Source organism: Vicugna pacos, chromosome 15, assembly GCF_048564905.1.
Source record: "Vicugna pacos chromosome 15, VicPac4, whole genome shotgun sequence".
NCBI classification, from domain to species: Eukaryota; Metazoa; Chordata; class Mammalia; order Artiodactyla; family Camelidae; genus Vicugna; species Vicugna pacos.
Window position 1 is genome coordinate 45,783,734 of NC_133001.1, and position 144,179 is coordinate 45,927,912.

At 44.0% G+C, this 144,179-nt stretch overlaps 2 long non-coding RNA genes across 2 annotated transcripts; one reads left to right on the forward strand and one right to left on the reverse strand.

Moving 5' to 3' along the window:
• Positions 1 to 1,696: 1,696 nt before the first annotated feature.
• On the reverse strand, positions 1,697 to 3,624 carry LOC140685904 (uncharacterized). Its single transcript, XR_012059363.1, has 3 exons — positions 3,536 to 3,624; positions 2,457 to 2,658; positions 1,697 to 1,875 (listed from the first exon to the last, which is right to left on the reverse strand). It is a non-coding gene; the product is annotated as an uncharacterized lncRNA (long non-coding RNA).
• Positions 3,625 to 3,741: 117 nt separating this feature from the next.
• Positions 3,742 to 43,521, forward strand: LOC140685905 (uncharacterized). The gene is made up of 3 exons (XR_012059364.1): positions 3,742 to 3,892; positions 42,378 to 42,500; positions 43,332 to 43,521. It is a non-coding gene; the product is annotated as an uncharacterized lncRNA (long non-coding RNA).
• Positions 43,522 to 144,179: the final 100,658 nt, after the last annotated feature.

Below are 144,179 nucleotides of genomic sequence, written 5' to 3' on the forward strand. Positions count from 1 at the left end.
GTGTGTGCCCCGCATTGTTCTGCTTCACATTCATGAATTCACTCAAGTCACGCAGGAGTTGCAATAGGTAGACTCTGCTCTTATCTCCCTTTGTAAAAGAGAAGGAAGCCAAGGCGTAGAGAGGCTGAGTGGTGTGCTTGAAATCACACAACTAGGAAGTAGCGGGACCGAGATTTGGACTTAGTCTGGTCCTTTAAGCACAGTGTCCTTCTACCTCTTGATAAGTTGCTGGTGAAAAGTGAACCAAGTGAATAAGAAGTCGTGTTCTTCCTCTGATGGGACAGGGGGCAGAGGTGGGGCTACCCATGGGGATGATGGAAACCTGGCTTTGTCACTGTGGGGAGAGGAAGTGGGAGCTGACCGTGGGCAGGGAGTGGCTTTGCCCTGTGATCTAAGTGAGGATGGAGGTAAGCATGGGTACCACTCCACAAGCTGTGGGCTTTCCTCTGGACGGATGGAACGGCTGAGGTCTGGGTTGATGCAGGTTGTGGGTTTGCCAGTGGGTTCTCTGGGGTCAGAGCAGCAGTAGATGGAGCCTGGATCAGATCACCCTTGGGTTCTGGTTTTGGTGCTTACTGACCTTATGATATGGATACATTGCCTAAATTAGTGGGGCCTCAGTTTTCTTATGTTCAAAGTGAATGTGATAAGACCTATGCTGGTGTTTTGGTGACAGTAAGAGCAAATGCATCTGAAGGAGCAGGCCTGCAATAGGAGCTCAACATATTGGCCCAGCTCTCCCTTCTGAGAACTTTTTGTCCATGAGGCTCCATGAGGGTGATATCCGGTCCAGGATACTCAGGCCTTGCCTTGGGAAGCTGCACCTCCTCCTGCCTGGCTGTGTGCCTGCGTGCCTCTCTTCATGGCCCCAGCAAGTGTTCTCATTTCCAACCAGGTAGCACCTGGTACAGACTACTTCCTGCCTACCACATGCTTTGACCCATTTTGATGTTGTATTGAGGTGCCTGTGTGGCTGTTTGCCAGGAGAAGTGCACAGCATGTGCCTTTGCTTTGTGGGAGGAGTGGGCGCATTCCCCTGTGTGACTTGCATAAATATGCATTTGAATGTATGTACATAGCGCTCAAATTACAACCTTCAGTTCCTTGCAGTGGAGACAAGTTTCTTTCATGATGTGATTAATAACTAAAAATAAAAAGGCGACTGTAGAGCAATGTTGACAAGTCTTTGGAGAGCAGGGATCACTGTGTATAACAAACTCAGGGACCAAACATCTTGCAAAGAATGGAAAGGACAGGTCATATCTAATTAGATGCATTTTAGCAGGGGCAAAAGCAAAACAAAGCAAATCTTCTTTTTTTTTTTTTTAAAGGTTCATATAATGAATTGGGCAAGTCCATGGTAGAGGGAGGGGCTGAATAACAGATAATTATTTGGGTGAAGACACCCTAGAGGTTTTATTTACTGGAGCTCATTATGGGTGAAAGACTGAATGGTTGGGCTGGGCCTTTGCCCCCTTCCTTCCTCCCTATTGGGTTGTCTTCCTATTTTATTATCATCAACAAATAGTAATTGAGTGTGTAATGTGTGATATTTGCAGGGGGAATTAATGAAATGTGAAATTTAAACTTTGACTTTTATGTACTTTAATCCTTTCATTCATTCTTCAAATTATTATTGAAAACCCACATTGTACTAAAATACAAAGGTGAATAAAACATAGTTCTTGTTTTAAAGAATCTACAATTTATTTGGGAAGGCAGGATCAACCCATAGGAAAAAATGTCTTAAGTACAAGGATATGAGATGAGCATGTGATAGGCTGCAATTCATGAGGTCTGCATATGCATTCAAAGTCATTGCATTTTCCCCAGAATGCCAAAGAGAATCACGTGGTCTCCACTTCAGTCTCCCCCCTGCAAGAAAGGAAGAAAGGAGCCTCCTGGGCTGGGGGAGGAAGAGGCACTTTTTGGAGAGGGGTTGCAGAGCACGCTGTGGGGGTAGCTTGGGGATAAGGACAATGATGACAGAGAGCCTTAATAAGTATGACTTCAAACTATGCTTTTGGAGACCTTTTCATGTCTTTTGAGAAAAGTGAGTAGAGAACGAAATTCCTTTTTAAGTACTCTTGGGTGGTTGAAATTTTACTTCTTGAGATCAACCCTACCTTCTGGTTGTGAGGGAGGTAGATAATGCTGAACGTGTAATGTCATGGTAGCCTTCATGGTTGTGGTGAGCTGGAGCCTGACTTCCAAGGATGGGTGGGAGAAGCCAGGCAGACAGAAGGGTAAATAAAGGGAGGGCATTGCATGGTAGAGGGCTGGGGGATGGTGCGTGGAAAGCAGTGGTGGAAGTGCTGAGGAGGGAAAGCTCACGGAATCTCCAAAGGTCAGTGGGGAGGCCCATACAGAGGAGAGTTTGGGGATGCTGGCCCCACCCGTCCACTTATCTAAAGAGCTGTCCTTCATCCATCAAGGCTTCCTCCTATATTTCTTACACATATTGTCTCCCGAAAATCAGTCATCCAGGGCATGCAGTGATGATGGGCCCCTTCCTATCTCCTTGGCAGTGTTACCCCTTCTGACAAAAGTTCTACTGCTTGCTCTCTGAGTCTTTCCAACTGCGGACCTGGGTATAAGAATTCTTGTGCCTTGTTTTCACTCACAGGAAGCTTCAAGTCTCACATTTAGGGCTACTTCCTAAATGACAGAGACAGAATTCAGAGTCACATAAATGAATAAAATATTTATGATGAACCTGAGAAGTTAGTTTAATCACACACATCTCTTTCCTCTTGTGTATTAATTAATCCTGATAAATCCCCCTACCTCTTTTTTTTTCCTCCTGCTACATCTAAATTGCTCAGAAAAGGCATGTTTGTGGAAGACAAGCTGCAGGGGGTGTTCATCTTAAAAGAACAAGCCCTAAATATTTCAGATGGAGTCATTAGTGTAGCAGAGCTGTCATCTGAAAATACAATTATGTTGACGTCATGAGAAAAATCCATTTTTATGTCCTTGAAAACTGCCTTGAACTTACTCTGGTCTCTGAGACCTTCTCTGTTATTACAGAAGTCCAGCAGGATGGGCCAGGTTTGAATCCATCAAAATGAAACCCAAAGCTCTATCATCAGAACCGCCTGAGTCATAACCAAATTGTCTGGATATTTTACGCTAGAGGATGAGGGAAGAATGGGGAGAATGATGATCCCCTTTCATAGCTCTTCTTCTATAGTTAGAAATAAGTAAATCTTTTTCTATAGTTAGACAATGGGTTTTACCCTGAAGGTGAAGGAAACCAACACGAGCTATCCAGCATTGAGATGAGCTGCTGCAGATGCCTCTTAAAGAATTCACTCTGTGTTTTCTTCTCATTTAGATTCATCAAATTTCCCATAATTCCCAGAGTAGCTTTTGATTTAGTTACCTTACTCTGGTGATTTAACTCTTGTTCAAAATGAAATATTATTTCTGACATTCATTTCCAGGAAAAAAAATCTGAGTCAGGAGGCAATGTCTTAGTCTGTTTGGGCTGCTATAACAAAATACCACAGACTAGATGAAATTTGTTTCTTACCGTTGTGGAGGCTGGAAAGTCCAAGATGAAGACACCAGGGTGGTCACATTTGGTGAGAGCCCTCTTCCCGGGTGACAGTCCCCACTATGTCCCTGTGTCCTTATGTGAAGGAAGGGCACGGAATCTCTCTGGAGCCTCCTTTATGAGGTGCTAATCCCATTCTTGAGTGCACCACCCTCAGGATTTAAGAACTTCTCAAAGGCACTATCTCTTAATACCATTGTCTTTGGGGATTAGGATAAAAAAATGTATAAATTTTGAGGGGACATAAGCGTTCAGACCATAGAAGGCGAACTGTAGTGAAAGGGAGCCCGTGGAAGAAAGAATAACATCACCCCTAACTTCAGGCTTCTCCAGGTATGGTGGAAAGAGATCTGGGGGTCTGGGTAAGCATGGTGTGCATGGAACAAGGACACCTATTCCAGTATAGCTAGAGAGGGACATGCATGGTGCGGATGATGGGAGAAGCAGGGGCCAGAGTACAGAGGACATTCTATGGCAGTAGTTCTCAAGACAGGCTGCTCATGAGAATCTTCTGGGGAGATTAAAAAATAAAATACCTTTGCCAAGTCCTATATCAGAATGATGTATTTTCAATAATTTATGCCTTAGAGTGAATTAATTCAATTAGATCACTTTCCTTCTATACTAGTTGGGAACACTGAAGAAACAGAAGTTTTGTTTGGGGGACTTAATTAACCTTGGAGCAAGGATTAATTAATTAATTGAGCAACCATTTGTGTGTTATTTTTCTAGGCAGTGTGTTAGAATGCAGAGATAAGGAAGTCCTTGTCCCATACTTTGAAGAGCTCACCCACCAGTGGAGGATACATGCACTTAAACAGATATTTTACAATACTCTCAAAAAAAAAAAAGTTCTCTAAGCAGAGAAAACCCTGTTTCTTTGGAGCACATAGTCTTTTACAACCACACTTTTGGCTCTTTCAGTGACCTTAGACACCAGCCATCACTCTTGGGTCTTGAAGGGCTGTGTTCTGGCAAGGCATGGGTCGGGTGAGGCAATAGAGGGTCTTTTCGCATGTGGAGCACAGAGGCAGATACAGGGAGTCATGTTCTGAAGGGATGACAAGTCCAAGCCAAGGAGCTTGATAGAGTCTGACGGCCAAGAGTGGCATCAAAGAGAATGGAAGAGGGTTGAGAACTAGGGTACCAGTTTTTGGGGACAACTGGAACTGGTAGACTAAAAGGGTCCTGGAGATTTTCTGGAAGGATTGTTTTTATGGATTCTCCTAACAGCTGACGTGGGCTTGGCAGGTGCATTAAAGGGCTGAAATAGAATGGGTACTAATCGTCATATGTATTACATTGTCTCTTTGGGAAAATGCATTCTGTATTAGGAAAGGAAGTAAGGTGGAAACCAAAGGCATTCAGATGCATATAAAAACAGTGGCATTATTGATGCTTTTCCTTTGCTTCATCAAGTAAATGGAATGACAAGGTAGCAACGTGATATGATTACTTGACTTCTCTGCTTATAGGGAAGGAAAGGAGAACTCATTATTTCAATTACCGTTGGAAATATTTCAAGAAAATATTAATCTGCTTTCCTGCCTTGGTAATAGAGTGTAGTGGATATAATGGAATATTTGTTTCCCTGAACCTCAGTGGCCTCACATTTTGATGTTTTAATCACATACCTTCTTGTGATACTTAATAATTACATCACATATGAATCTTAACTCCCTGCTGTGGCCTGAATGTTTATACTTCCCCCCACCCCCAATTTATATACTGAAATCTCAACCTCCAAGGTAGTGGCATTAGGAGGTGGGGACTTTGGGAGGTGATGAGGTCACAAGGGCAGAGCCCTCATGATTGGAATTATGCCATCATGTGAGGGTGTAGCAAAATAGCACCATCTCTGCACCAGAAGTAGGTCCCACAGAACACCAAATCTTCCAGTGCTTTGATCTTGGACTTCCCAGCCTCCAGAACTGTGACTAATACATGTTTATTGTTATCAGCTATTCAGTTCATGGTATTTTTCTTCTAGCAGGCTGAATGGACCAAGACATTCTCCATAGAGTCTATGAATTCTTGGGAAGTGGAACATATTTCCTACATCTTGGCCTTCCCTCCAAAAACCTAGCCCCTTGGCTTAGGCACCAGCAGTGACCCATGAAGAGCTGTGAATAGTTGGAATGACCAAGGAACACCCGTCCTTTGGCCATTGCTATGGTCTGAATGTCTGTATTCCCCCAGAATTCATGTTGAAATCCTAGCCCCCAAAGGTGATGGTATTTGTAGGTGGGGCCTTTGGGAGGTGATTAGGTCATGAGGGTGGAGTCCTCATGAATGGGATTAGTGCTCTTATAAAAGAGACCTCCCAGGGCTCCCTGGTCCCTTCCACCGTGTGAGGCCACAAGAAGTCTGTAGCCCAGAAGAGGACCCTTACCTGCTTGTGCTGGCACCATGATCTTGGACTTCCAGCCTCCAGAACTGTGAGAAACATATTTCTGTCTATAAGCCACCCAGTCTATGGCATTTTGTTAACGCCGCCCAGACGGCCTAAGACGGCTGTTTTAGTTTCCTGAAGAGTGAAGTGCTACAGATGCTTGCTTAATAAGTGATGCTGACCGATGAGAGAGGGTGGAGCTCAGGCATTAAGAATAGAAGTTGCAACATATAGAAATGAGTTCCTTGCCAAAGCATTAGGAGACTCTCTTAAAAGTAAGTTTATTTGCTGAATAAATATGTGTTTTCTCCCATTTGAATCTGAGTAGCTGAGATTAGAAGAGAAAGGAGTGCCTGAGGGTTCCTTTATTTGATGGGTACATGTTGGTGACCCTTGGAGACCAGTCATCACAGAGTCTTGACCCACGTGGGCAGCCCACCTCCTCCCTGAGCAGAGGTTCACCGTCTTCTGCTCCCTCGCTGCTTGGTGAGCACTCAGGCTGGCAAAGGTTGGATTTAGCAACTGTTGAGTCTAAACTTGGGAATCTGCAGGGAGGAAGATTTCTTGTAGAGGAAATATTTTTGCATGTAAACTCAGTATTTTGCGGAAGAATTCTTTTTTCTGCTAAGGAAGACAGGATGAGTGCACCAACATCCACGGTGTAATGATTTTATATCTAATCCATATCACAGGCAGTACTGTGCAGGGCATGCAAAGTGCAGACTATGTGTGGCCTCGAACACACACACAGAGTGGATGCACATTTTCTGTCTAGAGTATGATTGAATTATCGTTGTGGAATGGGCAGGAATCACTGCGGTCTGGCCTTCACTAATCTGTATGTCTTTCCTTGAAGGAAGGCTTTAGCTGTTCAGTTTAGTTTTGTTTACTTAAAATGTTGCGTTGGAACTTTGCCTGCATGCCTAGAGGCTAGAAGGACATGGAAAAATGTGTGCATTCTAACTAAATCCCAAAGTACATCTCATCAATTCAGACACAGACAGCTGGGGACCATCCTTTACTCCTAGAAGCAAGTTAGAGTGGACAAGAAAGCTCTTTCTACCCTTGAAAAGATGGAAAAGGAAAAGAAACATAGCACGTTTAAAAGTGAAAATTCACACAACAAAATCCTGTATCCAAAAATATAACAAAATTTCCGGGAGGATATTATGAGCAAATTTCCTTTTGCATTGGTTCCATGTCAAATTATTGTGTCCCTAGTTTCCTGCTAGTTTTAGTTTTTGTTACCTCAAGAATATGCTCTATCCCCATCTGATTTAAGTAATATTAATTGAAGCTTTCAATTATATTGAATGAAAATGTATTACGGTAAAAGGAGACAGGGCATCTGGAGAGTCTGTTTGTTAGGGTCATTCTAAAGGGTAAGCCTTTCTCTCTCAACAGCAATGCTTAAAGAACAACTTTCCAGATTAATGATAATAATAAGAGACTAGCTCTCTCCTAAAATATTTTAGAGAGCTTACAGTTTATGAGAGTACAGGTTACTCTGTAAAGAGATTGTCTAATGATTGGAGTTTGCAGAAAGAAAAGCTAAAATATAAAGAAAAATAGGTTTGGGGTTTCCGTAATGTAGAAAATATGGTGAAGATTAAATCCAGTTTTTGAGAGGTCAAGCGAATCAACATAATTAGCATACAAAAGCAACCAGTGATAAAATAATCTTATGTTTTATGGGTTTGGGACAATGCCCAGCAAACCAAATATGCTTAATAAATTTGAAATGATATCAAGAGTATTCCCTTGCTGCTGATAGAAAGTTAATGTTATCACTTTGGGAGGCATTATTAACCCTTCAAATATGGCTTTTTCATTGAGTGAAGAGGAAAGGGTTCATCAGGCAACAACAGTGTGGTGGAAATGGTGCTTCTTCCCACAATGAACAGATGTCTCGCCTCTCATTGAGATAATCGATTCTAATATTATTAAGCACAAGCCCAATAAATCTGCCCTTGTATTTTTCTGATACAAATACAATATACCTACCACTGCTCAATATCTTTCATATGTGAAGTAATAAAACTGATTCAATATTAAATCGTGTACTTTACATGTAAATTGGATTGCCATGGGCCGTTAGACTCTTTACATAAACAATATATTTTGTTTAAAAGGAAACTGTGCTCAGTCTAACATTCTGAAAGTTCATAGTGTGCAAAACCACATTAGTAGAGTAAATGGTGTTGGGAAGGAATCTGGCATGACCAACAGAGGCATAAAAGGAGAAAGGAGTCTTAACTTCTAGTAAAACAACATTTCTCCTGTGGGCGGCTTTAACAAGATGGCTGCCAACAGGTGAAAACTCACTAATGTCAGGTGTAATGAAAAAGTTTAATTCCAGAATCATTTTTGGAAGCATTCACAGTGTACCATGCCCGGGGGCTCAGGCAGCGAATTATTTGCCTTTCCCGAAAGACAGCCATTTCTGCACAGAAAGGTGATGACATATTGAGGCCGAGTCTGGCCATATTATATGATGTCACAGGATCCGTTTTTGATACTAGATAACAGCCTTCATTCTGGTAGGTCAGTATCTCATTCCTTGGCTTATTTATCTTCACTATGTACACAACCTGCAAACCAGAATTCGTAGACAAACCTCACCCAAGTGCACTGCAGTATTTGCATCTTGGCCTCCTTTGCAGCGCTGATCCTTGTGCTCTGCCACAGCTGTCAGAGTAATGGCTTCTTTCCCTTTTTATCTGGGTTGGCTTTATTCCCAGATTCCAAATGAAAGAGACAGCATTTTACTTGACCACCCCATTCCAACCGTTAAATACTGTGCCTTCAGGCTCTGATGCTCTAATGGTCGATTAAAGTTGATAACAGTCTGTCCAATTTCCATTTTTTAACATTCAGCCTGCTGAAATGGTAATATTGTGAAAATCTGAAGTCTACAGGACCTGCCTGAGAATCTGTCTGGATGTCAACACATAACAATAAACAAGGGGGAAAAAGAAGTAATGCTAACAGGCCTCAGCATTTGCAGAGGTTGGGTTAGCTACGTAGCCTAGCCAAGTTTGTGTAGAGTAGAAGTCGATGATAGATCAACTGACCTATCAAACAGGTTGTAGACTGAAGGCACTCACAGGGCATTTTACAGCTGCAGAAGGCAAAGCTCCTCGAAGACTCTCCAAACCAATGAATGACACATGCATTCCCTTCCCTGCCTCCCTTACCAAGAGCTCAGTCTTTATTTGGTCCTATTCAAAGCCTTTTTAAAACTTGTTTGGCAGACATATAACTCATAGCGCCTGGACTTTGTTGTCGTGGGATGAAGGGTCACAAGGGTACTAATCTAATTGAAATATTTTCGAAAATCTGATTTCTCAGGGGATCAGAATAAAATAGTTTGAAATAATCTCTTTTTCAAACCAACAGTGGTGTTTCTTGAGCCTTAGAAAAACAAAACTAAAACCAGGGATTCTGAGATGGATTTGTCGACCAGTAGAACTTGGAGATAAGCAGTTTGATCCCAGTCTTCTAAGTGATGGAAAAAAATGAACAGTTTCACCATGAGCCATGCTCCCTGTGTTTATAATATGCAGACTCTACCCAGTTCCTTCCATTGTACTAGTCAGCCTGCCTTTCTAGCTGGGCCTGCATTCTTTCTCTGAACGTGGATGATTGCCCCGTGTTCTCATCTTTGAGGCTACTCTCGTCTTTTTCCAATCAATCGCTGGGCTCTTCGATGCTTTTTTTCATGTTGGGGAAGCAATTGCCCATTTTTCTGAGTCTTTGCTGCTGAAGTAAGTGCAGATAAGTCCTTCAGATTCTGAGAAATTTATCACTGTCGATAAATATGTCATTCGGGAAACATGGCTCCAAACTCCTTTTTCCTTGGCAGGCTGAAATGAAGACCAAAGAACTTGAAGGGCCGAATGTTTCGTTCTCCTTGTTATTACCACATCACAGAGCCTGTGCTTACTTTTTTAGACAAATCATCTTTTCATCTAAAAACATGGATGTTATTGCTTAAAAAAAGAGATTCACTGTCACCTGACTGAACAGTTTGAACCCTATCTCTTGTCCACTTCATCACTGTCACAGGTAGGTCTTTTCTTCCAGGGCAGGGATTATTCATGTTTTCTCGTATGTGAGGAGATAAAAGAAGAATATGCAGAAATTTAACATCAAAAATTGCTGTGATTCCAGAAGTTTCCTTCCTCCTGTTTTTGGACTGCAGTGGCATAAAGTCTGCCCCCTTGCACATAAGCATTGATGATATTTGTCTTTATTGTTCTTTTTCTTCATATTGCTGAAAATGTTGGTGTTTACTGTTTATTGCTGAGGTGCTTTTGAACTTTGGGAAGCCCAGACTTCCGACAATGAGTGTGAATTAAAGGGGAGACATACTCTGTCTTCTGGAAATGTCTTCATTTCCCAGAATAAGCTATTGATACTTGCTAGGTGGAAGCTTTAGGTCACAAACTTTCTGCCCCAAACATCCATTTCTGTTTACATGTTTTCTCTAGTCTAATCAATTTTCTTCTGCCTTTCTGGAAACCCATGAAAAATCCTGGCACAGGAGATGATGATGATGATAGTAATGGTGGCAACTCACACTTACATAGCATGTGCCCGAGAGTTTTCCAAGCACCTTACAAGGGTTAATTTATTTAATCCCTGTGACAACTTTGTGAGGTAGGTACCATTATCCTTCTCAAACAGAGGAGAAAGTTGAGGCAGAGACTGGTTACATAACTTGCCACTTGCCCAAGGTCACACAGTTAGTAAGTGATCAGACCAGGAATTCTGACCTGAGAGTCTTCTGCTTAATTTATCCCATGGAGGAGTGTATCAGTTTGCTTGGGTTGCCATAGCAAAATACGTAGGTTGGAAGGCATAAACAAGAGAAATTTATTTTTTCTCAGGCTAGAATTCCAACATCAAGATGTTGGCAGCTTTAGTTTCTTCTAGGGCCTCTCCCCTTGGCTTGCAGACTGCAGCCTTCTTGCTGAGTCCTCACTTGTCTTTCCTTTGTGCGTGCGCAACCCTGGTGTCTCTGTGCGTCCAAATTTCCTCTTCTTATAATAACACCAGTCAGATTGGATTAGGGTCCACGCTAGTGGCTCTTCATTTTAGCTTAATCACCTCTTTAAAGGCTCTAGCTCCAATTTGGGCCGTAACAGTGAACTTCTCGAGACCTGTTTTCCTGGCCTTTGAGTCTTCTGCCTTGCTTCATTGCTGGATATCTCTTTTTCTTCCCTCTCTGCTCTGCCTGTTTGCCCAGACCTTGCAGACGTAGTTCCACCTGAGAACCAGATTAAGTCTTATTTAAGAGCCCATTTCCATGAGCTGTGATGAGGGGCTGCCCAGAGCCTGCTGCTGGGATCCCTGAGGGATGCTTGGGTCCTCTGTGGGCCTTGGAATTGCAGCATTTACCCAGTTTTTGTTGAGTGTGCTTGATTCTGAGGTTTTCTGATTATCCCTCCACCTTCCTTGTAGGTTGTGAGCTCTGGCTTCAGGATCAACTTTGTGTTCAGCTCCTTCAAAAAATTCAAAACCCCTTAATCTAGATCCATCTCTGAAGTGCCTTCCATGGTTCTTCAAAGTGATGATTGATAATGCAAAGTGAGTGGGAAAGATGGAGGTTGGAAGAAAATAGAAAAGAATTAGAATAACAATTAGAAGAAAGCAAGAAATTGAAAGTCTGCTATATAATGTGTCTTCTGGATTGGATAATTTACAGGAAAATGTTTGAAAAGCTTTCAATGCTCTCTGGTGGGAGGTGGCATTATTATTATGGTTGTGGCATTTGTTTTCTTATTCTTACTTCAGGATTCAGATTTCTGTCCCAGTTGAACATAGAAATAAATTAGTAGGTAGATTGGAAATCCAGAAGGCTGGGGTGTTGTTGAACAACTGTAGAGAGGAAGCTGTCTTCCTGGAGCTCTTGCCTGTCCAGTGAGCACCCTAAGATCAAGGGAGCGTTCAGTCCAGCTTCCTGAAGAAGGAACTAGAAGAAAAAGGGAAAGACGCATCTGTGCTACAGAGAGGAGAGGGGCAGAGCCAATTCTCAAGGCAAGGCCATGCGACATTAGATCATACTGCAGGGAAAAGGTACAGGCCACCAAAACACAGAAGACGTCCAGTCTAGCAAAGGGGTCAGTGAAATTCAGAAACACTCTTGCAGATATAGCAGAGAAGGAGGTGAGGCTAGAGAAAAAAATAGGACAAGTAATAAGTGCAAAAGGGGATTGAAGCTAGTAATGACTCAAAAAATGGCTGAGCTGCTGAACCTATTTTAAAAGCCTCTTAAAAACAGAAGCAGAGAAGAAAAGGAACATGGACAGGAGTGGTACAGGGATGACCTTGAAGAATAATTAAGCCAAAACCAAGTGAGGGGCTATTTGGAAGCTCTGAACATAGAGAAATAAGTGTGGGATGGCAGGATTCCGAAGGCATTAAGGGAGCTTGTGCTCTCTAAGCTAATTAGTTCACACACTTACAGTTATTTTGGGGAAAAGTAATAGGGATCTAAGGACGCTAAGAAGAGAAGGGAATATAAAAGGTGGTTTCAATCTTAAACCAAGACAGAAGCCTTGTGGAAAGGCAGTTTGGTACAGCTGATGGCAACATGCAATGGGGAGTGTGAAGGAGGGACTCTGGCATCTAGAGGGTAATGGGATCATTGGCAAGAACCGTGATTGATTTTTTCCCAAGAACAAAGCAGGCCCAACAATTGATTTTTTCTTGTGCACAGGAATTGGCCGAATTTTAAAAGATAGCATAAATCTTTGAACTTTACTTATACATTTGGCACCATGGTTCACATCATTTATTTCAAAGCTGGGGTAGCTTGGCTGATGGGCCCTTGTCACATGGATTGAGAGTGACCAGAAGACAAAAGCAAAGGAGGAGACAGACGGCAGTTTATCTAGCTCATGGTTGGGGGGGCAGTAAAATCCTTCAGGTTAATGAAGCCTTCAGGTGATTCTCTCTGGGGGATTCTGATGATTCCCTCTGAATGTGAAGTCCTGCACAATGAGATTAAGAAATTGTAGGATGAGGTTTGGCTGAGGGCAAAATTACTGTCTTAGTAATGTAACTGGGCTTTAAAAGATTCTTGCCTTGGATGCATGACCGGACTACATGAATTCTCATATTCCTTACATATTGAGTATTTTATCATTGTAGAAATAGTGGCTATTGTAATTTTTGAACAATTGGAGGAAACAGGCGGGCAGACCCACCAAGGGTTAAGTTGGAATCCCAGGGAAAGAGGAGTTACCCCAGGTAATGAGGGTGACAGATCCTTCAATGCCCCCCCCTTTTTTTTTTAACCCATCCTCTGCCTCGTTCTAAGATTGAATCTGCTGTTTCTATTGCCCCCATCATCTCTGAGTCTTGCACTTTTAATCCCATAACCTGTAGCTCATCTGATTCCTGCGTACGACCATTGTTCCTAAGTTGAGCCTGATTTTATTTTCGGTAGAGTCTGAACTATGAAGATGCGAAGTAGGCAAAATAGGGATGGGGATATAGAGGCCAATGAGAATACATAATCTAGTACTTTATGAATTAAGTCTGAAATCCTCATGGGCAAAGATACGTTACATCTGTGAGATTCTGAATGGGAATCTGCTTTGACAAAGTGAAAGATGGGCTAATAGATTACATAGAAGGTCCTGGCTCATGATCCTTCTGAAAGGCCCCCTCTCTGTATGAAGCCTCCTGGGCAGGGTCTTTTCCATTTTATAGATGAGAATATAGAAACACAAGTCAAAAGGGACTTCCAGTTTTAGCTCCTCCATGTGAAGAACTTGGAAGTCATCACTGCCATTCTTACAACAAGAAAAAAGCTTAACAAACTGAAAACCAATGACTTTTCTTGGGTCATTAGAGAATGATGTAGAGCAAACCATCACTTTGAAACCTGGAAAGACAGGTGAATACAGAAAAGTCACACTGAAATATGCTTACTTGGAACAAAAGTAAGATAAAATTCTTCACCTTTCTTACTCTTAATTGATCTAAAGGATAACAGTTGAAGTCACAATAGTAATCGTTTATTTGCCTGATTATGTGATTGTATGATTTGGCTTACAGATAAGTAAAGTGAGTAACAGCAATCATAGGTACAAGGAGGAGAAATTGGGAATACTCTGTTATAAGGTACTTTTACTAAATGTGAAACAGTGTACTTTTATTTGAAGGTGGGCATAGATTAAACATGTATATTTCAAACTCTAGGGCAACCACTAAAATTTTTTTAAAAAGAATAATTGATATGCTAAGAGAGGAGAGAAATGGATTCATGTATTTAAAATCATAGAAGGCACAAAAAGTTGGGGAAAAGAAACGAATAACAAGTGCAATGAATAGAAACATTTACAAATATAATAGATGTTAATCCAACCATATCAATAGTCAATTTAATGTAAATTGTCTAAATACACCAATTAAAAGAGACAGAAATTGTCAGAGTGAATAAAAAACTAAGATCCAACTGTATTTTGTCTACAAGAAAATCACTTCAGATGTAATGACTCAGATATATTACAAGTAGAGGGATGAAGAAAATATACCATACTAGCATTAATCAAAAGAAAGCTGTAGTGACTATATTAATTTCAGACAAAGCAGAATTCAGAAAAAGGAAAGTTCTTACAAATCAAGAGATTATTATATAATGATATTGAAGTCGTAATTATATCACGATAGAGAAGTCAATTCTCCAAGAAGATGTAATAATCTTTAATGTATGTATAACTAACAGAAGAGTGCCAAAAGACACGAGGCAACATTGACAGAACTGCAAAGAGAAATGGACAAACCCATTACTATAGCTGGAGACTTGATACCCCTCTTTCAGTAACTGATAGATAAAGTTGGCTGGAAATCAGTAAGGATATGACTGATCGGAATAGCATTACCCATCAACTTGATCTAACTTACATTGTATAATGTTCCATTTCGTAACAACTGAATATGCATTTTTCTCAAGCTCATATGAAACAGTCACCAAAATAGACTACATTGTAGGCCATATAACACATCTTAAAAATTTTAAAATAACAGAAGTCATACTGCGTATGTTCTCAGACCATAATAAAATTAAACTGAAAATCAGTAACAAAAAGGTAACTGGAAAATACTAAAATATCTGGAAATTAAGCACAACACTTCTAAATACCATATGGATGAAATAAAGAGTCTTGAGAAATTAAACATTATTTTGAACCAAGTGAAAATGAAAATAAAACATCAAAATTTGTGGGATACAGTGAAAGCAGTGATTAGAGGGAAACTGATAGCATTAAATGTATGTATTAGAAGAGAAGAAAGATCTTAAATCAATAATCCAGCTTCCACATTAGGAAACTAGAGAAAGAAGTGCAATTTAAGCTTAAGTCAAGCCAAAAAAAGAAAAAATTAGAGCAAATGACAACGAAATTGAAAACAGGAAAACAATAGGGAAAATTAATAAAGCCAAAATCTGGTTCTTTGAAAATATCAATAAGATTGATAAACATCTAGTCAAGCTGACCAATAAAGATAGAAGACAAACATTTTTCAAAATCATAAATAAAGGAGAGCTCATCACTACTGAGTCCACGGACATTGAAAGGGTAATAAAGGAATACCAGGTGTAACACTGTGCTCACAAAATTTATAGCTTAGATTAAATGGATAAGTTCCTTGAGAGATAAACGGGTGAACAGATTATATGGATAGCCCTCTATCTATTAAAGAAATAATATCAATAAATGATAACCTTTCAAAAAAAAGAGAACATCCATCCTTGATAGTTTACTTGTGGATTAAGTCAACGCATTTAAGGGAGAAAAGATGGTTCTTTTCCACAGTCTCTTCCAGAAAAATAGAAGCAGAGAGAAAACTTCTCGATTGATTGTATGAGGCCAGTGTTCACCTGACATTACAGGAAAGGAAAGCTGTATCAACATAGAAGCAAAAGTCCTCAACAAACTATGAGTTAATGGAGTCTATTATTGCATAAAAAGAATTATAAACCACAATCAAATAGAATTTATTCCACGTAATGCAAGGCTAGTTCAACATCAGAAAATCACAGTATAATCCACCACATTAACAGGTGAAAAAGAAGAATCATCGGATAATGTAAGTTGGTACAGAAGAAACATTTGATAAAATCCAGCACCAATTCATGATAAAAACTCTGCAAACTAGGATTAGAGGGGAATTTGCTCAATTTGATGAAGAACACCTACCAAAAAACCTACAGTCGACGTTACACTTCATGGTGAGAAACTTTCCCCCAAGAGCGAGAACAAGCGAAGGATGCCCTCTTGTCACTCCTCTTCACCGTCTTCCTGGAGTCCTAGCTAAAGCAAAAAAGACCATAAAAGCAAATAAAGTTATACAGACTGGACAGGAAGAAATAAAACTGTCCAGATGCAGATGTCACAATTGCCTAAAGTCCCAAAGAATCGAGAGGCAAACAAACAAGCAACTCTCCTGGAACTAAGAAGTGAATGCAGCAAGATCATAGGACACAAGGTTAATAGACAAAAGTCAAATGTTCTCCTATATACCAGTAATGAACAATTGAAGTTTGAAATTTAAAAAGTTATAATAATACCAGAAAATGAACTGCTTAGGTGTAAATCTAACAAGGTATGTACAAGATGTACATGTGGAAAACTACAAAATTGTTGAAAGAAATTGAAGAACATCAGTAAATGGAATGATTCTGTGTTCACGGACAAGTCGAGAGACACACTGCGGAGAGGGCTGGGACTAAAGCCTCTGTTTTGAGATCCTCGAACCCGAACAGTACTTTAATTTGAGGGACTAGGTTTTGATGCCTTCTTAACTAGAACAACAGTTTAAAATTAGCCAATTGATTAATTGTCTGATTTGTTTATCTTTACTTTTAGAAGGCAGTGCATTCTCAGAGTGAAAAATTCAAACAGTATAAAAGGTTGTGAAAAGTTAAGTTTTTCTCCGTTCTAGGAAGCAATTACAGCTATCAGTTTCTAGCATGATTTTCCAGAAATGTTCTAATTGTGTATTATCTTTCAGAAGGTAAATCAGAGCTTGTAGCTCAAGGTGTTAAGGAGAATGTTGACTTTTCCATTTGCAAAATCTTCATAAATCATATCCATGTGGAAACTCCTACTTTTTAATTTGCATTGTTTTAATTTTTTTTTTACAAAGAATACTTACTAATTTCACTGTTAACTAATTCAGTTAACTCACAGATGCTGATTTTATAGTTAACATGTAAAATTTCTGGTTTCTGCTGCCTTCTATTGCTTTGAGGCAAAATGACTCAAGAATGAGGTCAGAGTTGGTGAGATTTTTTTTTCCCGTCCTTTTCAACTGTGCGCTGAGTGCGAGTGTGTGTGTGGAGTTTGGAAAGGGGAAAACAGCTAGAAAAGACGGAAAGCAGGAGAGAAGAAAAGACTTCTCCCTGTCTGTGTGTCTCCAGGTCCCCCAGGACCGCATAGGAGTGGCCCAGGACCTCTCCTGTGGACAGCTCTGTTCTGGAATCACATCAGAGGCAGCAATCAGGGCCTTCAGGTACAGCAGGCCTTTAAAACCTGTGGCTCAGAGGCATGAGCCTGCGCAATTTTCCAGGGTCTGCTTGTGGAAGGGAGGCTCTGCATCTTTAAAAAGATCTCTCTGGCTCCCCATTCAGAGTCTCTCAGTCTTCTTCATTCAGCGCAGTGTGAAGTGAGGAGGGGAATGCACAAAGAGCACCAATCCATGGATGCACGCGTTCCGCTCGTCTTCAATACCCGGCCCTGACTAAAGCCAATACTGCCTTCCTACGTTTCACATTTCGAATTTCTTGCAAGCCGTCACAGGTAGATCCCACGCTGTAAAGCAAATTGCATGCCATTCCAATGGACTGAAAAAATTAGTCCAATAAGGAGGCGTTTGATGTGCAACTATGAATCCTGTGATGATGCTGGCATGTGGCAGTTGTCTTGACCAATATCGTATGTGAAGATTTTATCCTGGGATTTCCATGAGTTTTGAGGTTGAAGCAAGCAAGATTCTGTTCTTTCAGTCATAGTACAGGCGTTAGTGTGGGGCCTGTGCTGAGGTTAGGGCTGAAGTTAGACCAGGGCAGGGGGTTGAATAAAGAGAGGAGGACATGAGAAATTGGGGAATGCCTTTCTTCTGCCCTTGAAGAACTTAAAATTAAAAAGTGGAGGTAGAACCTTTGAATAATCTTTAAAGCATTATTTCAGCAGAAATCAAATAACGCATCAATATCAGGGAGTACCTTGAATGATGCAGGAGCCTGTGTGGGAAGAAAGAGAACAAAGAGGATGTGGTTGGAAGATACCACACGGACACAGGGGTGTCCAGGAGCATCTTTGGATTGTGATTGGCAGGCTGTCCTCAATTCGCTATCTGGAGTCTCTGCATAGCAAGGTCATGTTATCAAAAGTTCTGCCTTTGGAGTCCAGCCAGACGAGACCACTATCTTTGCTAAGGATTTACTGGATGCCCTGTTTGATGTCCCTTGGCCTAGTGACATTTCCCTGTAATGTGGCACTCCATGTCTATACAGCCATATGCAGCCACTGAAAATGAACTCCAGGGGGAATCTGGTGGTTCTGGTGTTTATCCCTTCATAGGCTTAAAAAGAGCACATCTCTCTTCCTGGATAATGCTGGTTCAAATCTTTCCAGTGCTCTTGTCTTGGTGAAGATAATAAAATTGTTGTTTTTGGTTCTCATCATTTCCCAGTGGAGTAATTGTTATGTTTTTGGTGCCCCATGAAGAACACCTTGGATTGCTCTGAAAAAGCACAATCCAAGGCCAGTTGTGCAGGTCTGCGGATGTGTGCAAGGGCAGCTTGGGTGAGTCAGATCCCTCCTGTCACCAAATGAATCACCTGGAAACCTTATTAGGAACTTTCCAATGACAGGCTCAGATATATTTACTTGACATTACTAAGTTCTTTTGACTTTAGCTTGCTCATCTCAGGAAGTAGGAGGGTGATCCTGGGTGCTGTCTTTGTCCACTCTGGGGAGCTCATAGCCGTGGAAGTGCTAACCCGTTACTGATGCATTTGAATGGTGTAAAGTTCAGCGTGGAAGGGAGCTTGATGGTATCTATATCATTCTGCAGCCTCAAGTCAAAAGTAGCTCCTTTTCTTCCCTAAAATTTTGTATGTGGACCTACTATTTATCCTGTGCTTTCTCTATGCCAGGCAGCATGCTGTAGGCCAAGCATTAGACCTCTCCTCTAATTCTTTTATTTAACTCTCACATTAAATGAGGCCCCGTCTTACAGGTGAGGTAACTGAGGTATTGTTTAAAGAACGCTTGTTTAGTTAACTCAACCAATGTCCCATCACTAGACTGTGTCAGAGCAGTAGAAACACCATGTTGACCTGACTTTGTTACTTTTTGGAAGTCCTCATGCCACGTGGGTTCATCTCAGAAATTCACTCAGGTTGATTAACCCCAGAGAAGATGGGCAAGGCGTGGAATGCAGACTGTTTAAACTTGGCACTGAAGATGTTTGAGGACTGGGGGGAAAGTTCTGATTCACCATTCATCTCTCTCCTTCCTTGGAAAGAGCACACAGATTTCACTAAATTCACAATCCCTCCACAGCCTTTGTCATATCCGGTTTCCGTTTTTATCTGATGGTCTAACACATCTGTTAGCCCAGTACAACCATTCTTCCTGTCTTTCCCAAATCATTCACTTGTTATCTGCCTCCAAACTGTTTATCTTGTATTATTTAGCTCTTTCTGAATGTTATAAGATTGTACTGGGAATTAATTATTTTCATGCTCCATGACATCAGTAAACTATATCTAGTACCAAATACAAAGAAGAGGTGGTTTTGCTGTTTCTTTGCTAAGATCTTCACTCTTGGACTCACCTCCTTTGGGGGAGGCAAGCTCTGCCTTGTGCCAGCCTTCATCATGTATCTGTCTGAAGCTTGGTTTTGATCTCTGTAAATCAGTGGTAGTTATGAATCAGATGCATCTAACCACCTCAAGGCTGTTGTGAGGACAAGGGAGGTTAATAATGTGCTCCAAAGAACTTCCATATACAAAAGAGAGGTCGTGTGACAAGTGGTCATGGCATTGACCTTTCTCTTGTGGCCTCCCGCCTTCTACCCTTGCCAAAACATGCCTCTCCTACTCATGCTTCTGTCTGAGATATGTTGTCATGTCTCTCAGAAGCGTTCCATCACCACACCCGACGTGTGCTAGAGCTGCCGTAACAAAGTACCCCAGACTGTGTGTCTTAAGTAACAGACATTTCTGTCCTCCCAACTCTGGAGGCTGGAAGTCACAGATCAAGGTGTTGTCAGGGTTGGTTTCCTTGGAAGCCCTCACTTTTGGGCTTGTAGATGGCCATCTTCTCCTGGGTCTTCCCTTTACGTGTGTTTGTGTCTTAATTTTTCCCTCCTGATGAGGACATCAGTTACATTGCGTTAGGGCCTACTCTGATGAACTCATTTCACCTTAATTCCTTCTTTAAATACCTTATCTCCTAATACATTCACATTAGGAAGTACTGGGAGTTAGAACTTGAACATCTGACTTTTGAGGGGGCAGAATTTAGCCCATACCACCTCATTCCTTTTTCCCATTTCCATCCTTCCAAGAAACCCTAAAGTGTGTTTTCACAGCATCCTTTATTTTTTGCCCTATCGTGGCACTTACCATTGTTTTAATTTCTTATTTACTTGTTTATATTCCACCCTAGATTCTGTTAAATCTGAGTAGATCTCTGCTTTGTTCTTCCTGTATCCCCACTTCCTAGAGAAATATATTTCTAATTAACCTCTGAATATTTGTTGAATGATGAAGTTTCTTGGAATGCTTCTTGTTACCACCTCTAACTATATAAAATTAGGCCAAATATTTATTCCATATTTATGATGTCTCAGATAACTTGTGTATCTTCTTTCATGTAAAAACCACAAGAGCCCCATGAGGTAGACACTGCTATTAACATTTCTGTTTTATAGTTGAGTAATTTGAGGTACAAAAAGGTCAAGAAGTTTACCTAAAGTCAGAGAGCTGGTTGTACTGGTGAGTGTGGAATTTGAGTCCAGGAACTGTGACTTCAGAGTCTTCATGGTTAAATACAGTATTGAGATGTTTCTTGGTAGAACATCAACCAGTGTGGCTTACAGTTGCTGGTTTATCCAGGTTTAGCCCAATTTCCCACCAAACCACGTCTTAAACCAAGAGTGTTTTAAATGATTGTCTTGCAAGTGGTAAAATGGAGGTAGAGGGAAGGGAGGGAAGAGATCAGCAGGTTTAGGTCCCATCTTGGGGATTGCGTTTGGATCCAGGTTAGCGGGAAGAGAAACAATGAAGGAGCTGATAGAGAATGCAGTCTAGATGAGAGAGGATTCACTACAATTGTCATTATCCATCTTACCTTAGAGACAAACAGCTTCCAAGTCTTTACCATTTTCTCAGCACTCTCCCTTTTATCAAACTATGTGATTTTCAAAATAGTCAACTGACATAAACCAAGAAGATATTATTATCTGTATTTTATTGCTCAGGAAACAGATTGAGAGTGGCTAAGTACATTGCCCAACATTGCCAAGCTAGTCATTGGAGTTCCTAAGGTTAAATCCTAAGACTTCTCTTTCTCTATGCTGGGGGTTGAGTTTAATAAGGGAAGGAGGTAAAGAGAGAGCTAAATTTCAGGGGAATACCTTTAATCAGGAAGGGAGAGGAGGAAGAGTGTCCTGGAAAGAAGACTGAAATGTATTGCTAGGAACCCTTGAAGGAGGACTAAGAAGGTGCTGGTGGCAAAAGTCAAGGGGTCAGGGAGTCTCGGAGTTGAAGTCATCAAGTGAGATGACTTATAAGAATACTTGATACATGTGAATGCTCAGAAGTTGGCAACTGGGAGGCCACTCAGCATGTTCCAGAGCATGTTCTCAGTGGTACAGTGTGGTCAATTCTTAGTCCCTGTCCAGGTAAACTCTTCTCTCTGAATAAAGTTTGTATTTCTTTTCTCTAGAATTCCCATTAGTTGCATAACAGCAAATTGCTAGATACATTTTTATTTGCTTTTGCTTGTTTGAATTTTATCTGCCTGAAGACATACATCTTTGATCTTTCCAGGATGGGTCCTCTGTAGCAGGTTTGTTTGCAGCACCAAAGTACATGTTTGCTCCCGCCTCCCCCTCCACATACCCAAGGTCCCTTTGTTGTAATGCAAACCAGACTATTATTTTAAACCCACTCTCTCTGAGATTTGGCATCTTAATTTTCATCTTGATTTTCTTCTCTTCAGTCCTTCCATGGGTTAGAATTAAAAATTAGATATGTTTTAGAATATGCCTAGAATTAGAAATAAGATGTTTTCTCCCTTATACCTTGAGGGTTCCTCAGCTCTCATTTCTTCCTCTGATCTGTTTTCTGACTCTGTAAATTGTTGTGCTGTGGTGACTACTCTATAAGGCAGCCTAACTTGTAGTGAGGATGTGATGTGCTTAGTTGGAGTTGTAAGTTGGCAACAAAGTCATTGAATCCAAGACAGGTGAAAAAAAATGTTATTGGTCTAACTTCTAAGAATTCTTATGGGCTCTCTTTATTCTTCCTGCCAGAATTAACACTCATCATTGGATTTTCTTATTTATCAGGATGAGTGCACATTAGCTTGAGGAAGAAGCACTATCCTGGTTAACTTAACAAGTAACTTTTTGGGAGAGTCATGGAGTGAAAGAACACTTGGTCTGGACATTTCTCTGTACCTTAACAGTGTATCCCACTGTGGCTAGAAGTCTAAAAATTAAATTTTCATACTGGAAGTCATTCAATGTTTGACAAAGTGGTTCAGCCCAGTATTGATGTACAGAGCCTTGAGCATCCATTGCTACCCTAACTCTCTTCTTTGATGGGGAGAGCTTGGGTTACTCTTGTATCTAGATTCTAGGTTATGAGTTTGGTTTTGGATGAGCAATGTCACCTTCCCAAAATGTAACTGACCCATTCCTGCCTCTGAGGGTTTGCTAATTGCTTTGTCCTCAAATGCTCACCCCATTTTTCCCTCTCTGTGCAAATTCTACCTGCTATTTAGATTTGATTCAGGTGTTGTCTCCTCTCAGAAGTCTTCCATGATATAAAAGTTAGCAGTCCTCCTCTGTATTCTAGTAGCTCTTTTTTTTCTAGCCATTATCTAACATATATTACTAATTTATTTTCTATATGCTTAACCTTTGCCACTAGATTCGAAGCTCTCCAAGGCCAATGACTCTACCCTTTACAATCTTTGTATGACCAGCATCTTTCTAGCACACAGATTTGTTTATAGTAGGTGTGAAATAAATGTGTGATATTGGTTGATTTATGAGCATGCTCTCTAACACAAGACATATGGAGTTCATTGGCTTGGTGCTTAAGTGTCACCACCCCCACCACCACCCCTTTCTCCAAGTTATCCTCTTGGCCTGGCCCAGCTGAAGCTGTAGAAAGTAGATAAATCACTCAGCTCCTAGGTCAGACAGCTCAGAGACAAATGAACACAGCAGGTCGTTGCCACTATAATGATGCAGTGGCTGTGCTGTTTGCCAGTTTCTGGACAACAATAGATTGCTTTCCTTCTCTTAACTTTAATTCCATTTCTCATAAGCCTGAAATTGCACTTGCTATTTTCCAGCTCCCCCCCACCCTGCCCTAGTTCATGTCAGTGTTCCTTAACTAACATTTTTATGGCTTGAAAATCAATTCTGAACCAGATATAAAGACATTCTCTGTCTCCAGCCTTTGTTCTCAGTACCAGCCTCAATACCCTGCATCAGCTCAGTGCTGTGGCTTTGGACCTCCTTGATAATTTCTAGTCTCTGATTCATTTTATTTGAACTCTGTTTAGATCTGGGTTGATGTTTATGAAATAGACCTTCTCATGCTCACTTTTCATCAATTTATTCCCAGATAATGGAATCTTTGGAATCATGGAACTAAAAAGATATTGGTTTTAACAATTCTTGTTAGTTGAAAGCCTCATTTATTCTACCCTGTTCAACTCAAAGATTTTGGAGGAGAGGAGAGATTTGTGGGTTAAGGCAGAGGGTTTGGAAAAGACTTTACTGATTTTCAATGACCAGGCTCAGAGTAGTAGTCAAGATCTTTTACAATCCGGATTCAGATTACTTTGTTTTGCTTTGTGCCAGCTATGCTGGTCTTTCAATTCAGCACCATGGACAGAGGAGATAAGATCAGGCAAAGGAGCAAAACTCAGTCTGAGAAAGTTTAGTAGGACACGACAGGACATGCATTTTAAGTTGAGAAACTCATAACAGACACATTTGCTGCCCTAAACAATTACCTGAACTCAGAGAATCAGTAAAAAGCATGCATTTTAGAATCAAACAACAAGACTTGAATTCTAACATTTTTTTTAATGTTTGCTAAGGTATGACTTTGGGCCTGATGCCCTCTCTGAGAGCCAGTTTCTTTATGTGTAGGTTTGGGAAACTACTACCCTTAGAAACTCCTGCTTTGTTACTGTGACTAGCACAGCCCTTGGTATCTTCACTGGCTTCTCTGCTACCAAATGCTGCTAGATCGTAGTATAACCCAGTGTCCCTACCTGGCACTCACCTGAAATAGTCCAGCCTCGATGAACTGGATATAATGCAGACACTTCTGTCTCTACCAGAGACCATGTGGCAGCCTAAGGCTCAGAGGCCTTTCTGGGCAAGCTATATAGAGCTGGGCCTGCTGGCTCTTTTGTTTGCATACACCAAATTTGAGATGGGCTATCATTAACCAAATGGAGAGCAGCTGTGCTTACTGAGAAAGTGTGCTTCTTCAGACTTGTGGACATGATGGAAATTCCACAGCCAGAATGTCTGGCTCAAGAGGCCTTAGGAACATGTGAAACTGCCTTAGTTAATCTTCCAGAAGAACCCCTTTCTCTGTGGCCTAATATTTCCTGGGCTGATTCAGTGATGAATCCTTATGTTTCTCAATTAGAAGATTATGCCTTTGGGTTGAGTAGGATTTTCTCTGTTAAAAGGCAAATTCCAATAGCAAGATCTTTCATTAAACAGTACCTGGCCAGTGATACCTTCTTTAGTGTGAATTAAGGGCTGGCAACTTCCTCTAGAAATTAAACACAGAGCTGAAAAGGGACCAAATGAGGGAGAAAAGTCCAGAGTACAAATCCTCTCACCTGGAGGCTACCAGGGATGAGCTCTACAGATGGAACACAGAACTGCCAAAGATAATGTCTTCACCCCTAAAGTTGTGTCCAATGTTGCTGCTAGCTGAAACCCGGTTGATTTTTATTCTTGCAATATGATCAAACTTATGATTAAATAGACATCTCATCCACCTTTTTCCTCTTTGTCTCTCTCTCTCTACTCAATTCTTCAACACTCTCTCCTCAGTTCCCCAACACTTTCCATTTTTTTAACCTCTTCTCTTTTTATCTCTATTCTCAATGGTCCAGGATCCAAGTTGCCACCAATACCTCACAGTGCATGTTACCTATACACTTCTAGGAACCCCAGAATGACTTGTGGAGACATGACTTCTGAATTGGTGGTGTGAGGAGCTCCACAGACCATCTCCACTTATAATCTCTGGAAATTGTCTTTAGGGCATACAGCAAATAAAGAAATGTTTATTCAAGATAGTTTACTGAATCTTGGTAAGAACAGTAATGATGTGTGGCATTTGTGCCACAATTCACTCCTCCTGTCCCCGTCTCCTAGCTCACAGTGATGGACATCTACTCCAGGCAAATTCAGCCAGGAGCACAGGGCGCCATCTTCAATCTGCTCCCATTTGAGGGCCACCAGTACTTCTCATCCCACCCCTCCACTCCTATCTTTGTGTTTCAGAGGCTCTATTCTTGGCCAGAGTGACTGAGAAGTATGAGGCTTTCGTCCTCTACCCAGCCCCCAATTATAGGGTGGGAAATCTACTTCAGGCATGGAAGGCCAGAGACGTAGGGCCCTAGTCACATCACCCTATCTTGGTTGTAAGGCAAAGTCTCCTTTCCAGGAAATGCAAGCTGCAAAGACTGGAGGCTGCTGCCCCAGCCTAGGTGACACTAATGAAGCTTATGGAGCAGGGGTATGACTCTGAGAGAAATAGGCCACTGCCTGTGCCCCTAGCTGTAAGGCAGTGGTGCAGATTTGTTGCTCAAGAGGAGAGGCAATCCGTAAGAATGAAGAGCTCGGAGAGGGAGGGTAGAGTGCGTGCTCAGTGGTAGAGTGCATGCTTAGCATGCACAAGATCCTGGGTTCAATCCCCAGTACCTACACTAAAAAATAAAATCAAATTAAAATTAATTTAAAAATATGTAAAGAAATCTAATCCCCCCCCCAAATAAAACAAGAATTAAGAGCTCAGAAGTTCTCCCCAAGAAAACTAACTTTATTGGTACCATAGTATAAGGAAGTTCAAGCCTAGGAGTGTTCTTAAAAACAATGGAGATTTTGGTGACAAGCAATTAAGAGGAGACTGGTAGATCCATGAGATGAACAAGCTAAACCTTAGAGCATATAGAAATTTACCAGAGAGAACTAAGGAAAGAGACAGTTAAGAAGAATCCTCCTGGGGTTGACACATACCTCTAAGACTGGCCTCAAAGATTACCCCTGTGAAGGGACCCACATTTAATTGCAACCAACTGTGGAGCAATTTGTACCCTAGGGCATTGTCAAAATAATAGAATAATCAGCCAGCAATTAGGGGAGGCTAATAGCTGGGCATGATATCAATGGAGGCAGACAATGGAGAGATCAGGGAAAGAGACAAAAAGATTGCTAATACAATCGCTGCCATCCCAGATTGACAGTATGATGCCCAAGGCTGAACCCTCTGAGCAGTGATATCAGAGGCTGCTTTCTTAGGGGAAAATAGACCACTGACATAATCGAGCCAACTCACCAGACAAATAGCAAACAACAAGCCCCAGAGGAGGAGATCAGTATATAGAATTGCGATAGTATGTTATCTAAAATGTCCTGTTTTCAATGAGGGAAAATTATGAGACATTCAAACAAATAGAAGAAGGTGGCCCAGATGGGAAAAAAAGCAGGCCATAGAAACTGCCTGTCAAGGATCCAAATGTCATTTAGCAAAGACTTTAAAGCAGCTATAGGCATGCTTCAGAGATATTGTGGGTTTGGTTTCAGACCTGCAATAAAGCAAATATCACAACAAAGTGAGTCACACAAATTTTTTGATTTCCTAATGCATATAAAAGTTATGTTTACACTATGTTAGGTGTGCAATAGTATTATGTCTAAAAAATGTGTGCATCTCTTAATTAAAAAACACTATTGCTAAGAATGCCAAAACAATTACAATAGCAACATCAAAGATCACTGCTCACAGACTGACCACTATAAAATATAACTTAAAAGTTATTAATATTAATAATGAAAATAATAATGAAAAAGAAATACTGTGAGAATTACCAAAATGTGAGACTGAGACACAAAGTGAGCAAATGCTGTTGGAAAAATGGTGCTGATTGACTTGCTCGATGCAGAGTTGACAAAAACCTTCCATTTGTTAAAAAATGCAGTATCTGTGAAGTGCAATAAAATGATATATGCCTGTATTATAAATATATTCAAAGGGCTATAGGAAACTACACTCAAAGAAGTAAAGGGAGGAAGGAAGGTCTAATGACTATGTCTTATAAAATAGAGAATAATAATAAGGACATAGAAATGATAAAAAAAAGAACCAAATGGAAATTATGAAGGTGAAAAGTACAATAACTGAAATTAAAATTTTACTGGAGAGTCTCAACTGTAGATTTGAGTTGGCAGAAGAATCAGTGAACTTAAAGATATATCAGTTAGAAACTATGCAGTCTGACTAACAGAGGGAAAAAAATGAAGAAAAATGAACAGCATCAGAGAAATATGGGACACATACATGTAATAAGAGTACCAGAAGGAGAGGAGAAAAAGGAGCAAAAAATATATTTGAAGATATCATGGCTGAAAGCTTTCTAGATTTGATGAAAACCATTAATCTACACAACCAAGAAGCTCAACAAATTCCAAATATGATGATGATGAAGTAAAAGAAAAGGGATTTACTCCCAGATCACATCACAGTAAAAAAGCTGAAAGATAACAAAATCTTGAAAGCAACAAGAGAAAGTGACTCATAATATACAAGGAGACCTCAGTAATAATGTGAACTAATTTTTCATTAGAAACAATAGAGGCCAGGGGGAGGGTGTAGCTCAGTGGTACAGTGTGTGCTTAGCATGCACGAGGTCCTGGGTTCAGTCCCCAGTAACTCCCTTAAAATAAATAAATAAACCTAATTATCACCCCCTCCATAAAAAAAGAAAACAGAAAAAAAAATTAAATACAATTTAAAAGAAAATACAGGCCAAAAGGCAGTGGGATGACATATTCAAAGTGCTGGATAACAAAAACAAAAACCAAACTTGTCAAACCAAGAATCCTATTTCCAGCACAACAGACTTTTGCAAATGAAAGTAAGAGAAAAACATTTCTCATATAAACAAAATCTAAGAATTTATTGCTTGTGGAGCTGCAAGACATACGAAAGGAAGTTTTAAGGATAAAAACAAATGAACCCAGGCAGTAATTTGAAACCACATAAAAAAAGAGCAGAGATAATTATGTTATTATAAAAGACAGTATAAAAGCATATTTCTTCCCCTTTCCTCTCCTAACTGATTTAAAAAGCAGTTTATTGAACGGTGTGTAGATAATTCTATTGTTGGAACTTTAACAGAGAGAAATACTATTTTTTGACAACACAAATACAAGGAGATAGGTGAGAGAAAAGCTATATTGGAATAAGGAAATAACACTAGTTGGTAACTTGAATTCATAGGAACAAAGAATCAGAAATGGCAAATAAGAAGGTTAATATAACAAATTCCTAATTCATCCCTCCCCCCATTTCCCCTTTTGGTAACATAAGTTAGTTTTCTCTGTCTGTAAGTCTATTTCTGTTTGGTAAATAAGTTTTTATTTATTATCATTTTAAAATAACAAGGTCCTAATTTATTATACAGGGAACTACATTCAATATCTTGTAATAACGTATAATTATAAAAAAGAATATATATATACATATATACATGTATGCATAACTGAATCACTCTGCTATATACCAGAAACTAACACAATATTGTAAATCAACTATACTTCAGTAAAAAATGGAAAATATCAAAAAATATATAACAAACTGTATAAATAAATATTTGTTCTCCTTTATTCTCTCAACTTCTTTAAAAGACATAAAATTTTATAAAGTCATATCTATGACAATGTATTTTGGTGTTTGTAGCTTATCTACATATAATATGTGTACCGTTAACAACACAACAGGGAGAAAGAAGGTATAGGTTTACACAGGAGTAACATTGCTATGTCTCACTGTAATTAAATTGATGCAAATATGAAATAGATTTATTTTCTGATCAATTAATATGTATCTGGTAAGCCCTAGAGCATCCACTAAGAAAATAACTTCCAAAAAGTGATAAAAGAATCATTAAAGGGGTTAAAATGTTACTTTGGAAAATATTTGCTTCATTCAAAAGGAAGCAGTAAAGAGAAATAAAGGACAAAAAAGATGTGAGACATATGGGGAAAAAACTAAAATAGCAACCATAAATTCAACTATGAAAATAATAGCATTAAATGTGAATGGATTAAACAATCTGATCAAAAGACAAAGATTGTCAGACTGGATTAAAAAATATGTTGTCTATAGGAGATACATTTTAAATTCAAAGATACAAATAGAATAAAAGTAAAAGAATGGGAAAAGGTATATCACACACACATCAACTATAAGAAACCAAGAGTAGCTGTAACTAGTATCAGACAAAATAAACAAAAGGCAAAAAAATGTTACTAGAAATAAAGAGGGACATTGTATAATCATAAAGTATCAATCTATCATGATGATATAACAATTAATATATATACACCTAACAACAGAACCGACAAATGCATAAAGCACAGACTGTTAGAACTATAGGAAGAAATAGATAATGCAAAACTAACAGTTGGAAACTTTAATGGTCTTCTTTCAATAATGGATAGAATATCTAGGCAGAAGATTAACAAGGAAATGGAAGACCTGAACAACAGTGTAAACCAAATTGACCTAACAGACATCAGTAGAAACAGCAAGAGCCAAATATACCCTCTTCTCAAGTGCACATGGAACACTCTTTGGGATAGACCATATAGTAGGCCATGGAAAAAGCTTTGATAAGTACAAAGAATTAGAATCAAACTAAGTATACTCTCTGATCATATTATGAATGAAATTACAGATCAATAACAAAAAAAATGAAAATTCACCAACATGAAAATAAAACAGCTCACTCCTGAATGATCAACGGATCAAAAAAGAAATGGAAGACAACTTAGAAAATACATTGAGATGAATGAAATTGAAGACACACATACCAAAATTCACCGCAGTGCTTAGAGAGAAATCTATAGTTTTGAATGCCTATATTAATTAAAAAAAAAAGATCTCAAAGCAATACCCTCATCTAGCATCTTAACATGCTGAAAGAAAGAGCACGATAAACCTAAAGCCAACAGAAGGAAGAAAACAAAGATTTGAGCAGAAATTAATGAAAAATAGAAAATGATAGAGAATATAAATAAAAGCAAAAGTTGTTTCTTGGAAAACAACATCAAAATTGACAGATCTTTGGCTAAACTGACCAAGACAAAATAAACAGAAAAGACTTAAATTACTAAAATCACTACAGTTCTCAGAGTTATGGAGGTCCTGGTCAATGAAGTAACACATACACAAAAAGACACACACACACACATTGATTGAGGGAAGATATAAAACTGTTACTATCTTCTTATAAAAATCATCAGAATCAACAAACTACTAGGACCAGTAAGAGAGTGCAGTTATGAAACAAGATGACATAAAAATATAGTGTCCTATATCAGAAGTAACAAACTTGAAGATATGTAGAATATAAAGTGACATTTTCAGTATCAACAAAACCCTGCAGGATATATAAGGATTAATAAGGATTAATCTAATGCAGGATGTGTAAAACACAAATGGAAAAAGTTATTAAAGACATTTAAGGAGACTTCTTAAAAAGGAAAAAAATACACTGTTTATGAGTGGGGCATTCATGAAGATAATTCTCCCAAATTAATCTATGAGTGTATTCGGTGGCACTCTCCCCAGACAGCTCAGGTGGAAGGCTGCAGGGAAGGGCTGATACTTGCAGACCCGGCCTCATTCCTGTGAGATCCACGCCACATTGGGGAGAGGAACGGTGAAAAGAGAAAAGAGGGGAAAGAGGCCAAGGTAGGTATCTTACTGATCTCTCAGTTTACAGAGGGCCCAGAGGAGTGTACCGGGCACCAGGAACCAGTGGCAGTGAGTGACAGCAGTCACCAGCAGGGAGGGGTGGAAGCAGTCCCAGGCTTTGGGCGCACCTCTGTCAGTGACTCATGTCAGATGGCAGGTGACTTACTGAATGATGCTGAATGATGCAGGATCACCATGTGCACAGTGAAGGTACTAATCCCCACCCCACCATCCTCCCAGGGTGGTCTGAAGATCTAATAACATAATGGAACTATTCCTTGAAAAATGTAAGACACTGTGTGACATTTGAGGTGACATACCAGCTGTCTTGCTAAAACACACAAAGTAACACTCAAGTTCTGATCATCAGAGACATCCAGGTTTCCTGTCTCTTGTGTCACTCCTCAGTACTGCAGTGGAAGACCTTAGTGAGGCTGGGGTTAAATTGGAATCAGCGCCCAATTTAATCATTTTAGTAACTTAGAGACTAGACAGAGAGCTAAGGAATGAGGTCTGCTTCCGCTGTAGCTGCTCCTGAGTCGTGCCCGGCTCCCCGCACTCAGGGTGCCATCGGGGAATGGGCTGAGGGATTGTTGGTGCTGGTCCTGAGTATAATTGGGTAGACACTGTAGTCAGGGTCTGCCAAGTCAGTGCGGAGTGCATGCATACACGTGTACTCATTTCCCTGATGGAAATCCCAATTAATTTGTATAGAAACCGGTTTTTAAAATGTCACTTTTGTTGGAATGGGATGATCTAGATAGAAGGCGACCTTTTCACAGCTGAAAAGCATTAGAGCAAGAACAGGAAGGTACACGGCAGTGTAAGTGGGGTAGCGAGCCGCTGGCATCCAGCAGGTAGCTGGGTTTACAGAGGAAAACGCTGAGCAAGGGGCAAGGCTTTTTCTGTGATTTAACAGAACTGTCTTTGCTGCACCAGCCCATCTGAAGAGGCTCCTTCCTCTACGGCGCAGGCCTCTGATGTGGGTACATTGTGGGCTGGTAGACGGAGGTACTGAGACAGCCCCAAGGTCTGAGCAGCAGTTTATACATGGCTGTGGGTCAGGGACAAGAAGATTCTGTGTGTTTCTAGTCAATTAGAACATTTTCCAGAGGGGATCGGAGTCACCAGCATGACTGGTCTCCTCCTCTCTGCTTTCCTGCCTTCGCCTGAGCACGGAGGCACAGGACAGCCAGGGGGAAGGCGCTGCAGAAATGGTGGGGTCACTCCGTTATCTGACACGCCCTACGAGGAGAACAGCCTGCTTCTGGCTATGGCCCAAGAAGGCTGCGGACAAGCTGCCAGAAAGACTTTCAGTGCCACCCCTGCACGCAGTTTGGGAGCTGTTGTCCTGGAGGGACTGTTTTTGAAATTAAGATTTCAGATAAATTAAAAGCAAGTCCTCTGATGAACCCTGGAAGTAAAAACCAGGTTAGGAAATGAATAAAAACCAATCTGAGTTAGAGAGGTACCAAGAGCATCTTGAAATGTTTTTTATTTTAAAGTGTGGCTTTTTAGGACCCTTTCCTTCAGCCTTTCAGGTTTCAACTGTGCTATTCAAAAAGTGACATTTTATGATGGGGAATATTAAGCATACGCCAAGGCAGGCAGACTCTTTTAGGGAACCCCCATGTACTCCTCACCTGGTCTCCGTGGTGGTTCACTTAAACCAAGACTGCCCTGTCTGCTCACTAGGCACATTACCGCCCTCCCATGTTATTTTGAAGGAAATCTTGTAAATCACATCATTTCCTCTATATCTTAATGTTTCTCTAAAGGAGAAATCATTTCTCCTTTTATAAATGAAATAAACCTTTTGCTCATCCATCCAGGCCTGGGGGGAGATGAACCATGTGATGAATGTGGTCACACTTAGGTGAGGTCAGCCTCTTGAGTTCTTGACCTTGAAACAAGCTTGAATAGAAAATGATGCATGTGTATGAGACCCTGTGCTGCGAGGGCCCCTCCCTAGTAAGTGCAGGAAGGTGCTTTGACAGTCAGCTGTGCCCAGCCAGGCTGTATTAACTGGGTCATTTAGCTCCAAGCAGACTTAAGTTACTAACCGCAGAGGAGGGAAAGAGAAATTAGGAGGTTTAGAGGAGTCACGGGAAAAGAGATGGGTTTTCGTTTAAGACATACTTTCACCGTCGCATAGGGCAGGGTGGGCTCAATTAGCAGTGGAAACCAATGCAATCAGAACCAACGGCAGGTGTGCTTTCTTCACGCGTGGGGGACGGAGCCTGGCTGGACCTTTGTCCTGAGGCTGGAGGCCATCCTGAATGGGATGGTTAAGTTTACGGGTTAATTTGACTGGCCGAAGGGATGCTAGATAGCTGGTAAGACATTGTTTCTGGGTTGGTTTGTGAGAGTGTTTCTGGAAGAGATTAGAATGTGAGTCTGCAGACCGAGTGAAGAAGATCGCCCTCACTCAGCCCTCAGTCCAGTCTGTGAGGGGCCCAGGCAGAGCAACAGGCAAAGGAAGGCTTCTCCTCTCCCCTCCTCCTTTTTTTTTTTTTTTTCAGCTGGGACTTCTGTCTTCCTCCACCCTCAGACATGAGAGCTCATGGTCCTCAGGCCTTTGGCCTTGGACTCACTATAACACTGGCTTTTCCTGACTTCCCACCTTGCAGAAGGTAGATTGTGGAGCCTCTCAGCCTCCATCACTGCGTGGGCCAGTTCCTGTGGTAAATCTCCTCTGGTATTTCTCTCTGTATCCCACTGGATCTGCTTCTCTGGGGAACCCTGACTGATGCCCTGCGTCCTGGATCGCTGCTTTCCCTCTCACTCGGTCCTTGGGGTCCAGGATCAGCAGTAAGGAGGGCAGAGGCTGAGTGTGCCCATCTCCAGGCTTGTCTTCCTAAGGTAGGGTGGGCTCTGCTGACAAGGGCTTGTCCCTGCTCTTTCATTCTAGTGTCTACCCACAACAAGGCAGTGTGTTAACTGTGTTCATTCCTACTTCACAGTGGGTGTGCTGGTGAAGCCGCGGGTGGGAGAGCAGGGCTCGCAGGGTTGGAGGTGTAATCTAAGGCCATTAAACCTTGTAGGTTTAATAATTTCAGAAATGTCTTTCTGTCTCTGGTTCTTGCGTTCCAAAGATGAACTATCCTTGGATGGGGCCGTCAGGCAGCCTTGTTCCAGATGAAACAGTGCTCCTTCTGAGTGGGGCCAGCTCCAAAATGAATCTGTGCCTGGAAAAAGTGGGTGTCACACTGATGATCATGAGATTCAAGTCCCAGCTGGGAAGATGAGACCCAAGGACCCCGGGCTCTAGTCTTCTGTGGAAGCTGGGATCTCAGTCGTTGTAGCTCTCACAGGAGGATAAGAACCACCACCATTTCTCAGACCTAGAGGGACTTTGCCATCAGGAAGTTCTCCAAGCCCCATAGAGAAGAAAAAGCACAGGGGTGGAAGTCAGAAGACGTGCATTTGAGCCCCAGATCTGCTGCTGGTTGACTTTGGGACGCTCGATTTCTCGCCTGTGGAAAGGGAAAATTAGTAGAAGTATTTGGGAGGTTGTTGTGTAGACAAATTAGGTCATGTAATCTTTAAGATCAGAACATGTTTTATTGTTTTTTTGTTGTCATTGTTATTTAAAAAGTCACTGGATTTCTGTCACATATGACAGTGGTCTGTCTCTCTCAGTAGCGTGATGATACTACATCCAACAGCTCGAAAAGGACCGTTCCAATCCTGCTATTTATTGGCGATAATTTTTTTTATTGGCTACAATTTTAATGAAGAGGACCGCTGCTTCCTCCCTCCCACTCTTAAAATAATGTGGAAGATAAAGAATCTCCCTGACAATTAGTTCTAGCAACACCCGTGCTAAAATCATTCTCATTTTGATTTCCTGGCCCCAACCCAATCCTTCCTGAGTGGGCTGGCTGCAGTTTTTCTTTCCTTAGCTTTTCTTTTCCCCGAGGACACAGAATATTTGCAAGGCACAACATTTTCCTTTAAAAAAGATTTCCCCTAAAATCTGAATGTTATTAATGGATCACTCCTGGAAGACACTGACCCAAATATCAGACAGTCTAAAAACCATACAGTCATGTAATGGCCTTCGACTTCTCCCCTCTGCTCTTCTTCTTGTCCTTGGATACATAGAATGTGTTCAGAAAGTCACATCACGGTGCTCAGCAACAGTACTTGACAGTGTATCGTTTTATATTTTCTTGCCAACCTGATGATGGATGAGAAGGAACTGAAACTCACTTATGAAATCCTCAGCTGTTTCACAGTAAATACAGTTTCTTAACAATAGGGTTCATTTATTCATTTATGCATCAACAGCTTTTTGAGGGTCTACAGTGTGCCAAGCCCTTTGCTAAACATTGTAATACAAAAGTAAGAAATTCAGGTTCTTGGCCTCAAGGAGCCGATATCTAGGAAGGAGGTGGAAAATAAATAGAAAGATAGAAAAACATGAGAAAACAAAGGAAGGAGTGGGGGATTTTGCCTGGAAGGATGGAGACGGCTTCCGGGCTCAGCTCCCGTCTTGCTGCTCCGCACCTGCAGGGCACTTTTTTCACATCCAGCCTCTGCCAGTTCCCACACACCTCACTTCTGAGTCTGCTGGCCTGGACACTCCTCATCTGAAGGTGGACTTGGCCGCTTCTCATCTTTTGATGTCATACCTCTCATTTGCACTTTCCCTAGCACAGGAATTATGTCTTATATCCTTTGGATGCTGGTTCTAAGGGGTTCTAAAGTATTTCCAAGGAATATCAGTGAGAAGGGGGGCAGAAGATCACTGAATCTAACCCCTCTTCCCTCCCCTCTCCTCCCTCCCTCGTCTCTCCAGCTGGCAAGGCTGCATGAGCTGGGGCTCAGAGTCCCGCTGCTGCTGAGACTTGCCTGAGGAAGTGTGAGGACATGGACCCAAGGGGCCATTATACCCGGGTCCTCCCTAAACACCTAATAGGAGCTTATCTCTGTGGTTGGCCATGCAGAACCACCCTAGAGGTGGGGCGGGGGTGGGAGAGTGGAGGAACTGTAGGGCTGGAGAACCAGAAATTATCAGAACAAAAAGTTACATGTTCAGCCCTGTGCTGGGCCTTGCTGAAATTGGGGGTTGGGGGTGGGCATGGCCTTCCAGGAGCCCTAGCTGTGCAGGTTTAATGTGTGCTCAGAGCCTAGAGAGGGTCAGAAGTTGATGGGCTTAAAGGGGCTCAGAGGGTTGAAGGCTCTCTAGTCTTCAGTGGTCAGAGAAGATTCTACAAAGAAGGTGGGACAGACAGGTGAAACGGGGCTCAAACTTCTGAGGGATTTTGGTGAGGCTGAGGGGATTATGTGATGTCACTTTTGCATACCTGGATTCTTCAAGGTTTAGAGGTGGTGCTTTGTAATATTAACTGATTGATCCATTCGTTCTGGGTTGAGTCTAAGACTGGAGTGAATTCTAAGATCTCTTTTCATTTCACTGCTATACTTTCTCATTGTATTTCTTTCCTTTGCCCTAAAATGGAGACATTAGACTCTCTCTATGTTTAATTAGATTTTCTGAAGAAAATCCGATGGATAATCATTCTGAATGACACTCTACAGCAAAAGGTTTATCTCGCCAAGTGTTGGACATAGGATACTCAGAACAAAGGCTTGAAACTGCCACCCTCATGTGAATGATTCTCCATCTAGGGCTCAACCATATCTTTGGCCGATTTATCCAGTTGTTTGCTGAATTTCCACCTGGATATCCCGCAGAGACCTCAAAGTTAACATGTTTGAAGCTTTCTGTTGTATCTGTCATCTCCCCACCCCTAACACACCCTCATCCTAGACTGCCTTCCTCAAAAGCAGTGCACCCAAAACGCTGGGGTCATCTCCGACTCTGCCTGCTGCCTTCCTCACCCTTTACCTAGAGCCGGTATCTAAGCTCCACACCTGTAGCTGCTTAATCACTCAATCCCACCCCTTCTCCTCACCTGTCCCTGCAACTTTAGCCAAGATTCCTCTGCATGTTGCCTAGATTATTCAGTAGAACATGGATTGGGATGCTTGCCCTGAAATAAAAATCTGATCCATCAGCCCCTAGCTTAAACACCCATCTGTGGGTTTGTCTGCAGTGGAAAACCAACTTCGTGTGGCTTACTTTCTCCCTCCATCCTCGTTTCCATCCTCACATCCCCTTTCCCTCAGAAAACTCTTCATGATCTTGAACTTGCCCACCTTCTTGTCTCTGCATGTACCTGTAAGTATGCTTGTTGTATTATCTCTCCCTCACGTCTATATCTGGAAAAACTGGTGTCCAGGACCTACCCTCCTGTCTTTACTGAAGCCTTCTTTGACTGCTCCAGCAAGAGTGCCCCCGTCATGTGGGTTTTGGTGCCACCTTGGGTTACTACGTTTTACCATGACTGTATTTAAATTTGTATGATGATGATCTGTCCAACTGAGAGGGAAGGGATTACTGTCTTATCCATCACGGAATCTGCTTAGCTGAATAGTGTTTGTTAATGGTTAAAACAGAAAAGGGTCTTAGATCTTAAAGAGTTTAATTCCTTTTAAATTCATTTATTTACTCATTCATTCATTCGCTCCCTGTGCAAACATTCACTGAGTACCTACTATGTGGGAACTCGCTCGCTCTCTCTAGGCAACAAAGCCTTGATTAAACAGACATGAAAGAGAAACAGCTGCCAATCTTTCCTCCAGGAAGCTCTGCTCCACAGGACTTCATTTAAGGATCCTGGAGCTTCAGTTTTCTTTCGTCAGCTTTTTCCTTAATGGCCAAACTCGTGGTGGCAGTGACAATGGATTCTGCATTAGTATTAAAAATTTATTCAATAAATAATGGATTAGAACCTCTGTTTAATAATTATTAATGCACTGCAATTGCAGCTGCCCAAATCTCAGGATGTTTTAAACATAACTAATTGAAAACACAATTAACAGCAACTTGCCGAAATAAATCCGGAAGGCAAAACATCCTTGAAAGCCTCAGACTATAAAAGCAAAAATCCAAAAGCAGCCCCTTCCTCATATTCCCCTAAGAGGCAGGGTTCATGCTGGGCTCCAGCGGAAACTCTGGTAGCAGATGGTGGCACTGGGCTGGGTTTGGGACTTGAAAGTTGGCTTACTAACAGCTTCTCTGCAGCTACTGAAACTTGAGGTGACCACTTCATTATGCCTGGAGGCAGGGGGGATCTGCCTGACCAGGATGCTGTACTCAGGCACTTATATCATTCAGGCCCTTAGAGCGAGGCAGATTCAGCCACCTTGTTGCACACAAACTCAGCAAAGCAAAGGCCAGTCCCTGGGGTCTGGCAGTGCATGGAGTGGGGCGCCGTCTCAAGTTAGGTCACAGGGTGAGTGAGTGTCAGAACTGTGGCTGGAAAACCTGGGCTCCCAGCATCAAATGCTCCCAGCATCACAACCACCAGCCCTGATGCCTCCCACATTCTTTCTGGGGCTGGTTCTGCTTCTCCTGACTCATCCCAGGTGGTGCATCTGCGTCTCTGGATCGAGGGTCTAAGACAAGGGCCCCTGGACTTTCTTGCTTCAACAACAGTTAGCAAAAGTAGGAAATGCATCGAGACATTTATAGGATGAGCCCTGGATTGACCGTTGGACACTGGAATCCCAGAAGGGCACTGAAGAAAGACCTTGGCCTTTGGGTTGGGTTTAGCATGGGTAAGCATGGATCTTTTCCTCCACTTTTCAGCTTTTTATACCTGTTCCTACCTCACTCTCTACCCCAGGGACTTTTGGACCCGGATACATTGGCCTCCTCGCTTTTTATTAATCCTTTGTATGTTTTTGTTTATTTGTTTTTTGTTTGTTTTGTGTGTGTGTGTGTGTTAAGTATTCAGTGAGACATTGTAAGGAAATTTATCAACAAAGCTGGCCGGTGGCAGGCCCTCAACTCAACACAGGGTAATTCCCCTTCCACTCCCGGCCTTGTCCACTGCACCTGCATGTTTAATCCATCTCCAAGATTCTAAATGCTGCTGTGGGCATGCTTTCAACAGAACAATGTGGTTATTGAACACATGGATGTTATTCCTGAAGAACAGGAGGTTGCTAAGGAGCAAACTATCCCATTCAGGGGATCTGTCTGGAGGGGAGCTTGGCTGGAGCTTGAGGTATGAAGAGGACAGTAATAGATGTGACCAGAGAAACCAGATGGGGATGTACTGCAAAGTACCCAGAGAGCCAGGCTAGCATGTTTGACCTTCGTTTTAAGAGAGACGATGAAGAATTTTTAAGCTGGAAAGTAGCATGGATTTTAGTTTAATCTGTGTGCTGTCGAGCAGTGAATTCGTAAACTCTTGTGTGCATCAGGATAATTTGGGAGGCGGGTTAAAACTCGATTGCTGCTACTATGTATAAAATAAACAACAAGTTTCTTCTGTAGGGCACAGGGAACTATATTCAACATCTTGTAGCTACCACAATGACAAAATATGAAAATGAATATATGCATGCATATGTATGGATGAAACATTATGCTGTACACAAGAAGTTGACACAACATTGTAAACTGACTATACTTCAATTAAAAAGAAAAAAAAGAAACCAATTGCTGGACCCCATGTCCCTAGTTTCTGATTCAGTAGTCTCGAGAATTTGCATTGCTATCAAGTTTCCAGGTGATGTCGATGCTGCCGGCCCAGGGACTAGGCTTTGGAAACCATTTGTGTAGAGGATGGCCTGGAGGTGGGTAGGCCTGTAGGCATGGAGTTGTTTAGGAGACTGACACACTAACCCAGCTGTAAGATGCTGTGACTCTGATTTAAAGCAAGAGCTGGGACTCTAGAAAGAAGGGGAGATATCACAGAAGAGTCACTAAGAGTTGGTAGCCCAACAGGGTGAGTGGGGATGATAGGAGAATCTTGGAGGTTTTTCTAACTGGGGACCTGAAAGAATGATGGCGTGAGCAGAGGCTTCCTGGTCAGGATGAAGGACAATTATTTGGCTGATGATTCGCAGGTACAAGTGCAACAGGAAACCTGAGGGTCTGCAGCTACTTCCTACCTGAGACCTCGACTGTGGCAGTGGCCCGCATGAGTGATATTTCTAGGAGGGGACCCCCAGGCTGGGGCTAGGGTGAATCAAGCGAGGAGGTATCACTCAGGGTTGTACAACCTTGTCTGACCCCAGCTGTGAGCACCTCATTAAAATTTGTGCCCCAGGGGCCTTGTTTGACTCACATGCCTTGTTCAACTCACTCTAATTTACTTTTTATTTTTGAGGGGAAGGTAATTAGGTTTATTTATCTTAATGGATGTACTGGGGACTGAATCCAGGACCTTGTGCATGATAGGCAGGCACTCTGTCCCTGAGGTATGACCTCCCCACTGTGTTCATCTCACTCTAGCACTAAGGTTTGGTGAAGCCATTGCTCCAAGCCTGTAAGGGGCCTGGTGAGCAGCAGGGTGAGGCGGAGGGCTGTGAACCCCAACTATATATTGAATCCAATGCGGTTCAGTCCGCATTGGAACACAGTCATATCCCATCATCCTTTTATCATAGGGTCCCACACACCTGGACGTGGCTTGTAGCAATCCGAATTTTGTATCCACAGGACTTGAATGGGGCTGGTCAATGGAGACAGAGGGCTAGGGAGCCTTACAAAGCCATAGTGCCCTCTCTGGATAAGGTGGAGACAATCTTCAGATGCTGGCAGTGCCTGTGTTCTGCACCAGCTGAGCCAATGAACAGATCCAGCTGTTCTCTGGAAGGGCAAAGAGAGAGTCTTGTAGCATCTTTCTTGAGCAAACTTTTAAATGTATTTTGTTGTTGTTGTTGTCTGTTTTTGTTTCTGTTTTTGTTTTGAGGACTTAATCTATGGAGTGCCAACACACAACCACAGCAATCCAAGTTTAATCTCTAAGCATTCATCTCCCAAGTTCAGATTTTTCTTCCATCTTCTCAGCTGGTGCATTCCCCAACTTCTGAATTTCTAAAAATACCCAGCGTAGTTCCCTCTACAAAACACCAGCACCCTGCCAGCTGTTAAACAAATAAACTCAAAACAAAAATGCTGTAGTTGTGAAATAAGATATATTCAATTAAATAAAAAAGGAAAAGCAAGTGCCATTACAAGAACAGAAAACTGTAAGGCATAAGATAAAAACTAAATTACTACGAGGCAGCTCGATCCAATCTAATCCTTAAAGATAAAGATGAAACCAGAAAATTGCGTGTATTGAGAAATCAACATAAGCCCTGAGCAAATATTAACTAGAGATCTATAAACTGGTTGATAATAAACAGTACTATGAACATTAGGATTAGGGAAGGAAGTGGAAAGGGAACCTCTCTGGGGTGTGGGGGACTTGAGTTCATGTCTCCATCCTGCTTGGAACAGCCTTGATGGAATGATCTTATCAGAGTGACTTTTCCGTTAGCTAATTTCAGTAAATCTGAGAGAAAAAAACTGAATGGCAGAGAGGTACCTGGCAAACTTCTATCTATCATCTTTTGAAAGACACAGGGATGGTGTGATCTCATCTTATCAGGCTATAAAGTGGAGCTTGTGGATACAATGTTGGCTTTTACTGTGGGTTTCTAACTCAGCTATTGACATGATTTTAACAGTGTGTTTAAGCATGAAGAATGGTCCAATTACATGTTAAGTAGCCTTTTTTTATAGTTCTAATAAAGGTTCATTTAGACGTTTATACTGACAACTCAGTTCTTTGGAAGGGGATTTTTCAAGCTGCCTGCTAGAAGAGAACATTTCCTGGCTGCAAAAAAGAAAAAAAAAGAAGAGAGAGAGAGAGAAGCCTGCTATTAGCTAGGAAATGTTGCTCCAGCTTTGAGAGATGCCATTTGTGTGGGGGCTGAGTCTTCTGATGGAGAAGTCGGCAGTGGCAGCTGGAAAAATCCAGTGAATTCACAGGTGAAGATGCCCTCTTTGTCACAGTTTCAGGCTCCGGGACAAAGACTCTCCTTGGAGAGCATTCATGCACTGCACGCCCCTCACAGGGAGCTTCAGAATACGACCTGAATGGGAAACCGACTCCTGACAGGCAGGGAACGCGGTTCTCCATCAGATCAAGGTGCAGGGACAGCCCGGTCCTCTGAGGGAACTGGAAGGCCCTTTGGGGACAGAGTTAGTGTTCTTAGGCCCCTGGGGATGCAAGTGACCTGGGGGCTCTTAGAAACATAGTGTTTTTTTTTTTTTCCTCTAGTGAGACTCCAACTGAAGTGTTCCTGACAGAAAAAGAGATACCTATGTGCTCTTAGGTCTGGAGAGAAATCTCCACAATTTCCTGGAGTCTGGACTGACGTCGGAGTCCAGTCATTAACTCGCTGTGAGTCTTCTCGGGGTCTCACACCCTGGCTGCCAGCTCCTGGATGAAAGGGGCTTGTATTAGTGTGCAAGGGCCACCTGGTAACAAAGTTCCAGATACGGGGGCCAGGGTGTAAACAACAGAAACTTATTTTCTCATAGTTCTGGAGGCTGGACGTACAACATCAAGGTGTCCGCAGGGTTGGTTTCTTCTGAGCCCTCTCTCCTTGGCTTTTCCATGGCCGTCTTCTCCCTGTGGCTTCACATGGCCTTCCCTTTGTGTGTGTCTGTGTCCCAATTCCCTCTTCTTATAAGACTACCAGTCCTGTTGGATCAGGGCCCACCCTAATGACCTCATTTTAACTTAATTGCCCTTTTAAAGACCCTGTCTTCACATACAGTCACGTTTTGAGGTACCTGGATAAAGACTTCAACATATGAATGGGTGGGGGGGACACAGTTCTCTGCATCTGTATCTTCTTTGTGTATCTGGGGGTACAAATACACGTACTTCTTACCCTGCCTCCAGAGGATAACTCAAGAGGGAAGTGGGGGGCAAAAAATCAACCTCCTCTATTCTCCTCCTTCTACTAATGGAGAACAGGAGTGGGGCCATTGCTTTAGTTTAATAGTAAAAGAAGGAAAAAGTAGATTAGATGTGTGTGATTTCATGCTGCACTCAAAGGCTCCTTAACACGTTCCTATCTCCTCAACTGGCTCTTGTTTAAACTCCACGGCCACACTCCTAACCTACCTTAAGGAGTCCTATTTTCCAAGTCATTAATTGTTTTCTTGCATTCTTAGAGATTTTCAAGTTTCTCCTAATCCCTCCCAAATCCTGTGCATTTCGCAGGTAACCTGGAGAGGCTCAGAGTGCCCCGGAGATGCTGATAATCTCCAAACACTTCATCTGGTGGAGGAGCTTTTCCGTCATCCGCCCCTGCGTTTAATTCACTTGATTCCTATGTATGTGCGTGTTGACACCCCACATGCAGGGAGGGCCGGAACCAATTAAACACAAAGCAAATAAAACACCAGCGCTCACTCCGCAGAAGAGGAGTGGGCTATGCAGGAATTTCTATTAAGGTAACTCTGGTGTGTGGAGGATGTCATCCCACCAAACTGACAAGCTTTTAAAAAAAAAATCACCCCTTGTAGGAAAAATAACAGTGACACAGAAATCACATCAATAAGGCTACGCTATTCATAAGTCACAAAATTTAAACAAAAAGGCAAATCCCAAAATTGAACCTCTAGGTCAAAATCATGATAAGTCAGGAACTTTTGAGGAAATCATTCAGCCTGAGTGCTACCTGAGTGATAACTTTATGTCGAAGGGAATTTCCCATGGTCTGAACTTGCCAGCCTCCACCCCTGTCTCTGCCCAGAGCCAAGAAGACCCTGCAGAGGGTTTTAGAGGAAGCATGGATTTGGATTCGGGAGGAGCAGCCCCAGGGAGGGAGCCCACAGTGTTGGCCCCGGGCACCAGAGTTAGTCTGACAGGCACCGATGTGCTCTGAGCTGTGCCGGTGCACTCTTCCCTTCCCATCCTGACTGCTTCTTCCCCTACTGAGCTGACGGCCCGGGCCTCATTGGGATCCATCAGGACATCACAGGGCGTGTGCTGCATGGTGATGAGGAGGAGCTGGAACAGAGGGAGACTCAGACACTCCCAGGCATCCTCCAAGATTGAGTGTACAGATCAGCCAAAGTTGTGATTAAAATAACCATGTGTTCCAATAAAACCCTGGGATGGGAAGTAATGAGTTTCCAGGGGAGGAGCAGGGAGTCAGGAAATGCTCGGTGGGGCCCTCTGAAGAACAGAGGGACGAGGAGGTCAGTGCCCTCTGGGGTCACCTAGCATCGAGCACTCAAAACAGCAGCTCTGGGGGCGTGGTCAGCCTGGGCAGCCAGGAGCGGTTTATCACCTTGATGAGGTGGGTAGGGGCGCCCTGCAGGATAGAGGAGTGGGAGCCAGCCCGGGAGACTGCTGACCTCAGCGACGAAGGGAAGGTGCTGATGGCAGGTGGAGGCCTCAAGTAACAGGGGAGGCTCCCTCGGCCCTCCCACCTTCCGCCCAATGTGCCATGGTTGGCCCAGACCTTGATTCCACTTTGTGCCTGGGGAGGACGTTTGGCTGTGTGGTGGGGGAAGGTGGGCAGGACTTGGAAGAAGAGAGCGTATGTGGGAGTCCCCAGAAACCCGCCCGCCTCTTACCCACTTTAAGTGTAAGAGAGGCAAGGTAGAGAGCCATGCACTGAGGCACTATTGTTTTTTTGGGGACTCTGCCCAGCACTGGAGGCCCAGGGGAAGGCCCCCAGCACCCACGTCAGCAGTGAGGACTAGAAGGTCGGAGTGTGTATAATGGGGTCGTGTTCACTTGCCAGTGCTGCCCTACCAAAGCGGCACAAACCAGGCAGCTGAAACAGCAGACATGCACTGTCTCCCAGTTCTGGAGGCCGGAAGTCCAAGGTCAAGGCTTGGCAGGGTTCTTCCTTCTGGGGGCTGTAAGAAGGGATGTGCCGCTCGAATCTCCTCGTGTCTCCTGTCACGCTGGCAGCCTGTGCGGTTCCTCTTCATCTCCCCTTGCCGTTCTCCCAGGGCGCGTGTCTGTCTCTGTGCACATTCCCCCTTTTTTATAAGGCTATCGTCATGCTGGACTAGGTCCACCCTGATGACCTCATCTTAACTGGATCATCTGCAGAGACTCCCGTTCCCAATGCGGTCACATTCACAGGTACAGGAGTTTAGCACTTCATCAGCTTTTGGGGGGACAGAATTCAATCACAGGGGGCAAGGGTGCCAATGGGCTATCAGGAAGAAGCTGATTTTTAGAACAGGCTGGGTTGCAGCCCTGTAGCATGTGAGTTAGGTGGGTTGTTCAGTACTTGTGTTCTTAGTTGGAAAGTCAGGGTTTCCAGAGTGCTGCTTTACAGAGTAGGTGTGAGGGTGATAATGGAGCTGAAGACCCTTTGATTTTTGAAGAGGATGCACCTGGTTGTTGTTATGGCGCTAATGGGCCGCCTGTATGTTCTCTCACTGAAGACAGTGGCTCTATTCTTGGTCCCCTTGTCTTCTCAACTGTGAAATGGGTTGAATAAATAGTGCATTAACTGGGCATCTAACCCTGCAGCGTGGCAGTTATAAAAACGGGTAGCCATGTGTGTGTTGGCAGCAAGCCACATCTGGGAATTGGGGGCAGGGAGTTAAGATCAATAAGGAGCCGGAGACTCAGGGGATTTGGTGAGGACATGAGGAAAGGGAGGCAGCCCTGAACAGGTGGGTCCAAGCTGGGCAGAGAGCAGCAGGGGTTATGTGGTGCAGAGGGAAGACAAGAGACGTTCGAAAGCTTGTTTTCAGTCGTGTTCCAATCCAGAATGCAGAGATTCTGATTCTCATTCTGATGGGTTTTTTCCCCCCACACCAAGCAAATCTCTGATACCAGCCGGGTGTCCTACAATTCAACTCAGTTCTGACGCTACCTGGAGATGAGGTCCTACAAGTCAAGGGCTCAGTCCTGCAAGACTGACGCCCACCCTCCCAGTTAGATTCCAGCTGCAAGTCCAGGTTGTCACCTGGGCTGTGAATTGCAGGTTCCCCTGCCCTCTTCCTTGGGTTTGATTAATTTCCTAGAGCTGCTCACAGAACTCAGAGAAACTTATTACTTACCATTGCCAGTTTATTATGAAAGGATATAACTCAAGGACGGCCAGATGGAAGAGGTGAGAGGGGCAAGGTATGTGGGGAGGGGCACAGAGCTCCCATACCCTCTCCAGGTGTGGTGCTCTCCCCAGATCTCCACGTCTCCACCAACCCAGAAGCTCTTCAAACTCCATCCTTTGGGAATTGTTACGGAGACTTCTTCGTGTAGGCATGATTTATCATTAATTCCACTTTCATCCTTTCTCTCTTCTCAAGGGAATGAAGGTTGGGGTTAAGATTTGCAAGTTTCTAATCTTGCCTTGGTCTTTCTGGCCACCAGTCCTCATCTAGGAACTCACCCAGAGTTGCCTCGTTAGAACAAAAGACCCTCCTATTACCCAATTACAAGGTTTTCAGGAGCCCTGTGTCAGAAACCAGGCTCAAAGACCAAATATTAGAATAAAAGGTGTTCCTAGTGTTCTTATCACTTAGGAAATTCCAAGGGTTTCAGGAGCTCCATGCCAGGTGCTTGGGATGGAGACCAATATATATTTTCTCTCATCTCAGAGATGCTATTTTACAGGCGCTTACTAGCCAGGGTGCACGTGCTAGGGTGCCTCTCAGACTGGGGGGCCTGGGACTTGCTTCTTGAAAGTCCTAGGACTTCAGCTGCTCAGTGTTTTTACGGCTTTGTGTACTAGCTCGGTTTACCAATTTGGGATTCCTTTCTTTGATAGCTCTACTATTTACAAATATATGCACACCTTTGGTCTTCTAGCCTAAAGAAAGGAAACCATTCCTTGGAGGTGACAGAGAATGACCAGCCCCTCCACCGTGACCTTGGTGGTCGAACCATAGCAGGTGTTGGGTCAGTGCCCCTCTGGCCTCACCCCTCCGCAAGCCAGCGGCCTTGCCGGTGGGCCAGGGTTGGCATATGTGCGTGTCAACCACAGTGCTTCACCCTGGGGACCTCGCCCCTGACCTCCAGGCCTATTCTTGGTCTCCCCAGCCTCATCCGTGTCCCCAGACTGACTTCTCATTCCTTCAATGCTGTAAGCCCACACCTTTCTCCGCAGCCTGCAAGGGGAGGCAGCTCGTTGACAAAGAAAGCTATGGCTGGTGATTTTTCTTTTTCTTCTTGCTCAGTTCTGAAGCTGAAAAAAATCACAGCATACTTCAAACTTGAGCAGTGGCTGTGAATGTATTCACTCTTGAATTCATCTGTGAGGTTATTATACGCAGCTTTGATGTTACAGCAAGACTACCTGGGTCGTTTTGTTCCAATTACTCAGTGCAGAGGAGGAGGACTTCACGCCACACAAAGGCGCCGACTTTGATGTTGTGTCGAGGCTGCCCTTCCCGGGGCTGATGCATCAGGAGCGACTCCGGGCAGCCGGGGCGCATCCACATGGTGGGGCCCTAACCCGGAGCGGGGCAGCTGGGTGCTGCCGGCCCCGAGGAGCCCTTGTCAGGGCAGCCATAAGCGTGGGCCTATCGAGCACATTTCCCATTGCATCACAGAGGATTCGGAAATAACCTCATTTTCCTCAATTAGGAAGATGGAGATTGTAATGGCTATACTTTGCTCTCTTCAGACGTCTTTCATCTCTGCATCGCAAAGTGCTCTGAAAGCATGATTAAGGAAGCTTCCTAACTCCCCAGCCGGGCAGGCGCCCCACTGCCTGCTTCTGTCAAGGCTAAATGGTTGAGGCCAGCTCACTGGGTGAACTCAGGGTAATGGGAGATCCTGCTGACCCCAGCATAGGGCAAGGATGGATGCTGGAAACCCGCTGGATGGGGGCGGGAGGGAGCTCGAGGCAGCCCGGTGCAGAGGTGGATTCCTGAATGGGGAAGTCGGGGTCTCAGAGCCAGCCCTGGCTGTCACACTGGCCTGTTGTCAGAGTGTGGACCAGGTACCACCACCCACCCCATTCTGGGTCTCAGACTCAGTGCGTGAAGAGCCGGAAGGGGAATTTGAAGATGTGTCAGGTACCCCGTGGCTCTGCTGTTCTGTGTCACGTGATGACGGATTTGACAGCCCTGGACTCCCCGGCCCGCCTTTCGTCTCTCCTTGACATCCCTGCTCAGAACCTAGGGTGCTCCCCACACCTCCTATGGCCCAGAAGCTCTCCTTGCAGCCCGTGTCCTGTATCTTCCATAACACCCCATCCCCAGGCACAGATTCCCACGCATTCTCCACACACCGCTTTGTCACATCTCCCGTTTAGAGCACGCGGGTCCCTGCGGGGTCTGCCTTCCATGCTTTGCCTTCGAGGTGCGTTCTCCACTCTCCCCTTTTTCCTCTGCCTTTCCTCCAAACACAAGTACTGGCTCCTTTGTTTTTTTGCCACACTGGATTGTGTTCCTCTGTCCATTTAGGCCAGAACTCCTCCTCCAAGACCCTCCAGCGCCTGCCAAGCCTCGGTTGTTTGCTCCGGCATCAACCACCCAGCTGACTGTGCTTTTAGTTTGTCCACTCTCATTGCTACCAGCATCCCTGCCTCCTGTTGTGGTTGTTCCTGCCCCCTTCCCAGTTAGCTGTCCTCGTGTGCTGTGGGCTAAGAACAAAACTCACTGAGCTGAAGTGGAGGTGGGACCAGAAGGCTGAGAGGCTTCCGTGTGTATCTCTGCCTGGATGGCGGAGCCTCGCACCTGGGCACTCGGCTGCCTTTTTAACGCCTTTCTTTTCTCAGCTGTGCCCCATAATGGCTGAGGACACAGGATACTCGCGTTCTGGGTGATGGGACACAATGTATCTGCAGTAACGGGTGGTGCACGAAGGGGGCGGCTCTGGAGAGGGAGGGCAGTGGCAAGCCCATTTCCTTCTGCTTGAAGCGGGATTAAAAAAAGGAAAAAAACTAGACCTGTTTGTTATTGCTGATTAATAGGTGCTTCTAAATGTTGCATTTTGAAAAAAAAATTGTGATGCCACTCAAAAAACACTTTCCACCAGTGTTTTGGAAATCCCAAGGGTTTCCCAGTTGAGAAAGTTGACAAAGTCAGATCATGTTTTGGAGGATGGCTTATGAATTGGAGGGTTCTTATTCTTGCCCTAGACGTGCCCTGCCTTCTCACTGTCTCATGAGAGCACTCTGCTGGGGAGAGGTGATCGCCCTTGGCTCTCAGGAGCTGGGGCTTGGTGTGGTCACACTGTCCCCTTGTGGGTTGGTCTGACCAGCCACCAGGGCAATTCTGGGGAAAAGCTGTATTTTGTTATAGTGGTTTTCAAGTGTAAAAAGCCCAGTAAAACTTAATCATATCCTTTTTCTGGAACAAACAAAAAGAAAACTGCTGAAGTGGAAAATTCAGTATAGGAAATATAGGAGAGTCATTAGGTTGGAGTTTCAAAAACGAGAAAGAATTCCTGTGAGTATTTACGGGTTTGCCGGGGGTAGGGCGGACCACCCATCTGTTGGGCAATGGACTCGGGTCTAACAGGCTACTCTGCTGTGAGTGAGATGCTTCCTGTGGGCCCCTTCTATGAGCTGCTCTTTCGCTTGGCCTCATTGCCAGTCCTGACTTCGTTTCAGCACCCCTGCCCCCACCCTAAGCTGCTCACAGGCAGGCTCACTGGTGCTGCCGACCACGTGCTCAGTCCTGGGGGATTCCTTCTGAATCTATAAGCAGCTACAGGGCCCTTCCTGTGGCTTTCCAGGGCCCAGGGGCCCAGTCACCCTGCCGTGCCCTCGTGTGTCTATGCTGCTGGGCCTCCTTGGCTGCCGTCAAACTTGGGACAAGTGTTCCTAGGAGCGGTCCTCAGGGTTCCATCTGTGGGACTTGACTGCATCCTGATTCCTGAGTTTCACCTTCGCAACCTGCCTCCTCCAGTTTCTTCAGGCTCAGTGGTCACCCTGCCTGTCCCTTTGACTGATGACCAGATTCCTTGCTTGTTTGAGAAGCACCGATGGTTCAAACCATCGGTGACAACATGCAAAAAAGACAGGGTAGGGAGTGGGACATGGGAGGGAGCAATAAATCTGCCCGAGAAGAGCTATAGGGTTCCATTTGGACATGGATGGTGAGGGGATCTTTTTTGGATGCTACATTCACAGAAGGCGGACAGTGAACTTTCTTTGCCATCTCTTTAGGTTATTTGTTTTATCACATTAATTTGCATTGCATGGCAGCATGCAGTGGTCCATCATTTCACAAATACCTTGGCCTGTCACCCATGCCCTGCTAGTATTATCAGTGGCAGAAGTGGCCAACTAACCACCAAGATGTGTGTTCTGCGCCGGAGCATAGAACTGTTGGTGGGAGGGGCTGTCCCGTGAGGGCTACACCCACCAATACCCTCGTGTTTGGGTGGCGACCTGGAGATGAGCTGTTACCAATAGAAATGTTAGCCAAGTTGATGAGTATCATGTCTGGACCAAGGGAGTAAAAAAAGTCTCTCTCCACATGTCAGCTGATTGGAAACATTTGAAGGACTTAGAGTGGGCAGAGCCACAAGATGGAAGGAGCCTGGGTCCATGAGGTACCTGACCAGGAGCACCCTAATTGGACAGTGACATGAATGGGAAATGCATTTTCATTGTGTTAAGCCCCTGAGAATTCATGGGGATTTCACTTACCTAGTGTAAGAGCTGGCGTTACTATAACTCATGCACTTTGGTTTAGTCAACTCAAGGTCTTTCTGGTTTTCACCCAGCGTGAGCCACCCTGTCCTGGTCTGCGTTCATCTCCCTGGTTTCTCTCTTCATTGAGGAACTCAGGAGGCGCTGCTGCTGAGCGGGAAGAAAGAACTATGTGAGAAGGCAAACAGGATAAGAGCTAAGTTAGGGTAGTTATGAAGGAATTTCTTCTCTGGGCCCTGGGAGAATTTTTTTTTCAGTGATTTCTGGGTCTCTGGAATTATGAAAGTAATGGAGTCATGAATATAATTACCTCTATTCTGTAATTACCCGGCAAATATCATATGAATACATAGGGGGTTTGAGTCAGCAGATCTGGCAGCTGCAGAGTTTGATTATGATGATTTAGCTGCTGGGAAATGCCAGGGATTAATTTCAGTCATCAGTGTAGGAACAACAAGGAGAAATGGCCCCAAATTAGGGAAGGACACAGGCAGTCTGCGTGGTGAGAGCCCTTGGTGACTGGGAGGTCAGTTAGTGGAAAGGTTCCCCCCTCGGAGGAGGCCTATCCCTGGAGTTGTTCCTGCAGGACCAGGGGCCATCCAGAGATTTGTCTGCGCTCCGCCACGTCCCCAGGCCGTGGCTCTTGGAGAACCTCACATGTGCGCTCTCTGAAGGTAACTGATGTGTTTGCTTGAACTCTCCGGCTTTTACAGCATTGATCCCTTTTAGTGGCCACAGTACCCCAGGAGGCGGAGTCACAATCTACCCCCATTTTACAGATGTCAGCGCGAGTCCTAAAGGAGCCAGTCTCTCCACGCGGCACAGTGAGTGGCCTTTTCTAGGTCAGAACCCAGGTCCCCGTGTCCTCTTTCTTATCTTGTACTGGCTTTGGGAAGGAATGTACCTCCAATTGTAATGTTTTTCCTGTGGGAAAAAGCGATTTCTTTTCTGATTGCTTGTTTCAAAGGGTTCCCCGGAAAGCTTTAGGAAGAGTGTGAGTATTTGTCGTGCAAATCAGACCCTGGTGTCTGAGGAGGGAGTGGAGAACAGCCTCTACAACGCGGGGGCCCCTGAAAGAGGCCGAGTCGCCCTGCGCTCCTCGCTGCGCTGTGTGATGAGCTGTGTTGTGTGCCTGTTCCTAATTGGGGCCCATTCTCCTTTGTTGTCCCCACGCTGATGACTGAAATGAATCCCTGGCGTTTCTCCGCAGCTAAATCATCAGAATCAAACTCTGCAGTTTGCTTCTACTTGCAGGGCTCCCTTGGTCTCTCCACGGGACAGCGCCCACCTGCCACCAGTGGAGTAGAGAGGGTTGTGGTGTCTGGGCGAGGCCAGCACTGTCCTGGAAGTTTTCCATTAGTCTGATCAGCTCTTTGCTCCTCTTGTTTTGGGACTCAGTGCTCACCATTTACTGTCCCCCAAATTCCCTTGAGGCTGTTATTCAAGTCCAGCTGCCTGGGAAAAGAGACTTGAATGAGGGCTGTTCGGGACCAAGGCTAAAGCATAGGGGTTTGGCCGTCCTCACCACTTTCTCTGTGGGGTGCAGGCTGCTGGTTTGAGGATAGGTAGTGTGAACAGGTCAGGGTGGGAGGGCTGGTTCTGCGCCAATTCCCTGGTGGGGAAAGGTCTGAAACCCTAGAATTCTTGTTCATGGCCACAGCAACACCAGGGACCTGGGGGCAAAGCCGCTCTGGGCAGTAGTTGTACCTACCACGTGCCTTCTAGATTTTTGGACTCATTGACACCAGATGCATTTCCAGACTCTTATCCGTGCTTGCCAACACACATTAACCTGCCTCATATCTACTCAAAACGCAGGCTGGCTGTACATCCTTCCTCTGGGCTTTGTCAGTAACCTAAAGATAGCGTTCTTGAAGATCTGAATTCAGACCTAAATATTACTTTTGAATGAACTTCCAAGCTATTTTCCTGATGCTGATTTGGACTCTGACAATAATTCTAAACTCTTAACGTTGTCCCAGAACCAGATCTCAACAGCTTCTAATCCATAACCTCGATCCAGACATTAACTATAAGTAAATCTTGTTGCTGTAGATTCAAGCTCTAATTTTAACCCAGCTTTAAACCTAACCCCAACCAAGAAATATTTGTAAGGTCTGGCTCTTCTGAGCAGGAATTTGGTACTCTCATCTGTCATCTGTAGGAAAGAAAAATTTTCCTCTACCCTCTTCTGTTCTCTGGCTAGGTCTGTGGAAACAGACAAACAAAAAACTGGCAACAGGCAGATTAACAGGAGAAAAGAGATGCAAATTTATTTGATGTTGAAAGTTTTATGTGGCACAGGAGAGCTTCATAAAAAGAAAACTTCCAAAGAAAGAGCTAAGCTTGGAGGCTTTTAGACCACTTGGGGAAAAGAGGCTAAATTTAAAGAGAAGGGAGAGAGGTGGCAAGACAGAGGATGGGGACTTTGGGCTTCTAGGGTCAGCAAACTGTAAGAAGGCAAACAAATAGGAAAACTGATTAATGGTAGTGAAGGACTAGTTAGTATGGTTTGTTTGTGTGGATTCCTTTTTGGTGCCATCTCCTCTCTGGTGATGAGGTTGTTCTTCCCTTCCTGGTGTGAGAAGTGGGCGGGAGAGGACACCTTTACAGAGGGAATTTATGACCTGTGGTCGGGTAGACAAGGGGACTGTAGAGAGCTCATCCCATGTCTACTTTTTTCTCAAGTGCCTTCAGCTCAAACTATCCTTAGGCCAGGGTGGTAGTTTTTACATTTTCGCAAAAATAATTTAAAATCATGAATCCAATTTTTGGGCCATTTTTTCATCAAAAACTCCCATTGGAAATATAAACATTTTTGGTGAAGGCTGCCATTAATAACTTTTCTGTTGAGCAGAGAGATCAGTGGAAGATGATGAAAAAAAATTATATGAGTGTGAAGCAGAAGTCATCTCTTAACATGTTTCAGTGTGACATAGGGAAAGAACAAAGCCTTTGGAGTTAGACGGATGGGTTTATTACAGCCGTGTTCCACTGCCAAGCAGTTATGAGCAGCTGATTCATTCCTTCATTCATTGAATCGTGCCCTTCTCTGTCTCCATCAATGACCAGAGTAGGCATCGTTCCCGCCCTCACAGAGCTTTCAGTCTAGTGACATAGACACTAAGCATGCAAGCAAACATATATGTGATTATAATGTGAGATAAATTTTGAGATGTATAAATGGGGTATAGAATGAGAGGGTAACAGAAGAGGGTCCTCAGTTTGTGGGGGGTCAAAGAAGGGAATTCTGGGGCTGAAGGGGAAGTAGGAGTTAGTCAAAGAATAGGGGAGAGAGTTTGATTTGGACAGCAAGGCTCTTAACTGCAGGGGAATTTGGACTCATTTCACAGTAGTGTTAGGGCTGCCTGTGCGTGACTTTGTCACCAATGGAAATTGCAGCTCTTATATCATGATGAAATGATGGTAGTTACTAGACCCATTGCTGGATCTCATTAGTTAACAACATGATAAAGAAGCATGTATATTATTGCTACATCCCAAGTATATATATTTTTAATAGATTTTTTTTTTTAGAACACCTTTAAGTTCACAGCAAAACTGAGTGGAAGCCATAGAGATTTCCCATAAACCTTCTGCCCCTCGCCCCCCACCTCATACGCACATCTTACCCTACTACCAAAATCCCTCACCAGAGCGGTATGTCACAAATATCCTTTTAAAATAATATTTTGATAACTTTACTTTGATATAGTTGGTTCCCTTCATAATCCTATGCATTTTGTTTCATACACTGAAAAACATTGTGAGCAGGGCTCCAGAGACCTCACCAGGCTGCCAGAGCAGTTCAGAGCACAGAAATGGCTAAGAAAGCAGGCTGTCGAAGGAGCACCTGCAGAAGGAAGGAAGGAGGCAGCCCCAGTGCAGCGGGAGTAGGATCAGCCAGAAAGGTGGGAGGAAGATGACACTGGAGAGACTGTAGAGCCTTGAGGGTCACTTGGAGGAATTTGATTTTCTCTTATGAACAATGGAGAGCAATTGGAGGGTTTGATGCAGAGATTGGCTTCATGATCTGACTTACATTAAAACATTAAAATGACACCACCACCACCACTATAGCTTCTTCATTGTTGCAGGCGAGTAAAGGAATGTAGGGTTGGTAGAGATAAAACAGGGAGACCTGCAACTTGGAGGAGGGTGATGGCAATTGAAATGTAGAAAAGGGAAGCAGAGTTAAGATATCCCTTGGAGGTGACATTGGAAGCTTGGGACAATGAATTCAACATGGGAGGTGAGAGGAAGAAAAGTGTCAGGGATGATCCTCTGATTTCTTAAAGTCACTGGCGCACGATGGTGCCATTGTCTGTGATAAAGAAGACAAAGGCAGGAAGGCAAAGTGGAAGGGGGGTGTTCAGTTTTAGACGTGTCGATTGAGGTGCCTGCGTGAAATCCAAATGGATGTGTCAAGTAACCGATTGGATAAATGAGTCTGGAGCTTAAATGAGATCTGGGTCGGAGATATGAATTTGGAGATGCCAACAGACAGATGACTTTGGAAATTGTGGAGATGAATGAGGCTGCCTTAGGGGAGAGTGAGATGAGAAAAGGACCTAGAATGGCTCTGTGAACTTCAAAATGTAGACATGGTGTAATAATGGATTATCCCAATGATTATGCAAAGAGCTAGCGTTTATTGAGGGTGCTAGGCATGGTTCTAAATGTGCTGCATGAATTTATTTATTTTCACAACCACCCTATGAAGTAAACTCAGTATCCAAGATCAGAGTTAGTAGTTGGTGGTGCTTAGGGTAATAACCCAGCAATCTGGCCCCAGAACTTCTTTAAACCATGTGGAGCCTGAGACACAGTAGCCAGAGGTGTCAGGAGATAGATGGAAAAGCAGCAGCATGATGTCCTGAAAGCTAAGAGCAGAACGTCTCAGAATGGAGGGGTGGCCAACCTGGTCAGATGCTTCTGAGGTCCAGCAAGATGAGCTCCAAAGAGTAGCCATCGGATCTGGCATCATGGGGATTGTAGGCAACATCAGAAAAGGCAATTTTGGTGGAGCAGCAGGGAAGTAGGAGTGGAATCTAGTTGGCGTGGCTCAGAGAGAGAAGAGCTGAGGATGTAGAGATGGCATTTCCCTTCAGTGTCCCCTGAGGATAGAACACTTGCTTTGCAGACAGTTATAAGGTTTGAAGAAAGTGTCTATGGTCCACACAGCACAGTGCTTAGCAGACAACAGTCATGCAATAAATGTTAAAAATTTTAATACTTGTCTGCATAAATCTTGAGGTCATAAGGCCTGCAGTATTGGTGACACAGGAGCAAGAATACAAATGCACAACATTTGGTCAGCCAGCATAAATGTGCGCAGGTACCAGGACATGTTCAATGAGAGTTCAGGATGAAGAAGACTGACTCTCCCCCCTGGATGAATTGCCAGGCTGGTACTAGGTGAAGGGCAATCCTGTACAAAGGTAATGAATGAGGCTGTCTCTAACATACTGTCCCAAGCCAGTATGCAAATAAGGAGGGTTGAAGGAGTTCAGAGGAGAGACCTCAGGGCTCGGATGGGATGATATAATTGCCTGGGGAAGAGATGGACACTATTGCCTGGCCCCCTGTTTCTGCATAAGGAGTAAGGGCCTCGGGCAGAGGCAGTGGCGTTGCTCTGAGTCTCGCTGGGTGTCAGGCAAAGCTATCAGTCACACACATCCTCCCTTTGTGGCACAAACACTTTGCATTTAGTAGCACCTCTCTCCACAGGGCTGAAAGCAATTTGTAAACAGAATTGAATGTATCTCATTACTCCTCCCCACCCAGCCTCCCGTCCTGCTGTGTGACTGATGGCTGGGCCTGTGGGAAGGAACCAGAGGACCCTGGTGTGACCTAAGACAGCACTGGGAAGCTCCCATGGAAGTCACTTGGAGCTCAAAGTTAGAAAACTGGGTGTAGACATGGATTGTTCTGAGAGTTCCTCAGAGCAGCTCCTCAAACCCTTCCCTGGAGGGGCAGGCATGAAAGCGAGACTCACTTGCTCTTGGATCCTTTTTTTCCCCTTAGTGTCTTTTTTTTTCTTAAATTGAAGTGTAGTTGATTTTCAATGTTAGTTTCAGGTGTACAGCAAAGTGATCTGTTACACAGATACATATTTTATTTTCAGATTCTTTCCCATTCATTATAGGTTATTATAAAAAATTGAATGTAGTTCCCTCTGTTATACAGTAGGCCCTTGTTGTTTATCTATTTTATATATAGTGACATGTGTCTGTGCATACCCAACCCCTAATTTATCTCTCGTCACCCTTTCCCCTTTGGTAACCATAGTTTGTTTTCTATGTCTGTTTTTGGTTTGTAAATATAATTTGTATCCTTTTTTTTGTTTTTGTTTTTTTAGATTCCACATATAAGTGATATCATATGGTATTTGTCTTCCTCTGGCTGACTTACCTCACTTAATATGACCATCTCTAGGTCCACTGAACTGCTTCTGCTTCCTGAAGAAAGGTGGATCCAGACGTTTCCCTGCAGGGAGGCCATTGGTGTTTCCTTTCCCTCTGAGGCCATGTGACTGATGACTGAGAAACGCTGGGCTTCTTTTTATTCTCATAGAAGACAGCCCTCCCCAGGCCCCTGCAGCTTTGCTGGGACACCTGCCCTGTGCCCTTGACAGGAATCCTAGGGGGTGGGGGCAGGTAGTGTTGGGGAAGGGCCAGGTAGGTCACGGTGGGTGGGCTGCGTGCCTCCAGGAATGGAGGGCAGGTCACGTGATGTGTAGTCACCCAGCTCTCCTGACCGCAAGCCCTGGACTAATCTGGGGTGCTCCGTGGCTTTCTGAGCCACTTGGAACTTGCCCCAGTTTCTCTGACATTCACACATTGCTCTCCAGTAAGTCTTCTTTTTCACACGATTTATATAAAACCATCTGCAAATGTGTGGAATGCCCTTGGTAATTCCTGCAGAATCTCTAAGAGCTGGGTGGAGTTTTTTGAAGGGATTAAGTGCGGTGAGCACGGGGAGGACTGTGCAGGAACTTGCAGGTTTGCAAGAATGTTTATTGTGTGAAATTAAAGGGAAATCATTCTCTTTTTTTGCTTACTATCCTATCTCCTCCTATCCTGCCTAATCTCAGTCATCATTCAAACCCCAGATTAAGTTCTATATCTCCTAGAAAGCCCTCCTTGATAACTTTTTGCAGTATTTCTTTATTTTATTTTTTATTGAGGCAAAATTCATATAATATAAAATTAATCATTAGTGGCATTTAGTGCATTCACAGTGTTGTGCAATCACCACCTCTGTTTAGTTTCAAAACATTTTTATTGCTCCCGAATGAAATTAGCATAATGTCTTCCAGATTCATCTATATTGTAGCATGCATTGATACCTTATTCTTTTTATGGTTGAATAATTCCACTACACACACACACACACACACACACACACACACTGCAATTCATTTATCCATTTATCAGTTGATGGGCATTTGGGTTATTTCCACCTTTTGACTGTTGTTAATCGTGCTACTCTGAACACATCTGTCCAGATGGTTGTTTCAGGACTTTATTTTTTCACTTCTTTGGGGTATGAGCTTAGGAGTAGAGCTACTGGGTTGTACAGTTCTATGTTGAGATTTTTGAGGAACCACTAAATTATTTTCCACAGCGGTGGCACCATTTTGCATTCCCACCAGCAAACCTTGATCATTTTATCTCACAGGGACTCTTCTACAAAGGAAATTATGGCATTTTTCCTTTGGTAACATATTCACATGTTCCACGGTTTCAGCTGTGGACATTTTGGGGTCCATTATTCAGCCTACCACAATCATACTACCTCGTAAGATTATTTGGGGGATGAAATGAAACGTTTCACAGAAAGGACTGGTGCTCAAAGATGTTAGACATTACCGCTGCTCCTACCAACGATGCCTGTGCCTATGGTTAGATTTAGGACCTGGATCATAGTGAATGCCCTGTAGGTATCTGGGGACTGCCCATGTCTGACTCCCTAAAGTCTCAGTGATGTTGCCTGCTAAGAATGGACTGCCTTTCCTCAATAGGAACAGAGTCACTCATCAAACTCCTCATGTCAGAGTCCTCTCTGGGGTTCCATTGGGTTCAGACCTATCTCTTTGGGGGAATATCAAATCTGAGCACTAAAGCTCTGGTCTATCCCAGGGGCCTTAACTATTTCTGAACTATAGAATCAAAAGTTCTGGGTCACAAAAGACACCCCTGATAAAGGACTGTCATCCAAAATATACAGAGAACTCTTAAAATGCAACAATAAGAAAACAACCTAAATAAAAAATGGGCCAAAGGCTTTATTTAACAAACACCTCACCAAGAAAGATACACAGACGGTAAATAAACACACGAAGAGATGCTCCACATTATAGGTCATCAGGGAAATGGAAATTGAAACAACAATGAGATACCACTACCCACCGTTTAGAATCATCAAAATCTAGAGCACTGACAACACCAAGTACTGGGGAGAATGCAGAGCAACAGGAACTCTCATTCATTGCTGGTGGGAGCACAAAATTGTACAGCCACTTGGGAAGACACTTCAGCAGTTTCTTGCAAAACTAAACACAGTCTTATCATAGGATCCAGCAGTTGCACTCTTTGGTATTTACCCAAAGGACATGCAAACTTATGTCCCACAAAAACCTGCACATGGATGTCTATAGTAGCTTTGTTCATAATTGCCAAAACTTGGAAGTAACCACCATGTCCTTCAGTAGGTGAGTGGATAAATGAACTGGTACATCCAGACAGTTGAATATTATTCAGCACTAAAAATACATGAGCTATCAAGCCATGAAAAGACATGAGAGAATCTTAAATACGTATTAAGTGAAAGAAGCCAATCGAAAAATGCTACGTACTATATAATTCCGATTATATGACAGTCTGGAAAAGCAAAACTATGAAGATAGTAAAAAAAGATCACTGGCTGCAAGGAATTGGTAGGTGGAGGAATGAATAGGCAGAACCCAGAGCATTTTTAGGAGAGCCAAAACACTCAATATAATAGTATAACCGTAGGTACATGTCACTACGTATTTGTCCAAACCCATAGAAGGCACAACACCAAGAGTGAGCCCTAACGTAAACTGTAGACTTTGGATGATGATGTGAATGTAGGTTCATCAGTTGTAACAAATGTATCACTCTGATGAGGGGTGTTGATAATGAGGGAAGCAGTGTATGTGTGGGGGCAGGGGTATATGGGAAGTCTCTGTACCTTCCTCTAAATTTTGCTATGAACCTAAAACTACTTTAAAAGATAGTCTTAAGAAGTTCTGAGTCCCTGGGAAGTCATAGTGAGGCTCGAGAACTCAAGGTTGGGAGATAGCTACATATGAAGGGAAGCAGGTCTGGAACTTGTGTTGAACTATGAAAGCTTCTGAACTGCTGTACACGATGGACCTTTAATCCCAGAGAACATTCTATTTATAAGAGATGTTCCGCCAGCAGAGGGAAGATCCCGAGAACCTTCTCATTGTGTCTTGCTCCTGGAGATGGGCTCAAAGACAAAGAAAGAATGGAGACAAGAACCTTCAGCCAACATGATGCCCTAGTCGCCTGGGGAGAGGAGGGAGATTTTGCTGTTGATGTTGGGAGATGGGAGGCTGCTCTCTGAGCTCATGGCAGGGGCAGAGATTCCTTCCCTGTGTGTAATTTAGGGGCCTATGGATGAAGGCCAGGTCCTTGGATGAGGTGGCTGTAGGTGGGGATGTGGGACAGAGGATTCGGTCCTCATGAAGAAACTTGAGTTCCCTGATTTCCCCCTCTTGGCCCTGGTCACCCTATCTGAAAAACCTGTGTGGATTGAAGATCTTGCACGAGTTCTAGCAGCCTGTGATTCTATAATTATATAAAGAGTTATGCCAAAGCATTTTTAAATAAACACTTCTCAGATGACTCATGTGAAGCTCATCTGAACAAAGTGTAACTCTTGAAATTTGACTCAGTCCATGGAAATGTCTGGGTCATGTCCTGCCTGCTCATGTTTACTCATCTTAACACTTAGAGAGGTCCTGGGGTCTCCTGAGTTCTGCCTTATACACATGAGTATTGCCATGACCAACTGACCCCTTGGGAACTTTAAGAGGCTCCAAATTTCTTAGGGTGAAGGAGAGAGAAGCATACACTAAGGGTCATGGGATATTTCCTAAGGAAGAGAAATAAAGGTGCTTTTACTGATCACTGTGGTTGTGGAAAAAGAGGACCAGAAGCTCAAACCCCTGAGGCTGATGCAGGATTTAACTAGCTCCCCTGCTGGGGAGCATCCCCTCTGACCACAGAGGACACGACCCTGAAAACCAGAGCTCCATGAAGTGACTCCAAGGTACATGACCTATAGGAAAGAGTCAACCCTTTAGATACTTGCTGGAACTCCTGAGCTTTGAGGGGAAGATGAAGAGTTCTAGGATGAAACGGATCTTTCTAATAGTTGGAATAATATTAGACTGCAAGAAGGAAAACAAATCAAGCCACACGAGTAAGAGAGGAAGGGCCCAGTGTGGGGAGAAGGGAGGAGTGGAAGGATGGAGGGAAGGCAGAAGGGGCTGCATGAGCAGAGGTCCAGGGTCAAGACCAGGCTCCGTGTGCCTGGGAAGCTACAAGCAGCTGAGTGTTTCTGGCACATGGGGTGAAGGGGAGGCAGAGATGTGATGGGCTGAGGCTGGAGAGGTAGGCAGGGACTGGCCAGGGAGGGCCTTGTGGACCAGATCTTGTGAGGGTGTGGGGGTGGGGCGCCTTGCAGGGTATCAGGTGGGGACACGCCACGGTTCATAGAAGGTTCATGGTCCTTGTTCCTGGTCATCAGGTTCACGCTTGCTCTCTGTCTCCTTACTTCCATGGCAGCCACAGGCTCTTCACTCAAGGAATTGTCACTTCAAGCTGAGAACAAGCAGAACAACAAAATCTCAAGAGAAATCTGTGCTTTTCCCAAAGTGTTGCTTGCAGAGTGGGAGGAAAGAAGCTTGACACAAGAAATTTGGGACTTTGGGGACAAACAGTGTATTTTGCACATTGCTGCAGGGCATCAGGGTGTCCTCTCGATGCTTAATTATGTCCTGTGTGTTTTCTTGGAAAATGCTGAGGCCACGGCATGTCTGCAGCCAGCACATGTCCAGCACCGTCTGATGATGCCATCCCCCATCCCTGAATAGCAACCCTCAGAAGCAAGGCAGACTCCGTTACGGTCTAAGCAAGGGCAGCAGAAAATGCAAATAGGGTCAAAGGGAAAAGGAGAAACTCCTGTTGCTCAGTCTCCCCGAATGCAGGAGGTGTGGCTGTGGCAGAACCTGTCGAGGTGGCCGGAGCCCCACGTGTCCAAATGTGTCTGAATTGGTGACTGTGAGGGAAAGCGCACTATGTTGCCATCAGGTGTCTTCTGTTTCAATCCATTTGTCCACTGATGGGCTGTGTGACTTGGGGCAAGTCTCACTCCCTTTCTTGACCCCAGTGTTCCCATCGGAGGAATGAGACATTGAACTAGATGTTTCCTTCTTGCTCCAAACTGCTGTATATAGTCACCAGCAGGGTTCTTCCTCCAAGCCTGGGTCCTTCTGCCTAATCTATCTTAAAGATGGTGTTTATTATTTATAACCAGCTATTTCCAAAGACGATTTGAGTCAGCTTACAATAAGAGATGTGGTTGCAATGGATTCATTAAAAGGCAATTAATGATCAAATGTCATTTGATAGGTGGTGGTGATAGGGAGAAATATATCCCAGAAACCTAGGATGAAAATAGCTTTTTTAAGTGAATCCCGAAGGAGAGCTTTGAGCTGTCTGGCTGCCAAAGAGAAGGAAAGCCCCTGTCCTATGCGCAGAAGGAGCCCTTCACCATTGGAGAGCTGGGTGTTTGCTGACACCTACGTGAGAGGTGCAGCAAGCACTTAAATATACAAATCATCAACAGCTCTTCTAAAAGATGCAAGGTACTCAAGATGCTCTACATGTGGCTTTGTTTATTTTCCCTCTCAGAGATTCCCATTTCTTTTGGCAGAAATGAACAGATGTGTCTCACAAACTGATGAAGGTTGACAGATTTCAGGTTTGCATTGGGCATTTTCTAGAAAGTGGGGGAAGTAAGCAAGGTCTGCTCTTTTTGGGGGTGGACGTGAAGCTCGAGCCTCCTTTCCTGAGGTGCCGCCCCCCCTGGGCTCTGGAGGACCCACATTCTGCGTGGGATCTGAGCCTCTCTCTGGCCCAGCTCTCCTACCTGATGCCAAGCAGCCAGAAGGCAATCCTCTCCCTCCTCCAAACAGCTCCCCACGAGCCTCTCCAGCGGGGCTGAAGAGGGGCCAGTGCCAGGCTTCTGAACGACTCTTTTCTCCTACTGACCTAGAAAACCCTTTTGGTGGGTTTTGAGAGTCTGCCTTCCCTGTTGTGAAGCAAGCTGAGAAAATGTCATGTCCTGAGTAGATCCTCTGCACAGCAACCTGTTGAAACCAGAGAAAATAAAAACTTTGCTTGAAAATGAGCAAGCTTTAGGTTCTGCAGCTGCCACATCAGAAATCCACGCGGGCTGCCTGAACTCTGGAAGAGACTGAAAACCATCCTTCAATCGACTGTGATTCTGACTCTGCATAAACTCGGGAGCTGCTCTGGGAACTGAGGGCTCTGAGACCTACTCTCTCTCCACTGCGTGTGCGGGGAGCTTACATTAAGGGTAATGTGAGATATGTGGGCACTCAGACGTGAGCAGAATTTAACTCAGAACATAGTGGCAGCGTTGTATGTGTGTATGTGTTTAACTTAGGGCTGGAAAAAAATGCTAAATGAAGAGCTCAGAACATCAGCTATATATCCATCCTTAATACCGTGCAACTTTTAAAGCTGCAACGGTTCACTTCAATCTAATCAGGCTGCACGCAGGATGGAGGCTTCATTGAAAGGCTCAGGTGACCCCACACTCAGCATGGAAGTCGGTGGGGCTGGAGGTCTGGGCATCTTCTAACTAGGGAAGCCCAAGAACTCCAATCTTATTAACACTTCCCTTGCCTTTCCTCCTAATTTCCTCCTGTCCAGTGACGTCTTCCATCCCCATCATTAATTCCCTTTCTGACTATACAAACGCTGGCTCACAGTCTCATCTTACTTCCTCTTTGCAATTTCCCTTGAGTACTCAAACCAGCAGTAATTGTAGGATTGTAAACTCAGGGCAGCTCAAGGCTGACGGGGCCTTAGAAGACACTTCACTTCCGCCTCGAAGGGAAGGGGTTCCTTAGAAAGTATCTCTCACTGGTGGCCCTCCAACTTCTGCTTGAATACTACTAGTGATGGAAAGCTCACTACCTTGTACTCAGGAACCTGTACTCTGGAACCAAATAGAGTTAGGTTTGAAATCCACTCTGCTGCTTTCTCATTGGTTGGTCTTTGGCAGTTTTTGCAACCTATCTAAGTGTCTTCATGTCTAAAGGGGAATTAGTAATAGTATCTATTTGATAGGGTTTTGGGCCTACCGTTTGGTTTTTTTTTTTTAAATTGAAGTATAGTTGATTTACAGTGTTTCAGGTGTACAACACAGTGATTCGGTTATATATATAATATACTATTTTTTATATATATATAATCTATATTTATATAAGATATTTTTATATAATTATATAATATACAAGTATGCTTTTTCAGATTCTTTTCCATGATAGGGTCTTATAAGATATTAAATATAGTTCCCTATGCTAAACAGTAGGTCCTTGTTTATCTATTTTATATATAGTAATATGTATCTATTAAACCCAAATCCCAAATTTATTCCTCCCCCTTTCCCCTTTGATAACCATAAGTTTGTTTTCTATGTCTATGCATCTATTTATGATTTGTAAATAAGTTCATTTGTATCATTTTCCACATGTAAGTGGTACATGATATTTGTCTTTCTCTATCTTACTTCACTTAGTGTGTTAATCTCTAGTTCATCTATGTTGCTACAAATGGCATTATTTCATCCTTTTTTTGGCTAAGTAGTATTCCATTGTGTGTGTGTGTGTGTGTGTGTGTGTGTGTGTGTGTGTGTGTGTGTGTGCGCGCGCATGCGCGCCACATTTTCTTTATTCAGTCATCTGTCAATGAACACTTAGGTTGCTTCCATGTCTTGTCTATTGTAAATAGTGCTGCTATGAACATTCAAGTGCATGTATCTTTTTGAATTAGCGTTTTCATCTTTTCCAGATATATGCCCAGGAGTGGGATTGCTGAACCATATGGTGATTCTGTTTTTAGTTGTTTAAGGTACATCCATACTGTTCTCCATAGTGGCTGCACCAATTTATATTCCCACCAACAGTGTAGGAGGGCTCCATTTTCTCTACATCCTCTCCAGCATTTATTATTTGTAGACTTTTTGATGATAGTCATTCTGCCCAGTGTGAGGTGATACCTCATTTTAGTTTTGATTTGCATTTCTCTAATAATTAGTGATGCTGAGCATCTTTTCATGTGCCTGTTGGCCATCTGGATGTCCTCTTTAGAGAAATGTCTATTTAGGTCTTCTGCCCATTTTTTGATTGGGTTGCTTTTTTTTTTTTTTATATTGGCTGCATAAGCTGTTTGTATGTTTTGGAAATTAATCCCCTGTCAGTCACATCCTTTGCAAATATTTTCTCATATTCTGTAGGTTTTCTTTTTGTTTTGTTTATGGTTTCCTTTGCTGTGCTTAAAGCTTTTAAGTTTAATTGGGTCCCATTTGTTTATTTTTGCTTTTGTTTCCATTACCCTAGGAGATGGGTTTCCGAAAGGGTTTTGACCAAGGTTATGTCTTTTAGAGGCTAACATCCGTAAAAGAGACTTTTATGGAAATTGTGTCTTTTCACTTTTAAAGAAGTCAGTATCTACAGATAGCTGAACTGTGAAATAAAGCCAGCGTATCTACATAGACACTTACACAGACACATGTGCCGCTCCAGACAGGTGCTACTGGGTTTGCTAAGGCTGCTGTGACAAAATACCCCAGGCTGGGAGGCTTGAACGACAAGATGTATCGTCTTGGCAGGGTTGACTCTTCCAGAGGCTGTGCAAGAAGGATCTGTGCAAAGCTTTTCTCCTTGCCTTGCCGACAGTATCTCCTCCTTGTCTCCTCACATCGTCCTCCCTCTACGTACATCTCTTTCTGTGTCCAAACTTCCCCTCTTTACGAGGACAGCAGTCATCTTGGCTTAGGGCCCACCCTAAGAACCTTATTTTAACTTGATTACCTCTGTAACCATCCCGTCTCCAAATAAGGTCGCATTCTGATGTACTGGAGCTTAGGAGGCCAGCGTATCTTTTTGAAATAGGACACAACTCACCCCAAAACACTATGTAATGGATAAGGTACCAGGCTGGCCATCCTGGGGCCCTGGCCTGGATGCAAATTCTATCAATGTCTGGGTGCATGATTCTGGCTGAGTCTCTGGACCTGCCTTTTGGCTACTGTGACATGCGTGGATTGACCAGAATGGCCACTGAGGTCCCTTCTACCCTAGAGGTCTATGGTTTGAGTGGCTCATCTGTTTTGACAATGGACTGACAGAGATTCAAAGGGAAGAGTCTACGTGTGAGGCTCAGATAGTGGGGGGGTGGGGGGGCAGGTATTTCTGAGTGAGAAGTTTTGTGCTGTTCAATTGCCCTCAGATCACACCATCTGGATTGTAAGAAATGGACAGCTGCTTGCCATGGTCCTGAAAAAAATCTTTTCTTCCTGTAACATCCTGTTTACAATCCTGTTGCTTGGGGAATGGCCCTATTTTAGCTACAGTGCTGTATTTTGAAGGCCTTAAAAGCTCCATAAAGCAATGATTTGGGGCGAGGTAGCTGAGGAATTCAGTGACTTTTAGAGCATATTTGTAGCATTTCATAAAAATAAATCAACTTTTACCTTTTATGGGAACAAACATTTTCAACTGGGAGAGTTGTGGTTTCTCTCCCCTCTACTCTAATTCTTAGAAGAGTCTTGCAAAAATGGTACCCAGTAGAGTCCTTTGCGCATTTCTGCCTTTTGGCATTACTGTTGAAGCCGTTGTAGGATGCTTGTATTTTTGTAGAGTGATAGTGTTTAAATGCTGATGCATGTCAGCAGAACACCGAAGCCAGCAACCTATAATTGCATTAATATTAATTCTCATTTCAATGAGAAAGCCCCTCTGTAATCACCCGTTATTTAACCCTGACTGCAACCTTTCCAGGACAGAAGAGGACAAGTTGACAGATCTGAACCATTGTGGTATCTCTCCATTTAGGGAAAGAGTGGAAGAGAATGGCAAGCCCCTCCATCACACAGCATGGTACTGGGCACACAACCAAGATTCTCATCAAAGGAAGGGGAGATTGGTGCTTTTTGCTGGATATAAGAATCTAGATTCCAGCCTGTGCTTCGAGTAGCTGATGTTTGTCAGATGTAACCAGGAGAGCCTGACTCAAAACAGCTGTACCCTGAATCGACTCTCATTCTGATCCACTTACTGATGCAGTGATGTGCTGGCCAAAGTTTTCTCTTGGAGAAAGTAACTACCTCTTGGGGTTGGGAACAAAGTGTCTTCAAGTGGAGGGACACTTCCATCACAGATCTATATAGTGATTGAGGGGGGAATGAGGGCTAAGGTCTAAGGTCTCCCAGTTAGTTCTTCCTTGGCCAGAAAACTGCTGTTTTGTCACATCTTGCAGGAGGAACAACACAGCCAGCTGCCCCTTTCCTCCTAAGGTGGAGGAGTGAGTGCTATGGAAATCTTGTTCAGCAGGGAACGTGTAGGAAACAGTATTTTTCATCAGCCCGAATCTCAAAGCCTGGGCTATCTCTTGAGATGGTGAGAAATTTAGGCTGAAACTGCATTTTGCTTCATTCCTTTGTGAAGAAGTTGTCCATGGTATTGTCTTGCCTTTGTCAGGGGGATCTCTGGCTTGCTTTTCTGCCAGGAGTGGGTTCCAGGAGCTCAGACTGACTCCAAAGCATCAGAAACCGAGGCCTTTGCAGGTGGAGCCCCTGGTGAGCCTGGGTCAGCATCCTAAATTCCAGGCCAAATTACGGCTGACTCAGCCTAGCTCTCATTGCAGCTTGAAGAGTAATTGATGCATCATGGAAACCTCTGGAAAATATTTTGATCCGGGAAAATTAATTTTATATGTTCTAATGTGAAATCTTTTAGTAAGTGAAGCATTATAATCATGGTTGTGAGAACCTTTAAAAATGACAGGATTTCTTCTTGTTTGTGTTTATAACCAGGGAAGTTCCAGGGATGGGGCTTAGCTGAAAATTCTGCATGTGGAGGGGAGCGAGGCTGGTGCATGACTATATGAGACCGGGCTCCCTCGGAAACAAGTGCGAGCTGGGTTTCCGGACTCTTCCCTGAATTTGGGTTGAAGTAACCCTGTCCTTTCTATTGAGGTCTGGAATTGATTCCTTCCATTGCTTTACCTTCCATGACTTTTCTTTCTGAGGACAGGACAGAGCCCAGGCCTCTACCTCTACCTCCCTCCCATCTTCCCATAAAGCTCCTCATTGCTCAGAGTCTTTTATGGTCCATTCTTGTTCACTAATACATGTCTGTTCCTCTCTGAGAACAACCAGCTGTCTTCAGCCATCAGTAGATTCTCCCTTCACCCTCCACCACTATCACTGTCTCTGTTCTTTGGATGTTGAGCCCCCAGACAGGAGACCTAGGATAATGTTTGGGGCTTCAGCCCTTCAGGGGTTCTATCCAACCACAAGCAAAAGCTGGGTTAGCATCCAAGAACCCTCCTCTTGAAGGCTGTGTCCTCTGCTCCCAGCTGCCCTCTAGGAAGACAGGTAGTGATGCTATTGACAGCATCCTGTCATCAAGGGTCTTTGGCAAAGAGCAAGCAAAGCTACTCTCCAGCATGCTGAGTCCAATTTGGTCATCCAGCAGGCAATTCCCTGCAGGGCCAACACGTGCCAGGCCTTGGGCCATGTGGCCGCTAAGCCTCTGTGCTTCCTCCTCTCAGGAACTCGGCCTCTTGAACAAAACAAGATACCCACGGGCAAAACTGCCTTATCTAAGACCTGAGATTAGTGTCTGCCACAGTGACTTCATGGCAAGGGATCCATACCTGTTTTGATGAATAATTAAATGAATGAAGTGCCAAATGGCTACTAGGAAGGAATTTCTAGGAGGAAAAGTGCTCTGAGATCTGGGGAAGGCAAAGGGGAATGAGTAGATAAAGCCGGGTTAGCCCTGCAAGGCCGGCAGGGGGTGAGCAGACAGAAGAGCAGGAGAGCCTTCCTGGCCGGAGAGTGGCCCCGAGGCTGGGAGGAACAGAGCGGAAGAGAGATGGAGCCAAATATATACGTATTTATTTTAAAAACTATTTTAAAGTTTTCCTCATTTTACTCTTTTCAAACCATTTTTGCTACTGCCCCCCGCCCCCGCCTCACACTCTCTGATTTCTTCTTTCATATTATATATTTTTTAAAACCAGCTGGGGGAGGGCTGTATTTTAATGCCTCTCTTGCCTGCCAAGTTGTGCTCCCAAGTCCTCTAAGCTCCGCATGCAGCCAGAATAACTTGAGGATGCAGCTCATTAATAACGCGCATGTAAATCACATCCTCTTTAGGAGGCCTGGAGAGGGGGGCTCTGCCCCCATCATCAAGCTTTCAGAGATGGCAGCTCACAAGGAGGACGCCCGTCTGGTCCCCAGAGCCTGAAAGGCTGGAGCTGTCCACACAGGTCTCCCTGGGGTGGGGGGAATTTCTTTGCTGAAACTTCTCCATGCGAGTGGGACCTCAACTATAGGAGCTCGGGTGTCCCCGAGCGTAGTTGCTTCCTTGCCGGCCTCTTCGTTGCATCTCTGTGGACATTTCCAGCTGGGGGCGGGGGATTTCCAACAGCACGTCACTGAGCATGAGGACATCCATTAGTTATAATTAAACAGGCTGCTGCATGATTACAAATGACTTTCGCACCAAAAGGATTGTATAGACATTCAGAGCCAGAATAGCTGTCTTCAGACGACAAATCGGCCAGGCTTTCCAGCAGGCCCCAGAGGGGCTCCAGGGAGGGGGTCCTCTCCCTGGCGGATGCCCTCGCAGTCTCAAAGGGCGATGCTTCCAGAGAGCACGTGCATCTTAAATCTATTTCAGAACAACATCCTCAAGCCTTGGGACCCTGGGAGCATCTCCTTACTTTTTCCAAGATTTGTGAGCCATTTTCCTCCCTGCTTCATTCTGAATGCACTTGTATCATCCATCTCGGGCTTCCTTCTAGGAGGTGAAGAAGCGTGCTGTTCACAGCAGGCTTTCCCTGTGATCTGGCCACCGTCAGTGCCCGTGCCCCTGCAGGAGCCAGGGAAAGCCCGAGAGCACACATCAACTCCTCAGCCCTTAAAAAACTGGAAATCTTTAGGTGGTCTCCCCGGACAGCCCTCCTCAGGCAAAGCCAAACCCGCCTTCTGCCCTCGCAGTTAACATACCATGGATATCAGCCTGGCTATTTTATTTTTCAAAAGGTTGTGCTGTTGTGCCTTTGATGTCCCCTAGACCCCAAGTAGGCAGTGTTTCACTAGACATCTTGAAATAGAGACACAAAATTTGGGGTAGGGGGGTGAGGAGTCTCAAAAGTTTCACATAAAAATAAATTGGGAGAGGACTGATGGATGAGGGGAAGGCTCCCTGAGCAGACCGCAGGGAATCAAGAGGAAAGACTATTATTTATTTAAGAGTCCAGCACGGAATGAGCATGACTGTGTGTTAGTTTTCGTGCTGGTCCTTTGCATAAGGACAGCCTGGGGCGATGGTCCAGAGTGCAACCATTGTTCTGTACGTGACTGCCTGGCTTACAATCTTAGCTTTACTGCTAACTAGCTGGGTGACCTTAAGCAAGTAGCTTAACTTCTCTATGCCTTAGAGTTCCCATCTGTAAAATGAGGGCTTAGAGTATTACCTGCCTCCTGAAAGTGTTGACAATTAAATGAGACAATTGGCTTGAAGTGCACAGAATAAGATCTGTACCTTGTGAAGTTCTGTTAGTTCATTACCTCAATGTTTTCCCATCTTTAGACATTATTATCCCCCCAGTTTTGCTATAATCATGCACCTGTGTATTTACTTAGTATTTAAAGACTTTGTAAAACTTGAAAAAGTTGAGTATAACTTATTGAAAAGTGCACAAAGCACAGATGTATAAATTAACAAATAATCACGAAATGTCAAGAAACAGAACAGGGCAAGAGCCTCAGAGACCTTCCTCGTGCCGCACTCCTGCTTCTCTAGAGGTGCCCCGTTCTGCCTCTCACACTCTGTTGTTTGGTTTGCCAGTGTCTGCTCGTTAAACATGTAGAGTCAGACAGTGTGTATGTTTTCATGTGCATCTGACCTATACTTCAGGACTGTGTTGGAGGGGATCTCTCTGTCGTTGCACATGGCTGGGTTTACTTCTTTTCCCCTGCTGTGTAGTATTCCATTGCACAAATACAGCATCCTTGTGTATTTATTCTGCGGCTGTTGTTGTTTACTTATTTTTTTTCTGCTGTTTATGGACCTTTGTGTTGTTTCTCATTTTTGGCTGTTATGAATAATGGTAGTATTAATCTTTTCATACATATTTATTAAAGTACATATATGCTGACCATATATTTAGGAGTATAACTGCTGGGTTATGAGACATGATGTTCAGCTCTAGGAGGGGGTGTCAGATAGGCTTTCCAGTGGTTGTACCATTTCATCTGTTTTGTCATCTTTTTATTGATCTGTAGAAATTCCTTGTGTATTCTGGCTATAAGCCCTTTGTTGGTAACGTGTATTACAAATACCTTTTTCACTCTGTGTAAACTTAGTTTAAATTTTAGATGTATCTTAAGTAATAATATTTGTGAAATTGAGTTTGATAGTTGTTTTTTTTTTTTTTTTTTTTGCTGAAAGATGCTAGATAAAAGTTTGTCCCTGCTCCAACTAAAATTATTTCCTCTACTACTGATGGTGGGCCTTATCACCCTTTAGGAACTCTCCATTGTCTCATTTAATCCTCACAAAGAACCTCTTTGGTATCCTGTTCTTATCCCTGTTTTCTAGGTTTGGCACTGGAAACACTGAGAGGTTTCACAACTTACCCAGAGACACAGCTGACGTGAGGACCCAGGTGTAGTGGCTTCCAGAGCTCAGCCTGTTTCCATCACATGGCTGGTCAGCAGGCTATTTTATCACCTGTTGTACACTCTGGATCCTTGAGAGACCCTCTGCGTCCCCACAGAGCCTTGAATGTGGTGAAGCCCTCAGCAGCCATTTGGGGAATGGATGGATGGATGGGCCAGTGGATGGATGGATGAGTTGGTAGATGGATGGATGGATGACTTGGAGGGTCAGTGTTTTAACAAAAGCTCCCTGCCTAGGGAGTAGCCCAGGGCCAGGCCCTGGGTGTCTGCAGCCTGAACTGTGACCCCACAGCAGCCCTGCTGTGGCCCTTCCCTCCTCAGTGGCTTTCGAGTGGAGAGAGATAAAACTAGACCTGGAGCTGCGGTGAGGAAGTGGCAGTCCCAGCCTTCGTTGGGGAGAGGTGTGATCTCATTCCATCAGTGCAGAGGCTGTTCTAGGAACTCTTGCTTGCGGAGGAAGCAGACAGAGGAAGTAGGTCTGCCTACTCCCATGACCTGTTAAGCCAGCCCTGTCTACATGTCAGGACCAGGGTTCGGATGTGGGCTCTCCTTTGGGACAACTTTCATACCTTGGTTGGGGGGCCATTCTCTGCTCCTTCCCTGGGCAGAGAACAGGCAGATTCAAGGATCAGTTCCCATGTTCTTGAGACCCAATATGCTTGATCTCACCTCACTTGTACTCTCCTGTGCACAGTGGAGCTTGCCCTTGTTCACTTGAACATTTGCTTGCTCTGTCCCAGGAGCTGAGCCGAGTGTTTCTGTACAAAGGATGGTAAATTGGATTCTGCCTAAAAAGCACAGGTGAGGATTCCCACAGGGACAGCTCTGCTGGGGATTGGGATGGAGTGATTATGAACGTCACTGTTCCTGGCTTTAAATCTCTCTTGAAGTATTTGTTGAAACTTTGTTTATAATAAGTAGCTACTGGAACCTCTTCCTATTCTGAGTGCTGGTGATGTGCTGTTCTGGACTCTTTCTGAGCACTTCCCTGGGAAAGTGCTTGTTGTATTTAATAAACTGCATTGATTTATTGCATTTATTGACCCGCTGAAGCACTCTGTATTATCAGAGGTGATAGTCTTCTTAGGAAAGCATGGAAGGTCTCTTCATTAGCATCCATTTTTCTATGAGGCTTTGGAGGGTGAAATACCAAAATGCATGGTGTTCATTCTGGTGATATATTGAGCACCATCGGGGTGAACAATGGCTTCGGTATAAATCAGGTGGAAGGAAGGAATCGAGACCATTTGCCATAGGCTTGCAGGAGTTTTCATGATGAAATGAGCAGCTACTTTTCTTTCTTTCGGTTATGACAAGCTCCTCTCTTAATTTTCCACAAGGGAGTAGCAGCAGGCGGAAGGGGCTCTTTAGGGAGAAGGATCCCGCCACAGCCAGATCAGCCTGGGACGGTTTAGCGCATCCCACTCACAGCGTGTGATGTGACAGCAGGCGTGTCACTCGCCCCTTCTGTGCCTGTGCTTCTTGTCTGTGTTAGTTTGTGCCCCGACCTCACACTGACAAGCTTTCTTCCTATCCCTCTGCTTCCTGCCCCAGGTCCAGCCCTGGATGAGACTAGCTCTGAGGCTTCCTGTATGCAGCAGACCCTGAGTTTCAGTGAGAAGCCCAGATGAACCCGAGAGAGACTCCAGGAACCTAAGAGCATTGATCCTGGACACTTCCCCTGCTTTCCCAGGTTCTTCCTCAGGCATCTCTCTTCTTGGAGAAGCCTCATAGAGTCTGGTACCTGCTTTCACCTTCTCACAGAGGATGCTGTGAGCTTAGGATCCCCACCACTGGGAGCTTTAGATCCTGACAAGTGCGAACCATTTGCCTTCCTTGTGGATGTGTCCATTGGGCACACAAAGCTGCGAGGATCTTTCCCACATCTGGCCAGAAGCAGTTCCCTCTCCTCACATGCTCACAGAGAACATACTTCTGCTCCAGGGGACCTCAGGCCAGCATCTGTGGGGATCAAGGACAGTTCTGAGTTTGAATCAAGTCCCAGACTGTGTGACCTTGGGCAGATTACTTAGTTTCTCTGAGCTTCAGGTCCCTTATTTGCATAATGGGTATAATAATGCCAAACTCAAAAGATTATCGCAAGGACTAAATGAGTCAATGTTTGCCAAGTACTTAGCAGTGTCTGACACATAATGCCTGTTTGAACAACGCCAGCTATCATCATTAGCGAAGTTTCTCTAAATGCACATTAAGCACACTGCACTCAAAGTTGGGGCCCGCTTTGTGCCCTGTTAACTGTGGGTTCTGAGGGTAAAATTGTGAATGAGACTGACACGCCCCTGCCTGCAAGGAGCTTACTGTTTGGTGGATGAAACTGGCAATGAAACAAGCAGTTAAAATACAGCATGAGAATTTCCATGGGTGGTGATTGTGGAAGGTGAGTGGATATCACCGATCATAATAGAAGCATATCGGAGGGGCCTCTAATCTCATCTAAGATCCGGTATCAGCCCTCCCCAGGCTGAGTGGAGCATCTAGAAGTTGACCAGGACAGGAAGAGCTAAGGAGAAAAGGCAGTATTGGAAGCCTTCTATCTATAGATGAACAAATCGTTCATAAAATCCACACCCGCCAACCACCACACCCTGGCTCACCCTGGCAAGGAAAAGCCTCCCACTCCCATTATGTCACGTGGCCCTTTAAAAACTATGTGTGATCATCCTGATTTCTCAATGTCTTTCTTCCCCGCTGGAATGGGCGCCCCCTACAGGCAGGGCTCAGGGCTGTCTGTTACATCCATAGCACTCAGCACAGGGTTTGACACTTTTTCATGCTCAGCAATATTAATAAATTAATCGAGATGGAGCAGACACTGAGAGTTGCCACACTCTGCCTTTTGGAAATACCCTAGGTCTTTGAAGATCTCGTTCTTCTCCCCTCCTCCCCGCAAGCTGGTGGCTGGCTCACGGAGGGGAGGCCCTGGGCCCTTCTGACTGCCAGGGTTGGAACTTGAACTGGGGGTTGTGTTCATCCTGGCAAAGCAGCAGCCAGCACCCCACCCCCACCCACAGCCAGTTTCGGCCCCTTTACTCTGGCAGTGGGCTCCTCCTTCCTCAGGGCTGCCCGTGCTTCCTATCTGATAATCCGTGCTGCCCTTATCTTCGGAGGAAATGCTGCCAGTGATGTCACACACTGAATCGATTAAAAGCAGAACTTTGAACTCATCTGTTTGGAGAGGTCTCTGTAGAGTGAATCACTCGATCCTCCTTTAATGTGGTCCCGATGCCTGCCGGAAACCCCATCTCAGAAGCAATCCCTGTTGTAGGGCCAGGATATCTCATGTTTTCACAGATTGGCTGTGGCAGAAGCCGTAGGATGTATTTAACTGCAATGAGATCACCTTCTTCAACCAACCCTCCCCTCCCAACTTTTGTTTTTAGCTTATTTCAAACAGAAAGACCTCCAGAGTTTCTTTGCTTTTCCTGTTTTTTTTTTTAATCCAATGTTTACCATTGTTGTACTTTCTTTGCAGAGAAAAATCCCCACCAGATGGATGTTTGTATCCATTTTAATCTTCCCAGCCCTCCCTAGGTGGGAGGTGGAGGTACATGAGCTGGTTTCTTAATTCAGGAAGGAGCTAGGAAAGGGAGGAGTTCAGGAGGTGTGTGATCAAGGGCTGGGTTTATACTTTGGACAGTGGAGGATTGAGGAGTTCTGAGGGAGATACATGTGGTCTAGAAAGGCCAGGGAAGACTCCTTCAAGAAAGTAGGACTGGAGCTGGGTCTTGGAGGAGGAAGAGGCCAGAGATGGGATGGGGTGGGGGTGCTTTTCAGTGGGAAGAGGAGAGGCAGCTTGATAGAGCAGATTGCTGATGATGAGCATGTAAGCCCCTGGAGAAGGAAGCAGGCACTGCCAGAGGTACAGGTGGGCAAACTGGCTAAGTGGGATGGCTGGAGAGCAGACAGAGAATGCTGTGTCTGATGGTTAATTTATGTGTTATACTGGCTTAGCTATGGTGCCCAGCTGTTTGGTCAAATACCAGTTTAGATGTTGCTATAAAGGTATTTTTCAGATGTGATCAACGTGTAAATCAGTAGACTCTGAGTAAAGCAGATTGCTGTCCATAATGTGGGTGGGCCTTACCCCATCAGTTAAGGCCTTAAGACTGGAGGTTTTCAGAAGAGGAAGGGATTCTCTTCAAGACTGTAGACTGTACCATTGACAGCCTGCCTGTGTTTCCAGCCTGCTGCCCTGCAGAATTCAGACTCAAGACTGAAATGTCAACTCTTAATTATCAGCCTACCAGCCTGCCTTACAGATTTCAGACTTGCCAACCCCCCACACTCCCATGAGCCAATTCCATAAAATAAATCTCCCTTCTCTCCATATATCTACTTAGATCCTTGTGTCCCTCTGGAGAACCCAGGCCACCAGCCTGAGAAGACCTGGGGCTTTGCTGAGTGATCATAGTTCATAGTCCAAGGGCGGCTTTTAAAAACCAGGCTCCATTCGCAGGATATTTGAAGGCTAAATGCTGAGTCAAATTCGGCAACCAAGTTCCATGCCCATAAGACTCTACTTAGAAAGACTCATGCAAAGGGAATCACAGGGACTCTTTAAATTGAACCTTCCTTGAAGACATGTGACAAGTGTGTTGGGTGGAGACTGGCTCACTCCCAGTGTTTCCATGTCTTGCATGGAGTTGATTTTAATTGACAAGAAGTCTCTCTACCAGTGGACATTTTCTTGTTAAAGCTGATGCTCTTGCATTCTGTTGTGCAGCAAAAAGATTGCTTTATTGGCAAGCAAGCCTTGGATATTTCCAAGTTAGCTGAGTGAGAAACATCCCTCCTGAAGGCCACTGTGTAAGTGAGTCCCACAGAAATGTGCCCGAGCTGTCAGGTGCGGGGAGAAATGTCTTTAGTAAGAGTAGGTCATGGAATGAGACTTCCCCACTGCAGCATGGATGGGCAGAGAGGATTTCCACAAGGACGGTTCTTAAGAATCTCTGTAAAAATGCATGACTCCATCTGTCTCCTCTCTCTTCCTTGGCTTCAGATGAGCTGAGCCATTTAAAAATTCCCCAACGAAGGACCCTAGGCACCAGAGGAAGTAAGGAACAGATTTTCAATTTGGCCTTGATTTGCATGATTTTTTTTTTTTTTTTGGCAGTTGAAATCGTTGTCTGAACCAGAGGCTAAAGATGGGTAGTAGGTCTCCCCCATAAAAGGCAGATTCTTGATTGGTCTGGACAGACCGCTGGTGCTTTAGGTGTGGTGCTCCAACCTCAGCTTCTGGAGAGAAGGAAGAGATGGCAACGGGAGACGTGGAGAGGAAATGGATGATCAGAGCAGCTCGCAGGGGGCCAAGGAAGGACTCTGCATTCCCACTGGGGAGCCAGATCCACCTTGTCTGTCCCCAGAGCTACTGTCTACTTACTTCTGAGGGGTGTCCTCTGGGGGGGGGGCGTCTCCTCTTCTGTGAGGCTGATGGATTTTTCTTCTGATGGGCTGCCTTGTATTTTCACAATTACAGGATAGTGGGGACCTCAGACATAGCCTGGGGGTTCTGCTGCCCTGGGAACTAGAACATGGCCCTTCAGAGAGAGCTGCAGAATTTCTATAGAGGAGGAGTTCAGAGGAGGCCAGAGGACATATGCTGAGGCTCCATATGTTGATAATTTGGGACGTCATGAGTGGTGATAGTGGTGATGGTGGGGCTGTAGTGCTTGGGAGGAATATAGAATAATAGTAGTAATGATGATGATGATGATGATGATAGCAAACATCTACTGAGTGCTCATTCTGTCCCAGGCACTGGCCTAAGACTTTATTCATAATTCAACGCATAATAGCAACCTTATGAGGTGCATTTGTTAGTCCCATTTTCAGATGAAGAGAGATGTTGAGAAACTGCCTACCTACCTAGCCAGCAGGTGGTGGTCCAGCTAGGTCGGGACTCAGGTGGTCTGGTTTAGAGCATCTCTGCACAAGCTAATAAACACTCTCCCTAACCTGCCTCTTTGGCCTTGACACCGTGTCCTTTTCTCCAGCCTAACGTGTGGGCCAGGTCCCCTGAGAAGTCCGTTATGCACCAGTGTGGACCTTCCGGGAGACTGCTGCAGCCGGGGGTCAAGGATCTTCCAACTCAGAAAGGTGTTTCCCTGGAGCCTTGTTCAGACCTTTCATCCTGCCCCAGTCCTCTTCAGCCTCCCTCCTCTTGCCGAGTCAAATCCTGCCACGTGGCCTTGGAGGCCTCAGCTCTGGTCCCTCCCACTCACAGATGGTGCAAGGAGGGCTGCCTCCTCCTAGGACAGTGGTCTTTGGAAAGAAGTTTCAGTTTGTTGATCTGACAAGCACGCTGGATTCACAGTAGAAACAGTGTAAACCTCTAGCCTAGATTAAAAAAATTCCAGTCCCTCAGGTGAGCAGGATGTCAATGTACCCTGGGAAGACAGTGACGGACAGGCAAGTTCAGACTGAGCTTCTCGACACTTCCCTGCACCCTTGTTGGGGCAAACCCACCCCTGGGATCTGGATCTTGCTTGCAGCCCCTCCCACTGGGCACAGAAACAAAAGGCCAGCAACTCCGGGCACTCCGGCCTCACCCGTCGGCTGCCTTCTTTATTCAAGAAGGAGCCTTTGCCACGTAGGCACGAGGTGGGGGGAAATGGCCGAGAGGCCCATGATTAAAGTGGTGTTGACCAGAGAGAATTAAATTATGAAAGTGATGAGACCAGCTCCTAATTAGAGCCCGCTGGGCTGCAGGTGCTCGGGCAAGGCCTGCGGCATCCCAGCAAGTGGGCAGCGCTCGGCGGCCTGGGCCGTGGCCACCGCTCAGCCCCTCATTTTACCGGTGGGAAGACCGAGGTCGGGGATGTGAAGAATTGCTCCTGCCGGGTTTCCGGCGACCTGACCCCCAGGCCAGGGACCCTGCCTCAGCTCAGGTTTCTCCAAGGGCTTCGCATTGAAAGAATCCACCTACATGGGGATGCCTGGCTGGTACTTGTGATTGTATTCATTCATTCATTCACTCATTCATTCGTTCAACAAACGTTTATAGAGAGCTTTCCATGGGCTAGAGACTGTTCTGGACACAGGAGAGAGCTGTGAACAAAACCAGACAATTCTCCCCTCATAGAGATAGTATTGGTGTTTTTTTTTGGTGAGGGGAAGGGAAGGAAGACATAAACACACAATAAATAAACATTGTGTCAGAAGATGGAGAAAATGCGGACAGGAGGGTGCAGGGTCCCCTCTGTGGGCTGTCTCTGGTCAGAGAGCGGCGGCAACCCTTGGGCATAGTAAGGGCGGTCCAAGACTCCCCCCTCAGCAACAGCCCTCCCCACAGCCTCCCCCCACTGTGAAGGGGCAGGTGGTAGACTGGGAGGAGGACAGAGCTGGGGACCACAGTTCCCAAACCCATGTGAGCGGGGCCCAAGGGGCAGAGTCCCGGGGCCGGGGAGAGTTCTGGGCGGTGGAGTGACCTGGCCAGGTCAGGGCGAGCTTCCTGGCAGAGGGAAGGCCAGGCTGGGCCTTGAGGAAGTGGCACTGGGGGAATTTTGGAAAGGCAGAAGGAAGTCTGGGGTAGAACGTCCCAGCTCGCTGGGGAGCAGCGTGTGGGAGAGGAGGAGGTGAGGGATGAGACAGGTGTAGTTTAGGAACGGCCTTGAGAGGCGAGAACAAGCTAAGCTGGTTTTATCTCCCACGCGTGGGGAGCTCCTCATGGTTTGCAGCTGGCGGGTGATATCAAGAAGAGGCCACTCTATAAAGGTCCCTCTGGCAGGTGCAGGAGTGTTGTGTTGGAGCAAGAAGGCATCTACGATCCTGAGCAGTGATTGTGGGGTGGAGAGGGGATGGACGCAGAGAGGGAGGAAGAGCCACGGGACTTGATGCCTGTGCTCCAACTTCCTCCATCTGAGCCTGTTTTTCTAAGTTTTGGCTGGACCCGCAGCCTTCCGTTTCGCTGCTCTGTGAATGTGGCCACTTTCCAGGATGGGGAGAGGAGAGCTGAGTGCCCAGGGACTCTCTCCAGATGTTGACTCTCATGCTCTGACTGCCATACGCCCCCCCATCTCTGCTTCTGTCTCTGCCTTCCCTGAGTCTGGCTTGGACTTAACCAGCCCAAATCAGGCAGGACCTGGGGGACAATTGGTAGGAAAAGCTGGGGTTAGCCCAGGGCTAGAGGAGATGCACACGATCTATTCCTGGAAGACCAGCCAGGATGGGGGCTGGGGGACCGTGGTGTGCCGAGTCATTACAGTGCAGCCAAGAGGCCCCAGGGCAGGTCTGGGTCCCTGGAAACCAACAGAGACAGCATGGGGAGGTTGAGGCACCAGGACCACTCTGAGGATCTGACTAGTCTGGGTCCTTTGGCTTGCTGCAGCCTGGCAGGAGCTCTTAAAATTTTGGAGTGGAGGGGACCTGACCCAGTGCTCAGTGTCCCTGTCCCAGGAGTCATCCCCTCCAGCCTGGGCTCCACACTGGGTCTGGGAGAGGAAGCTTACCGAATGCCCCTGGTGGGATCCAGACATATGTTCCCCAAGCCGCCTGTGAGCAGACCTGGGCTGGCTGTGAGGGGGCTCTGGGCACTGCTGGGGTCCTAAGGGAACGTCCCATGCCTGCCAGAGCCGTGGCTGCTGTCTGAAGCTCTGGACTAACCTCAGTCAGGAGATCACAGGGGGACCCAGGCTCACGTGGAGTGGACAGTAGCCAGGTGGGGAGAGCAGGTGAAAACTGGAGGCTCAAGATGAGAAGGGACCCCCATTTCATGGCAGAACAGGGGCTGGAATCTTGCCCTCCCTCTCCTAGCCCCCCGCCTCCTCCTTGACTCCCTGGGGTCTTGAGTGAACTGGGAGCTCTCATAGGCCAGGCCGGGTCCCCTGCCCTGAGTCCGAAGGCCAGCAATCTGAGGCTGGGACTCCGCACTGACTCAGCCAGGCAGCTCTGCTGGGCTGTAGTTGGCTTCCCCACCCTCTCTGTGCAGACTGAGGTAGGTGTGTACTTTGCACTTAATTATAGTGCTCATAACCAGAGAGGAGCTGCTTGGAAGCACTTGTCATTTTGTTTGGGGATAATACACATGAAGCCTGGAAAATACCTATTAGATCATCCCGTCCTGCCTCTGCCAGCGCTGGTGTGATTGCTGTCGGATCTTTCGGGTTTGCTTCAGCCTGCGACTCAGGCAGGCGGTGGCGGACGGGCTGGGCCCCCTCCTTGGGAGCTCTGATCTCACTTTCCGTGTCTGTCTACTCATGTTTCACCCATGGATCTGGCCCTGCCGGCCTTGCTCTCTCGTGTCCTCCCAGCGAGCATCGAGCCCTCCAGCCCTGGTCCATGGAGCCCCCACTCCATGGCTGGCCCCCCTCCGCTCAGTTGTGGGGATTCAGATGATGACGCCCACCCACTGTCCACAGTCAAGAGCAGTGTGAGACATGCACACAGATAATTCCGATTTATGGCTCAATGTGGGTGCACCATGCGAGAAGGACCCGTGTAGGTTAGGGCAGAGAGAGGTCACTCTGGGCTCTGCTTGTGGGGATGCTTTCATGGAAGAGATGGCATTTGAGCTGGGGGAGAGTTGATTAGGTGGAGAAAAGGGAACCTACCTCCCCCTCTCATCCTGCTGCCTGACCGGGCTCTGCTGAATGTCTTCTGTCTCCCCCTCATCTTCTTGGTCATCCCTCTAAAGGATGGGAGGGACTGGCTCCCTCTAAATTTGACCTTTGCCACCTGCATCCTTTCTGTCTCCCTCTTGTCCTCCCACCTTTGAGATGCAGTGGGCAGTCAGGCCGAGGCTGAGGCAGAGGAGTCGGGTGACCAGCCTTCAGCATCCCACCTGCAAAATGAGGGGTGAGGGCTAATCTCTCTCTATGAACCCTTCCAGTTTGACATTTTAGGAATTTCTAAAGCAGAGAGCCACTCAGCGGAGCCAGGGTCCAGAGGTTGTGGCCTCATGTCTGTTTCTTCCTCTTCATGATTTCAACCACCACCACTAGCCAGGCAGCGCCCAGATTGGCATCTTCAGCACAGATTCTGCACCTGAGCTACGGAAACAAGTCTCCCGCTGCTCTTTCCTGCGTGGGCCTCTGGAGGTGCCTTAAAATCGGCCTGTCCAAAGAGGAAATCGCTCTATTTTACACCCTTGCAGTCAGGACGCATGTGCATAGCACACTCACATGCTCGCCCACTTCTAATCATGTTACTTTCTTGCTTAAAAGCACTCCACCAGGGGTAACCCCAGAGAGCTGGGCTTGGTGGGGCATGGGTCTTTTGTGACCTTCCCACAGTCTCATCTATGAAGACACCCCACTTCCCCAGACGCGGGGCTGTAGCCAGATTAACTGCTGAGCACACCCTGAGGTTTCGCGTTTCTGTGTCTTTGCATGTGTTTTCTCTATGTAGAAGATCGTTCTTCTGCCATGTTTCCTTCCTATTCATTTGTTAAAACCCAGCTTACCTGTCACCTCTGGGGTGAAGCCTTCCCAGACGTCGCTTGTCCCAGTCAATCATTCCCACTTCCTCTTTTCTGTCCTGGACCTTGTGAATACAGTTTTTATAGCACCTACCAATTAGCTATGATCAGTGTACTGGGCACCCCATCTCCCATTCATCTTTCAGCTCCCATTTTCCCTAGCACAATGCGCAGCACTTACGAAGTGCTAAGGATTTTGTTTTTCAAACGGAGCTGAACTGAGTCCTAATTTCTGACCTGTGGGACTCACAGCCCCTTGACATCTTGGCTCTGCCCAAAACCAGAAGGACATTTCCAGAGAACCCTGCAGTGGGGACCAGCCATACCAGTCTGTGTGCTTTCTGCTCACTGCCTGCCCTGAGTTTGATGTTGGGTGTTTTCTCATTCTCAGGCTAGAGTGAGCGCTTGAGCTGACCCAGAAGCTCCAAGCACTTCTCACCTAATATTGATGACCATGCATTTTGCCTCCCCTCCTTATGCCTAGAGATGAAGGAAGAAATACAAGCTCATGTTACAAAGAGTATTTCCCTGGCTTACCAGCTCTGCCTCTCTCAGCTTGCGCTCAGAATGATTTCTTAGTTCTCAGCTTTTATTCCTCTGATCAAAGTGCCTGAGGCGGTGAGCACCAGGAGGGGAGGCACGAGCATTTCTGGCTCAGTCTCATGCTCCCCTCTTCTGGGCTGAAGGAAGAACCTGTAGCCTAGAGTTCTCCAATGAGGTGGGTGTGGCCTGGCTCTGGAAGGGTCTCCAAGGGCTCAGGGGGCCCTCCTGCCCTGGGATGCTACCCTGCCTCCACCTGGAGGAGATCAAAGCTGCCAATACCCTTCTTTGTCCTCCCTTTCCCATTCTGTTCACTCAGTCGCTCTTTTCTCTCCAATGAATTCAATGCAGAAAATCCATGAGCAGGATTTCTCTCTTCAAAGGATCAAATAACCTTTCTTTTTTTTCCCCCCTTTTTAATTTTTTTTTCCCAAACTGCAAAAGGAAAACATGCAAACACACAGCGTTAAAGGTGAGAGAAAGAAAGAAAAGTTGCAGCAAAGTAATTTCAACTTGAGAAGTAGAGCAGTTGAAACCCAGAAAAAAAATGTACACTCAGCGATATGGTCCGCTCCTACGAATTAATTAACCCAGAGCACTGTGTAATTAGTGTGAGGGGTAGGGAATTGAGCGGCTCCCACTATCTCTCACCCAGTTTAGAATTATGTTCACAAAAGAGTTTTCTCTTCCTTCCCTGAGAGGGTTGAAAATACTGCCCCGTCGGTCTGGAATCAGCAGGTGCCTCACGGCTAGAGACAGATTTTGGGCTGGGCTTAGACTCCGAGGAGGTGGTCTTGTGGCAGCACCCCCCCCCCCGACTTCTACCTCTGTGCATGGCCTAGCTGGGCCTTCAGAGTTGGGGTGGAGGCCACTCTGCTCTGCTTCCAGAGACATGGACCCTGAGGAGCCCCAGAGCCCAGCTCTCCTGGCCACTCAGTCCTACCCACCATCCCCTTCCTGCCCCTAAGCTGCATCTAAACTTTTTGAGCTTCTGGCTTTGGCTGTGAATGTGGGTATTTATCACCTCTTGAGGAACTAGGAGATTTCAGATCTGTGAGGTGCCTCGAGAGCCATAATTAACGACACTATGGCTGACGGGGGTCTTTGTGGCCGGGGCATGCTTCCCAGGGGTCATGGTGGCGGGGGTGGGGCAAACCAGCTTTTCCCTCTTCCCCATAGACTCTTTTGGCATCTATGAACGTGCTCTGGACTGAATGTTTGTGTCCTCCAAGCTCATACGTTGAAGCTCTAATGCCCCATGTTATGGTATTTGCAGGTGGGCCTTTGGGAGATTATTAGGGTGGAGCCCTCATGAATGGGATTAGTGCCCTAATGAGAAGAGCTAGGAGAGAGAGGCGCTGTCTCTGCGAGGTGAGGGTACAACAAGAAGGTGGCTATCTGCAGGAGCTTCCTCACCAGACACTGTCTTGATCTTGCACTTCTCAGCCTCCAGCACCGTGAGAAATGAACCTTTGTTGTTTAAGCCATTCAGTCCGTGGTATCTTGTTATAGCAGCCCGGACTAGGGTGGGAATCATTCTTAGCATGTTTAAAGGCACAAAATAAAATTTATGGGATTACAAAGGAAATGAATTATATTGACATATCGTTGTCAACATATAAATAAAACAGATGTGTGGGACAGTCATATATGTGCTTCTTTATTAACTCATTGAAGAGCATGATCTCCTTATGGGTTGAATAACTGATGAATGTCTGAAATAACTAATATGTTGAGAAATCTGCAACAATCATAATATACTACAATATCTGATTTCTGCTTTTGAGAAATCCTAGGCGTTGCTTAAACTACTTCAGTTTATTGCCCACATTTGCAGTTGAAGAAAATGTTGTAGTTCAGTTAGAGGTTAGTGAAAATAAGGGTAGACATTTTCTCCACGCAAGTTCCTTGACTCTCTGAATTCCTTTGGATGAGTCATTGCTAATGAATGAGTGGTTTTCTTATGACCGTAAGTGAATCATTTGCGGCTTCTACTGAATCCTTCTATAAATTCCTTTGCTTGTGGCGGGGTCTTTGCCCCCTCTGGGGACTGGAGGATTGATTTCCTGGAGTCAGGAGTCATTGAGGGTTGTTATTGAGAAATTGGGGGTCAAGAGGATCAAAAGGACAGAAATGACAAAAGAAGCATCCGTATCATATGTGCACGATAAGCAGCACTAGGTTGTTGGCCTGAGCTGTGGGCTCAGGGTGAGGACACATGCTCGTGCTGTGCTGTGCTTCCCAGAGCGGGAGGCTAGATGCTTAAGGGTGAAATTGGCAAAAGTTTGGTGGGGGGATGTGGAGCCAGGCAGGATGCAAGGAGTGGGTGATGTGGGCTCTTGGCAGTTCAAGATCTTCTGGCTGCAGGGCAAAGAGGGGCTCTCCCCAGCTCACCAGCATAAGGGACGTAGATCGGTGATGCAAGCGTATGGATTCTCAGATGCACCTGCTCACGTGGTTTGAGGTCCTGCTCTTCCATATGTTCTCCATGAGCCAGGCATCAGCGTTACCATGTGTACTTAAAACATTTCCACCCACTGGTCCTTTATTTCCTCAACAGCTTCTCCCAGATTCTCTTAAGCAACAGATTCAGGCTTCATGAACAAACATTGGTAAACCAGTTGCTCATTTGCCATCTATTTAGTGCCTGTGATAACTGAAATAATCTCTGAACAAGAAAATATTTTTATCTTCGTTGCTGTTCATAGGGCCCAGGGTGGGCAATTGAACTTCTGTCCTTGAGAAAGATAAGTTGCTCTAGGTAATATTTAATTTTACTAAAGAAAAATCCCAAAATGACTTTTCCCCTTAAGTTAATAAATTTTTTTTTGTCCTTGAAAACAAAGCCCACATGATAGGTGAATGATACCTTGAAGTCTTTGTTCTCTGGGCTGAGTCTCAGAGCTGAGTGCATCAGACAAAGGACTAAAACTTGTAGGCTGAGGTCTAGAATCCCCAATTTCTCCCTTTTAACATGAATCCCAGGCTCTTCCAGAGCATCAGGCCAAGCCCTTACAGGCAAATGCCCATCTGGAGACTCAGAGGTGACAGATTAGATGACAATCCCTGTTCAGTATTATAAGTTATTAATGTGATATTTATCTTCTTTCATTTATACTAAGTCTTCAAAATTCACTATGCACTTTACACTCACAGCACATCTCAGTTCAGACTCGCCTCACCTCAAGTGTTTTGTGGTCACATAGAGCAAGTGGCTACCATGCTGGGCAGTGCCCCTCTCTCTCTCTGTATTACAATGTAGTTGACATGCAATATCATGTTAGTTTCAAGTGTACAAGATCATGATTTGATGTTTGCAGACACTAGGTAATGAGTTCCACAGTAAGTCTCGTAACCAACCGTCCTCATACAAAGTTACTGCAATGCTAGTGACAGTATTCCTTAAGTGTATTAACATCCCTGTGACTTACTATGTAACTGAAGGTTTGTACCTCTTAAGCCCCTTCACCTATTTCTCCCACCCCATCAACCCCTCTCCCTTCTGGCAACCACCAGTTTGTTCTCTGTATCTATGAATCTGTTTTCATTTGGTTTTGTTTGTTTGTTTGTTTTGTGGGTAGTGCTTCTCTGAGACTTTCTTTTCACAGTGCTGCCCCTTGACTAACTTGCCCATGGAAGTCAGAAGAGTGTTGGAGGCTGGTCTATTAGGGTGATCACTGGTATGAAGGTGCACTGGATGCAAGGACACAAGAAGAAGCCCCGTGGGAGGGCATCCATGACCCTTGTCATTCTTTACAAAAGAGAGAGATCTGAGATTACCATCCCCTTCAGAAACCAGAGGAGGCACCTCTTTGAACATGTGAGTGCTCTAAGAACTGGGAGGGAGCCTTCTTGAAGGCTGCCACAACTCAGAGCTGCACAGAGCCCAGTGAAGAGATGTGCTCACTAAGAGACACCGTGAGTGAAGCAGCCCCACCCAGAACACCAAGATCTCGGCAAGAGGAAAAGGGAAAAGGCAAGAGTCTGCCCCCAACTGTCTCTGGTAGCTCCTGCATCACTGCTGCTCTTGTATTTTGCTGATAACCCCATTATTTACTTGTTTACTTGAATTCCTCAAATGGACTGGATGCAGTTTACAAATATAGTTGGGTTATGGCAAGACATTAAAAACTCAAAAAAAAAAACAAACCCAAAAATGAGGCACGGGAGAAGGAAGAATAGAAAAGATAAGTGGAACCAAGTATGATGTTGGTTCAAAATACACATCCCTTAATGTCTCACATATTGCTCGAGAGGGGCTGCAGTGATCTGAGTCCAAGCTTTCTAACAGCCAAAGCAAAGTAAAGTACAGTGAGTGACATGAGTCCCAGCCCAGCACATAAAAACACATAGGAGTGGAGCGGGCACAAAGTCACACTGTAGTGCAGAGATGCGAGGACACTGGACAAAGCCCAGTGGGAAACATACCAGTGACACCAAAACTGTGTCACATCCTCAGAGTGACGTTCCTTTTGGATTCTGCCTTGAAAAGAAACTCCATCAGGCCCCAGCAGCCGACCTCAGCAGCACCTTGCATACATCAGTATGAAATCCTCTTCCATCTTCCCACCCACCGAGTGTTTCTCTCCTGTCTCTGGACGGAGGGCACCCCTCCTTGCTGTGCTGTAGAGGCTATTCTGCAGAGCCTGCCTGATGCTCTCCAGATACTCAGCTCTTGGGTGAACTGGCTTAATCTGGGTCAATTTAAGGGATTTAGAACAATGCATTTCCGTAGCAGGGACTACTTTGAGTTTACCAGAGCCAGCTTCCTTCCGTCCTGGGCACATGAGCACTTTTTCCCAGATGCCCTTGCAGCTGGGTGTGGCCTTGATACTGAGCTTGAGCAGAAGTAATGTGTGTCACTCCTGAGTTGAAATGGTTGGGAAGTAAATACATTCTCTCCATTACCCCTTTCCCCATCTGCTGGCTGAAAGGACATGGCTGTGAGGACCCAGAGGAAGTGGGGCCACAGGAAGGAAGAAGCCCGGGCTACAGAAGGTCTGGTGGAAGGACCCCCAGCCGGAAAACCTTCACTGGGCTGTGAGATGAGTGAGGAACCCAATTCTAATTTGTCAAGCCACTGAGAATTCCGGGTTTGCCTGTTAGAGAAACTAGTATTACTTTAACCAATACAGTGCCCTTTGGGAAATACTCTCTAAACACAATTCCTCTCAACCAAGAGGAACTGAAAGGTCTGAGTGACACTGAGTTCAAGGTTACATTCCCTGACAACTACTGAGAGTGCAAATATTCTCTGTTGCGGGGAAGTGGGTCGGTGTAAAACCTTGTGTTTTAATAGTCGCCCAAGGTGGGACTAAGATTAACACACTCTTGTCAAAATTGTGTCACCGTACAAGAGCTCCTGCCTGAACAGAAAGCTCTTGTATCTTCTTTTGGAGAGAAGCCAGGAGGCACCTGTGGGTAAGGCCAAGATTCTCCTCAGAAAGTCATCCTGGGTCTGCCTTAACACACCAAAAGACATGGTAATCAAAGCCACACCGTTTCTTACAATGTAATCTGCTATGGTAATTTTAATCTGAAAAACATTTTTAAATAGCTGCAGCCCTCTGACTGCTGCAGCCCTTAAAATCAAAACAAAACGTGGACGGTGAAGTTGGCCAAGTCCCCTCCTCTGCCTGGGCTTTCGTTTTCAGGCATGACGGATGACAACTGGATGTCATGGGACAGCACCGCAGTGTGTAATCTGTGTGTGTGATGCCAAACAGAAACGCGCTACAGCACACAGCCATAGCAGGTTAGAAGTAAATACAGTTCTGTTCCTGTCGTTCCTACAAGGTGTGAGCGCTGAGCACCGGCTACCGTGGCAGAACAAACATTTCCAGGTGCTAAACCCATCGTACGAGGTGAGAATCTCGCAGTATTTATGCTGCAGGTCCTGGGGGCCAAAACCAGGAGGGAGACGTAGCCGCAGCTTCTCCCGAAGAAGCTCTGTGGGTATGTGATGGTATTTAGTTATCATGGGGAACTGGGTGGCTGTGTTGCCATCGTGTTAGATGTTCAGGGAGGACCCGGGTTTGCGAGCCTTGCTGGTGAGCAGGACGACTTTGCTCCCGATGGGAGTTTGGTGTTGAGTCATCTGCAGAGCTTGGTGAATTGCCCGGGAATGAGCTCATAAATTCTCCAGAGTCAGTGACCAGACAAGAGCAACAGCATTGGAAGAGCCAAGTGATGGGACAGAATCGGGCTCCATGCTGGGCCAGTGCTCCTGCAGTGTGACACAACTACCTTCCATTTCAGGCTGTATGGGACTCGACTCCTTTGTCCCTACAGCAGGTCAAGCCAAACTCTGGCTAAAGGATGAAAAATCACAATGAAGAATCCCAGATCTGATTATCTACTCTCATTTTATGTCTTAAATCATCCTGAAATTAAGCTCTATGTTTTTCCCTCTCCCAGGAAGGTGGGGGGAGAGTGTGAGCAGATGCCCCTCCCCACCTCTGGGATAGCTGGAGTCCTGGGAGCAGTGGGATCTAGAGTTCAAAGCGCCTTTTACCCAAACCCAGGCTGTGACCTGGGGGTGCTGTGAGGGGGAGGAGAATTTATCACCTCATAATTTATCAACTGTCCATCCTTCTCGGCTGACAGGACCTTGAAGGAGGCATGTGTGTCCAATTTTGGGGATGCTCCAGGAAGCCCCCAGGCAGTGCCTCTCAAACTTCCATTGTGCCTGTGAAACATCTGGGCATCATGATTCTGCATCTCTAACCAACCTCCTGTGAGGCTGATGTGCCCTGAGGACACCACTCTGAGTAGGAGGGCCTGGGGGATCATGACAGGTGTGGAATGATGTTTGGACAAGCAGTGTTTCTGTGCAGCTCCCTGGCGCCTCCCACGAAGGCTAGAGGGGTCTGTGATGGGGGTGGGGGTGAGTGAGAAGAAAGTATCCAGGAGCGTGGCTGCCCAAGGTCTGTGAACACCCCTCCTGGGCTTCTTTCCCCTTCCCCTGACTGTGTGCTTTGCATCTTTGCTTTTACGAATTTGGAAGGGGCTCATTATACCTTGCGTCTGAGCTAGGCATTTCGACCAACCTGAGGCTATAAGCAAGCTGGCAGACGGCACCTGATGGAAAGCCTGGCCGGGGCCGTGGGGGCTGGTGTGCACCCTCAGCTCTTTGCTCCCTCCCAGGCATCTCAGGTCAAAGCCCGGCTCAGCCTTGTTCCCCTCATCCTCCTGGGATGCTGAGAAGGAGGACGCCTCCACTCTTGAAGAGGCTTGGCTTCTTGTATCATGACACGTGCATTTTTTTCTGTTTTATAGGAAGAAATGTGTCTTGGCTGGAGGCCCACGTTTCGTTCCAGCACATCTTTTTTACCAAAAGAGCCATCCCTGGAGCTGCCAACAGTGTTTACAAAAGAGCCGGCCAACAATGCTTTGGATCTGGGAGCATGGCCTGACCACAGACGTGGCCTTCCCCAGCCCGAGAACCATCCATCGGAGAGCCTGACACATGGTGTGAGCGTGTTTATTTTTACTCCAAAATGGAAGAAATGTAAAGCTGGTTTCTTTCTTTCCTTCCTTTCTCTTCTTCCAGCTGGGAAAACTCCTGTCAGTGGATGCAGTGTCCTTTCCAGATTCAATATTATGCAAACTACATCCCGGCAAATGGAGTAAACAAATATGTCCACGGAGCTTCCTGGAGCAGGGAGAGGGGGCTGCCCCAGTGCGGAGATGCAGACCTGCCCATTTGCAGGGGAGCTGCTGAAACCGCTGCTCCATCAGCTCTGCCGCCATCACTTTCCTTCAGAAGGGGTGGCTGGGGTCTGAGAGGCTGGGATGATGGGCCACTCAGATGCCCGGCAGCAGGGGGCAGCTGGAGTCATGCAGACCCAGGGTCACTGCAGGTCAGATTGGAGCTGTCATTGGCTGAGGTAGGGGTGTCGCCTGTCAGAGTTTCTGTGATGCTCGCCACCGGCCAGTCCTGCCCCTGCCCTAAGCTCCACCCTCTTCAGTCCCCACAGTGAGACTCTCAGCCCCTGGCAAGGCGGAGAAGTTTTATTTTTCAACTCTCCCCTGTATGTCTAGCAGATACGGGCAGGAGGCAGTACCCAACACGGAATCTTTGTGGCAGGGAGAACTTGGCCAAGTCCCTTTCCCACCACGGGTTTTAGTTTCCAGGCATGCAGAGTGTTAAAATGGGTGTGATGGACCGAAGGCTGGCTTTGGCTCTGCAGTTCCACAGTGTAGGATGCTTCTATGCTGCGACGAGTCTCAACCCGCTCCCGTTGCAATAACTCAGGGAGATTAAGCACCTTTTAAATGTTCCCTTCTAAGAAGATGAGGAAACAGATTTAAAGGGATTAAACTGTTCTGTTGAAAGGTGGGCAGAGGATCAGTGGAGAAGCTAGCATTTAGACCTTGGGCTGTCTTTTCAGAAATCCCCTAGTTTCCTTTTGGCAAAACGGCATCAGGCTGCCCCAAACACCCCTGCATTCAGAAGACAAACAAACAAACAAAGGGACGGGGGGCATCCAAAGGGCACACCTTCAAAGCCAGAGATGGTATCTTATCCATCTCTCCTCCATGTGTCACCTCTCCTAACCTGGCTGGCTCGAGTGTTTTCTCTGTCCCCTTTGTCTGTGACGGGGTAGGGAAGGGAGGGGAGGGTGGGGAATCTGCCCATCTGCCCTGTTGGGAGAACCATACTTCCCAACGTGCATGTTTCCTCCGACGAGCAGAAATCGGCACGTCCTCTGCTGGTTTCTGATGACGCGGAAGTCTCTTCTCACCATTAACAGCCTCATGGAATTGGGTTTTGCAGAAGCAGTTGCTCAAGCAGACTGGGTTCAGTTACTCCCTAATGCACTTGGAGTCTCAGAATGACTGAGAACAAGTATTTGCAGCCATGCTCGCTGGGTCCCTGATAGATCGGCTTGTCTGTCCTTACTGTTGTAGAGGGGAGATGAGTTCTGAGGTGTCAAGAGGAAATGGCCCTGTACCCAGTTTCCCATCCCGAACAGGGTCCCTGGTGCCTGGAATGCCGTATTGCTGAGCAGATGGCAGTGTCATGGGTGTGCTTCTGGTGAAAAGACCGAGATGAAACTGCGTACCCTCCTCGTGTTGACAGCTTTGGAGAATCTCTGCCAGCTCTTCCAGGGGAGGCGCTGGGATGGGAGGGCGCAGGAGGAACGACCCAGGCCAGCACTTCGTGTGTGCAGCCCTGAGACATCTTTCTGTGGAGGCTGTCGATGAATTGGTTATCTGTGATCCCATTTTTCGCACCTGGCATGTATCTGATAATTCACATGGGTTTTGATTATCGAATTATGGAAGTTTTCAACTCTTTCCTCTTTCTAGAGTCTCATCGACTCCATTCTTCCTAGTGGGAAAGTGGGGAAATACATCAACCAAAATATTCTTTGACCAATCACTGTGCGCACTCAACATTCAGACCCCGATGCCAATCAAGTCTCCCGCGAGTAGCCCAGGTGACACAATTTGAGGGTCATCATAAGGCTAGATTTATTGCTCTCCCCTCCTCCGCCCTGTCTCACCCCCAACACTTCTAAAGTATAGGAGAGAGACCCTCATAACAGAATTATGCCAATGAACTTATTTAGTAAGTGGTTAATATGTGCAGTTGGCAGACTTACTTTCCTCATCACACTGCCAAAATTTGCTGTCTTTTGCGCCTTTTATCCTGCTTGCCATGGCAGAATGTGTGGTGAATGTTCTTGTGCCCCACACTGCTACATGCTTGCTGCTTGCAGATGGCTTTTCAACTCTGTTTCCATGTCTCTCCCATCCACACAGCATGTGGCGGACAGACTCTGAGGTTACTGGCCCTACACGGTCCCTAACTCCTGCTCATGTCCTGTATGGTACCTTCCTCTTGACTGTGGGTGAAACCTGACCAACTGAATATGGCAAAAGGGGTGGTGCCACTTCTGTGATGACATTGCATTATATGAGACTTTGTTCAAATTTGTTCACTGTTTTGATGAAGTAAGTGGCCATGTTGGGAAAGTCCATGTGGGCCTCTCTGAATAGCAGGTGACCTCTAGGTGCTGAGGGCAGCCTCCAACCATTAGCCAGCAAAAAGCTGGGGCCCTTGGTCCTATGGCCACAAGGAAATAAATTCTTCCAATTTCCTGAGTGAGCTCGGAATCAGGTTCTTCCCCAGTCAAGCTTCCAGGTGAGAAAACAGCCTGGCTAAAGCCTCATTTGTAGCCTTCTGAGTCCCTGAGCAGAGGACCCGGCTAAGTCACATCCAGACTCCTGGCCCACAGAAACTGTAAGATAATAAACGTGTATTGTTTAAAGTCGCTGAGTTTGTGATAATTTGTTATGCAGCTGTTGAAAACAGACACACAACAGTCAGGAGTTCTTGGCTGCCTGCATTGTCAGAGAGGTTCAGCGCTGTTACTCTAAAATCTCCTGTATGTCATCTGAAACATGTCCTATGTACGCTCTTGAAAATGAAAAGCCGTGTGATTTATTGGAGAGAAGTGACAAACACCACTGGACTTAGGTTCATTATGGTTAACATCTGGGTCTACAGGCCAATATCCTTCCTGAATTCCAGATCTTAATGCCTACTAATGTGTCTTCATTTGGTAGTTCCACCTTGGAATAAAAATGTCCCAAGTGCAACTCGTTGTCCTCCACATTTGCCACTTCTCCATGCTTTTTCTTTTTTTTTTTTTTTGCCTTAAGAAATGGCACACCTCCCCTGTGAGCCTAGATCCTCCTGTCCTCCCCGCTTTCCGCAGCCAGTAGTTCCCTAGGACGGCCCTCAGATCAGATTCCTGAGTCCACATCTGGAGTAGAGAGACACTGCAAGGCCCTGTAATTCCTGGGCCTTTGTAAATGTCCCCTGGGCTTCTGGGGGCTCTTGTCCTTGTCTCCAGGGCTGAAGGGAGTCTTTCATTTGGGAGATAAGGAAGTCCCAAGCTCCAGGCCTGGAAAATAGACAAGAAAAATCACACAGGTCTTGGGTCTTGGAGGCTCTCAGGATTTCTCTCAGATTTGCTCCAAACAGTGGAGGGACGAGGTGGACTTCTGCCAAGGATACGTGACTCCCTGCCTCGCCTTCCCAGTCTATTAAACTTAACTTATTAAAGATTCAGAGAAACTGTATACGAATTTCCTCCTGCATTAAATGACATCAAAATTAACATCCTAACAAAGTTACCAAAAGGTTTGTTTACATCCTTACTAAGCCTCGGTGTAGATGCAACTACCCTTGACAGCTCACAGGTTGTCTTTGCCATGTTTGTCAAAATTAAGAGTCCTAAGAGCTGCATTTTCCAACACCTCTAATGAAAAGGAGGTGTCTGTTCAGATGAAAAGGTAGAGCACCAGAAACAAACTGTGCTTGTCCTTGAAAAAGCAATACTAGATGACTGAGAAATGTCATCTGAGAGAAGGAGAAGGGCCAGCCTGACGTAAGAAAGCTAAAGGAGTAAGAGAAGAAACAAGCCACGGAGTCAGTGTGTAATTCTAACTGATGTATGTGTGTCATGCTTTACAGTGCGGTGCTTGGATGACGATGCAAAGAAATGTCAGGAGAGGAAACATGAGATGGAGCCAGAAGCAAGGTCTTTGCTCAGCTTGTGTGCTGTGCGTCCTACCATACTTGATGGACGTGGGTATTTGGTCCTCTGCGGCCACTGCAGACTGTCAGTCTGGTGAGTACAGCGACTTGCTCAGTCTGTGGTGAAAGAGACATCCGCAAAGACCAGTGTTCTCAGAGAACATCTCTGGTTCTTCCCTAAACTGTGGTCGAAGGTGAAACAAAAGCCATTTTAAACTATTTACTTATAAAAAGTCTTATATTTTATGTACAATTTATTCTTGAGTACATTATGTATTTTGTGGACATTTGAAATTTATTTTTCCATTGTATTCTCTGTCTAATGCTGGCATAGAAAACAGTCATTAACTTCTAAATAATTATTTTTAAAAATATCGAATAGTTTCTCATCTAAACAGTCATCTAATCCTCAACCAGTAATAATTGCACTTTCTTATTTCTTGTGGCTGAAGATTTTTTTTCTTTCCTTTTGCCTTATTCTACTGTCTAGAAGAACACTGTCCAATAGAAAGATAATGCCATTCATATATGTAATTTAAAATATTCTAGTAGCTATGGTAATAGAAAGTTAAAAGAGACATGAAAGTAATTCAATAATATATTTTTTATTTAACCCAGTATACCCAAAATATAATTTCAACTTAAATTGATATAAAAATGAAGAATTAGAAATTTTACTCTTTTTTTTTAAATTGAAGTATAGTCAGTTACAATGTGTCAATTTCTGGTGTACAGCATAATGTTTCAGTCATACCTACACATACATACAGTCATTTTCATATTCTTTTTCATTAAAGGTTATTACAAGATATTGAGTATAGTTGCCTATGCTATACAGAAGAAATTTATTTTTATCTACTTTCATGTATAGTGATTATCATTTGCAAATTTTACTTTCTTTTGAAAAAGTATTGAGTGTTAAAAATCTAGTGTGTATTTTATGCTGACAGCACATCTCAGATCAGATGAGCCTCATTTCAGGTGCTCAGCAGCCGCACGTGGATAGGGGCTGTCATTTTGGGCTGCACAGGTCTAGAACTTCTAGAATGCTGTAAACAATGACCATGATTGCAAGAAGCCTTGTCTTATGATTTTCTGTAAGTGGGAACACCATTTATTTTCCACTAGCCATTATTGGCGTTTGGCTTGGGACAGTTTAAATTTTTTTTCTTATATCAAGATGCACTCTTCCATTCCTAGTTTATTGAAATATTTTTGTTATGGTGGTTAGTGTTATAAATTTGAAATGCTATTGAAGTCACCTCCCCATCTTTTAAGATGTGTCCATTTTTTCTCCTTTGACTTCGTGATACGATGTTTTAAGATTTCTCCTAACATGTCACTATCTTTGCCTTCCTGAGATAATCTTTACTCATTTATGGAGCACACCTCTTTTTACCTGGCTGGATTTGATTTGCTTTTGTTTCATTTCACCAGGTTACCCTTCATCTCACAAGGTGAGATTTCCCCCCTGAAAATAGTATGATGAATAATGCCAGACAGGCAGAAGCAGGCTTTGGACTGAGTGCGAGCGAGAAGGGCTGCTTTTTCTCCTAAGAGCCAAGAGGCTGAGCATGTGGGGCAGGATGTCAGGTCAGACAGAGTGTGTGGCTGAGCCTGGAGCCTCCTAGACTCAGGCACCTGGGCACAGTGCAATGCCTTTGGGGAAATGGCCCTGTGTGTAAGGAAGGTGCTATGTAAGGAAATGGCAGCACTGGGAGCTCAGACACTGAGCGACGCGGAACCACCATATGCAAGCATGATACTGGGGGAGAGCCACGTCCTCTCCCTTCTCTGCATCCTGAGAACTTCCTCAGGACTAGCCTGGGTGGTGTATGCCTCAAGAACCCCCATGCTTGTGACAGTGGCCCAGGAGCATGGACCATCTGGTGCTGGTGTCTGGACCACTGATAAGCTTTGATCCATGGACAAGGATGATCCCTGTTTCTGGGTCATGTGCTTTCAACAAGTACCGTGTCTGTGTGGTCCAAGAATAACAGTAGCAACACAGTTGGTCCTCTGGTGGACTGGTCAGATTTTCTAGCTTTTTTTCTATAAAGCTCGTAACCAGGACTGTTTGCACAGAGTAAGTGTCCCTGAGGTTCCTGGAATTTTCATGAAAGTGGTACCCAGAGAGAAGGAAAAGGAATATGTTTATGATGGTGGGATGGGTACTCGCCATTATTTAAACTTAAATATTAAAAATGTGACTGTGCTGGTTTGCTAGGGCTGCCACAAGTACCACACCCTGGGTGGATTCAACAACAGAAATGCATTTTCTCCCAGTTCTGGAGACTCAGAAGCCCCAGATCAAGGTGCTGGTGGGGTTGGTTTCTTCTGAGGCCTCTCTCCTTGGCTTGTCGATGGCTACTTCCTTACCGTGTCCTCACCTGGCCTTTTCCTTCTGTGTACCTCTGTGTCCAGATCTCCTCTTCTTGTAAGGACACCAGTCATACTGGATCAGGGCCCACACTTTCAACCTTGTTTTAACTTAATTACTTCTTTAAAGATCCCATCTCTAAATACAGTTGCCTTCTGAGGTTTTGGGGGGTTAGGACTTCAACATATGAATCTGGGGGGAACATACCCGTTTCTAACAGTGACCATATTTTTCATTACCAAGTTGAAAAAATATCATTTATAAAACCTTTCGCTTCTATAGTCAAATGAAATCAGACTGCAGTTTTCTTTTCGAGTAAATTCTCTTTTGCCAAATTTTAGATCAGGGTTAACAAACTTCTTAAAATAGTTGAGAAACTTTTCATCTCTTTTCTATGCTCTATACCAGTTTATACAAGCCCACAGGGCCTGTTCTGAAACCCATGGGACCAGATATGTTTCAGAACTCAGAACCTTCAGCTTTTTAGAAAGGTGATAAAAGGATACATACCTTGTATCACTCTGCATCACTCCGAGCAAGGCATAGGAAAGCGCATTACTGTTTCATACTATGACATGAAAACAATAACTGGCATAATAAATTTCATATATATATGTAATTCAGGTCCAATTTTACTGTTAAGTGAGTTCCCGTTGGGCTTTATCTTTTCGAAATGTTTTAGGAAATAAACTGTGTTTAGAATTTTAGAACTGTAAGTAAGGGATTGTGGGTTTGGGTAGAGCCTGAAAGTTTCACCTGGATGTAGTATATACACACACACACACACACACACACACACATATATATCTGTATGTGTGTGTCTTTGGAAGTCTTTAAGGCTTACCTGTGATTATTGAATTGCTTGGCTTGTTTGTTTAATGAATAAGTTGTGGTGATTTATAGATTTTTATAGATTTATAGATTTTTCTAGAAACCCTTTTCCTAGTGATTTTCAAATATACTAGTAGGGTTGAAATAGTACTTATTTCCTTTTAAAAAAGTAGACATCATATTTATGGTTAAGTCACATTTTTATTCCTAATCTTTTCCCCCTTAATTGTATCAAATACACACACACACACACACACATACTATATATATATTTGTTTCTTCAAAAAGTCAACTTTTGAAATTATTTATTTGTTTCTGCAGGTGTCTTTCTAAAATAGTATTAATTTGTAATATTATCTCTATTACTTTCTTTTAAAACTTTCCTCATATTGTTGTGTCCTTTTTCTGACCTCTTGAGGTAGATGCTCAGTTTCTCTGGTCCACTCTTTTTGGAAGCAATAGCGTTGAGTCTCAGTTGTCCTCTGAGTGCTGCTTCGGACTCATTCCATTAGCTTGGTATGTGGCTGATAAATCGCAGGCTTGATTAACTCTAAGGCCAGTGGCTCCTCCCTTTCCTGACCCCGTCTCTCCCTCGAAACTTCAGAACTGCCATCTTCAGGACTTGTCACTCTTGATTTCCCTTTTCTTTCCTGTTTGTCCATCCTCTTCCTTTGTAACTCTTTCCATTGGCTTTTTCTTTTTCCTTTTTTAAACAAATCTCATTTTCTCCTAGTAAAAACCCCAAAGAAGCCAAAGCCTTCCCCAATCTGCCCTCTCCCCTTCTGCAGGTGAGATGTAAAGAGAGGTGTGTGGTGATTGATTTAGTTTCTCTCGAAGGTGGGGCACTGTTTGGAATGACAGGGTCTGATGAGAGACAGTGGCCGTGGTGGCTGAAGCGAAGGCAGCGAAGAGAAGAAGAAGCTGGGATGGAGACAAGAGGGCATGACCATCAAAAGCTGTGGGTGTTTTGTTCTGGTTTGTCTTTTAGGAAAGCACGGTTTGTCTTAATTCTGCTGTCTTGTTTTTCTATTTCCTCTTGTTTGTGCCTCCTTTTTTGGGGTGGTGGTGGTGACTTCTCTGTTTTTCTTCTATTTTCTGATTCCCTTTTTAGCAGTTTCTGTGGAATATAAATCCCTTCACATTCTACTAATGGTTACATTCAATAAATAATATTTTGGCTTATATATATCACTTATTATCAGTGTCAAGTGTCTCTACTAACTCTGTTGTCTAAGATGAAGAGATATGCTTATTTTTACGTCTCCCCTCCACCCGCCCATTTTCCCTGCTCTTGACCCTCTGTTGCTGCTCTGGCCTTGTGCTGATAAACTGTTACTTTTAGTGAATTTCTTATTGTTAAATTGATTGTTAAAATTTTTTTATGTTATGTATATTCTATCAGAAGGATTATCTATGACATTTGCATTCTGTTTTGCGACCACCTTTATAGCAGTTGTGAAGAATTGCTTTTTAGGGTAAATGGTTTTAGTGCCTGTTAGCAAGGTAGGAAGGAAAGGGCTGGAGAGACAAGCATTAGGTGACGTTTTGGAGGGACCCAGCTCCAGCCCTGATGACACTTGTCGGGTGCCTAATGGGGACTTGGGAAAGGAGATTTCTTCTCTCACCTTATTTCCCAACATCGGCCATATTACTTACTCTCTCTGCAAGGAGAGTGGACCTGCCTGTAGGACCAGAGGCCAAAAATGACACCAATGTCAGACAGCTTTCCTGGGTTTTAGCTGCCACACATCTTCCCTGCAAGGCAGCGCCCTATGGAAGTTCTCTGGCTTTCTTGCCCCAGGATTCCTTCTTGCTCATTTTTGTTGTGGTTCTACACGATCCATGTGATCCTTCCAGGGTAGCTTTGATCTTAGATATTTGGCTCGAGTGTAGTATGTCAACATTCTCTTAGGAGCATCCGGGTATTTTCCCGCACTTTTCTTAGGGTAGATAAATGTTTGAGAAATTTCCTGGAAACAATCTGTGGATGTCCTGGGAGGTTGGCAGGGCTCTGGGTGGGGATTTCAGAGGCGTGGACCTCTGGTCACACCACAGAAGTGACAGTGAGCACTCTTGCATTGTCTCCACCCCAGTGGTACCCTTGCCGGTTACAGTCCTCACGGGGAACGTAGCAAATGTCTGCATGTACCAGATAGCAAAGATTCAGATGCTTTCCGGGATGCCATTCGGGCCTCCAGCTGAGTGTGACTGTGTTAATGAACTCCTCTCAGTCAGGTTTGGAGGCTTCTTGGGAGTGAGGTGGCCCTTTATTCTTCTCCAGGGAAAGGACTTGAGCCTCAAGACATGAACTTGAGTTCAGATTTGGCTTGCTACATGTTACCGTTTGAGTTGTTTTCAAGAGTTTAAGAAAACCTATAGACTCGGACCCACTGTGATTGATTTACTGGTTTAGCGCCCTTCTTTTTTTTACTTTTTTAAAAGTGTGTGTGCATGGGTGTGTGCATTTGTGTATATGTGTTTTCTTTTTCATGAACTCATCTGGCTTCATCTTCACAAGGCAGGTGATGTGATTCTGATTTGACAGGAGAAGGAACTGAGATTAAGCAAGGGCTCAAAACTAGAGGCTAAGGTTTCTTCCCGCTCTAGTCTCTTATTATTCTACCATGCAAAACCCCACCCTACAAGCACCCCTCAGCTTATTTACACGTCTATGACCCATCTTTAACTGTAGTTGGTGGCTGCATCTTAGAACAATGCATCCATAGAAAAGCAGCAGCTAGGATCTTGTTTGTTGATATGCATAACCCCAGGCGCCATTCCCCACCTACTGAATCAGAAAGGGTTTCCGGGAGGGGTTGGGGAGGACCCAGCAATCTGTATTTTAACAAGCCCTCCAGGGGATTCTGGTGCAAGGTACAGAGTGAGAACCATTGTCTTAGAGATCATCCAGTCTACTCTTCTCAACCTGCGCACGAGGTGCCAGGACTGCCCCAGGGGGAAAGTGATTTGCTCAAGTTCACATGCAGGGTCCGTGGCAGACCCGAGTTTTGAACCCAGGTGTCACACGTGAAAACGGCTGACATTACATCTGGAATATAGAAGGGATTCAGGGAGTTACCTGTCCTTCCTCTTGCTTCTGCTCCTGTCTGGGAGCAGCAGGCAGGAGTCAGCTAGCGATGCACTGCTGTCTATCAGTGCTCTTCTCTCTTCCCCCCTCAGTTCACACAGAACCCGGAGAAAGGTCCCAAGCACATGCTGTTAAGTCACTGCGTAGACGAGAGCCAGCCCCCTTGCCCATGGCCCCCCTGCGATGAGGAGGCAGTGAGGGGCTGGCCTGCCCCGCTAAGACCCCTTCCAGTTCTGCCTTCCTGAGCCGCACGGCAGGCTCCGGCACGCATGTTCCCGTGGCCGGCTATCAGCGGCCATCTGGCAATTAGCAGTCTCTGAGGCAGCTGATCCCACTCTGAGCTGGATTAAAGCTGAAGTTTAAAACATGGAGATAGGCAGGTGATTTATGTTTGAGTCTTTGGGTCCTGCTGTCCCTAGCAGCCTGGTGATGGAGGACAGGAAAGCTGATTTCCTCCCTTATCTATCTTGGGAGGCTCAGCCGAGCGGGATCAGCTTTCCAGAGGGACATCCTGAGCTGAGGGATGTGCTGGGTTGCAGGCAGTGCCAGGTGAGCTCCAGGAGCCCGGCCCCAGCCAAACTGGGGCAGCCCGGCCCCAGCCAGACTGGGGCACGGCGGGGCTCGCCGGAGGAGACCGGAGAGAGCCGAGGTCTGTTTGTGTCCAGCGCTGCATTGCTAGAAGCAGATGTGATGGGGAACCTGGGGGATAAAGGCCAGATCACTTGGAACCACAGCTCCCAGATGCCATCAAGGGCCCTGGGGTGGCAGCCGACAAGCCCTCCAGCTCCTCTGGGGTGCCCTCTCATTAGGCAGCATGGTCAGACACCAAACCCGCGTGTTTGTTCACAGCCTGAGGAGATAATTAACTTGTCTCCACAGAGAGACTTGATTACATTCCTAGCATGATCAGAATGAGAAGTCTGAACTTGAAACACTGGCGGTGGTGGTGGGACGTATTTGCAATGGTTGGCTGAGGGGCCATTTGTTCAGAAATTGGCCGAGTAATCAGACAAATGCCTCTTTTCCTAATTGTTGATAGAAATCAGCGGTTAAGGCAAAGCCAGGGACTCAGTCCCGAGACAACACATTACTTAAGGTGAGCATGCATCCGAATATGTTAGGATGATCTGAAAACATTTCACATAACTTGAGTTTAAAAACAAGTTGTGCCGGTTGTGAATTTTGTATAGAGCTGGGCACAGGGGAGGCATGATTTACTGCCTGCATTTCGTGGCTGGCTTGCTACTACTGTCAGGAATCATCTTTTGCAAGTATTTACTCAGGTGAGATATCTTACTGAGCACCTACTGTGTGCAGCTCTGTGCTACATGCTGTGGGGCTGAAGCAGACAGATTCTGTATCCTTGGAAAGCTTACTGCTTATCCTAACAGGATAGTAAAATAAAATATCCTTGAACCCTGAATTGTGCGGTTTATCCTGTAAGGGTTGTGGATGTTCCGTTGATGGAGTGGACCAGGCAGGGATAGCTCAAACTTCTTGAGCGCGCAGCTTGTACCAAGCGTGGTACTGAGCATCACCCCACTCAATTCTCACACCATTTTGTGAAGGAGCTGCTACTACTATTCCTGTTTTGTGTGCAAGAAAGCTGTGGCACCGAGAGGTGAAGCACCTCCATCACCATGGTAAGGGGCCGTCCCAGGAGGTGCACCCAGGTTTCTGGATTTGCACAGAGAGATTGGTTTGCAAAGGCTGGACCTCTATCCCCAGTTTGCCTCTGCCACCCCCACCCAGTATGAGCACCCTTAGCCAGACTGGCTTCTTGCCGTTACTGGAGCTCACCGAGTGGCTTCCTGCCTTGAGTTTTTGTCCCTGCTTCAAATGTGCTTGTCATCTCTGCATAGCTTTCTGCTTCTCCTTATTCGGGTCTCTGATTAAATATCCATTCCTCCCAGAGGCCTCCTTTGGCCATCGGATTTCAGACCACCCTCCCCACCTTCATTTCCTGAATCTCTTCATCTGTTCTGTTTTCACAGCATTTATCATTATCTGAAATTAAGTTATTCGTATATTTGTTCACATGTTCGCGGTCTGATGCTCTTACCAGATAAGGTGATAAGGAATCCTTGGATCTTGCGGTTCTCAAGGCACTTTCCTATTGGGTTTCCCGACAGTTCGGTGGGATAGCAGTTTGGGTAGTTTTATTCCCAGTTTTGGATGCCGGGGTGCCAATGTTCAGATTCAGACGCCGACGTTCAGAGACTGGAACTGATCTACTCAAGGTCACGCATCTTGTCTGTGGAAGATGTAGACTTACACCATGGATGGCCTTCTGCTGACTGGTTCAGTGCTCCTTTCCCTGCACCAAGAGGGATCCATTCCACGTGACAGGCAATAACCCATCTCATTATTTTAGGCCCTGGCGTAAAGCATAAAGTCACTGAATGGCACTGATGACACTGACCTAAAGCTTCTCATGGGTTCTTTTACCACCCCCCTCCTCCAACATGTCATGTCAAGTGAAACAGAATAAGATAGCCTCAGCTGATAAGAAATTTAATTTCTGGAGATTGGAGACAGCATTTGATAAGAAAAGAAAGTTTAGACTATTTTATTAATTATTTTGTATGCCTACCTCAGTTCACAAAGTTTCAGCTTGGCTACAAAAATACCTAATAAAGTAAGATGCGTTAAGTAGGAAATTAAAGCCAAAGAAGAGGGCAAAACTAGCTGGAAACATTCAATGGTCCAGAAATGAGACTCCAGAATGCAAAATTAAAAGACCGTGAACTACACACTGTTTAAGTTCAAAGTTTTCTGGATGGTATTATCAAAAGGAAAAACATGGTTGGTTACATAATTTGAAATGTCTTTAAAATAAAAATAAAAAAATACTCAGGGGAAAACCATACATTCCATTTTCTAAATTGGAGGTTAATTTCTCTTCTAAGAAAAGTATCTCATACAGTATTTCTCAACTTGTCCAAACCTATGACCTTTTCGATAGCAATAAAAACTTTAACACTTCCATTGAAAATTATTGATGCCCAGAAAATGGATGCTATGTTCTCCATAGTCCCATCAAATAGGGCAATTTTGTTGATCTTTACTGTCTATAGATTCTAGTAAAAATAGGTACTGCTTTCTTTTCCAAGTCAAAAAATAAAGCATCTGAACCCCCAGAGATCCCAGTCACCCCTTCTCGGGAGCATGGCATCCCTTCTCATCTGGAACCATCGCAGTGATGGCTGATGTAGGCAAGAATCGCCAACAGGTGCTGAAACTGCTGCGTGAAGGCTTGATAAGGACCAGGATACTTACTTAATCTCGAAGCGTCTCCACTTATGAGTTACAAAGGGAAAAATAACAGTTTTATGACAGATGCCCCCTTTAACTAAATGATCAAAATTATCACCATTTATGGGACAAATGAACATATGCATCCTGATACCATACCCTGAGGAAGACACATCACCTTTGCGACATTCCTGCCCAAAAACGTGCCATCCAAATGCAGGCATGATGACGTATCAGACAAGACTGAGTTACTCCATGATATAACTGGCTTGCTCTCTCAAAAAGTGAAGGTCAGAAAAAGCAAACAGACGGAGGTACCGTTCCAGATTAAAGGAGACCAAACAGGCGTGACAACCGTATGCAATGTGTGATCTTGGACTGGATCCTGGACTAGAATTTTCTTTTGATCGTTCTTCCTTTTTTAGTTACATCATTTAAAAAAATATGTAAGGGCTATTCTTGGGACAATGGACAAAAGTTGAATAAGATCTACCGATGAGATAATATTAAATATTATTTTTCTGATCTTGATTATGTTACCCTACGTATGTGAAAGAGCACCCCAAAAAAATCACACTGAAGTTTCAGGCATAAACGGGGATCATCAGTCAGCAACTTCCTCTCAAATGATCAAATATATGTATGCATTTAATTATATATAATTTGAATATATATGATTTAAGTGTGTATAATTTAAATACATAATAAGTCTTTCGTATGTATAAAGTGATAAAATTTTAACAGTTGCAGAAGATCTGGAAGAAGGGTATCTGGAGTCCTTTTTATTATTCTTGCAAGTTTTCTGTACATTTGAAACCATTTTAAAATAAATACTGACAACCTACCAAAGACTGACAGATCTAATTAGCTGGTTTTAAGGGCTCCTTGGCTAACAGGCTGCTGGTCCACCTGTAGGTGGGAGGAGCCTTTGTTGACTCCAGAGTAAACTTCAATCAAATGTTGCTTTGCATTTTCACAGACAATATTTGCCATTTCCAGGACACCTTCTTCTTAGTTGACTTATTTTGTAGACTCACTGGCAAGGTCCTGTCTCCAAATTTTATCGTTCTAGAATTCCTTGTTGGCACAGAGAAACGAATGGTATTCTAAGAAGTATTTAAGTATTTCTCACCTTAAAATATCCTACTTAATTATTAGCATCTTCCCCTGCCTCCATATTACCGTTATTTATATCTCACTGGGAGGGCTTCCGCAGGCATCTTTCTGTTGCCTTTCATCACCTCTTTTTGATATATTTTCCTCTGCTTTTTCCTTCCAGTTTTTGTATTTTATTTTATGCCGACAGTTTTATAAGGAATGGTTTTAATAGGTACGTGTTGTAAAATGGAAATATTTTACTAGGATATTACATAAAATACACAGGAGAAACTAGGGTATAAATTATATTTTTTATCATAAGATTTTACTGCAAATAAGTTCGCATATACAATCTTTTATTTATGATAAGAGCAAATTCTTTTTTACTTATAGCTGCTTTTGAATTTGGTGCTTCAGTAAGGAAGCTTATGTGTAGCTACATAAAAGAAGGTTCTATTTTGATGAGAAATGAATCTCTTATTTTGGGAATGTTATTTTTCCTGTTGACTTTTAGAGGGAGGGAAAAGCGGAGACTTTGGTTGCTGAGGGATGGGGGAAGTGTCAGCCTCCAATTGTAAGGAAGGACTACGCTGTTTCCTTACACTTGCTAAGGGGTGTATGTCATCAGCCCTCAGTAGAGCCTCAATGCCAGGGTAGCCCCACTACTTCCACCCAACCTCCCCTCTCAGGATCCAGCCTTTCCGTTCACTCCAGAAAATCTGCTCCTTGGCTGAGACCCCGGGATATCTCCATCAAACAGGCTTCTCCTGCTTATGGAAGCAAGTGGGATTAAAGCATATGAACAGGACCCATTGTTTGTAAACAATAATGCAGTTGTCTGTGTGACCCTCCTCCAGGATGAAGAGAGATCTTCCAGGAAGGGGAACTTCTACCACAAGCAAGATCACAAAATGACTCTAAATTTTTTCCTTAAAATTATTCCTTGCCTGGAAATTATACTTTCTTATTTGCTATAATTTCATTGAAACATATGAATAATTCTGACTCTTTGGGTCCCGGGCAATACTTGGGTGCCACAGTGTACTTACCCTTTCTGCCCCCAGGGAGACAATGCAAAAGCCAGACCGATTCTATAAAGTAGAGCCGTGATTTTGCTCAGACTAGCTGAGCTCCTTTGCGAGCAAACACCCTCTCATCTGCATCCAACATGTTTAGAACTTGAGAGGCTGGATTGCTTGGACAATTGAGGAACCCCCCTCATCATTAGTCACCTTTAGACAAAGGGCAAGGACAGTACAGGTAGATCCTGGCACCTGGGCCCTGCATTTGACTCGGAATCCAAGACAGGGAAACTGCGTAGACTGTCTCTGTTTCTTGCTGACTTGCAATTTCTATCTTATTGAAATAGGAAATTAAAGGAAATGCAGTCTTGCCCCTTGAGAGGAGGTGTTCCTATTTTGGCAGGCCATGAAATATGTCCTATTGGAAACTGAAACTCAACAAATAAGACACTTTCATTTAATGGTATTATACACCAACGTTTATTGAGTCCTCTGTACATTACAGGCTTATATTCCTTCCCAAAGCATCTCTTCCTTTTGATTTCCCGTTTCTGTTAATGGCACCATCACTTTTCCTGTTCCTTGGGTGAAATTAAACAACAGCACGTTTTGAAATGCAAAAATTCAGAGAAAGGATTTTTAAGAGAGCCAGTAGGTAGACTTATTTGAGTTTTAATTTGCCTCTTTTTTTTTTCCTTTGTCAATCACTTTTTGTTTCTTCCCCTCTCATTTCCCTTTTACATCCTTTCTCTTGCCTTTCAGTCCTACTCTTTTAATAAATTCTTTGCGTGAGGAGGAGGGCTTACTTAAAGCTCCATCTCTGAAAGTCATTTCTATGAAACAGTACTGGCGAGTTCTGGTTTTGTTTATTTTTCAGACAGAATTAAGGTTTTGTGCAAGTCCTCTTTATGTACTGCAGCTTGACACAAAAGGAAACTGGCATTTCTTCTCCTTTTTACTTCTCTGTTTTTCTGGCCTGCTGATGTGCAAACAGTTTACACCAGGAATATTCAGTAGCTAATTGGTTAAGACCTCTGTTTTCTGGGTTCTAGTTGGTTGATACCTTGATGTTTTTGGGGGCTCTGAGGCGGAAGAATGCTGAGTTAGCCTTTCATGAACAAAAGTCGTGGTAAACAATTTAAGAATACTATGCAAGGGGAAAATCAATTTTAAAATTTGCAGAATTCGGTTTCTCTAATACATCGACCTTTGCTATTGTCAGGTTCGCAAGCAGTCTGTCAAATACGCACACACAGTTTTGACTGAGTTGTAATCAGTGTGCAGATGTATTTTTACATGCTGCTTTTATTCTATTTGTTGTAAACACTTAACCATCTTGCCACATAATCTTATTTTTTAACAATTGAGCATCTATGTTTAACTATGTTAAAAAAAAGAGAGTGAGGCAGTATGTTAGGTATATGTGGAATCTGGAATCAGTTAGACCAGGGTTCAAGTCTTGGCTATACCATTTGCTCACTTTGTGCCTTGGGCAAGTTACTCAACATCTTTGAGCCTTGGTTTCCTCAAATTTTAAACTGAGACTAATTAACAACCTACTATCAGGGTTGTAAATTTTAAATGAGATAGGAAGGTAACATGCTGAATGAATAACACAATTCTTGGCATATAATAAGCATGAAGTAAATGCTGGTGAATAAGATGCGGATAGGATTGGTTATGGCGATGTGCCCACGACCTCAAGAAGTTTAATAGAGATGTAAGTAAAAACACATGCAATAAGGAACGATAGAAGCTGTGATACACATCCATACAGGGTTCACTGACGGTCCCAAGGAAAGCATAGTTAATTTCACTTGGGGATGAAAGTGTAGAAAATGAAGAGAAGATTTGCAAAGAGGCAGTGAGTAAGCTCAGTTCTGAAGGCAAACTGGCACCGCCCAGATACGACCTCCGCTAATTTTAAAGACGCGTGAGCAAAGCCCAGCCAACGTTCTCAGCTGGGTTGTGAAGGATGAGAAGGATTTTAACCAAGTGGAAATGAAGGAAGGATATTCCAAGTAGAGGCTGCACTTCTACCTGTGACACAAGCAAGGACGTTAGGTTATGGGTGTTTATTCAGGAAATGAATGTGTTTATGTTGCATCTAACGCACGAGAAGCACAGGCCTGCAGGTGGGGCAGGTGCAAGAAATGAGCCTCCAAAGCTTGCAGAGGCCATAGGGGCCTCTCTCTGAGAACTTGGAACTCCACCAGGCAGGCGATGGCAGTGCCATACTTGTAAGACCCATCTGGGGGCAGAGTGGAGCCTGGATGGGAGAGGACAAAGCTGGAGGCAAGGAACAAGTCTACTGCAGTGGTCCAGACCAGAGTGGGTAGACTGAGCTATCACGAAAATACTCCACCGTACAACATAAACACCCTCTCGTTTGTGGGCACTTAATTTTGCACTCTTGCTGTTCTGAATATTGCTATGCTATGCGTCTTTATCTATAGAAATACATTTCCTTCAGATATTTCCTTTAAGGTGAAAGGCACAAACGTCTGTGTGACTCTTGACAGGAACACGTCACCATTTGTTTCAAATGGGTTTTCTAAGTGATATTTTCACCAGGGTCCAAGCCTGTGTGGCCTTTACAGCACATTGGTAACACTGGGTCCTGCCATTCATTTCTTTGTGATTTTAGAAGATGAAAAGCCATTGTTTTCATTTGCCTTTTCTTGATATCTACAGAAGTTAAATGTTTTCCCCCATTTGCCGTCTAATTACGTGTCCTCACTCATGAATTGCATGTCCCATCCTTTGCCCAGTTGATAAGCAATTGTGTTAAACCCTTTTTTTGGACTGGCCTCTCTTCTGGCAACTCTCCACATGCACATTTCCCTACAGGCTCTCTTTCTAATTTCTTTTCTCTTTGATCTATTGAAACCAAATCCTTTTTCTAGCTCCATATTACAATAGACATAACAATTCTAATTGCTCTATTGATTCATGGCCACTACAGTGGTAGGCACATTAGGAAGAACAAGATTTTGCTGTGAGAGACCAGAGTTTAAAAGGCTGGCTTCATGCTTTCTAGCTGTGTGGTTCAGTGCAAGCATCTTAATCTCTCTGACCTGATTTGCTTACCTGTGAAATGGGGGTGTGGACTATGTTGGGATGGATTAGAAACTGTATTTGGCCATAGCAGCAGAGACCCAAGTGCAGTGGCTTAAAAAGTAGTAGTCTGTTCTTTTATGTTATTTTGGAAGTGAGGAGCCCAGGGCTGGTATAGCAGTTCTGTAAGTCTTCCCCACTGCCTGCAGTGCAGTTGTGGGATTAAATTCTGAGATTGGAGAGCATTATTCCTTAAAGACTAGGGAAGCAATTGGATAGTGGCAAATTTGAACCTATTCACTTACTCCTTGAACAAATATTTGTTAAGTCCTGTTGTATGCTGAACTCCAAGATTTTTCTAATGGGAAATATACCTGCTAAGTCAAGTGAGAGAGTCTTGGTTATTATATTGATGTCTAAATCATGGAGAATGATTATCTCCTTCTTTAGGAAGACCCAGACGTGGAATCTCTGAATTCCAAGGTGACTCTGTGGCCTTCTACACACTTGCCCCAAGTATCCTTACAAAAGTCTACCATCCCAGAAAAGGCATCCCTGTAGACTCGCCAAATACAGTCCCACAAATAGGCTCTCAGGGGTATTCAAAGGATAAATTAATATCTTCAACACTTGATCAAGTAAGTAATGGATGTCTCCTTTTTGGACCTATGCATTCTGTTGGTTAGAAGAATCAGCTTCATGCCAGTCAGTTTTTTTTTTTTAAGTGATGGCCACGTGCTTCATACAGATGGTTCCGGAGAATCACAAGACCGTTTCACAGTGAGGTCTCACAGATCCCCTGCCAGCTCAGAGAACATAGAATCCTCTGGTTCCCCTGATATGTTTTATTATTATTATTACCAGTAGAATCATCACAATTCTATTTCTGTCAAAATGTATTCATTACAAATGAAATTTCTGTTCAGATCTCATAGTTCATGCCTGAAAGCAAAGATATTAGAATTAATGAGCATTTTTGCTGATGAGAAGAAAAATCACTGAAGGGTGATTGGACTTTAGCCTTTTAATGAGTCTGATATTCTTCTTTCATTAGGGTTGACAAGGGCATATCTGGCTCCCGTATGCCGTGTGCCATGGTTTTAAAATATACTTTATGTGACAAGAAGCTAGGTTTTCTTTCACGATAGAATAGCCCAGTGTCATGAGCACATGTAAACAGAATTCTATGGAATGGTGAATCTGGGCAGAGGGAGGGTGACAATGTTAACCTTATTAGCAGGTGATGGAAGGGCTTGGAATGGTTTATTAAAATGTTGGTATAATTTGATTTTAATTTTTCTTTCCTGCAGTGGGCAACAAGGATTTACAAAGAGCAAGCCCACTCTTGAAAGAAGTGAAGATGCGCCCTGAAGACAACCAGGGCATGCAATACATCCTTGAACAGATTCTACCAGTGGTGCAAATGGCTGTGAATGGGCACTCGAACTGGCTGTAACAGAGAGGGGGTCAAGTGTTGACTCAGTGGAAGCATGATTCAGAGACTTCAGGGTCTTGGAAGCTTGAGCTTTCTTATTGATGGAGTTGGAAAGAGTTTTCAACTAAAGATAGGCATTCAATTTTTTGATCTGCAAGGCCATGAAGTTACAGAAACCAGGGTAAAGAACTGAGGGATCAGTTTTAACAGGTTCTGTCACCATTTTGTGGACATACTCTTCAGACGGAGAGGATGCAGGGCTGACGAGGGCGTAGTTAGGGGTAGGGTACCTCTTAGGTTTGCTAGCATATTTCTGTTAGATGGGTACAGACTTCCATGTGAACCTAATTGGCCTCTCTGAACTGGTTTTATTCACACTCCACAAAACGGGTGGCTTTTTTTTTTTTAAGTTTTTCCCCCAACACCAACCAATGCTTCAATTCTCTGGACATCAACTGAGACATCACCTACAATTCAATTTAATCTGACACTAAGTACCCAGATTAAGGGCTCCATCTTATAAGACTGCTTCCATGCCAGTCACAGGTCTCAGATTGACACGTGTATTTCTGACCAACTGGCTATAAAATCTGGGACTCCCTCTTCAGGTTTGATAATTTGCCAAAACACATCACAAACCTTAGGAAAACATTTAACTGATGTTTACTGGTCTAATAGAAAGGACATTATGAAAGATACAAATGAACAGCCAAATGAAGAGGTACACAGGGTGAGATCCAGAAGGGCCTTTAGCGCTGGAGCTTCTGTCCTGCAGAAGTGGGGTGTGCCACTTTCCCAGCACAAGGGTGCATTCATCAACCTAGAAACTCTTTAAACCCTTGCTTTATGTAGGCATGATGGGTTAAATCATTGGCATTAGTGATTGGACTCAATCTCTAGCCCTTCTCCCCTCCCCAGAAGTTAGGAGATGGGACTGAAAGTTCTAAGTTTCTCATTAAGGCTTGGTCTTTCTTATGAACAACCTCCATCCTGAAGCTATCCAGGGGCCCCCAGAACCAGTCATCTCACTAGCGTGTGAAAGACACTCATTACTCTGAGGTTTTCAAGGGCTTTATTTTAGGAGATGTATGCCAGGAATCTAGGACAGAGACCAAATATTTATTTATTTTATTATATCACAGCCTCATTGGCCAAGGGACCGGGAAAAGTGGGGCTGAAGTGGGGAGTCACTTGGGGAAGATGCCATCTGCATCTGAACACAGGGTCACAGGCTAGGCTGTGCTGTTAGGGTCGGATTGTCACACCCATGTCCTCACCATCTTTTACCATCAGTGTCCACCATCTGGTGTGTGCCAAGCATTTTCTGGGGGTAGTGTGATGGGTACATAGGTCACCTAGACATTTTTTGCATCACCAAGGAGCTCACAATATCAGAGGAAATGCATGTAAGCAACTGTCCATAATACATTATGGAAAGCCACATTCAGAGGCTTGGGAAAGTGCTACGGGGACACAGAGGAGAGAGCCATTAATTATGCCAAGAGGTTCGGGTAAGTTGTCCCAGGGGACATTGCATTGTCAGCTGGGCTGTGAAAGATAAGCCAGGATATTATCAATGGAGACGAAGGAAGTATATTCCAGGTAGAGGATACAACATAAGCAGAGACCTTGAGTTGCAGGTGTTTATTCAGGGAACAGTGAACTGATCAGCATGGTTATAGCATAAGGAGTCTAACCAGGAGCCATCAGATTGGCCAACACTAATCAAACATTTATTAAATGCCAGGGACTTTTTTTGTGCATGTGAACTTATTTAATCCTAAGAACGATCCCAGGAGGTAGTTCCCTATGTTTTCCAGAGGAAGACATAGAGGCTTAGAGAGGAAATTGCCTAAGGTTGTTAATAACCTGGAGCCAGGACTGCAGAGCAAACAGGATGACTACGATTGACCAGCAAGGCAGAGCGTAGGCCTGTCTATCTCAAGCCACAGGCTGATTTTTAGTCTTTGTCCGTCTCAGAGTCCCCTGATGCAGGTTGTGCAGCAAGATCCATTTGGATGCAGGAAGCATATTCTCAAATTTTCTATTTGCTTTGGTCTCATCTTTTGATGATAACTTCTAGTGTGTTTCATAGTGTACCCACTGTGTTAGTGCATTAGAGCAGGTATATAATTTATAAATATATAGGCATGTATATTTTGGGGGGTTGTACTAAAATATTTTTTCCTGGAAGAACTGCAAATCAAACAAGTTTAAAGACCAATGGTCGAGGCCAGTCATTTTCAAGTGTGGTTTCTTGACCAGCAGCAACAGTGTCACCTGGAAATTAGATAGAAATGTGAGTTTCCAGGCCTTATTACAGACTTAGTGGATCAAATACTCTGAGAGTCGGGGCCAGCAATCTGTGTTTTCATGAGTCACCCAGGTCAGAATCATGGGTCTAGGCAATACAGTTTTTAAGGTGGAAAGTGAGATGGCTTAATTTGAGTTCTAGAAAGATCATTCTAGTTGGATTGAAAACAATGAGATACTAGAAATGAGGAATTCTTTAAATGAGTATTAAAATGGTCATGGCAAGAATTGAGCAGGGCCTGAGTCAAGTAAGAGAAGTGGATTTCAGAAAAATTTAAAGGGACAAATTAAATATGAATGAATTTGGGGGGTGAGAGAGAAAGATTTAAATCCAGATATGGCACCGAATATTCTAATGTGCAAAATTGCTGTCACCATGTGTGCCTAGGTGTTAGTGTGGGTCACAGCCTATGACAGCAGGAACTGATCCTGAATGACCCTGTTTAATTTGAAGTGTGTGAAGGATATCTAGGAAGAGTAGGCAGTTGGCAACTTAGACTTTCAAATTCAAAAGGGACATGAAATTTGGAAATTTATATGTTAGAGTAAGAACAGCGCATGTGTAGCAATAGGAACACTGGACATGGATAAAATGAGGAAGTTCTATCTTCTCTATATTGAAGGATGAGGCAAAATCATCTATGAAGAATGCAGAAGTGAGATAAGAGCCTAAGTCAGGGACGAGTATTCAGAGCAACAAATGTCGGAAAGAGGAAGAGAAAGCAAAGTATGAAAGAAAACTAACTTACTGGCATGTTGACCTTTGAGACTGCGCTGGGCCCATGGCAGGTGCTTGACGTGTGCTGGCTGCCTGGACAGTCCAGTGAGGGGTTTTTACCCTTTTGGTGCCATAGATTCCTTCTCTAGACTTAAGGAAGGCTACAGATCATTTTTCAGAACAATTTTTTTAAAATACATAAATTAAAAATGAAACTGATTATAAGAAAATATTACCAAAATATCAAAAATAAATTTGGGATACAGCAGAATACATATTATAATATAATAATATATATATATATATACATATAATAATATGTATATATAAACATGGATATATTTATCTTTATTAAACAATGACTCTATCCCTGAGGTTAATAACCCTAAATTCAAAGTTGTGATGAGCATAAGTGATAATTTGAGATACTTCCAACAACTGTTATGTGGTATGAAAATATCGGTGATTTCTGCTGGTGGCAAAAATCACAGATACTGCTAATATTTTTCTGGTTTGCTACCTGCATTCATAATTGAAGTTAAATTCAGTTAAAGGTCCAGGAAAATAAATACATCACCTTTTCCTATGAAAGTAGGCAAACCCCTTGAACTCTATCCGTGGACTCCTTGAGGGTACATAGAGTTAAGAACTCCTGTGTTAAATGAATAGGCAGAAGTATATGCATTTACACACACACACACACACACACACACACACACACACACACACACACACACACACACACAGAGGCACCGATTTGTTTGCAGATAGGAATTCATTTTCTGGATCAATTTTCATATGCCTTGTTCAAGGGAAATCTTGTTTGAAAGACTTAGCTATTTCAGATATTAAGTAATTTGGGTGCATTTAGCTAGCCCCTATGGAGAGTCATGGAGGAGAAATCAGTTTGTCTCTCTTTGAAAACATTAACCTTGCTAACCCATCTTCAGCCAGAAGGCTGGTTAGTGTGTCCTGACAATAATTCTGATGTTTGAGTCAGAAGCGACAGAATGTGTAATCTTACTATCTATAGATCATCTTAGTGTCATCTTACTATCTATTGTTGGCTTTATACATACAAGGATCTCAGCTTAATAAAAATAATTATGTGTTATTTTGCTCATGTTGTTAAAACTTGAAGAAACTTAGAGGTAAGATTCAAATCTCATATTTTGTGGATGAGGAAACCAAGACACAGAAAGAGAAAGAGACCTTGTTCTGGTTACATACTGCTGCAAAACAACCCTCTCTCCCCAGACATAACAGCTTAAATGAAAAATTGTTTGATTTTTTCTTTTCTCACAATTCTGTGGGTCAGGCATTCAGGCAGGACTTAGCTGGGCAATTCTTTTACTCTGCATGGCATTGACTGAGGTCACTCTGTAATATTCGGCTGGTCGATGGGCTGGTCCTCGGTGTGGACGGTTGGAGGACTGTGCTAAATGGAAATGCCATCTGGAATGCTTGCCTGTGTCCTCTCCAGCATGCTGGTTCCTGACCCCCAGAAATTGTCGCAAGAGGCCATCCAGGCCAAAGCTTCAAGACTTTTTGTGATCTCGTTTTAAAAAATCCCAGAATGTCAGTTCTGCTACATTCTATCAAACAAGTCAAGGAGGCCAACTCAGATTAGAAGGGAGGAGCATTAGACTCCACCCTTCTAGGGGAGGAGATCAAAGAAATTGTGACCATCTTTCATCCATCACAGTCCACAAATTGTTTATATTGCTCCCACATGCAAATACATTTACCATCTCCCAAGACCTTCAAAATTCTCACCCCATCAGGCTTAAGCTGAGGTCCAAGAGCTTGTTATATTAATAAGCCTAGAAGTTACATACAGCTATGTTGAATTCGTTGTATTAAGAGACAAGTTATCTTCCTCTTCACAGCCAGCAGATAATGGTGATACAGGAAGAGGATCAACATAACAGACATTCTCCTCCAAACAGGTGAAAATAGGCACAGACCAGGCACTGGTCTAGACCAACTCAGAAATCCAACTACTTACAAAAAAGAACTGGGCACATGTTGCCACTACCTTCATTAGGCTCAGCCTTCCTTCCCGGGAATGATTCTCTGTGGCTCCTCTTTCTCTTCTTTGGGCTCTTGGTTTTCTCCTCTGAGTCATCTTCCCTTTCATGTAACAAATCACCTGTGCTTGCAGCTGAGCGGTTTTCTCAGTCTGCTTCCTTTGTGGGTACAAAGGTCCCTTTTCATTTTGGACTGTCTCCATCCAGCTCACTATTTCTGTGGTACAATTCTCTTAAACCTCTCTTTGTGTGTTTGTGGGATTCTTTTTTTGGGTTAATTCCATTAGAGCAAAATCATACTCACAATTATCTTCCAGATAAGCTCCTCTCTGGCTTATTGTGACATAGGGTACTGTGGGACAAAGCCTTTAAGATTCTTGAAGCCTTTTTATCTAGATGAAGGATTTTACAACATTTTACCCTTAAGACTCTTAACAACTTCTTTCCTACCGAATGGGTCCACTAGGCATTTTCTAAAGATTTTTATCAGTCCTACTAGGCACACCCTTAAATCTTTCTGAGTCTCAACAAAGGTTTTATAGCAACACCCTTAAGATTTTTACCCTGAGACCATTTCTTACTTAGAGATTATTTCACCATCCATAGATCCTGGGAATGGGAAACATTTTTGTTTTGGAAACAGGAGGTCTTGGCTTCTTTGTATTTCCTCTAAAATCTGCTTGAAAATTGTACATGTTTAATCTAATTCCTCTCTATGAGCATTTTATCACATAAAGTCAAATTTGCTACTTTTCATATTGTCTAGAAATCCCTCTAGCCTGATCTAAACATCTCATTAGACACTTTTTCTACTTTCTACATTACTACTGTCAATGGTTTCACTAAACTTTCTGCTATGACATCTTTTCTCCAGGCTCCAAAAATATTTTCTCCTTTGTCCTTTGACACTTTACCAATAGTGTCCTCTGATCTTTTACCTTTCATCTACTTCTCCACTCCAAAGCCAATGCCACATGCTTTAGGATTGTGTTCTAATAGCACCCCACTTCAAGCACAAAATTCAGTTTCAGTTCCCTATTACTGTGTAACAAGTTACTTCAAAATTCAGTAGTGTCAAATGGTGACTATTTTAATATATACATTGTAATTGTTATATAGCTTATAGTTATATAATTTCAAAGCAGTGTTCAGCTTCAAAAATTTGAGAAGAGCTCAGCTGGGTGATTCTTCTGTTCCACATGATGTCAACTGGGTCATTCCTATGCAGAGTGTTTAGCTGACAGAAGGGCTGGTACTGAGAGTTTTACTCAAGCTGGTTAGTGAAATAATTGGGGTTGGAAATAGATCTTCCAGTTCCTACCACAGAGGTCTTTTCTTCTATCCCAGGTAGCCAAATCTATCTTTTAATTTTCTGTGGTAGGAAGATTTCTTATGTTTTCATCCAAACCTCTAGAAAGGAGAGATGTCTTCCTTCCTGGACAGGAACTCATCCTTGATGTCCCTGGATCTATATGTATAGATTCATACATGGGATGCCCATGGGATGTTCTAGACTGCCATGCTTCTCAGATGTTCCTTGCATGCTGGTAGCACAATTAGGAATAATATGTAAATACAATGTTTTCTCTTATTTTATCCTTACTGTCTGAATGACAAGGTATTCAATTATAACTTATCTTTAATTCACTAAGCCCTGCTCTGCCTAACCTGCCCTGCTGATGACAAAGCAAATTTCCTGTATTCACATTTCCCTAACTGTTATAACTGGGGCTACCCAATAGGAACTATAATCCTTGCCTCTAGAAATAGGACTTACAATCAGGAGGTTATCAAGGCTTCAGCATCAGCGGAGCCTGGTAGTAAGTTTTATTCTTCCTTGTACTGAGATTTATAGAACTCCTAGCCCCTTCCTTATTCAACTGACTAAGTCCATAGCCTTGCTCTCAGCAACTGTATTGGGTTTCACTTTTGGTTCATTTTGCCTCTGTCTATTTTTAGGGGATGGGGGGTCCATCTTGCTCTCATTCTATCAGATAGAATATGGGGATTATTTAAAAACAGTGATAAAAGCACATCAGAAAGCTTTCAGTGGAAAAGACTAATGTGGATTCTGGGGTAAGAAATCAGTTTGCTGCTTTGCTAAAAAACACAATGAGTGGAGGAAAAATGAATCAGAAGAATAAAAAAGACACAGGACATTATCTCAAGCAAAATGGACATGAAAAACAAACTACAAAGCAAATACTGTGCACAATTATTGACCAAAAAGGAGAGAGGCTAAGATTTGGAAAAACAAATATTTTTCAACACCGACACATATGGAGCCAGAAGGCATTTTAATGTTTTGTGGGGTTTTTTTTTAATATCATCTATGCCAAGAGAATTTATGATCACAACATTTCTTCATGATTCTTGGAATTAATAATATAAAAAAGGAGCTTGGCGTATTAAAATGAAGATTCTGTTTTCTACAGTAGATTCAGCAATAGACACCCCAGAATATCGCAACAAGCAGCGAGGAGAAGTGTGGAGGCTCAGGGGCCTTTACATTTAGATTTCCATCTCTTTTTATAGAACAAATGTATGACAGCCTGTGGGTTGGAATAAGCACATTAGTATGACCAATTTGAGAGTTTAAATGGTCGAGTTACCCAAAGTCTGATGCATAATAAGCTATCTATGAGAATTCTAGCTACTCCTCAAAGCAGAGTTATTTTTCCCTCGGGAAAAACAGTTTTGTGAGGCCACAGTACATCACGCAGTATATACATGCACTGTGTGCCATATAAACCTGTAAGTAGACTATCCCATTGGAGAAGACTGCAGACACGCCAGACCAGGATTCCAAAGAGCGCCTCATTTCCATTTTTTGGCCCAGATGTACAGGAAATACCTTCAACTGATCATATTTTTATTCTGTCACATTTGAGACTGTTCCATAAGGTCACAGAAACGAAGAATTGGAAGGCCTCTTCCTGTGCTGGTGACAACATGGGATTCAGAGAGGTCAAGAGACCTTTCCAAAGTCATTGAGCCAGCCAATGTCAGGGCTGGGTCTAAATCCATTCTCCTCCTTCCTAAATTAGAATTTTCAAACCTCTCCCCACACAAGCAAGCACAGTTTCTGTATTCACTGTTTTTTAAAATCTGGTATGTGTCTTATTATTATTATTATTTTGTATTCATATGGCTTTGGATTTTCATTACGCCTCATTTCCTCATTTATTCATTGATTTGGCAGATATGTGAGTGGCTACAATGTTATATGCTGGGCATGTTCTACGTTCTGGGTGACACAGCCTGTGTGGACTTTATATTCCACTGGGGAAAGGTAGACAATTAATTAATCAAAATAAAATAAAATAAAATAAGGGTCAAGGGTGCCAGGGGTAACTCTTTCATACAGGATGGAGAGAGGGACAACTTCTGTAATATAAGGTGACTTTGAAACAGAGCTCTGAAGGAATCAAGGAGCCAGCAGGGCATATACTTTGTGGATGTACTTACCTGTGTTGTCATACAGGTGCTGCACTTGATTTAATGCTCTGCTGTTGCCATCTTGAGATTCTTAATAATTTTTTAACAAAAGATATCTTCATTTTATAGTGGGCCCAGCAAATTATGTAGCTGGCCCTGGACCAGGGATGAGTCATGTGATGGTTGGAGGAGGAGCACTCCAGGCAGAGGACACAGGGAGAACACAAGGGCTGAAATGAACAAGGAATAGATGGCTGGTCAACTGGAGTAGGGCGGGCAGGAGGGGTGAGTAACGGGAGCTGACATCAGAGAGATGTGGAATGGTGGACCCTTGGAAGGACTTTGGCTGTCACACTGAGTAAGAGGGCAAAGCCACTGAGCAGAGTGGTGACACTGACCTTCACTTTAAAATGATTATTCTGGATTTGAGCTAGTTGGTTATTATGAGTTCAGTGTAAGATTTACCTATTTCCCAAAATAGCAATTTTACGAAAATTAGCTACATAACTGATAAAGAAGCCTTTTTAGTTTTTTAAAATTCAAAATATTAAATAAATATATTAAAAACTTCATGAAAGTAACAAATTACCAACTCTCTATGGTTAGACAGACTAAATTAATTTATTCTTTTTCCTATATAGTTTGAATTTTTAGAACTTTACAGTTACAACTCCTAACCACAAATATTCCTGTCTACAGAAATACCCTTTTCTTTATCTAGTTTCACTAGAAAAGGGACCATACATATCCTAGGGAATGTTTAATCTTCTGCTATACTTCAATTTCCTCCCTTGAGAGAGAGAAGAAAAAAGAAATCATGCACCACTGTTGAATAACACCACTATTTCATGAAAGAAGATGTTTCTGCCAAATGTCCAAGGGAAGGAATCTTACTCAATTCTATTGCTGGTTAGAGCATTTCTTCTGGAAAAATTAAAAATTGTAAGTTTCTGAAATGAAATCTGAAGATTATCCAGTATTAAATATATAGAATTTTAAATATTGATATAGGAGTATGAAAAGCAAATTTGAAGTAGCCAAAGGATAGTCTAGAGTGAAAGAGAGAAGCACTGGGTACACAAAGTGTATTTGTAGTTATGGAAGTACCTTTGTAAGGTGGGGTCCAGTGTATCTGTCAAAGTTGATGGGAGGTTCTTGGAAGAGGAACACATATAATACATGTAGTATCCTTCCAGCACTTTGCAAGACATAGCAATTGCATTGAAAGCAACAGCCAAGACATGGAAACAACCTAAGTGTCCATCAACAGATGACTGGATAAAGAAGTTGTGGTGTATGTATACAATGGAATACTACTCAGCCATAAAAAAGAATAAAATAATGCCATTTGCAGCAACATGGATGGACCTAGAGGTCATCATTCTAAGTAAAGTAAGCCAGAAAGAGAAAGAAAAATACCATATGATATCACTTATATATGGAATCTAAAAAGGAGACACAAATGAACTTATTTACAAAACAGAGACTCAAGACATAGAAAACAAACTTTTGGTTACCAGGGGAGAAAGGAGGTAGGAAGAGATAAATTGCGTTTGAGATTTGCAAATACTAACTACTATATATAAAACAGATAAACAACAGGTTTCTATTGTACAGCACAGGGAACCATATTCAATATCTTGTAGTAACCTAAAATGAAAAAGAATGTGAAAAGGGATATATGTATGTATATGTATGAGTGAAACATTATGTTGTACACCATAAATTGACACAACATTGTAAACTGACTATACTTCAATTTAAAAAAAACAGGGGAAAAAGGTTAGAAAAATTTCTGATTTGCAAAAGATACTGTTAAAAAAAATGAAAAGACAAGCCATGGACAAAGAGAAGATATTGGCAAGATAGAAAGGACTTAGATCCAAAATATGTAAGTTGCTCTGCAAATTCAATAATAAGAAATCACCCAACCCAATTAAACATGAAAAGATATTTGAAGACACTTCACCGAAAAATGGATAACAAATAAGCCTAAGAAATGTTGCTCAGCTGTTAGTCATCAGAAAAATGCAAATTAAAATCATAGTGCGATACTGCTACACACCTAATACAAAGGCTAAAATAAAAATATCAGACAATACCAAGAGGTGTTGAGCATGTAAAATGACTAGAATTCCCTCACATTGCTGGTAGGAATGCAAAATGTACAGCAATTTTATGTAAGTCACTGTACAACCCAGAAATGCCACTCCTAGATATTTACCCAAGAGAAATGAAAACATGATCACACAAAAACTTGTGCCTGAATGTCTAGGGCAGCTTTATTTACAATTTCTCTAAACTGAAAACAACTCAAAATGTACTTAATGTTATAAGTGGATAAACAAATTCTGGCACATCCACATGAAGGAATACTATTTTGCAATGAAAAATGCAGAAAAATGCAGCATCCTGGACGAATCTCCAATGCATTCTGCCAAATGAAAGAAGCTAGACTCAAAAGGCTGCATACTGTATGATTCTATTTATATAATGAAATAATATAATGAAATTTTGCCTGGAAAAGGCAAAATACATCAGTAGTTGCCAGGGGCTGAAAACAGAGGGAGAACTTGACTGCTAAGGGGCATAAGGATATTTTTGAAGGTGGCTATATCAGATTCTGGTAGCTGTTACATTATTTATAACCTGATGTATCAAACTCATAGGACTGCACATCAAAAATGGTCAATGTTATATGTAAATTATGCCACATTAAGTAAAATAAATGTAAATACATAAAATCTAGTTAAAATCAAAAGACATGGTATCTAGTTGACATCAAAAGAAAAAATATGCCAAACAATAGGAAAAACATAAGATGTCCAGGGTGTCTCATATTTGACAGTAATTAAAAGTGAACATTTCCAATAACTATCTTTGAACTGAAAATCAGTCTGACATTTGACTGGTTAGAATCCACGTATACCTTTGAAAACTACATATTAGTGATAATTTAAGAATGAAATATGGTGGTGAGTGATCTAAATAGATTAAATTTCATTTAAAAAATGAAATAACTGAAAAAGCCTTTACTTACTAGTTTATTCAGCCTTACAGAAATTATCTGAATAGTTGAACCTCCAAGATGTAGAATGAAAAATATTTACTCAACAAAGGCAAACAGGGAGCAAGAAACATCACCTTTGAGAGCTGCTCTTCAATTGGTCAAGAGATGTTGATTTCTACAAGGCCCTTAGGAACCATTACAACTTCAGTTCTTAGTATCACATGTGATTATTGCTTATTTGCCTTAAGCATTCGATATGTAAATATTTGACATGGTGCCAACACAGTAGATTTGCTTTAGAACCTTACCGATCTTTTTTATATTTCAGTTCTCATAGCTTTCATGATCTAGTTATCCTAATGGAAAAACCTGGTCATTCTGTGGAAGCTCTTTTCCTGCCGTGGTCTTTGATGCTTTCTCTGCTCTCTTGTTGAAAATGCAGAGATCTCAAGTCTAGGAAACGTAATCATGCTTGTCCACAAGGGAGAGAAACACTGCTTTGTGTCTGGGCGATCAGATTTTTAAAAATAAAAAATGGAGAATCAAAGAAGTACAAATGAAACTAACCTGGAAATACCATTTTCACATCTACTAAAATAACAACTGTAAAGCAAACAATAGTTCTCAATCCTGCTGATGCTATGATGAAAGTGGTACTTTTTTGCCCCCTCTAAAATGACCTCATAAATTTCTAAAATTATTTGTGGTGACAAAATGGAGGTGCATCGCAAGATCTTAAAAATGTACATTTGATTAAATACTTCGCCATTTAGGAATTTATCCAAAGGAAATAATTTGATGGGAGAAAAAATGATGCCTGACCCATATATCATCCCAGAATGAGCTAAAATAGCATTAAAATAGAAAACTAATTAAATGTACACCATTAGGGGAATTGGATAAAAGAGAAAAGAAATTTAGTGGAATACGGACTGTGTGGACCTCTTAGGAAACGCGAGAATTAGTTTTAGCTGCCTGTGGTCAGCACCTCTGTTTAATACATCCTGCTTCCTCCCGTATCACCCCTCCAGTGATTCTAAGCACCATTGAACAAACTACACCTTCTGTTATTTTCTTCATTATTTGTCTCCTTTAACCAGAAAGAAAGAAAAAAAAGAAAAACCACCTCATGAATGCGGGGATTTCTGCCTGTGTTCTTCACTGTGGTCTTTCCTGTACCTAGAGCAGTTCCTGGCATGTAGCAGACACTACATAAATATTCATTAGAACATTTAAAAAATGATTGAAAAGATGCTCAGTAAGGACTTTTCAGTAGCCTGGTTTTGATTCTGTTTCTGTTTGCTTTTTATTTAGCCGTTTGTTTATTTGTCCATTCAGCAAATGTTTACTAAGCCCTGCTCTGAGACAGACGTCGTTGTTGGTGCTGCTTCGTAGATGTGACCCCTACAGTTGTGATCCTGCAGTTCCATGAGGCTCTCGGTCTGATGGGAAAGAGGGCCCCGGAGCAGGAATCACCAGGAAGAAGAAAGAGGAGGTGAGGGTGCTATAGGGATGTATTCCGTAAGGATTCTCCTCCTTAGGAATTAGAGATCCCCAGAGATCAAAGCCTTGAGGGGTGAAGAGGAGCTCACAAGGGGAGAATGTTCCAGACCTGAACATGTCCAGACACACATGAGAAGGACCGGAGCGCTGAGTCTGGCACGTCCGAAGACAGAAGGGTGGCCAAAGTCGCCGTGGGTGGGGAATGACCATTGCAGGGGGGCACGAACCTGGAGGCACTCAGACTGGAGTGAGGAGGGCCTGGAATCCCCGCTTCAGGACTCAGGGCTCTATCTCGAGAGCGACGGAAAACAGCTGACAAAATAGAGGTGTAAACGGGGAAGTGATCTGGTCACACTTGACGTTTGCAGCGATGGCCGTGGCTGCCGTTTTGAGCGTGGGTAGGAAGCACGGAAGGCAGGAGGCAGCTGGTCCCAGAGGGTTAGGCAGGCGTGGGCTGGAGGTCCGGAGTCCCATCCCTGTTTGCTATCTGATCTCCCCTGGATAAAGGAGATCTCTGTTCTGCCTGCCTCATTAAGTGGATCTAAGAGATGCTGTGGTTATAAGGCTGCAGAGCCCTGTCAGTGAGAGGTGTGTTTGATTTCCTCCTCTGACCTGGGAAAGGAGAGCATCAAAATGAGGGAAAGGCTCATATTGTCTCAGTACTTACACGTGAGTCGAGAAATGGGCTTATGTGCACCGACAGTCCATTTGACAATGATGTGAAGATATTTGTTCGAGTCATACTTTCAATTCCTTTGAACAGTTTGCACAGGCTTGGGGACGGGGTACATTAAGGGATCTCTGTTTGCTTGCTTTTACCATATAGATTAATTCGGTAGCAGAAGCAGAGGGTTGCTATGGAATCATGAAAATGCTAATGCTTGCAAAGTTCTTCCCGCTGTCCCACAAACAGGCCTGGGCCCTGGCAGCCAGCCCTGAGGGAGGCGGGTTCCCTGCGGAGTGCCCAGACTCACAGGGGTGGTGCTGGCTGCTGGTCCCCCAGTGCTCCATTTCTAATCAGTTCCTCGCCTGCTGTGGCTTGGGGCCCAGCCTTTCAATTATTCAAGAATTGGAAAGTATTTGTTGCCTGATGCAGGATTTGCTTTCATTCAACAGAACAAAACCCTGATAGGTGAGATTCAGCACCCAGGGCAGCCGGGTCTCTGGATGCATGCGGATTGCCCACAGAGGGGCAGTTGCTCTGGGAAGCGGTTCAGTTCAAACGGCATATAGAGTGGATGGAAGAAGGGAAAAGAGACAAACAGAGGTGAATAGGGAACAACCTGATTTCGCCTTCTGTTCGTCCAGCTAGAAAACTAGAGTGTAAACCTCAGGCTGTGGCTTTGAGGAAAGAGGCAGCTTTGCAGGGCGTGGGGAGGGGCTCTGGGTTCCAGCCTACATTCTGCTGCTAACCTGCCCTGTGTCTTTGGGAAATCGTCTCTCCTCTTTGGGCCATCGTTTCTTCCCCTGTGAAATGAGAAAGGTGGATTATTTGATCTCTAAGATTCCTGCACTTCTGTGACTTTTAATTTCAGAGTGATTTGCAGGTCTTGGTGCCAGCCATTACCAGATCCTCTGCTTCGGATGGAGCTGGTGCTGTTACAGTCTCTTCTGTTCCTTTCATCCATTTAAGTCTTTATTCTTACTTTCAGCAAAAGGGGATTTGCTGTGTACTTGAGGGAACCCCTTCAGGGGATCCCAGACTGTGATCCTTGTGTGGTGTAGCCAGATTATGGAGGGCAAGTTAGGCACCGCTCTACTTTGGCTTTCTCACTAGACCCTGAAGACAGGTTTGCTTCTAGAAGCCATGAGACCTATTCATTTATGCATCTATTCATTCAACAAACATTTACTGAGCATAAGCTATAAGCCAGGTGGCATATAAGGGAAAATCAAAACTGAAGCAGGTAAAGGGCATGCCCTCAAATTCAGATGGTTTTCTCGATGAGACTGATATGTAATAGGAAAGCTATAGTGCACAGGGATAAATGCCAAGTAATTTTTACATGCACAGGGCATTATGAGCGCACACAGGAGAAGCACCTTTGAACATTAACCAGAGAGTCAAGGAGCACCTCTCAGAGGGGCTGACATCTGAGTGAAGAATGATTTTTAAGCAGTTGCATTACTTTATTCTGGTTATGAAAGTTACATACATATATATGTATATATGGGATATATATATATATATAATTATGAAATACTTTTGTATGAAATAAAATTCAGAACATTCAGAAAAGAAAATAAAGACAGTTATCCCGTAATTTGAGATAATAACTAATTTAATTTTGGTAAATCTCTTCAAGGTATTTTTGATGTCTTTTCTTTCATTTTATTGTTTTGACAAAAATCACACTACAAATACTGCTTTCTCAGTTGCATATTCATTTGGTAATATATCATTGACTTTCTCATATCAATAAATAAAATTCTACTTTGTTATTTTTTAAGACTTGTATATCATATTCTATTGTATAGATGCTCTGTTATTCTTTTAAATAATAGCCTATTGACAGATTTGCATTATTCCAATTTTTCAATATTATAAAAAACATTGTGATAAACACGTTTTTCCTTAGGACAGATTCTTAGAAGTTGGTTATGTAGGTGAAAGGGTATTTTAAATATTGACACACATTGCCAGATTGTGCTTTAGCTTAAAAGCAAAATTGTGTGTGTGTGTGTGTGTGTGTGCACCCACACAATTACATGTATTTGCTTTAGCTAATACTGAGTACCTACTCTATGCCAGATAGTAGACTAAGCAGTTTAGATACACTATCTGATTTAATGATTGTCATACTTTAGCCCCAGCTGAAGTCCATACACTACTAATAGCAGATACTTCAAGAAAAATAATCCAGAAACACTTATTTGCCAACCCAAGACATTTGGTAGTATTTAGAAGCAGAAGAGTAAGCATATACAATATGAAAGAGATAATAAAGTCTTAGTTTTAGCCTTGTTAAGAAGTCTGTCTTAGCCATCGGTCAGAGTCCATGACCTATAAACTTAAATCCAAGCGGAGAAGTTGCCCAGCTGGAGTCTGTGATCGCTGCCGTGATGAACATCCCACCTTGCAGCCGTCCATGACATTTTTAGTTCTCTGTACCAGCTCATGTTGCCGCAGTGTTTCCTAGAAATAGGGAGCCCCTACGAGGGTCCTGGTCTATGCCTGTTGTCTCAAAGTAATGATTGATACGGCGCCCTTTCATTCTCGAAAGTGTCCCACGTTGGAAAATAACTGACTTTGGGGAAATTCGTCACAGACTGGGCAGGGATTGCTGAGGCAAGTTTGAGCCATGGGGCCACCAACTGCTGTCCTTGCCTGACACTGTAGGGCAGGCATCTCTGCCCCTAACTTTCTAAAGAAGCTCGCCTCCCGTATCACGTACTAGGATATCTGGTCACCTCACTTATCCAAATACTGGCTGAGAGTCAGAGAAAAGGCAAAAATATCTGTAGTAAGATTTAGTGGGTCCTGTAATAACATTCTTGCCTCTGTCTATGGGAAACATTCTAATTCACAACCTGTCTTCTCTTATTTTACTCACCAGCCCCCAAAAGCTTGGGTATCATACTTCTTACCCACAGGTGATTAAAAGGAGAGGTTAGAAAGAGAAAGAACGCCTAAGGCAAACACTTTGGCGTGAGCAAGACAGTGGAAGTGGCTTACATGAGAGGGAAAAGGCAGCTTAAAAGGCAATGCAAAGACTGCTGTTGCAGGTACAAACAACCCAGCCCACTGCAGAGAGTCAATGCCGAGGACAGCAGTGGGAGTTCATAATGATGACCTTGAATTATCAAGAAAATGTTCCATTGCCTTGGGAAGGGTGCATTTAAGAAGGAGGGGAGTAGCACAAAACAGTTTAGATGAGATCTCTATCCAAAATACTTCCTTTTACTGAAATTAGACTTATAAGAGGTAAATCTTCAGTAAGCCATACACCTTGATTATATGGAATGACTTAACCTTCTGAGAGTCCTGGGCAGCTGAGAATGTAATATATAAGCAAAGGCACTGGAGTCATCTTTCCTGCCCTCAATGACTTCAAATTCTTGTTGATAATATAAGTTTTCCCCCTTCCTAGATGTCTTTGCATTTTAATAAAGGACTTTAAAAGACCAAAATTACTTACAATCCTAAGGGAGTCGAGTTCCAGTAATATAATTCTAGGCACTGAGAACACAGGAGGAAAGTTTTAGGATGTTTCTGGTTATCTATGCAGAGAGCGTTGGCTTTTCTTTTGTAAAGATCGTCCTGTAAAAAGAGTGATCCTCTCCACCACTTGTGTCCTTGGGAATCATAAACTCCCGCCTCTGAGGGACCCTCTGGACCTGAACCATGTCCATGAGACAAAGAGCAGAGTGAGTCAGACAAGCTCATGGCCAAGCAGAAGGCGAAAGAGTAGCCAGAGCAACTGAGGGACTACTTGGTACTAATCAGAAACAAAATTAGGGATCATTTAAGTGCCAAGTGGTCCTAAGCTCTCAGAGTCAAGACTGTTGAGGTTCTGAGAATTCCGGCTGGATGTCCAGGAGGTTTCTGTTCATTAATTCCATCCATGGCAATGTTTAAAGTGTCATGAGACTTCAGTGCAAAAAATTAGAAGACTTGGAGCTTTTAATAGTTATCCCCAGGAGATGCCAAGTCTAAGACAGAGGATGGAGGGCACTGGAAGCAGAGAGGTGGGTGAGGCCGCCTCCACTGCTTTGTTGCTGCGGGCATTGGTGCCCCTGCAGGAAACTCCGCCTGGAATGTGGAGGAGCTCCCTGATTGGATAAAGGTTCTAGATGGGAGGAGGCGCCCCTCCCGCCCGCCCCCTTCAGAGGAGCCGTCTACCCGGTTATGGAAACCGTCTACTCAACACAGAGTAGCTCTGAGTCACTTAAATCTGCTGAACTGTGAGGCATTCCTGCACGTTGTTCCCCAAAGTAATTCAGATGTACATTTCCCTGGTGGAGGCTTGGTGCCCCTCCCAGAGTGTCACTACCCAACCCGTACTCTTTCTCTGGGAGGGAGAACTTTAGTCTCTGATACAGGCAGGAAAGACAGCCACTCAGGTCCACACAGCCTTCCCTTGACTCCACTTGGCATTTCTATGGTTTGGGAGTGCTGGTTTCTCACTGTAACACTGGAGGAAAAAAAGCAGTGAGGCTCTAAGTAGCTGATTCAGATCTTCAGGGACCAAATAAACCTCACCATCCCAGTCGGGCTGAGACAGGGAGAGTGGCTGCTTCCTGTGCAAAGCACAATCTTCTTTATCAAAAATAATATCTATTTCTTTATCCAAAATAATATCTGTTTTCTGTGGTTCTTTATTAAAAATAATATCTATTTTCCGTGGCTAGTATTTATAATTCCATCACTAGAGGCTTATTTTCTATAAGTGAGTTCACCTTCTGTGCCTCATCAGTCATTGTACTGCTCGTGTGCTGGAGGAGGAGGGACGGGGTGGGCCGAGGGACGATGGGGACCTTGGCCCCTGAGAACTGGGAGGACACACTGTAGTGCAGGAGGAAGGCAGACCACAGCAAAGGCACATTTCACTTCCTGGCTTCTGGTGTGTGTCTCACATAGGTCCTGTCCCTTTACCCCATGTGTTAGGAGCTGAACTGTGTTGAAGTCCTCACCCCAGTGCTTCAGAATGGGACTGTACTCAGACACAGAGTCTTGAAAGAAGGACTGTAATTAAGTTAAATTAGGTCATTAGGATGGGCCTTAACTCCATCTGGCTGGAGTCCTTATAAGAAGAGGAAATTAGGACACAGACGTGAACAGAGAGAAGACTACATGAAGACACAAAGGGAAGACAGCCACCTGCCCGTCAAGGAGAGAGACCTTAAAAGGGGCCACCCTGCCAACACCCTGATCTCAGACTTCTTGCCTCCAGAGCTGAGAGAAAACACACTTTCGTTGTTTAAGGCACCCCATGTCGGGTACCTGGTTATGGCGGCCATGGCAGATGGGTATACTTTGCATCATGTCACCTCTGCCCCACCGACTCACCCCCTCAAGCCCTATTGTCATCATGGTCTCCTGGGAATAAGCTTGCTGAGTTTGGTTTAGCTTACGCCACCTGGCCTCGAAGTACTACCTTAAGATCTAAAGAGAATCATATCTGCGGCTTTACTCAACAAAGCCAAATTTAAAATATTTTAGATTTTATCTAGTTCAGGCTTTCACAAGTCAGTTACTGTGAATAGTAACAAGGAAGCTCAGGAAATTAAGGGAAGAGAGGCTAACCCTAGAGTGGAGGCTCCAGAAATAGTGTTTTTTTAATTTTAATTTTTTTCATTGAAATATAGTTGATTTATAATATGACATTAGTTTCAGGTGTACAACAGTGATTCCGTGTTTTTATAGATTATACTCCATTAAAAATTATTATAAAATAATGGGTCCATTTCCCTGTGCTGTACAATGGATTCTGGTAGCTTATTTATTTTGAACATAGTTGTTCGAACCTCTTAATTTCTTACCCCCAGCTTTCCCCTGCCTACTTCCCTCTCCCTGCTGGTAACCACTAGTTTATTCTCTATATCTGTGAGTCTATTTCTGTTTTGTTATATTCACTCCTTTGTTTTATTTTTTAGATTCCACATGTGATAACATATAGCTTTGTCCTTCTCTGTCACTTGACTTTCTTCACTAAGCATACCCTCTACGTCCATTCATGTTGTTGCAAATGGCAGAATTTCATTCTTTTTTATTAAATGGCTGAGTAATATTCCATTTTATATATATATGTATATATATATATACATATGTATATATATATGACATCTTCTCTATCCTTTTGCTTGTCGATGGGCACTTAGGTTGCTTCCATATCTTGGCTATTGTAAATAATGCTGCTTTGAACAGTGGGGTGCATGTTACCTTTTTGAATTAGTGTTTTCATTTGCTTCGGCTATACTCAACAAGGGAATTCCTGGATCATATGAAAAAGGACCACAAATAACAAATGTGGAGAAAGGGGAGGCCGGTTGTACACTGTTGGTGGGGATGTAAATCTGTGCAGCCACTATGGGGAACAGAAACAGTTTTTGATGTTTCTTAAAGAGTCATTTACCACCATCCTCAGGCCAGAAAAAAACCTCGGTCAAGATCTGGGATGTAGAGGGTTCTAGAGTTCCAAGGACGGGGTCATGGTTAATTAGACTGCTCACCCACCTCCAACAGGAAGCAGGGTGTACTATCTCCCAGGGAGAGCCCAGGCTGAGACTATCAGCTGCCACTCAGTGCATGTACACACACACACACACACACACACACACACACACACACACACACACACACACACACACACACACACGATGGTAGAAGACTGGGGCCTGCCTGAACAAAGGATTTTCCAGGGGAGGAAGATTCTCTCAGTGGAAGGAGCGTTCAAAACAAGGACTGGGAGACGGGAGTCAGGAAAAACAAAACTATCAGCCTGATTTTACTCCCCAAAGCTGGGATGTTGCACTGAGCTAGTTCAGCCCTCAATCAAAGAGGCTCCTGTCCCCTGTCACACCTGCCTGTCCTTCCCAAGATATGAGCTGGGACAGCCCACCCCTCTGTGTAAGTCATTTCCACATCACCTACACTTTCCAATCAGCTCTTGCTCTATTAGATTGCTTCCTGGAAGAGCCAAATAATAAAACTCACCGGTCAGCCATTCTTTATTCTGTTATACACCAAACTGATTTTTTAAGTTCAGAACCAATAAAACTGTGATGGCGAAGAACGGATATAGATTTCTCGTTCTCACACACTCATATATAATAATAATAAAACTTTATTAAACAAGAGACATGTTGTTTCAGGGAATTTTTCTTTCCCCTCTCCAGTGCCCCAAGGCTAAAATATATACAATCTTATTAACTTCCTGGAAGAAATACTCCATTCCCTTGGTGAAAACGCTGAGCATTCATCTTGGACCTGGAAAATGAGACAAGCCCTTGACATGAAGGTACGTGGGCCACAGTTCCATCCAGGGAAATCAAGGGGAGTGAGTCTGATTAGGAGATGCTCAAGGAATCTGCATGGAGTCCAAGAAACCTCCTGGAATAGATCCTCCTGAATGTACCAGGTCAGAAAGAAAAGGACAGAGGATCTGATAGCAGGTTGGCAGAGCAGGGCATGCCAGGTCAGAGTAGACTGGACAGACCATTGACTGGTCTGACTCCTGGTCAGTCAGTCAGGGGGCTGAGGCTCAGACAGGAGCTGTCAGTTACCCAATCATGCAGAATACACGGTAGAGCTGGAAACAAGCCTGGCGTCCTGCTCAGGGTTCCTGCTCCCCTTGCCTTCCAGCCTGCAATCTTGGATTGATCTCCAACAAAGGAACTTCAGCTGTGATTCCCCATCTCCTTGAGATGGCTTCATGCTCCTCAGGGAGATCAGGGCCATGTCTCCACCTCCCATCTCTGCCTATAGCAAAAGCAAGAGCCACACTGCTCACATGGGCTGGAGAGTCCATCAGTATCAGCCAAAATCTGCTGAAGAATAAATGACCTCCACCAGGGCTCAGAAATCTAATTCCTGTAATTCCACCTGAACATGGACAGTGTACTGTCCAGGGAGGGCTGACAATCAGTGAGCATCTGGAAGCTGCCAGATGGTGGGAGCTGCAGCCCCATTTTCTCAGCCCAGAGCCTTTAGGTGACTAGAAGACAAGAAGCAGGCTGTCACCACGGGTGTCCAGATTAGAAATTTGTTGATTGCTCAAGCAAGACTGCCTCTGGACAGCCAGGAGTTTATGACTAGTTTGCAATGAGGGAGGAGGGGATCCAGGACTGACTGATGGGGTGATGAGCACTGAGAGACAACATGAGGAACCCAGGCACAGACTGGACCCGAGGCAGAGGAGCACCCCGACGTGTGACGCTCAGCCCCACCCAGCTCCACACAGCGGCATCAGGATTTAGGGTGGTCTTCATGAGTGAGTGGCTGTTCTGGACACTGAACTGAATCCCTCCAAATGTCACACATTGAAGTCCTAACCCGTGATGTGACTGTATTTGGAGATAGTTCCTTTAAGGAGGTAATTCAGGTTAAATGAAGTCATAAGGGCAGGGCTCTCATCTGATAGGACTGGTGTCCTTATAAGAAAAGAAGGTGACACAAGACCTCCCTCTCTCTCCACACGTGCACACAGGGAAGAGGCCACACAAGGACACAGCAAGAAGACGTCGGAGGACAGCCAAGGAGAGGCGCTCACACGAAACCTGCTGGCACTTGATGGTGGGCTTGTAATCTCTAGAACTATAAGGAAATAAATTTCTGTCATTCAAGCCCCCTAGTCTGTGATATTTCGTTGTGACACTCTGAGCAGAGTAATACAGGGCTGAGAGTGTCAAGCAGGCAAAGTGCAGAAGTTAGGACGGTGCGCAGGGACCCAGGGCTCAGGTTCCCACCGCCCGCTCCAGATGGGCGAGCAACCTCTAACTGTCAGAATGGAACAGCCCTGGGCTCTTCGAGCACTGATCGTCTGTGTTTACCCTTTTCTGAGGTCCTGAAAACAAGAGATGACCCTGTCATTAGCTGGGGTCTTTCCAGGAAAATGGAAAAAGGATCAAATGACCTTTAATGGCCTCTGTGGCCATAGGACTCTGACTGGAGGAGCAGCACATGCAGAGATTTATCACTGAACATGTTTTACTGGGATTTTCAAACTGCAAGATTAGAAATCTTTCAGCTCCAGAGAAAAGGCGCAACAATGGGCTAATTATAAATGAGTGTGTGTGTGTGTGTGTGTGTGTGTGTGTGTGTGTGTGTGTGTATAATATTCCAGATACTGTTCAGTGAAACCAAATCAGATGACTGTCAAATACACATGGTGTGCAGCAGAAGTTGTCTGGATATTTTCACTGTGGAGGAGATAGTTCTAACACACACAGCAGCTGCAAAGCATCGGACAGATTCTCTTGCCCACCCTCCTGCCCACCGTTAGCGGAGTTAATTTGTAAGGAGCCTCCCAGTGTTTCTCTGACTCCCACTCTGGCAGTATCAACACTCTGGCTCTGGACCCTGGGTCCAGCTTCCGCCCTCAGCCTAACTGTATGCTGCATTTTCCTATAGATCCTATTTAAGATCAAACGCCAAATGTTGTCCAAGCAATTACTGTGCACTCAGCTCTGTGCTTTGCTGAACCATGAGACAGTGACTCAAATGACCTCTGAGGTTACTTCCAACCTGAGAAACAGCGGGGGCTGCTGGGACGTGCATCTTCAGAGTTTCCGGGTAGTGCTCCCTCCAGGAAGCCTTCCTGATTGCACAGATAATGGAAGTGTTCATTAAGCCCCATTAATTCCCTTTCCTCCTGCATCCAGAGATAGGCTCTATGTTCCTACCTTGCCTTCGTGGAAATGCGGTCCATGTGACAATAGGATATGGGTGGGAGTGATGTATATCACTTCCAAATTTAGCTCCTAACACATTTGCTTTTTGCTTGTCTGCCAGTGGGAGAGGGAGAAATCAGAATAAAATGCCACGGTCCTAGGAGATGGTGGGGTTCTGCTACATCCGAAAAGCCTGGATCCCTTAATGACTACACGGAGTACAACCCCCTCGGCCCGCTGCCACATTAGACTGTGAGAAGAGTGAGAAATAAGTCTGTATTGTGGCTAAGCCACTGAGAGTTGGAAGTTGTTACAGCACTTGGCCTGTCTAGACTAACACTCTGATTGACTCTCAAGTTGAAAATAATAGTCATTTGATCTCTAATTGAACATGGCCTTGGATAGGAGCTCGTGAACATGTGCAGACAATTTTACAATATGGTAGAGCTATGAACACAAACCATGTCTGACCCCAGAAAGCATGCTCCCAATCTGTTTCTTCAGCATCCTGGGCTACAGTGGTGACCATCAGGTGCAGTGCGAGAGTATAAAAGAATACCTAACTTGTAATATTCCGGAGCTGGAGAAAACTTGCATGTGGGCATTTTTGTTGCATAGTCTGAATTGTGTCCATCCTTATTTCACCAACATGTCCCTGTCTCATCCTCCCAAAGAAACTGTAGCAGCCTTTAAGCCGGATCTAGGACCATCTCTGGGGTAACTGTTTGACTGAAGGCAGCAAGCTCAGGGAGTAGGCTTTTAGAGATGGCCCTGCTGGCACTTTCCAAAACCTGCTGGGCTGCCCAGAGCTTAGCTGAGATGTAGGGGTCTGAAGTAGTGACAGGCTAGGTCTGCAACCCACAGGCACATGGAGGTAAAGAGGCCAGCAAGGCCTAGGGCTGGGAGCCCAGGACTCCTGAGATGCATGTCTCCTATTTAATTGGAAGTTTCACAAATAAAGAAATTCATCGCATTCTCAATTCTTCCCTTGCTCAGCTGCCTCCCCGGCCTGGGCCTTGGCATCGCTTGCCTTGGTATAAATCACATTCCATCAGCGTAACTGCAGGGCTTCGGGGATCATTTTGGAATACGAGGATGTTAATGCACTGGGTTTTGTTCCAAGCAGTGAGCCACCTCCTGGGATTTGGGAATCTCTCTTTTAAATCCAGATAGCACTAATGAGCTAGTAAGGGCTCCTCACCCCCTTGACTCATTCCCTCACTCCTGGGGCTGCTCTGAGCATTGGGATCAGCCACATCTGGACTGCACTGCAGTCAGCCATGGGCCCGATACAGCCACCTGCTTTCAACGCAACTGATTCCACCAGAGGCGTTCAAACTGCGATTTAGTCTTCCATTTTTTTTTAAATTACTAACTACAACCTAAAAATGCTTTGCACATGTAGGCTCTGGGTAAATGTTTGTGGTTATTTTGATGACAATTGCACTGGTGTCCTTAATCACAGGGTTTGGCCAGGAGCTGTTCTCTAATTCTACCCCCAAGTGAAAATTATGTTGGGATGCCAGGGAGATGGTTCTTGATGGGGAGGGAAATAAGGGAAGATGCATGCTGACAATCAGTTGAGTATCATTTAGCTTTAGAGCCAGGCCAGTCTCTCAGTGCCCCAAATTTATATTTACCCACTCAAAAAAGCCTCCTCTGACTCTTACTATGCATCGCGGGTGGTTCTACGTGGTTTACAAACGTTTACCAATTTAACGTTCAGTACTATTTTTTTAATGCCCATTTTACAATAAGAAACCTAGGACGACAGAGAGGTTAGGGAACTTGTCCAAAGTCACAGAGCGAGTAAATGGCGGCACCGGGATTTGAAGCTGCAAAGTCTGGCTCCAGGGACCACATACTTCTGCATGTGCCGTCCTCCCCTCTATGGTTGCCCCTGCCTCTGGAACTTAGTTCACATGGTTCAGACTATCTGGAAGGTTGTTTCTGTTCTTCCTCACACTTCCAGATTCTAGCACATCTTTTAAGACTGACTTACAACCTAGTTCCCATAGGCGGCCTTCCTGAGCATTCTGCACCGTGATCCAACGGCACAGTGGTTCAGGGTATGGCATTTGGAGTGAAGCTGTGTAAGTGTAGTTCAAAACCCAGCCCTGCCACTTACTCGCTTTACCATCTTGAGTAAGGTGCTTAACTTCCACGAGCAAAGTTTCCTTATCTGTAAAATGGAGATGGATACTGCACCCACCTCGCAGGGCTGTTGAGAGGATTAACTGAATTACCATATCCAGAATACTTAGAACAGTGCTTGATTTACGCTGTGCGCTATTTACACATTTTATTATTATTATTATTATTATTATTATTATTATTATTAGCATTATTATTATTATTATTAGCATTATTTCTAATTCTCTCCTACTGCTGTTGTGTCCCAGTTCTGCTTTCCTTATCTGATCCTTATTTCCTGTGAAGTTGCAGGGTTCTCTACTCCTCTTGAAGATGACTTGTGTGTGTGTATATATATATATATATATATATATATTTAATTCTCTGACATATAGATTAGTATACTGCAGAGAGTAAACATTTGTTTAATAGCCATAATTAATTAATGAGTTGAAGTTACCTAAAAGTATATCTCTAGCCACGAGGATTCAAAAATCTTTTTCTCTCTCCCACTGAACTGCATATAAATATAAGACACGGGTCTTCATTGATTTTGGAGTGGTGCATCTCGGGGGAAATTGAATCTGTCATAGTTTAAAGAAAAAAACAACTTCTAAATAAATTAAGAGATGGATTCATTGACTGGGGTGGTCTAGTTAAAATAGGGCACAGATTTCATGGGGTTTAAATATCACTGTCTGTAGAGCAGCATCAGCCTCCAAGAATTTGTGGCTCCTGATGCCATTTCCTTAACCTTTGCTTTCTAGTCTTGTCTTCAGAGAGGCAGCCACTTATTTACCAGGAAGATTCTGCAGATATCCCCTGCCGAGTAACTGAGAAACCTTTTGAAGACTGATGTCTTATTATCGCTTGAGGGCCACAGCAAAGAACCACTTACAAAACCTTCTCTAATATTTGACTATTTAAGTCCTTAGGTCCATTGACTTTAGAATATTCTTAAGGAGTCATTCTGAAGGCAGTAAGTCTCCATGACTTACAAGGAGTCAGGAAGCCCCTGACGGGCCCCTGGTCTGCGGTGGCCTGGGTGTCTGCAAGGCAGATGCATGCAGTTCCCACTGAAAATGGGAACGAGAGTTTAACTCCGTGAGAGTGGCTGGCTCAGGACGAGAAGATGAACTCAGTGTAAAGGGGCAGGGCCTCCTGCAGCCTTCCTGTGGGCAGCGTCTCATCATTTATTATTGTTGTGGAAAGGTAGCCTTTGGGAAGGGGTCAGGGGGACAGGTTTGGACAGCAGAACCTACTTTTCTTATAACAGAAGGAGTAGAACCACACGGTGTTCAGGGCACTCTTTCTGGACCACGCATCCTCTCCCATCCCTCAGGTTATCAGTAGGGCTCCATGTAGCCATGATAAGGAAAATGAAGCACCAGGGAGCCGATAGGATCCCGATGGTTCTATCCCCCTACCCTCCATCTCTCACGTCGCAAAATATTTCCTGCTTGCTTTCCCAATGAACCGTGTATAATTTTGAGGGGTTTTTGTTTCCTCCTGTTCAGGGACAGTTTGGGATGAGTTGGTGCATCATCTCACACTTCCCTGGCTGCCCTGAATAAATGACACATTGAATGGCATCCCACAGATTGCTTTGCTTTTCTTTGACTGTCTGGCTTGGAGGAGTGGAAAAGAGGGGACGACTGGTTAGGCTCAGGGAAAGGGAAGTGGCGAGTCTTCTGGTAGAAAAGCAATAACCACCCTGTGGTGGTTGTGCTGTGGTTGCTGTGTATGTGTCACTGGTGAATGGCTTCCCCAATCCTTCTAAAAGAACAATCTCCATAACTCTTCAAGGCGTGCTTAGTCTTGTGAACAACTGTTGAGAACATCCTTTTTCTTGTTACACCTCGGCACCTTCTCCCCAACATTACACCTTCCTTCACACGTTTTATTTCATTCAATGTTTCACACACAGTATAAATCACCGCCACTCATCATCTCTCAGTGTGTTTCCCTTGTCTCTGCGTCCACCATCAGAACTCCAGTGCAGTTCTCATCACTGCACACTCAGATGATACTGGTTCAACTGGGCATTCTGCCTCTCTGCCCCTTGGATATCTGTTATTGCATGCTCCCTGACAGGTTAATCTTCTAAAGTCACTGCCTTGCTTAAGAAAATTCAGGGGTCCTCCATTGCCTACCAAAGGTTAAGCTTAGCCTGGCTTTTAAGGCCCTCTAGAATTTTTTTCTAATATATACTTTATAATATTTTCCATCCCCAGGTTTACACCACACTTGCGGCTCTTTGCATTGCTGAATAGCCTGTTCTCTTCCTGGAATGCCCAGTGCCCTCTTCCTTGCCTCATCTGTCAAGTCATTTAATTCATTTGGCAAAGAAAGTGTGCCTCTACCTCCTCCAACATCCATTCTGTCCAAGAACCTGTTACCTAACTCAGGTCTGGCTGCTCGCTGCTCAGAAATCAATACCGAGGGGCAATTGTTGGTAGAAAGGAGTTTAATTTAATTAGAATGATGGCAATCTGGGGAGATGGTAGACTCAGTATCTCCCCAAAACCAACTCTGAAGATTCTGCTTGGCCATGAAAGTTTTTAAAGGGAAAAAGGGAAAAAAATCTTAGTTAATCATTGAGATTGGGGTCAGAGTCATTGCCATCCCCTGCTACGTGCAGGCTCGTTGACTTCTTGTGAACTGTCTTTAGATGCTATTTTGTTCACACAGTTTGTTCATGAGATTACTGAAGGGAAAGCTAGGAAAGAAATCTGGTCAACCATTAATTACTTATCCTTTCTTCGTGCTTCTTTGATCTACAGAAAGAACCAATAGGTTAGGCAAGGTGTTGTGTGATCAAAAGATTTGAAAGATGTGCTTGGGCCAGAGATGAGTAGGGCATGGAGGCACCAGGTTTAAAAGTTAGTTACATGTAGCTTTGCTTAAATTGACCCAGAAAAGGGGTTTCCTTCTGAGGGTGATTTCCTTCAAAGAGCTGCTTACAAATCCCCCCCCCCCATCAGATATCATTCCATTACTATGGGATTCGGGACGAAGGTCCATCTTCTGTCACTTCTTTATGCTGAGAAAGGGCATTGAGGTGTTAGAGTGAAAGATACCAACACGGGTTTGAAGCATTTGTTTGCTGACACTTTTAGTTGCCTGTTTACACATATGGGCAGAACAAGCTACAATTATTTTGATGTCTACCAAGATATGGATTATTATGAGCAATAGCATTAATCTCATTCTCTTAAGGCCAGTTCTGGGCATTGTGCTGGCCATGGGTTCGGTACTGCTCAAGACGGAGCAGCTTAATGTCACAGCTGCGGTCTGGTCATCATGCAGTCAGCTTTGCCCCTCTGGTGGCAGCTAAAGTGTCAGGGGACATGGAGGGGCCTTTGTACTTGGCGGGATTGGGGGAGGACACAGGGTTCTGCTCAGTTCTACCTCTTTACATCTATTACCCACTGCCTTGTTTTTAGAAATATGAGTGCCTCCTGCCTACATTACTGGACCATTGGCTTGATGCCTTATGATGTATAACGCCAGTTCTGTCACCCCCGCCCAGATTCTCTCCCTGTTAACATCAGAACCTACCCACGTGGGGCCAGGATTATAATCTGTTCCATAAATATTTAAAAAAAATAAATGACCTAAATTCCACCTTTGAGAACTAGATGACTGGAGTACAATCCTATGCAAAAGAAAAATAAGGTGTGTTTTATTATCAGTATTATTGTGGGGGACACACCTTAAGTCACTAACCCCTAGTAGGATCTTTCTTTACCTGTGGTGACCCTGAGTGGAAGGAAGGCTTACCCTTGAGTGCTAGGGGGATAAATTGCCTTGTTCTCCCTCACCTTCTTTGCATACACTATTTCCTGTACTTGGAATTCCCTTCTTTTCCTTTTTCCTTGATATACTCTTTCCCAGCCTTCAATATTAACACCAAATATTATCCTCCTAGTGACTCTTTGCCAGACCTCACCTCTCCATTGTCGCTCTGTGTTGTTTAAAACAAAAACATAAATGTAAAAGTTAACACAATTGCCCAGTACTTAGATGACCTGATTGTTTTGGGAATTTTAATCTTTCCCCATCTGTGGACCTGTGGCTTGTCTTGAACTGGCCATGATGCTTTCTCATTGTCACAGAGAGGTGCAAGCTCTGAGCATCTCTCTCTAGCTCTTCCTCCACAGAACGTGCTGGCATTGTGGCTTTCTCTATTCCCACGTATGAGAACTACATTGCCGAAGAAAAAATGTGTGGTTGTTCTTTGGTCACCCAGGGTAATGTACGGCCTTAAGACATTTTAGCCACTGCCTGTGTCCCCCATACCTGATGCACATGTGCATAGCCATCACTCCTCTGAGTAGATCATCTTTCTTACTCCCTTCACCCCAAATACAAGATACTATATCAGTCCCTCAAGGCAAGGGTGCTGTACTCGAGTCCTCTGTTCTCTCACTGCTGATCGTGGCACCCAGCACTGAAGTGGGACTCAGTATCTACTCACTCCTTGAATGCATGAACTGACTGAACACCAGGCAGATACTTTTCTCATCATCTTTCCTCATCTCCAGTTGTGTGCTCATTCTTAGAGGCATGGCTATGTGCATATTCATGATTAAGGAGAACTAAGTAGGTCAAGTGATGGAAAATAATGAACAAGTCCATAAATTATATTTTGATTTAAGCTTCTCATTCTTTGTATAGTAAGGTTCTCTGCTCTTCTGCAAAACTTTCAGACATTTGTGGGGAAGCACAGAGGCCTTGTGATGGTTATATTCCAGAAACTCGTCCTAAATCTAGGTCTCACATCGCTCTCTTCCTTGAAGCAGGATCTATCAACTCAGCTACCTTTCTTTTTTTTTTTTTTACTGTCCTTATCCCTGTTATATCCCTTGGTTATATCCGTAATCTGGGAGGCACTGTTTCTCTTGCACCACTTGACTCTTACTGATTATCACTACAGGGGAAATGAGGAAACAAATAATACATGTGGGGACATTATAAAAGCTTAAAAATTTCAGCCATGTCTGTGATTCCATTCTTTGCCTTTTTAATACGGTAACTGGCTAAAGAAGGCAGTGTAGCCCAAGGGCTGCTTTGAATCCCAACTCAGCCCTCTGCTAACTGAAGAGGGACTTGGGTAGCCCATGCGACCTTTGTGCTCTCGGTTTTACCATCTGAAAAAAGGGGACACTGAATCTGTTTCTCAGGGTGCTTGTAAGTGTCCCACTGGAAGACTGATACATGTGTGCTCCTAATCCAGAGCTGTGACATTACAGTTCAGATCACTGTAATTAGCATCACTGCTGCCACTCTTGCTGGAGTTACTGGCAACTATGGTAGGTACTGGACTCTGGTATAACTTTTTCCTCCCAGGGGTGGTACTCTCTGAAATTCTGTTCCTTCTTCAGCCGCATTTTGAAGGGCAAGAGCAATCCACTTGGAGCTTTATTTGCCTTCTCAGCAAGACTTAATGAGCCATGTCCAGAAAACTCCAGCCAAAGAGAAGAGAGGCAAAGAGAAAAACCAGCCTAATGCAAGGATAGATACAAACTGGCTTTCTTAGGAGAAGGCCTCTGGAAGGATCTCATATGTTCACAGTTAAGTCAAGTGAACTCTAGGTGAACAGCAATACAATTTCTTTATTTGACTGAAAATTCTTTGGGTAGGATAAAAATTGTTAAGGATCCATGTTCTTATCAACCTGGGTGTTTGGGTTCCCTACTCTAGACACCTGACTCCTGACTCCTGTCACCCTCTTTACTGGCAGAACAGGAGCCCAGACCTCCCCAGATATCAAAGACAAAACAATAAACTTTTTAAGTAAATAAATGAGTGACTGAATGAATAAATGAATGCATGCATGAATATAAGAAAGACAAGGCCCCTGTGGCAGCCAAAGCTGTCTATATACAGTAATCCCAAATCTAAACCTACAGCATTTCCTAGGAAGGACAATATATATGTAAATAGAGCCGTCACGTTTAGAATGTCAGGCCTCAGAGGGTTCATCTGGCACTTGCAAAGGCCACTTCACATTTCTCCATGAAATTCCAAAACTTGACAGCTTTCTTAACACAGTGATGGTGAGGAATAAAAACTTCAAAAATTATGCTATTTGAAAAGTAAACTATTTACCGTTCAGAGGAAAGATTCTGAATTTAACCACTCGGCAGCTATCAAAATGTAACCCCAGGACACAGCAGTGATTTAAAATGTAAGTAGATCTTTGGGCATGCGGATAAGGGGCCTGCCATCGTCCAGCCAGGGTGGCTAGAACTACCCGAGCCTCGCTCTATAGACTCGTGACCCTGGCATGGACAGGAATGACACCCAGGCCTTCACCTGGTCACTGCCTGGACTGGCTCTTAGACCACCTTAGTTTGCAGGTTATGACTTCACCTCCACCGCTCACTCCCAAGGATGTAAAGGAAGCACTCAGAAACATTTTCATGAAGGACATGTGCACTAAATGAAATCTAGGTTAATAGCCAAACCAGATCTTCTTTAAAAAGTAACACGTGACCTCCAGAAGTGAGAGGTTGTGTGTGAACTGCACTGCGCTTTATGCCCGCTGTGTGACCTCATTGTATTAATTGCATCTAGACCTTGAAATGTGAATACATGCCCAAATGAACACACTTACGCTCTAGAGCTCTGTGCCTTAAAAGCACATTCAGTTCAACAAACCTTGCACGTTCCTGTTTAATTTCATAAGATGGAGGTGACCAGGCAAGGTTCCTCGGTATGCAGTGGTCAACACAAGCCTTACAGGTCCGTGAGCCCCTCCTCAGCTGCGGGTACCTGCCGCCCCAGGGCCTGGCAGCGTGGACTGGGGTCGGTGCCAATGCATGTGGAGTCCGCACTGTTCACAGTTTCCCTGAGACGAGCTGGCAGACATTGCCTGGGCTGGGGGTAGGACTAGATGACCTCTAAGTCCCCTTCTCATCTTAAGACCCCGCCACAGACTTGGAAGCCGTGACACTAATATTCTGCAGTATTAAACTCTCATCCCTGGGTATAATTCTACAGCCTCTTCGTGGATCGCTTCCACTTTTTCTCAGAAGACCCATCCAAAGTGTGCAGCATACAGATAGAAACACGATCGATCCATCAGTTTTGTTCCTATTTTTTTTTAACTGCACCACAGTATTAATATAATTATGTGAAAGCACTTGATAAAATATAAAATTCTTCATACATAAAGTCATAAACATTTCATAACTTGAGCCAAAACACTCAGAAGTTCCAGGCAGGAGTAAGCCAAGCTTAATTTTTAGATGAATATCGAAGCCAATAAAGCAAACCGAAGAAGCTGCCTATGGATATAAAATTTTGGGCACAATTCAGTTCAATTTAATTCAATTCAAGAAATGTATATTGAGTGTGTACTAAGTGTTGGGCACTGTGCCGGGTTCTATTCCGTATGAAGGGGGCTTGTTTGTTTTCAGGGGCTGATACTGCACAGATGGCTTTCATAGAGATGGTGAGAGGTAGATCAGAGCAAGAGCACAAATACACAGTTTTTCACTTAATAATCATAATTATAAAAACAGCTAAGATGCTACCATTTACTGAGGACTGATCATATGCCAGGGCTTATGACATACCAAGCATTATACATGTGTGTGAATGTTTGTATGTATAATCCCTAATCCTTACAACAACTCAACAAAGGAAGTTATTCTTACTTCCTGTTTTACATATGAGAAGAGCAAGTCATAGAGACGTTAAGTTACTTGAGCAAGGTCGCCCAGCTATTAAGCACTGAGCCAGATTTTGAAAACATAATTGTCTGACTTCAAAGCCAGCAGGCTCTACATCACACCTACATTAGTCTACATTTTTACCACCTTCCATAATGGCCATTAGTACTTGGCAGAAGGGAGGAGGGAGGGGCCTAACCTGGCTTGGGGCTCTTGGTGAGAGTGGTTTGCTCTGTGCTCAGCCCTCCTCCCAGGCTTTCCTGCACTGCCTAAGCTAGACACCTCTTCTTGTAATTGCCAGACGGGTGATTTAGACAGGAAGCGTAGTGACAGCTTTTGAACCTGGCTTTGAGCTATGTTCAATCCAAGTAGTCAATTTAGGTCAAGTATTCCGACCACCTTCATATAGTCTTTCTTTCTTCTGTTTAAGTCAATTTGACTACAAATGCAACCTCCCTGATCTCAAGTCCATCAGCAGCTCTGAATATGGCCAATCTACCCTGCAGCCTGGTTCCTGGTCAGAGGGCAAAGCTTGCCTGGAAATGAAACTTTGAAATGG